This window comes from Candoia aspera, chromosome 2, assembly GCF_035149785.1.
Source record: "Candoia aspera isolate rCanAsp1 chromosome 2, rCanAsp1.hap2, whole genome shotgun sequence".
In the NCBI taxonomy this organism is placed as follows: Eukaryota; Metazoa; Chordata; class Lepidosauria; order Squamata; family Boidae; genus Candoia; species Candoia aspera.
In genome coordinates this window covers 115,208,036-115,352,214 of record NC_086154.1, presented here as the reverse complement: position 1 = coordinate 115,352,214, position 144,179 = coordinate 115,208,036, and the positions used below count along the sequence as shown (strand labels likewise).

The 144,179-nt window shown below is 40.7% G+C and overlaps 3 protein-coding genes across 7 annotated transcripts; 2 read left to right on the top strand and 1 right to left on the bottom strand.

The window, feature by feature from the left end:
- Window positions 1-672: 672 nt before the first annotated feature.
- CCDC40 (coiled-coil domain 40 molecular ruler complex subunit) lies at window positions 673-26,897 on the bottom strand. Its single transcript, XM_063296532.1, has 18 exons — window positions 26,653-26,897; window positions 24,801-25,010; window positions 23,371-23,555; window positions 22,277-22,360; window positions 21,975-22,194; window positions 21,297-21,454; window positions 19,625-19,747; window positions 18,645-18,766; window positions 17,604-17,847; window positions 16,983-17,165; window positions 13,943-14,188; window positions 11,375-11,588; window positions 10,303-10,472; window positions 8,458-8,549; window positions 7,224-7,344; window positions 5,608-5,796; window positions 3,828-3,986; window positions 673-1,142 (listed from the first exon to the last, which is right to left on the bottom strand). The coding sequence occupies exons 1-18, from the start codon at window positions 26,810-26,812 to the stop codon at window positions 876-878; spliced, it is 3,147 nt and encodes a 1,048-aa protein (XP_063152602.1). The 5' UTR covers window positions 26,813-26,897; the 3' UTR covers window positions 673-875.
- A 3,794-nt stretch (window positions 26,898-30,691) lies between these two features.
- RMI2 (RecQ mediated genome instability 2) lies at window positions 30,692-31,822 on the top strand. Its single transcript, XM_063293419.1, has one exon. It carries the CDS (start codon window positions 30,898-30,900, stop codon window positions 31,315-31,317), a length of 420 nt encoding a protein of 139 aa, XP_063149489.1. The 5' UTR covers window positions 30,692-30,897; the 3' UTR covers window positions 31,318-31,822.
- Window positions 31,823-35,188: 3,366 nt separating this feature from the next.
- Window positions 35,189-100,246, top strand: TBC1D16 (TBC1 domain family member 16). Of its 5 annotated transcripts, none has more exons than XM_063293365.1 (12): window positions 35,189-35,271; window positions 50,290-50,533; window positions 54,018-54,645; window positions 84,822-85,019; window positions 88,361-88,508; window positions 92,414-92,581; window positions 93,207-93,355; window positions 95,350-95,484; window positions 96,063-96,249; window positions 96,702-96,881; window positions 99,072-99,218; window positions 99,443-100,246. In XM_063293365.1, the coding sequence occupies exons 2-12, from the start codon at window positions 50,353-50,355 to the stop codon at window positions 99,686-99,688; spliced, it is 2,367 nt and encodes a 788-aa protein (XP_063149435.1). In that variant the 5' UTR covers window positions 35,189-35,271; window positions 50,290-50,352; the 3' UTR covers window positions 99,689-100,246. The 5 variants fall into 5 exon arrangements, with proteins under 5 accessions (XP_063149435.1, XP_063149436.1, XP_063149434.1 ...); XM_063293366.1 differs by lacking the exon at window positions 35,189-35,271 and adding an exon at window positions 42,553-42,636 and having other exon boundaries at window positions 92,417-92,581; XM_063293364.1 differs by lacking the exon at window positions 35,189-35,271 and adding an exon at window positions 42,553-42,636.
- Window positions 100,247-144,179: the final 43,933 nt, after the last annotated feature.

The following is a 144,179-nucleotide window of genomic DNA, read 5'->3' as shown; positions in this document are numbered from 1 at the left end:
TTTTTATAAATAACTCAAGGTGGCAAACATACCTAGTACTCCTTCCTCCTCCTATTTTCCCCACAACAACCACCCTGTGAGAAGAGTTGGGCTGAGAGAGAGTGACTGGCCCAAGGTCACCCAGCCGGCTTTCATGCCTAAGGTGGGACTAGAACTCAGACTCCTGGTTCCTAGCCCAGCACCTTAACCACTAGACCAAACTGGCACTGTAACATCCGTAGTTCAACTAAGGATGGTAAAATTTTCATCCACATTGAGGTTTAATATTCCCCCCACCCCCGAATGCCATCCTTGTCCAGGAAAGAAAATCTTATCCCCTGTTAACTGCTGATTGGAAATTTTTCTTCAAGTGGTGTTGAAAAAGTGAACTTTTTTGAGATGAGCTCTTTTCTCTTGTCAACTGCTGATCAGAGGAGCTTTCTTAGCATTGTCTAGGAAGCAGGGGCTGAGGAAAGGAGGACGACATAGGGGGAAGGGTCAAATGGAGAAACTGCAGTCACATTTCTGCAGTAAGTTTCTCTGGTTGAATCTGAATGTTCTTCAGAAGGATTTTTTAACCTATGGAAAATAATTTCAACATTCCTTCCAGCAAATAAGAATTGAAAGTTACCTGAATTCCTGGATTAACAGAGAGCCTTTCATCTTTGTTAAGCTAAGCCAGAAAACAAGGAATCCAACTGATAATTTTATTTAGGACACAAGAATAGTACAATGGAAAAAGCAAAATTTGCATATAAAACTGACTCACTTCTTTTTAAGCCCACAGCTATCCTGTCCATCCCCATATTTCTCTTTCCTGTTTACTATCCACTGACCTACTGTCAGGAAATAATATTCCAGTTATTCTCACATCTATATTTTGAAAACGTTCAGCGCTATTTTTCTTCAGACTGATTCTGTGCAGTTAGTTCTTCCAGTTTCTGAGCTATTACTTGGGCAACCCTGTTCAACGTCTTGTGATAATGAGGATGCTCCTGCTCAACCTGATGGAGAATGGTGCTAATGGTATGCAGTCTCTCCTCCACTTTATGATGTTCAACACGGGCCATTATCTCAGAACGACATATTAGGTTGTACTTCCCTTCCTTCACGGCCTGCAAGTGCTTCACGCGTGTCTGATTGGACACAATATCTGAAAGGTTCTTAGAAAAGCAACATTGAATTCGTTATTAGAAACAAAAGGTTGCAGGCAAGGCAACAAAGAATAATCCTGTCTGCTGCATCTTCAGACTGAAGCAACAGATGAGTAAAAATCTAGTTGGTCTGATATTCATACAAGGCTAAACTTTTTTTTTTTACTAGACAGGGTCCCAGAAAAAAAAATTACATTGTGAGAACTGCCAGTGAAATCCAAAAATAAAATTAAACACTTGCAGATTTGTATGGACCAGTAGATTACCATAATTGATTTTAATCCCTGTCCGTTCAGACACATAGCCCACTGAGATAGCTCAGAGAAGTTGCGGTCAATTAAGCAACCTATTCCACAACTTGTTGCAAGAATAAGAATTACCAAAATATATGGTATATATGTTGCTAAATGGTAAAGAAATAAAAAGTTTAGCTGTGTTTTCTGCCATAGCGAAGATTCACCTCTAGCGCTGTACTGATGTTCTGGGGTTACAGGGCACTAACGACAAGGGAAGCTCAGCATGTCTATATTCATTTTGTGCCTCCAAAAGGTAAAAGTGGTCAGATGAATATTGGAAACAAGATTTTGCTCTGACACATATGAACCACAGAAATAAATGTAACTTAACTGAAAAAAAGAAACCTTTAGAATGAAACAAACAAAAACATGAAATAAGGAAATGTGATGGAAGAACAGTAATATGGAGATGCATGCTACTAAGGGCCAATTCCATGATTTACAATCCAACTGATGAAAAATGTCAAATTGTATTTGGCCTCATATGGTTTGCAAGTCTAAGTCTAATTCAGACATGTAGGAAAAACATAGGAAGAGGATTATGATCCTGACCCCATCTGCATCTTGTACTTGGGGTAGCAGTCTGCCTGATACCAGTGCTTTATCAAAAACAGATAATGGAAGAAATGTAAATAGGTTAGGCTTCTTGTTTCACTTCTGCGTAAATTGTTCTGTTCCTTCAGGTTGTTTTATGGATGTTGTTATTTTTATGTAATTGTTGTTCTTTTAACTTTGTGAAGCTGCCCAGAATCATTTGGAGTTGGGCAGCCAAATAAATGAATGCCTGAATGAATGAATGAATGTTACAATAAACTTAAGTGGAAATGGATCATGGAATTAACAAGATCTTATCTCCTTTGATGCTTTCCTAGGAACAGTTTCATTTGTGAGTGAAGCCGATTTAAAATTGACAGTATGAAGAGAAGCACAAAGCCTTGCTGATCTAAATTAATTCCTGTTATTTATTCTAATAATTAAATTCTGATTTTCATCATAATGCCCTAAAGGCAGTGAATAAAATAAGTATGAAAAAATAACTAGGAGTAAAAATAGCACAACCATATCTCTAAAATCAGCTCTCAACTGCGTATTAAAAACTATCAACACTTCACAGAAGAGAAGTGTCTTCACCATTTACTGTCTGCCTCAAACTTAGACATGTAGTAGATAATCCAGGAAGGAGAACTCACAGCATTCCAGAAGTTGTTGAACTACAATTCCCAGAAACTTCAAGCAGGATAGTCAATTGAAAAAGATGCTAAAGTTCAATATCTTCTGGAGCAGGGTTTCTCAACCAGGGTTCTGTGGAGCCCTAGGGTTCCATGAGAGGTCACTAGGGGTTCCCTGGGAGATCATGATTTATTAAAAAAATTATTTCAAATTCGGGCAACTTCACATTAGAGAGGTAAGTTTCATTCTTTATTTTTAGTTTAAGAATGCTGTTAGTGCATATATAAGGTCTACCCATGAAACAAATATGATAATTTTGTAACTTCTGGCCTGTATTTGAGCCTGAATGTGTAGGGGTTCCCTGAGGCCTGAAAAATATTTCAAAGGTTCCTCCTGGGTCAAATGTTTGAGAAACACTGTTCTGGAGTGTCACTGGTTCCTTATACCTAGTATCTCCATGTATAATCAACGTGTGATTAAAAAACAAAGAAACCTTAATTCCACATTCTTCCTGACCTGTCAGGGGCATGCAACAGGATCTCAGGTGAAGTCTGGAAACTAGTTGCTGATATAGGCTATCCACAAAGGCCATTAAAGCTGTGTAGCCCCAAATGTCAGTCTGGATCCAGAATGGAAAAGATTCACATTCTCATTTCATCCAAACAAACCTCCTTCAGCATATTGAAGATAGGATGATAATTATCTAGGATAGTGGGTTCTGATGATGGCTTTTTCTATAATAGTCTTAGAACCACCTCTTCTATGAAATGGAGCAAAAACTGTCTTAGAAGAAGCATTTACTTTCCTATACAACTGGCAAATCTCCCTATGGCAGCTTCAACAAGCTAAGAAAGCTAAGATGAACAATGGTCCAAGAAGTAGGCAGGACATCCCCCTTCTCCAAATAACCTGTTCACATACATACTGTAGGGCTAGATCATGAGATGGCAGCAATATTAGTTGTCTGTGTCTTTTTAATACTATCTAGTGGTTATCCAAATATTGCAACACTGGTGTTGCATGTCTAAACAAGATGAGACTATTAAAACGGAGCAGGATATTTCAGTCATTACCCGAGACTTCTGTTGTTAGGAGTTCATCTAAGAATGGGTATATTTTTCCCAGCATACAGCAACAACCCCAACGTTGGGTATAAAAGGTTACTGCCATACAAATTAGTCACAAAGAGAGATGGAACATGCACTGCGTCGATGACTGCTCTTGTTACCTGCCGTTTCTTTGCTTGCAACTGATCGATTTTTTGGTCAAGTTCTTCTGTTTCAAAATTCAAAGCAGAAAGCATTCTCTGCTTATCCACAAATGCTGTGTTGAGGTTCTGCTGTGATTCTTCAAGCTGAATTATGGTTTTGCTGCATTCCTCAGCATTCTAGGGGAATATAAGAAGGGGGAAAAATCAATCCTCTTTCTCAGGACCAATCACTTGCCAGATGGTCCTGTGAGAGAACTGCATAATTTCTCAGTGCAGCTTCATACACTATAATATCCTTAACAAGTGATTTCCCCCCCCAAACCCCAGTTATGTTCATGATGTAAGAAAATGCAAATACGTGGTCAACAGGAATATTTATTTTCTACTTAGTATACAACTGGATAGCAGTTATGAATCCATGTTCCCTGCAGTAAGCTCATGGTGTACTTCCTCAGGAATGGTTCAATAGTGCCTGTTTCCATCCAGCTCTGTTTTGAGGCTGGGCAGAAATGTATCATCAATCAAATGAGGGTTGGAAAATATATCACAGTTTTCAGCATCATGACATTAAAAAGACCCTATAGAAGTCTGAGTAATTCTTGCTTCTTTGAGCCTAGATGTGACAGCCCCGCCGCCCGGATTGTAAGCAATGCCCTGCCTCTGGAGGGATTTCAAAAACAGGCCCCAGCAGTACTGGCAAGAGGGCATTTGACAGAACAAGACAGAGCAAGGTATAATAAAGGCAGTACAATGCAAATCATTTTCCATAAAACAAAATCCAAAATTCTAATCTGTATTTAGCTCCTTAATTTCCAAACTTAATTTCCTGGATCTCCAGTCTCAATTCCTGGAAATTTGCTGTTCCCCTGACCATCCTGGAGTCAGCAGCTCCCATGAAAGAAAAAAAGGCAGAACAAAGACAAAAAGGAGTTTCCCCTCCTTTTTCTAAAAGATTATTTGAGAGTGGGAAACCTTTTCACTCCTGATTTATTGCTCACAGTTTAACATTTCTAAGCACAGATGGTCCCTGCTAGCAGTGTCTTCAGGGTGTGTTTGTCAAAATCTGCAAGATGGTGGGTGCAATTTCTTGATGCAAGCTGGGTCTTTTTTCTATGTGTGTCACACACATACAAAAGAGGCAGGGCTTGCACTGCAATGTTGCATCTGCCATCTTGCAAATTTTGCCTCCTGCAGATGCTGTTGGTCTTTGTTGACTATCTAGATTGATAAGTTAAATTTAGTTGACTAAGTTTAAATTTTCCTTTCATATCTGACACTCTAGAGATGGGCTTTCTTCCCGTTCACTGCATCTGACTAGGATGAATTTATGCATCCAAGTTATTCAAGCCGTTGCTGCAGTCCTAAGGAAATTGGCTGTTCCTGCTCACCAAAGACTCTTTTGGCTTTAGAAGATTCCTTGTTACTGTTTTGACTTACAGCAGTAAAAGACTGGCATTTGTAGTTTTTATGGGATCTTGATACTTAGATAAGCAGAAACCAATCCTTATGTCCAGGATGGCACAAGCTGCCCCACTAGAGATACAGTAGGCCATGATATTGGCCATGAATTAGGAACTTCTGCTAACTTCCATATTAGAAAGCTAGAAGTAGAGCATTAATTTTCAAGAGAGAACAGAAAAAGTTACCTACTCAGCTCTTCAGGAAACTATTTCAGGAAATGTTCTACAAAAAAACAAGTTGTTCAGACACAGTCTTGGTGTGTGTGTGTGTTTGTGGATTTCCACAATGATCTCTAAAGCAAAAATGATAATAAGAATATCAATTTTTACTTGCTGACCTTCTGACTCTCTTTGATCTTTTTTTTTAGCTCCAACTTCTTGTAGTGGTAATCACCCTTTGTCAGCACTTGCTTATTCGTTTTGCTCTGGCCCTCAGCACGAATCACAATTGTTTCCCTGCGGGAAACCGCTGCCTCCATCTCTCTCATTAACTTCTCCTGCTGCTTCATCAGCTGTTGGTACCTTACCTATATTGCAGAAAGGAAGCAAACCAACTGAATATACTTGGATATCACACATGAGTCAGATGTTACTTTTCTACATCCTTGTAGCCATGGACACATAACTATAGCCCAAAGCTTTGCATAACATGGTTCAGAAAATCTGAAAACTAGAGTACCACACTGATCAGCAGAATCTACAAATCTTTGGAGCTGTTAGTGAACTCAACATACCTCACAGAATACTTGAAACACCTTGCTGATGGCTGCAAAATACCATGTAATAGGGCCTAGTAAACTACAGCTCTGAAATGATAATCCACATTTCTGATAAATAGCTGACCTGCTGAGTTTCTCAGCAGTTCTTAGTGCCTCTGCTATTGCAATATTATCTATTGTCTGGATCAGCATGACTATTGTTTTCTGCAATATTAAATCAAAGTCAGAATTATAGTCACTTAATATATCTGAACATAGATTAATTTACATTTTATATTCTAGTTCATCTTCACAGCAGGTGGCAGCACCTAGTCAATCTTGGCTGATACTAATAAAGGTAAGCTGAGAGCAGCTGACAGAGGATGCTGTTCAACAAAAGAATGAATTACTTACAAGGTAATGGACTCTTACCTACTAAAGATTTTCAGGCAGAATCTGGGCAGTTGCCCTTCAAGGATACTGCAGCCTGGATCCCCTACAACTAGCAGGATTTGGACTGTATAGTCTACAACGCTTACTGGAATTTAGAAATCTCTACCATGTAACATTCTGTATTAAAAGATGTCTCAGTGAGTAGCAGAAACTAATCATCCTGTCTGGGCTTATAAACTAAGCAGGATTGGGTCTGGTGAGTACTAGGATGGGTTGTTGTTGTTTATTCATTTAGTCGCTTCCGACTCTTTGTGACTTCATGGACCAGCCCACGCCAGAGCTTCCTGTCGGTCGTCAACACCCCCAGCTCCCCCAGGGACGAGTCCGTCACCTCTAGAATATACTAGGATGGGAGATCACCAGAAAATGAGAGTTGTAGACTAAATTGGCATGTAGAAAAAACATTCTGGAAAAAGACAGTGGCAAAACACTTCTGCATTGGTTGACGATAAATCTAGGTGGATATGTCCATGAAGTCACTAAAAGTTGAGTTTGAGTCGAGGGGCTCTACCTTTTATCATATCTAAAATACCTCTATTCTTATTACAAATTTTGGAACTAAATCTGCCAAAAATATTCCCCAGGCCCACTTGTTTATTATATGCAAACTTCTCTCCAACATATAAGAACATTTAAGTACATCAAGAAAGGAAGAACAGCAGATTGGATAGGTACAAATCACAGATTGTTTGGATTAAACGTATTTCTAATACAATACCTTAGACTAGTTTGATTGAAATCAGTGGTGCTTTTGCCAATCTGGATAACCAGCAGATTTGTCTACCCGGCACTTCCTATCTCACCTGCATCCTGTGAATCTCTGACTTCATGGCTCTGATCTCACCCCGCCCAGTTTCTGAGTCCACTGCAGCACGCATCTCTTTGGCCATTTGTATCTTCTTCTCCCATTGCATCATCTGACATCTGAAATACCAGAAGAGAGAAAAAAAAAGAAAGAAGCTAGCAGAACCCCTAGCAGATAATAGTGTATGGGAACAGGAGGAGTGTCATTTATCATAACTGACGTCACTATCAAATTGTACCTCAAGACACTCATGCAAATCATATTCTATCAAAAAAAACAACAACAACCCCACAATCAAAATTACTACCAGCTTTTATGAGCAAAGAATGCCAGGAATTTGTTGCTAGAAAGGATTGTATTTTCCCAACATTATGTCATGAAAATATATTCATCTGTAGATTCCACACAAAAACCAAGTAAACAATAAAAAATTATGGCATTAAAATGTAATCTAGAAAGGCATTCACCTTGTGGAAAATTCAGAAGTACAGAACACAACAATGAGAAGGAACCATGTTTATTGCAACAATCATAGGTGCCTGCTTTACAAGAAAGAGAGACCCCAAACAATGGAAAAGCAAAGGTTTTTATAGAGCTGAGGGCTACAAGGCAGGAAATCCTAGGCATCTGATTTGCTGGCAACTCTAAGGGAAGCAAAGCAGGTCCTTGACCATATACCTGGGGTTATTTCTATTGTCAGGCAAAATGGCCCTTTCAGGAGGGCAGCAGGGCTGGGGAAGGCCATTTTTAAGGAGACGGAATCTTGTGATGATCAGGCTGATTAAGGATTGAGGTTGGGGTTTCTTGTTGCAATTCCCTATTAGGGCTGCCCTTGGGCTGCACTGTGAGTGGGTGAGGGAGGCTTCTAGTTTTTGGTTTAGATGGGATTGCATGGGCTTTGTCTGGAGGCAAGGAGGAGCTGGGTTTGACTCTGGTTGCATCTAAAAGACAGAGAGGAAAAGGGTGCAGCCCCCATTTTAGTTGCTACATTTATTTTCTCCACCACACACCTGTGTTGTGATAATGGATGACAGTTATCTGGGTGCAGAGGCTGCTCTCTGCTTATCTCTCAAACTGCAACAAGAAGGAAACCTAATTTACATTCCATGTGTCTGTGCTCTAATTGATATGTTGATGCCCCAACCTAGAAAATGGACTCTCAAAAAAATCATGAATATTTGCCAGCTGCACTATTTAAGTGTTCAGACATGATATTATAAATCAGAACTCACTCTGCCTCAACTAGACTGTTGAGGAGCCTCTCTTTTTCCTCATGGAGTCGGTCCAGTTTCTCTTGCATCTCAATTGATTCTCTCTCTGATATCTACAGCCAGGAATATGTGCATTGTACCTTTTATTTACTTGGAATAAACAAATGATCCAGAACAAGGATAATTGTCATACTGGGTTAGCGAAAGAACATATGAAAAGCCCTGCTGCATCTGCCAAAGGCCCACCTAGTTCAAGCCTCTGTGTTGCACAATGGCCAATCAGATGCTTCCAAGAAGCCTACAGGCAGGCAGGATTGAAATAACCATTTTTTTAGTATTTCTCTTTGCTAATATGATTGAAGCTGTGTTGCTTTTGATTCAGGAGGTAAGATACAGCCAATTCAACTTAGCTCTATCTCTGAATTTGCTAAATTCTTTTTTAGAAAACATTTAAATTGGTAGCCATGACTACATCTAATAGTGTAAAGAAGCATTTCCTTTTATTGGTCTTGAATCTCGTTGCATATAGCTTCACTGCATGACAACAAGATGTAAGTCGGTAAGACAGGGAGAACAGCTTCCCTTCTCTCTCCGTATTTCCATCCTTTGCATGGTTCTGTCTTCCAGTACTTTTCTTAGTTTTTCCTTGAAAGTGAGTCATTTGAGTCCCCTAATCATTTGATTGCCTTTGTTTTACCTTTTTCAATTTTACCAAATCTTATTTGTGGTGCAGGAACTGACAGCATGCACAGAATTTAATGCATGGCGCCACACTGTAGATTTATATGTGGGCAATCTTATTTTTAATCCCATTTTAAATGATTCTCCACATAAACTTTCTTTATTCTTTATTTATTTATTTATTTCCATTTTCCTAGAACTATCTGCTACATCTCCAAAATCCTTTTCCTGATCAATCATTGCCAGCTCCTGCCCCCCTCCCATCATCCTCCAGGTTAGCTGTGAAAGCCAGTTATCAGAAGATCACAAGAAAACAGCCTAAAACCAAACTAGACAGTTGTGGAAACAAGGGACAGGTGCAAACTGTCCCCAATGGAGAGTGCTTTCCAGACTGTTATACCACATGGGCGGAGTAAGAGGAATAAGAATTTCAGTATTGATTTCACTGTAACTAGAGCTCACCTTTGATAATTAGCAGTCACTAAGATTCTTTTATAATGGCTTCATTAGGTTCTTTACATAAATCTATTTATCACAGCCAGTGTTCTTGGAAGTCTATTCCTGACATTTCTAATCTAGCCTGTCAAAAGAAGCCTAACAGTAGCTTTGTGAAGTTTGGCTGTTTTGATTCAATATGCTTCTCCTTATACTTGTTTCCACTGAACTGATGATTTGATGTCATCAGAAAACCAGTCCAGGTTATTGAGAAATAAGTTAATTTTTTTTTTTCTAGTAAGTCCTTCTTACATCTTTCTCAAGAAAGTGAATGACCTAGACTGATGGTCTATATTACATAATCTCTCCAGTTAACAATTGTTCTCACTGCTTCCCTCTCCATAAAGAGATTGCAGGCTAGTGTCCTGACTAAGCAAGGACCACGCTGAGACGAGGAGAAAGTCTCTAGTGTTTTATTAACTGCTATTGTGGACAGAAAATCCTACCCAACTGAAGTAGCGTGGGAAAACCCAGACAGATAAACCCCCAAACTCAAGGCGGGTCTGTTCTGGGTTTCTTTGAATGACAGCTCAAAGTCTCTAAACTATGCATGCGTTTTCCCCCCTGGATAAGGGCCTCCTCCTGCTCACCATCTATACTCATGACAGCTAGTTATCAAAACCTCCTCTTTTTTGTAGCTTTAGCAATACTGAATAACAGGGTAAAACCCTGATCTAGGACAAGGAATACCTTGAGGGAGCGCACAAATTCATTTTCCATGATGGTGTTTCCTTGCTGCAACTCATTAGAATTCTCACTATTCTTATTGATCAATAAATGTAGCTTCACCAGATCATTAGACATATTCTTCATGTGTCGTTCAATGTCCTTCAGTTCATTTTTCTCCTGCTGAATATCATCTGAAAGGACAGGATGAACAAGTAACAATGTTCTAACAGTTAAGATGTAAAATGGTGCAAATAACATGGGAGATGAAAGGGTGGGAATAAAATGTGCAATATATATGGGGAAGCCTATGCTATCAGCAGGAAGGGGGGTGGATTCAGTCTGTATACTAAAAACCTGCATACTATACAAAAATAAATCTACTTTTTAAAGTTACAGATTAAGAATTGGACAAAAATTGGACTGGATATATGTGAAAATAAGATGGCATTTAAATAGATTGATTTGCTCATCAAATCATTTTAACAACTGCATTGGAAAGATACTTCCTCTCTATGAGTGAAGTACTCTTATATCCCTTGTTCAAAATAACCAATGAACCCCTTGTTTACTGTGACCAGCAAAATATATTTTTTGGCTAAATGTCATTAAGCAGTTACATTAATGTTTGTAGCCAACAATTTGGTAAATAGAAAACTAAACTTCTACACTTAGAAAGTTCAGATGCATTACTTTGCTGTGAAATGTGGCTTCAGGGATTCAGCAAATAGTGGGAGATCATATATACAATCTGATGCAGCAACATTTATCTGAAAGTTTAACAAAAGATTGCTTAAGGAGATCTATATATACCCAGTATTTAATTCATCATACATGACCTTTATAGAGAAGCATACAATTATCATCGTTACAGTCTACTGAAATCCCTTCAGATGCTTCCAAAGATCTTTGGTAGATTTTATCACTAAGACACTGGCAGGTCACTTTTCATAATAAAGTTCTTATTTAGCAGTCACTGATTCAATTATACTTCTTGTTTAGCATAAGCAATTTCAAACAGACTGCAAAATCATCCAAGCAATGTAATTACCTAATCATCCAATCAGATTTCAAGAGGATTTCAGATTTCACTTACTCTCAATGCGTAGCTTCTTTTGCTCCTTGATTGTGATCTCTTTCTTTAGCATATCTAAGGAAGCCAGCTGCTCTTCTCCTTCTTGAGTAAGCTTCACTAACTCCCTCTGCTGCCTCATCCAGTGTCTTTGGAGCTTCACTACCTCCAACTCCGCTTCATCTATTAGTTTGGTGAGTTTTTTAATTTCAATTTCCAAAGGCCCCAATTCTTGTCCCTTGAATCAGAAGTATAGAAATGATTTAGATTTAGTTACTTGCATTCAGTACAGTTTGAAAAACATGCTTTGGTGACTTATATATGTCTGGCATCTTCTTCTGTAACCTGAGAGTAAATAAACTTTATGTTTGTTTAATACAAACATGATTCATTCCAAATACCTCTGGCATATTTAGTTTACTCATGCCAGTGATGATTTTAATAATAGTTTGATGTTGAATATCAATTAATTGGAGGCAAAAAATATGACAGGAGGTCTGAAATTACCAGGAATGTAGAAGGAATGGGGATGTATCTAATACCACAGACCTTATTTGACCCCCATCTCTATGACAGTTAAAAGGCAATTAACAATTCCCAAAGTTCCACCTGTGAACATCTTTTTTTAAAATTTAATATAAAGTACTTTGCCGTAGCATGGGGAATCCTTCCTAAAAATAGAAAGGTGCCCTGTGTGTATTGGATGTACATTTATCCAAGAACCTAGAAGAATTAAAAACAAAGCAGGGAAGGGAAAGCCTGCAGAGTCTTTTGCCTTCCAAAATTCTTTCCGGCCCCTAATAATAGCTGTGCTCTGAGTCACATGACTGGGAAGAGGAGGGAGGGGGCTTAGAATGAAGTAGTCAGGAGCATTTTAAGTTGCTGCCCAGCTGTCTCTCCCATAGGGATTCACTGGGGGATTTTTTTTTCCTAGAATGTTGTTCTCCATAGCCCCAAGCTGAATGCATTCCATTTCCAACTTCTTTCTTTTGCTGGCAACATTTGGTCCAGTTCTCAGCTCTGTTTAGTTTTTGGAAAGTTATCCTGGTGATGGAAAGACAGATTCCCAACCCCTGTCATATAATTTATTTCCAACATTCCATTGGATTGGAAGGAATAATAAGGAAAGTATGTTTATGAGGTGCTCCACTATTTCACTTATATATTTTTAAAATCAGGTTGCTGTATGTCCTGAATGCCACTTAAACACAGAGAACAAACCACTATCTGTATCTCAACACTGTTTCATCCACATTATTATCTGCAATTTGTTATCCATCCATAATACTATATGCACGTTACTCATTCTAGATTATTAAAGCATAGAAATACATGTTGTGAGTTGGGCAGCATACAAGTTTAAATTATTATTATTATATATGAATATATGAAAAAGGTGATTCAGATCATGTACTTAAATAACTGAGGCCACTTATGTATTTTTGAATTTCTCATTGTCTTTATTTTATGATTAAGATTCTTCAAATAAAAGAACATGCTTAGCGGCTAGGTAGAATAAATGCCAACATAAAGAAATGTTAATGTGCGATGGTTAGAGTGTAAGACTAAATGAGGGATACCTTTAAAAATCCTTACTAATTCATGAATATACTGGATGATATGGGCTAGACACTGTCTTTAAGCTCAACAGAATTTTTGTGAAGATAATGAGAGAGCAAACCATATATATTGCCTTGAGCTCCCAGAGAAAAAACAGATATAAATAACAACACTGAATGTCTATACATTTTTAAAGTTTCATATCCCAAGAGCAATAGAGTTAGCTCTATGAATTGTGTTTGCTTCTGGACTTGTTTCCCAATCAGCAGCCTGTTACTCCCATGATAAACCAAGTATGAATCTTAAAAACTTCTTGAATGTAGCTCATCTTATGGAGTCCAACTTTTAAGAAGTTAAAAATACTTACGACAAACACAAGCCCTTGACCTCTTATAGCATAACTCTCTGCATCTGACTTACTGTGGCACCATGGGGAAAAAATGGTTGTGTCATGAGTATTCGTACACTACAGCTTAGTTTAGCAGATGAATGCTATGGATCTAAAATTATGGTATTTCCTAAGCTAAACTAACTTTCTCACTTGTTGCTTAATGTAACCTCAGATGTTTGATTGTTTTCTGAGTGAGTCTTGGAAGCTAGAACATTTGCATCTTCTAACCAGCAGTTGGGACTGATAAAATATCAAATTGTGAGCAATGTGTTTATCTGCATTAAGGTAGGGGTACAGTTAGGTTACTTCTGATGTAGAGATACCTCTCCGGAATATAAAAGATGAAGGGACAGTATGTTTATGGATGCACTAGGATTTCTTTATAAGATCGTTTTCTCTTCAGGAGCTCCCACTAAATCACCAAACCACTTTTAAACTTCCCCACTATTTAACAAAACAAAACAAAAGCAAAACAGGTTTGTGATTCAGGACAACATAGTTAAAAGCCTGACATAGTTAAAAGCCAATAAATTTGAATGGGAGCCTACATTCTCAAGTTTCAATGCCACAAATAAAATGGCAGATTCCAACGAGGCTTTGAGCCAGTGGGCTCAGATTTCAAATGATCATAAGGAACATACCCCAAGCTGAGAAATGATCATTTCCAATTTCTTGTTGTACAAGTTGATGGCTCCCTGTTTACGTCCAATCAGGAGATTACGTTTAGCAATCTCAGTCTCGCTATGACTGATCTCGGTGTTTAGGTCATCCAGTTCCTTGTCCAGTTCCAAAAGATTCTTCTGAAGCATGTTCAGCTTATTATTTGTATTTGTTATATCCAATGAGGTTTGAGCTGTTTCATTTTCAAGTCTGGTAAGTTGTACATCCTAGGGATAACAAGAAAAGGGAGATCAGAAGAAGACATTTCTTTAAGGATAGCTAAGCAAGTATTTCAGCACTGCTAACAAGTATCCATTACCAATGGAAGGCCTGGCTGTAGTCACAGTATTACTCTAGACTGTGGTTTGAACAAAAAATTCCCAGATCATGGCAAGAACAACTCAAAAGGTGGGGGTGGGTGGGGGGAGAACACAAAGCTAGAATAGTGTGATATAAACAACACCCTCTTCCTCTTTCCAACATACACATTTGTTTCACTGGATACATTTTAACAATTGTTATTTAAGCGCCAATGATAAATAATAATGTAATAACATTAATGTAAATAACTCTGTGTTGCTAAATTTGGTTCACCTGTAGCTCAAGAAAGCCAGGAGGGCCTGGAGTTGAACTTGGAAGTGGCTGAGCTCATATTATAGCGGATGCTATCCACTTCCTCAAACTCCACAGACTCAAAAAATTCCCAGATGATATTGCAAGACACTATTATGTAAATTATGAGACCAACTCGGAGCGAATCTGATCAATTTTATCTTCAAAGTGTCTCACAAATAAGTCACAGTGGCCTTGGGGAGGATCTTTTCAACCTACATCCCACAAAAAGGTCTGGGTTACCTTAAACAAGGGTTATGGATGGCACTCTGCAGATGCAATAAGGGTGGAGAAGTAATACGCTTCACTATCTTATTGCCATAATGTGGGCCCAAACCTGGACTCATACCCCTGTCTGGTCACGTTCACTCTTCTGGTGTGTCTTCTGCCACTTTGTCTTCCAGAGTTCCTCTATGAACCACAGGGTACATGGTTAGATCTGCACACAGGCAGAGGATACCCAGGTGTGATTTTATCCAATGCCCTCGCCAATTCCCTTTTTCAGAGCTTGGTAAGAGGAGTGGCAAAGCTGATTGCCTGGTCATTCAAAAACTCCCCAAGCACCAGTTGGAAACTGATAGAATCCATAAAATGCCACGGACAGACCAAATTACAGTAGTTTGTCTTCCCTCCCTTCAAAGGTTGGTTATGGAGCAAGCTTCAGGGTGAACAAAGTGTGACAAAGGACTGTCCATGACAAAGAAATGACCCCATATACAAATGATAAATCAACTGCTCCAAATTGAAAACTAGATCAAGCATATAACCAACTGTATGGGTTGGGCTAGATATTAGCAGGGTCAAGCCCATGGTTGTTATGGCTGCCATGAAATCCTGAGTCAGTTCCCACTCAGTGGGGTTGAAATCCCCAAGAATTATAAGCATTGGGGACTCAGCCACTAGCTCAGAGACCAGCTTGATGAACTCAGAAAGGGATGTTTCATTTATTGATTATATCCAGTATTGGTGCTAGTGGTGAGGTTCACACTGTTTCTAGAAGTTTTACCTACAGAAGATAGTATTCTGTGAATCAGAAAGATCAGGGTCTTGATATTTACTGTATATCAGAACTGGTCAATCCGGAATCTTATATTACTTGCAGAAGTTGTATATACTTGTTCCTGTCTAAGTTGGAAAAGGGCCCTGAGGTCACACAAGCCCAGAAAATGTTAGAGCTTGGTTCTAGCCTCAGATCATAGAGTTTCTAACACAGGTGTCTCAATCCCCAAATGTAAAACTATTTTTTTTATCAATACAGGCTGTCCTCACTTACGACCACTCGTTCAGAGACCGTTCAAAGTTATAATGGTGCTGAAAAAGGAGACTTAGGACCAGTCCTTGAAGTTGTGGCCACTGCAGCATCCCCACAGTCATGTGATTGTGATTTGGGCACTTGGCAACCAGTGCGCATTTACAACAGTCGCAGCATCCCACAGTCACATAATCACCATTTGCAACCTTCACAGCTGGCTTCTGACAAGCAAAGTCAATGGGGAAGCTGGCAAGAAGTTGCAAGTTGGGGTCATGTGACATTGCACTTAATGACCTGTGGTGATTTGCTTAGTAACTGAAGCCAGAAAGGACATCGTAAGTCAGCGTGGTCACGTGATGTTTCACTTAATGACTGCGCTGCTTAGCAATGGAGTTGCCAGTCCCAATTGCAGTTAGTAAATGAGGACTACCTATAATTCTTTATTAGTCGGAGAGTCTTAAGAAGCAATTCTTATGGAGCCCATGTCTAAGCATCTTCATCTGTATGTTCAAGAAGACAATAATTCAATCAGGCAAATAATTCATGTAGGCAAAAATGTTATTCTGGCAATATTTTCTTTGCATCAGTCATTTTCTATTCTACTAAACCTAACTTTCTTTGAAAACCAGCTAAAAGGGGAATTCCTGCTAAATATATCATTACTTATAGGTAAATGCAAATACAAATACTTTTCACTGTATAATGAATAAATCTGTATTTGCGCACAATACGAAAATAGGATCTTAATCTACCATCATTGTAGTCATTGCAACTTCCACTAAAGACACTTTTCCACCTTGTACATTTTTCTTTTGGTGAAAAAAGATGATGTCTTGAGGCTAATCAAACTTTGTTTTAATGTGTCAGCTGAAGCTCTGTGTTGTTGAGATTGAAATCTATCAGAGATTAAATGTAAAACTAGAATGAACAGGATAATTTTTAAAAATTGATTTAACAGGGCTTCCAGTAGCAAAGCAGGAAGTATTATGTTAAGAATATATCTTTATCTTCATTTGGCAGTAGGTAGAACCATACTTCAGTCTCAAAATATTATGAATTATGAACATAGAGAGAAAGAGAGAGGGAAAAGAGAACTTCACACACTTTAATACAAACCTGGTTACTGTCAGTCCCAAAAATGGAGGGGCCATACATACCAAAGTCAGCAGTGTATTCTGAAGTTTAGCTCCTAGTTGTAAAAAATATTTTGCTGCTTTATTTGATATCATCTGATCTTGCAACTTGGCCATGATCTCGTTTTCCAAATCCTGCTTGGTTTGTGATCCTTTCTCTATGTCTCTACGAAGAACTACCAATTCGTTCATGCGAGCTGCTCGATCCTGGTATGGGAAATAGGGAGCTTTTAGAAATCACATGACTGTAAACAGAGCAGAGGGGAAGATGAATTATTAGGGTAGGGATGAGCCGTATTTGGTAGCCAGAGACCACGCTTAATTATTATGGGTGGCTATGGGCTACAGTAGGAGAAGTAATTATATAAAGTGACCAGAAACATACCATACAAATGTTAAGGGTCTGAATCTCAGCTTTCTCTCTTTCTGTCTCTATTTTTAGGGATTTTTATGAAAATACATTGAGCCTATTTGGAAGCTTATGTTAAAATTTTCATGCACTTCCTGTTTAAAATGACAGGAAACTGGCAGCTTAATTTTCAGCAATGATGTTTCTCTCAAAGATCTTTCAAAACATTTTAGTCCTGGTTGTCCAATCAAATACTATAAGTAAACAAGTAGCAAACTTTGATCTTAAAATCTCACCCCATTGGCTCTATTGAGGGCCTGCTCTGTCTCCTGAAGGGTACGGGTGTAGGTGCCAAATTCCACTTTCATGGCATCTTGTTTAGACAAGCTCTGTGCTATCAGCTTTCTGCTTGTGTTGGCATCATTCTCTGAACGGTTCAGGATAGAAGCCAACAATTCATTCCTCTCTTCCTCCTTGATGATAGACTTCTTATAGACTTCAATTTCAACCTCTAAAGACTTGAGCTTATGCCTAGAATCTCTGCAGGAGCAGAAAAAGAATAATTTGGGGCAAGATAATTACAATAAATGTCTCTGCTTTCAAATAAATTATTTTGGAAGTAATTGGAAGGACCACAGTGGCTCACTCAACACCAGGAGCAACCTGCCTTTCATACTGTTAGTAATGACCTTCCTAGGCCACTGCTTCTTTGAAGTCAGGCACGCAGAGGCATTATTCCTTCTTTGACTTGTAATATAATAAGTACAAATAAAATCTACACATCAAACTCTGATGACTTCATAGACACATCCATACAGGGCTTTTTGGTAGAACTATGAAAATTGTTTGCTACGTGGGAATCAGTCCCTCACCAGTAGCACATCTTAGAAGGAAACTGCATGAAGAGAACAGTTCTGTCAGCGCAGGTTCATACTTTCAAGAAGTATACAACATGAATTCATTTAAAGGATATAATAATGGTTAGGCACCCAAATAACAGACATCCTAAAAGAAAAGACAGGGCAGTTAATTTACTAAATAAAGCCATACGTTTGATTAATAGAGTTTGAAGGAACATCTTTTTTCTCATACTGTGCTTTGTTCCCAGCAATGCCTCTGATCTGCTTATTTGCTTTTCCCGCTTACTTTTCTCCAACTGAGGAAAAGAGACAGCCAGCAGCTGTGCCTCTGCAGCTGTCCTGAGAATATTCTAAGTGCTTTTTAAAACAATGGTGATCTCCATCTGCAGATTCCAGCTCAATAGCAAAAATGGCTTTGCTTAAGTGTTTTTTCTCTCTGGAAGGTAACTTCCAGAAGAAGCTGCTTATTGTAACTACCTTAATGCTTCTTGCATGGCAGCATATGCCTCATCACGGCGCTTCATCCCAGTCAAACTGACAGTCCATTGGTGCAAGAGCTGCTTTTTCTCCAAGTTAATAGCTTGTATCTCTATACTTGCCTGCAAAGACAGTGCAATGAAACACTATAGTGCTGTATGGGAAAATGCAATCAAATTCTCTTTCTGCTGACCTCTGTCTCTTCTTTTTCTATATAGCTCAATGCCAGAATTGTAAATTCTCATTCTTTGCATTTTTATATCTTAGATAAGATGAAATTAAACCAAATCAGCAATAAGCACAAATTTATATCTAAAAATTGGAGGAATCAGAAATGCCTATTATCCTGTACTGTGCTGGCTGCTGCTACAGGTAGGAGGCTGGGGGCAATCACATGATGGGGAGGATTTAGCACCTCTGTCCTGTCTCTCTACTAATCAATCCACAGATTCCCAAACACCCATCCATCAGGGCTCCTTATATGCACAAGAAGATGTAGTTTGCCCCAGAGGATTCTGAACTACCATGGCAGTGCATGTACACATACTTTCAACTTTTAATGGAAAGACAGATTATGAATGCAGTATATTTTTAAAATATACTATACAGTATATATAGTTCGACAAATAGATACCACTTCATGTCTCATTTGGACAGTTGCTAAAATGGGGGTCTCTACCTCACTCAGGGATTAACAGGGCAATCCTATTCAATATTACTGTAATCTCTCCTGGGGTCAATAGGACTTACTCCCAGGTAAATGAACATAGGACTAGACTGATACAGCTATGTTTCTCTCAGAAACAAAGGATCTTAGTGCATACAAGGTTAAAGCAAATCCTACTATTGTTTAAATTTCAGAATAGGATAGTTAAGTTTATAAATGTGATATTTGCATATTCTTTATAAGAAGGTGGGTGGGAATTGGCCATTTCATTAAAAAAACTCTAGCCATGTGAAGAAATGAGATTACTTCTTACCTCTCCCACTTCTTGCCGTGTGATCCTGGTATCTTCTCCCTGTGCCATGTACTGGGCTTCATAAAGAGCAATCTGTTCCTCTAGTTCATTAACTCTCCTTGTTAAACGGTCTACATGAAGGTCCTAGGAAATGAGACCATCCAATGATAATGGTGTGAGCTCACTTCCTGTGCACTTAGTCTAGTTAATGTGCAGGATAAGAGAAGCAGCTGCATTCATGCTCTATATATTCACTATGGACTTCAGTGTATTTGGATAACTATCATGGTCTCCGTGGACTTTCTGTCTATAGTTCTTTTGCTCAGCATTCATTTTAATGAAGTGAACTTTACAGACAAAAGGCTTTTTCCGTCTCATACTCAATTATTTGCTGTCTGTGAACTGAGGTCCTAACACATTGGCCAGGGGCCAATGGAGGGTCAGCTTAGAGAGACTCACAACCTTAGATCATTAGTAAAAATCATGTCAAAATAAGCAATAAAGGTCATAATAATTGGTATCACACTTTACATCTACTTTGGCACTAAGTAGATTTTATAATTCCATGTGAACTAATAGATGGAGAAAAATATTAGGTTCAAAAGTGAACTGAATATACACATTCTCTTAGCTGCTTAGAAAGTCACACTCTCCCAGCTTTAATTCCTCTGTAAAACAGGAGTTTTTCCTGTTTCATATGATTGCTCTAAAAATAGGTAAAATAAGGTCAGTAAAATACACAGGCCAATTACAAGCAGTATGTAGATAATTAAAACTATGAAATTTATTAATTTCTGTTTAACAGCATGGGAGGCATAAAGCACATACTGTAGATCTGCTAATACATGAAATGAAGTAGAGCCTTATTGGTATGGCTTTTATCACTTCAAAAGACAGATGCATTGGAGAGCAGGATATCAATGTGATAATTCTGAATGCAACTGCTCTTCCACAGCAACTTACATTTAAAATGCCCCCCTTAGTGTAACATGCTGTACTTTTTTGCAGGGGATACACCTGCAGCGTGAAACAATAGTATTTATTCTACCACCTCTGAATTCTAGTAATTCCGTCTGCACCTTATACAGGTTAATTATGACTGAAGAAATACTTACAGCACTAGAGGTTTTTCCTGTTCTTCTATGTTATATAAAAAAATAGTAGATGCAATAACTCTCAGTAATCACACTACAAAGACTACAATTAAAGTGCAATCATTGCAGCTAAGATTTACGCAGGGGTACAAGGGGGGCAAATGACAGCATGTGCATCATGCCATTATTGTACAAACATACTTGTGTGAGTCATTATAATGCAACTGATACAAATTACATCATTGCACAGGGATGTCATTTCCACAATGACATCATTTGTACAATGATGTCATGATGCATATGTCAATATTCTGACGTTCTCATGGCTCGCAGTAGATGCCAGTTCAGTAATGATAGCACAAAACCTGAATGTCACAAAACTTGAACGGGTCAATAAAGCTCACCAAAGAAATCAGTCCTGAGGTTGATTTCTATGGAGCAGTAACGATAAGCAAAGCCAACCTTAAGAACAGGGAGCAGGAAAGCAAATGGACATGAGCAGTGGCCAACAGGAGATAAACCTGACCCGGTCAAAGGGAGCAAAAGGTGAGGTGCACAGAAAGAAGAGAGAATTCTAAAACTGGACTACGGTTAAACACCTGTTTTTGCTTTTCCACTTCTGCACACATCCGTTCCACTTCAGCCTTTTTTACAGTTCTCTTCATTACAGCAATATCATCACGAACATCTTGGTCCATGTTCTGCATGTAGAAAAGGCGCAGGGACAGATTTTCTATCTCCATTTGAACCGATGAAACTAAAGAAACCAGTAAGAAATTACACACACACACACACTTTTGCAGCTTGTATCAAGCCACATCTAACGATGAAAGAATTAAGGAAAACAGCATGCCATGGAGACTGGATAGCTTTTTGTATAGTAAAAGGACATCACTCCTAGCTTTCAGCTTCGAAGTAAAAAATATATAAAAGACTGAAATATAGATTCAAGTGCATATAATGTACATAACAAAAACAAAATATTGTATAATCTCCAAACATATAAAAAGTTTTGCATCCCAGATGAAGCAATTTCCTCTTACAAGATGTGTACAGCTAACTTTTTAATTATAAGTATGCTGCTTGTGATACCAAATAAATGCGATCAAATTCGGGTTTGCTTTGAGACTGACACCACGGATTAGGAATTTTATATATTCAGAGCATGCTCCCATTTCACAACACAGCATTCGTCAATCCCTAAATTATTGAGCTAAAGCTTATTAAGCACTATCTAATGTATAATTAGACAACTTTGCAACGGTGGAATTGGTCACCTCTTTTGCGTTCGTCCTGACTGCCCTGGAATGTCTTCTTATAGAGGCCCCTCAGGTCATGCAACTCCTCCTCTAGCTGCCGCCGGGCCATGGCGATCTGAGCATGGCAATTGTGGTTCTTCTCCAGCTCCATCTGGAGCCGGGCCAACTGCTGCTGAACGCCGTACAGGAGCACACCAAGTTCCTCCCTCCGCACTTTCCCATCCTTTATGGCCACCGCCTGCAGTCATGAGAAAGAGGAAGTGAGCCAGCAAAGAGGCCAAGCTACGAGCAGAAATAAGTTCCAAGCAAAGATATTGTACCAACTCGTGTAGTTCATCAGTAAGCTTTCCTTTCTGTTTGCTGAGATAGGTCTTCAAAGCAGACTGGAATCTTTTCATTAAGGGCTAGAGAAACAAGGAAGACCGTATTAATATATTACCCAAGGGGGGCGGGGGGGGGGGAATCTGACCAAATTAAAAAAAATCTGACTCAAATGCAATTAGCTTTAACAACTTTTTTTCTTCTGGACACTTTCTCGGTCTCAGTCTCATGCGTGGCAATAGTTTGCTTGCATGATGAAATAAAAACTAGCCCGAATAGTTCAGGATCATACTGAACAACCAGCCTCCCCATCTTCAAATTGCACCTATAACAAACTGATAATATTTACATTACAGTAAAGAACTGCCCAAGCTAAAAATGTTGCTTGCAAAACTGAAAGAAACAAAGGAGATCTAATGTGCTTTTAGGGTAATTTTCTTTGCAATATACAATGGTCAAAGTAGCAGGAAGGAGAGGTCACAATAGCAAGCTGCAGAGGAAGAAGCAAAGATATCTGGTAAAACAGAAACTATTAAGTCATGGTCTCCATGGGTACAGAGGCCATCGTATTTTTACAACGAATTGCAAAATGTATAAATGATAACTTCAGTAGAGTAAAACAAATGCGTGTTGTAAAAATACGGTGGCCTCTGTAGCAACGATGACTAGTCGTTTAGTCTAGGAAAGATGGTAAGAATACGATGTGGCAGTAGAAGCTGTCAGCAAGTATTCCTGCAGCCTACCTTGGTCTAGGGCAGCAACTTTAAGCTGTGTGGACTTCAACTCCCAGAATTCCCCAGCCAGCATCTTAAGTTGCTTAAACACATCTTAAAGTTGCTGAGATTGAGAAACACTGGTCTAGATGAAGGAAATTATGTGGTCTGCCACCAAAGACCATGTCATACCTCACTGATAGTCAATGGTGTCACACCATGAGCATGAAGCCCTATAATTCCACCCCTGCCCCCTTGGGAGGGTAGCGATAGCACTACTCTCTATATTAAATTTACCTTAAATAAATGTATATGCTGTTTGCTTTTCAATCTGTAGCTGCTAGCAGCATAGTAGACTTAAACTTTAGAGTTCTTCTTACGTGATTTGGATCTAACACAACCAGCTGGATTTCTTCCTCTGCCTCGATACCCGATTCCTGCCCAGCAAAACGTGCCATAACATCCGCATCATACTCTTCTATGGGGCCAACCCGACTGACTTCAAGAGACATCTCCTGAACAGCAGAGTCAAGATAGGTAGGGAAAATGGCTGATTGAGTGACATCTATATTTGGAGAAAAGAGGGATGGTATCAGAGATAGGAAATGCAAGTACTTTAGTTTACAAATGAAAATTCTCCAAAAGTGTTTTATTTCAAATATTACAAGTTTATGTAATAATTACGATATTACAGGGAATATAAAACATAATCAAAGAAGGCCATTAACACAGGGCAACTGAAAATAGATATAATTTATGTGCCACTCTCAGGACAAAAGTCCATTTTTCTATGCTTCTCTTTTTAATCACACATTTTAGAAGAAAGAAATGGAAAGCTGTTGCGATCCAAGCTCCCATCTCATGATCCTAAACAGCAATTAGACTGAACTGCTACAGCTTCTTGGAATACAGGATGGCAAAACTAGGAGTACTTTTATTTTGTGTAGAGTTTTTTTTTTTATTTAGCTAGTTATTTGATGCTGATTTTGTATTAAATTGTTAGGCATTAACTAAATGTCAACTGACTAATGGATATATAATTTCATTGTAATACATAATGACATTTAGTGAGACTTTACTTTTTTAGTTGTTGGGTTTTCAAGTGCTATACAAAATGTTTCTATTTATTTTTATAATTGCCATAATTCACTTTAAGCACAGTAGATAAACAGAAAGAAGTAAACTGAATTCAACAAACAAACAAAGCAAAGCCTACCTATATCAAACAATCTATTCTTTTCTAATGATTCTTCTGGATTATACATGACTAAAGATGTTTCCCATGTTCCATTTTAATTGCATTTTGTTCTGAATTCCTGTTTTCTTATCCATTTATTTCAGCTATCTTATTTTTATTATATTATGTTGATTATTGATTGTTATTTTTCAAACTTGATGTATACTGCTTTATGTAGCTGAGTATAAGTACTATAAATACTGTACACCCTCACATAAATTAGTACCAATGCATAAAATACTCAGTTTCGGTTACACAAAATTCCTAGTTAAATTCCTGACCTTCTGTATATTCAGTATATAGTTAGATAAAAATATAATTGCTATTAATCTCTGTACTTACTTTCCAAATTATCAGAATTCTCAAAACACTTTCAAATGCCAGACACCATATTTTAATAACAATAAAATAAAGCAAACTAACAATGGAGAGTTTGACTTAGTATTCCTATCAAGCAGGAATAAGCAGGAGTAAGGATTTTTGAACTGTGCCTCAATGGCAAGGATTCAGTTAGATCTAAAAATACATTAGTACTATGGAAAGTCATTCTAACAAAAAAAAAAAGTGGCTAACCTGACATTACATGGTGGTCCACATGCACTGGAGATTCAGATTTTACACTGCTGACTCCAGAAGATGGTGAAGAGGTTGTTATGTCACTGGAAGGAATACCCTCCATACTTTTCTCTACAGAAACACCACCACGCTTTTCCAAAAGAGAGAAAAAAACTGTTACCAGAAGAGAACTGCCAAAAAGAGTGTTTGTGCTAAGAAGAATTGATGCTATACAATTCTACTTGAATCTGTCATAGCAAATAAGAATGGTTACTTATGATTTCCTGAAGTCCTGGGGGAGTTGTTTAGAAAATGTAATTAATGTGGACAATAGAAGGCTTCTGATGCACTTTTTATTTTATTTTATTTTACACATTTGTATGCCATCTACTTTCAAATGCTTCTGGGCAGCTCACAAAAAAAAATTATGTAATTAACAAATTTATAAGCTGCTTCAGTTAACTAATTTTAAGTGATTTACAAAAGCAATAGCTTACAGTATCTCAACTACACCCACTGAACCAAAAAAACAACCCATTAAGATATAGGAAAAGAGCTGTCCAAAATAAGCAGACCCAAGACAAGCCTCTTGAGCAAGGGTCAGACCAGCATTTCTTTCAAGGCTGCCAGTATCGTACCCTCCTACAAAGAGGCATTGACAAATTTCCTTGAGAAATGTCCTTTGTTTATGATATACACAGACAATTGTCACTGCATATGTTGTGTACACCGTTTATACTATTAACCATTAATTCAGGTTATGTGGTTTGTTCATATTGCTATAAGGCAGAAAGATGAATTTAATATGTGTATCTTTTTCTTTATTGTTTGTATAATTAAAAAAAAGATTGGTCCCTTTTTGGAATATAATTTTAATATTATGTACTCTACAGAAGAGCTGTACAACTATTTTGTCTTGACCAAAGGCTCCCAATAAGCAAAGTGGGCCAGGACAAAAACTAAAATGGATTCCATCACATTTATTAAAATTTTTAAAAATGTTTTTATGATTATCCTTCACTTATATTTAATAATTTCCCTCTTCTGTCATATGATATCATACAATTTGGTAACAAACTTTAGAGATCTATGGGGGCTGCTTTGTAGGTTGATGGGGTCAATACAGTAGGAAAAGTCAGACCTCATTGACAATTTATTATATAAATTACACCAAATTGGTTTCCATTTTCTTCTAAATACTTCCTTACTCATTTAATGCATGACTTTTGAACATTCCTAAATGTAGTAACATTTTTTCTGGGAAGAAAAATTAATAAAGCATATTGTGATTGGCCTATGGGGCCTGACTTTTGCTACACCCTGTATGGCTCTGGGATCTCAAGCTGTGCACCTTTATTATCAACTCACTGAAGTTGGCTACTGTGTCTGGATTATTAATATGTATTTTGACAGTCTATATATTTGGGTCATCTAAATAGCTTTAAACATTATTTCTTTTAATGTGTATTTGCATTTTATTGGCTTCCTTGGTTAAGCTGAGACCAAGATCTCTTTTCTGTTGTTTCAGGCAGGTTTTCTGACCTACAGTAATGTTACACTCTGAACCTAGTGAAACCTTAGGCTTTCTCATTGCCTGCTCTAGCATAGCTGCTTTGAGAAGACTGGAACAATCAAACCAGGCCAATATATAGATGGAAGTATTAAATCCCTACATTTCACAAGGAGTATTGTTCATCTGGATGAGATGGTCCTCTGTGCTCAGAAATGCTTACCGTTGTCAAACTCGGCATATGCATTTGTTCTAAGAGTTTCTCCTCCACGGCTGCTGAAGGGGCACCCTCTGCCCCCTTTTCCATGGACAGCATAGGAGCACCTCCTATCATTCCTTCTATGGTCACCATGGGAGCACCCTTTGCTCCTTCTTCCATGGACATCGTGGGAGCACCATCTGACATTTCTTCTGGGGTCACCACGGGCGCATCTTTTACTGCTTTCTCCTTGGTTGTCATGGAAGCACTTTCCTCTCCTTCCTCTGTGGCCTCCATGCCACTGCTTGCCCCTTCTTCCATAGCCACTGTAGGAGCAACTCCTCCTGCTTCTTCTGTGGTTATCAAGGGAGTACCAGCTGCTCCTTCCTCTGTTGCAGTTTTGTCTTCTGGCTACAACAAATTAAAAGTTATTTTTGTATTTTGTTCTGTTGACTTGTAGCATGATCTTATTTTCCTTCATCTAAAAGTGGGATCCCCCTCAAGTCCTGTTATGCTGCCTCACTGTGGCAGAGCAATGTTCCTGGGAGGGAAGAGTGAAGAAGGCTGGAAGTGAAGGCCAAGAGTATATATTCCCAGCACAGTAACCCAAGGAGTGAAAGTTATTCCAGCTGCCTAGCTAAAGCAAGCAAGCACCTATATTGGGCAGCAGAAATATAGGAAGATGCTGGAGGTGGATTATCACTTTAGGGGCAAGTAGTATGAAACTACTAAATGGAAAAAGGCAATGGTAAACCACTCCTGTATTTTTCCAAGAAAACTGCATGGATGGATTTTTCCAAGAAAGCTGACAATGTAATGCTGGATGATGGGCCCCTCAGGCAGGATGGCACTCAATATGCTACTAAGGAAGAGCTAAGGACCCTTCAGAGTCCTAATGGTGTTTATAACATGGCTAGATTGAAGCCTTTGGGATCTATAGTTGCTGATATTGCTAAGCAGGAAAAGAAAATTCAAAGCTGCAAATACAGAATTACAGTGTGAACAGGAAACATAAGGATCATAAACATGGGAAAGCTCAGCACAGTGAAAGATTAAATGAATGTACTGGCATCTTAGGCATCAGCATACTAAAATGGACTGTTATTGGACACAGAAGATCATACTGTTTACTACTGAGGACATGAAAAACCAAGAAAGAATAGCACTGCTTTCATAGTCAGGAAGGATAAGATAGTAATTGGGTACAATGCAGTCAATGACCTACCAAATAGTATCAACTATGGGTTCATAGACAACCCTTTAATATGTTGGTTATCCACGTTTGTGCTCCAACCACTCATACAGAAGAAAGTTGGCAAATTTTATGATCAAATTCAATGGAGGCCTTTATGCTTTTTACTGTATACAGCAACGTTATTCACAGCAGGTATTTACAACAGGTACATACAACACCATACTGCTGTACCACCATACTGGTATCAGGTTTCCTCCTAAGTCTCCCTTCCAGAGACTATTCCCCTCTATTTCTCCTGCTTCCTCTCCCACTCTCTCTGTCTCACTTCCCCCATTTCTGGGCTTGGCAAGAGAGAGAGAGTGAAAAGAAAGGAAGCTCTGCATGGCTTCACCACCTGGAACCACTCAGCCCAACATCTAGCATTTCTCCGTTGGGGGAAGAACCTCTCTCAGGGTCTTCTGCCTAGTCCTTCCCCAAAGACCAGAAGATATTAGAATGTTAGAAGACATTCATGATTTACAAAAACATGTAGTACTAAAAGAGGAAGTTAGATCACCATTCTGGTCATTATTTATTTATTTATATTTATTTATTAGGCAAATATATATGGCCGCCCAACTCACACACAGTGACTCCAAGCAGCTTACAAGATTAAAATCCATAAAACAAAACACCCCCCATGGCGGCAACAGACACACTCAAATTACAACCAGCAGCAAGGTAGATGAACTTGATTATAGTGGTGATGAGTGCACAGCTGGAAGAGCTGAAGGGCCAGTTGGGGACAGAACATCCTAGGAAAAATCTGTCTATATGGTCACTAAGAGTCAACATTGACTTGATAGCACATAATCAATCAATAAAAAAGTGGGATGGAGATCCGGTAGCCCACCATATGTTGCTGAACTGCAACTGTTATGGTTTTCACAACTGGCAATTACAGTTCAGAAATGTCCTCTCTTAATCTAAAAAGAAAAATAAGCATTACATAAAGAAAAGATGCTGTATTCGAAACAAACATACTGGAAGATATTGATATGTTAGAATAAAATCAGAGTAATTTATTTACTGGTTGCTGTGAACTGGAAATTATCCTGTTAAACTTCTAAAAAGGCAGTGTATGAAGTGATGAAACAAGGATAGTTTGCAAGAAAAGAAAGTTATAGAGAAATATATTAATACAATTGTTTGCAGATGCATCAGATCATTGCACTATTAAGGGATCAAAAACTGCCCCTATGGTATCATTTTGATTAGCCTACTTATTTTCTTCTGTTGCTCTGTTCCTTTACAAGTACACATCATTCTTCTGCTGCAACACCAAAGCCCTCTATAAGAACGTTCTACTTGTAGCTTGAAGATGGAGGGTTGAGTTAAGAATAGAGTGCCTCATTTGAAGTCCTGCTGTCTCAGAAAAGCCTAGGTGAAAGATCCAATTGTGTCTCTTTTTAACCTAGATTTTTAAAAAATTCCTTCCTACTCACCCCACCCTACCTCATGGCTCTTGGAATGCCAATCTTTATTAACTACAAATATTACTCCTCTCATGTTATGAGGAGGGCATCCCAAAATTCTGTCATTCAATCTGTGAGGAAACTTCACTGAGATCTAAACTCCTCAGTCAGTCCTCCTACAGTGTGCACAAGAATATCTCTTCCACCAAAAACAAGGTGAGGGTGATTCTTAGAAGGTATGTGGCAAGCAGCCCATCTTGCTTTCTTCGATTCACTATACCCATATATTCTGCTTGCATGCTCCCCGGTTTAAATGTATGCAATTTAAATATGTATGTGTTGAAAACACCGAGTTCCATCTGTTTATGATTTTCATTTTCTCAAAATTTTCACATTGATAACATTACCCCTTTATCTTTTGCAACTTCTTTATTATCTTCTTTATTTTCTTCTTCTGGAATTTGCCTACTCTCCAATTCAGTACTTCATTTAACTGTAATGAAAACAAATTATTTTAAACCAATACAAGCATACAAGGAAATATAGTACCAGGATAAATTATTAAAATAAACTGATTAAAATAAAAAAGAGGGCACCTACACTTCTGTAGAAGTAGGCAGACATGCTCATAGTCCTTTCTTAACCAAGACATTTTTGAGGTGAGAGGAAGAACAACTTGTCATGCTGGAAATTTTTTCATCTTGAATAAGAGCATGACAATTGACTGCTATGCACTGCAATCTTATGCATTATTTAGTTTAATAAAACTCATTTTCTTTACTACTTCTTTCTAAAACAATGAATATAATGCCCACTCCCCTACATTTCAGATTTCCTATAAATAACAATCCTTGTTCGCAGCGATCTGTCTAGCTAGAGGTTTAAAAATGCATGTGAAAAATGCTGCTCAGAACCCTGGCATATGTTGCCAGATTTTCCTCTGCGTTATATATTTTAAAACCCTGAGATTGGAAACCTTTATTTCAGAATGACAGCTGCTTCTTCCGGTCAACTATATTAACAGGTTTGAGTTAATGCCATTCCCCGGTGGATAACCCTATCATTTTCTTTAGTTTACTCCACTTTTTCAGAGGAACCCTCTACCCCCAGTTTAAGCTCTTTTATTCGCATCCTTTTTAAAAAGGGCTTTTGGCTCCCTTTCTTTCTTTGCTCACCCAGCGCTCGGCTCCATAGTCTCTTCCGTTGCTAGGCGACGCTATCAACACTCCGCGGTCTTCCTTTCTCTCTCTGCCCCGCCCCGCCTTCTCGGCTGATTCCAACTGCTGGAAGGGGTGGGTGCAAATCTGGACAGAACCATTTCTCAACATTGCCTATAATTATGAAGTCGTGGCGTTCCAGCGTTTCCCAAGCTAGGCCATTCCCAGGTGTGTGGACTTCAAATCCCAGAATTCCAAAGCCAGCATGGCTAGTGATGAGTGTTCTGGGAGCTGAAGTCCACGTACCTGGAAATTGCCAATGTTAGAAAACACTGCTAGACAAAGCGAAGACTGAGGTTCCGTGAAACAAATATAGAAATAGGACAGGTTAGACTGATTCACGGTCAGAACAAGCAAAAGCTGTTATTGGTTTACTTCGAGACCAAATAGTTTTATGTGACTCTAATACGTGTTTTTCCATGTTCAGAGAGTAGATCTCCTCCAGCCCAACTCTCGCGATATTACAGCAATATTCATAGGGCTCTTCAGAACCATCGTTCTTTGCGTACGGTGAAAATTGGCGGGAAGGAGGTTGGCGTAATGGTGGAGAAGTCTAGCTTACGGTCGCCGCCGGTAAAGGTCCTGGCTGCGCAGCTGAAGCGGTGCCGCCAGCTCCCCGGCGGCTCATGGCTGTTGGACCGGGAAGAGTACGGACGTCCGGCGTTAGCTGTGTCTCTGGTATGGATGCAGGGTAAAGTGCTGACTGTAGAGCAGGCTGGCTCGACTGTGCGGCTCCTGGACGAGAGCGGCTCTTTCGTGGTTTCTGGCGTAGAGAGAGTCCCTAAGGGAAAACCTTGCCTCAGCCCTGGAAATTATGTGATGGTGATGGGCTTGGTGCAGGGTTGCACCCCAGAACCTGTCCTTCAAGCCGTGAAGATGTCGGGTCTTTCGGGCAATCCTCTGCACAGGAGTATGTGGGAGCTGGAAGTGGAAGATTTGCAGAGAAGCCTCATTTCGTAAATGAAGCTGGCATGGCAAAATGGGAGTAATTTGCTGCATGTGACAGAACAATTGGGGTGGAAATGCCTGCATTTTTAGAAGGCATGGATTATTTCCAACTGGATTAACTTGCACAAGTAATATTTTATACTTGAGGGATCATGGATTCATTGCTCCTTTGTGGAGTTCTCTTCTTTCTTCAGGCTGGACTTACATGAAAGGAGTGCTGTGCTGCAGAGTTCACTACAGACATCTGACTTCAGACATTACTGTTAATGGATATGCAAAGACTGCTGTTTTAAAATAATGATTCTGTTCACCCAAAGAATTTACAATTCTAGGATAAAGCTGTTTCGATAACCATGGATAATGTTACCTTGAAAGCCTCTTTTTTAATGCATAGTTTCATTTAATGTTTCAAGTCAAACTGAGTGGGGGACAGCCTCCCCCCCCAATATAGCAAAACTTCAGGGAGACAACTGAACAATAAAGTAATACTGTATTATAATAAAATCTGCATATATTACTGGAGTGTTTGTTTTTAATGTTTTCTGATAGTGAATAATTGGACTCCTAATGGCACATTTAATGGAAATAATACTTCATGCTTTATGCATTATTTTTAAAAAGCTTGCTATTGGACCCTGCAATGGTGGAACTGTCCTGGAGTTTGAAAATAGCTACAGTACCTCAAATGTTTCATATTCTTGCCTTCCAGGATGTCTCTTGTGATAATCTGAAAAGTGCAAAGAGCACCTGGTACTCCAATATAGTACAAAAAAATGAAGTGTTCTACTTTGGCCAACTGTTTGCCTACAGTAGTACCCTCTTTTGCTAGTTAGAGTTATATTTAGTCTTTTATTCCAAGATAATATAGATCTTGTGGAATTTCTTTCAGCTTTGTTCAGAGTAATAGCTAATATAAACTCAAAAAGTTATAGAATTCTTGGACATTAGCATATGAAATATTTGAAGGGTGCTTCTAAAATATCTGCAGACGTGTTCTAATCATTTAGGTATAAATGATTCACAAGGCAAGCGTTAAATAATGGAATAGGGTTCATTCTCACATCCCATTAAGTATAGCATGAAAATGCCTTGCTAACTGTTTTTAAGGAACATATCTTCATGTTTCATGAAGTTGCTTCCAAGGTGCCCACCACAGAGGCACATTTTGATGGTTTGTGGTTTAAAACTGGAGGTTCCAGTTTTAAAATACTATTTTCTGTCTTTTCCCAACACATGTCTTGCCAAACAATCTAAAACATCTGGATGAGGTTCCACTGGCCCTTTAAAGCAGATATGTGCACACCTGCTTCCCTCTGGTTACTGGATACTTCCATAGTATTCTCTGGTCACTTCCATAGTCATCCTCTGGTTATATTCCCTCTGGTCACTTTGCCTTCCATAGCCATTTTGGCTCCGGTTGCAGAAGAGACTATGCATCTAAAAGCATCTGAATGCACCTATCGGGCATTATGCGTGCTCCTTATATTCTTGGATTAGCATTCTTTAGAAAGAGTGCTAGACCTATGTTTGAAACCAGGATATTAGCTTTCTGACAACACTAGTCCTGTCCTACACAGAAGATCAATTTAAACTGGGAAAAAGCCAGGTTCTGCCAGCTGTTTGCATTACATGTCATTTGGTCTTCTGCCAACAAGGGTTTTGCATGGCTGGACTTTCTATTTTTCTTAACTTTGAGCAAGGGGGGCAGTCCCATTTTGCAGTTTGAAGTTCATCCATGGTTGTCACTTGAGCCATTTGAAATGCAGCCAAAGCTTTTATCTCAAGTGCCCACCCACAGCTGCCAAGACCACCCTACCACATGTTTACGGACAGCAGTTGGTGATTAGGTGGCAGGCAATGATAAGCAGGAGGGGATAAAAGTATAAAAACTGTAAGAGGCCTTCACTTGTCAGCCTCACTCCTGAATAGGTCTCTGATGTTGGCAGTGCAATTAATGCCTGCATACTTTCCTGCCAACTCAAGAACTGGGGGAATGCACACTGATGTGGCCTAAGTGAATACTGCCATTGTGGAGTTTACTGGCAGGATAATACGTGAAGAATTGCAGTCTTATATCTTTTGACAGGCCATTTGTTACATTTGAGAGACTTCTTAAAGAGGTAAGTTGAAATGTGAACACTCACAAATTAACTGAAAGGACTGTAGCTCAGTTGTAGACCATTTATTCAGTACTGTATGTGTCCTAGTTCACTTGGCATTTTCAAGTAGGCTTGTGAAAGACTCCTGATTAAAGCTAACAGACTGAGTTGGATGGATGTCTGAATCTGACTCAATACTGTGTTCACACCTGTTTAACTGATTACTAAATTCATATTTTGGGTTCATACAATATATTGAACCTTAAACTAACCAAACAGGTTGGATTCACATAAGTCATCTTCTCAATAATCCCTGCTAAACAAAGTTACAGTATTTTTATCCAAGTTTGGCATGTTGCATGAATGCATCTCTTGAACACAGCCAGTACTGTATTAGGCAAACCCCTTCCCATATCCAAAGGGATTAGATTCAAACAAGATTTGTAACATGTTAATAATTTATGAGCAATGCAGCTACACTAATTCCAACTGTGCATTTTATTTGTTTTAGCAAAAGCTTGGAATGTGAATGACACTGGACAATATTTGAAATATTGTTGTATGCTATTGGTAGAAAGAAGACATTAGCAAGGCTTCCTTATTTGTTTCAACTCATGAAGCAGATTTGCATGTATTTTGCGTAAGTTCTTGATTGCTGTGAACTAAAATGAAATCTCATAACGTGAATATCTACCGTAATTAAGAATAGCCTTAACTCATTTTTCAGTTCACCTTGTAGTGCAATAATTACATATTGGGTCAGTGCTGGGAATGAAAAAAGGCTCCTTCGCAAGGGAACCATTTTGGCAGCATAATTTTGGTAGGCGCTGGGGAACAAGTGAGCAGAATGGGGCTTGCGTTGCGCAGCAAAAGCAGGTTGTGAACTAGGGCAGTAAGAATGGCTCGTGCCCGGTTTACGTTCTCGCTCGCTCCACCTCCAAATCCTGAGCTGATCCGGCAAGAGTAGAATAAAGGCAGCATTAAACAGATGGAGTTGGGTGTGACCACGTTTGGCCGCGCCTACTTTCCCTGCAAATCCTCTCGCGCGGCACTGATCTAGGCAGCGGCGGCGGCGGCCTTTGGGTGAGAACTTGTCTCGCTGGGCATCGGGCTGGGGTTGGCGAGGCTGCTCTCAGGGTGGGGGCAGGGGTATCTCAGTCTTTGATGGCAGGGCCAGGTGGAAAGTTCTGGCGTTGGGGGAGCAGGGTGGATCTTGGGGTGGGGTCTTCGCTGAGGCCCTGTGGCGCGGGAGAGGGGTTCTTCGCGTGGGTAGCGTGGAACGTGCTGCTGCGCGGGAGGAGACGAGGCCCTGTGGGCTGCCTTGGGGAAAGGTGGTGGGACAGGGCATCCTGGTGGAGTTCACCTGCTCAGGTTATACGAGGCAGTGTTGTGAAAGGGAAAGGGATCGGAGGGGGTCTTGATCTCCAGGTGGCTGTAGAGAGCTAGGATGTGGTTTGGCCCGGGGCACTATATGCGATTATTCGTACGCGGTGAGGTGAATTACTGCACCAGGGAATGAGGCAAGGATAGCGGTGGACAGGACAGGAGACTAAAGATTAACCCAAGGAAATCTGTCGCCCTGGGGAAACAGCACGACTTCTCAAGTATTTGAAAGCTGCTGTCCTTTAGGGATCTTGACTAACATCTGACCGGGAGAAGAAAAAGATCATTTTACTGTATTTATCTGCATGATGATGGCTATATAGGGGCATGCTTTCCATTCGGTACATCCCTTTACTTCATTTCTTATACATATGTTCTTTGCTTCTTGGGTCTCTTTTGAAGGGCATTTTGAAGATGCCTCCTAACTATTGTAGTCTGCAAAAGGAATGAGTGAGAGTATCTGGTGCACATTATATTTTCCCAGGTTAGCATCCTGGGCTGTATTCTTACATGGAAAATTTCCTTAAACGATGAATAAAAATTTTCCAGTTTATCAGGAATAACACACAAGACAAGACATTTGATTAGGGAAAAGCTGTTAATTAGAGAGGATTTTCTGTCTGCCCTCCTCCACCTGCCTGATTATAATGGTGAAAATGGAATTGTTTCCAGTTGCTAGGTAGGATATAGCAGATACCAGTTTGTAAAAAGACGTATGGTTTGAGGCAAAGTTTCATGTTTCATGTTCTGCTGTGTCTCATGTTCTGCTTATTTTAAAACCTTTAATAGTTGAGTCAGGAAGGGAAATGGAAAACCCTGATGAAATAATGAATCTGGAAGTGCAGTAGCAGCCCATTAATCTTGTGAGGTGTTGGGCGTGTCAAGGCCTGTTAATCCCATGCATGCTTAACTCTTCATAGGATCAAGTTGTTAAGGAGCAGTGTGCTCTGCTCACTTCTTAATTTATAGAGGTGCTGCCAGCAATGAAAGAGGCTGCATCTTTCCCTTCCTCCATCTCCCCCACCCGAAACCAATGAATAATTCATATTGGCTCAGTGGTGGCCATAAAGTATGGATCTCATATCATATGTGGTCTGTGCTTTGAATTCCTGCCAAAATGCAATTCATCCTTAGTCTCAGAATATAATAAAATGCAAGTGCAATAAACAGGTAATCTCCCATTCTTTTTGTCTCAATCTTTTTCTTTCAGTTATTCTACACAGTTCCTTCACACTCCTAAACTATTCTGTTTAAATGGAAAAATAACTGAGGCATTTCATTGCATTGTTTCAGACTCCACTATTCTTGTTCCAGTGATGTGTGTCTGATGGGGGAAAATGGTATTTTCACCACGTGCGTTTTCTCTTCAAAGGCAATTCCTATAGAAAAAGGAATCTCCCAAGGGAATAGATTTAGTACATATCAAGAGGAACATGGCACTTGGAATCATAGTCTGTCTGCATGAAGTAATCACTTTCTAAGAAGCTATTACTTGAGCAAATTGCAAAGCATATTAATGTAGAGGGTCAGAGAGACTTTCAGTGGTGGGACTAGAGTAGAACACATTGACTGTATTCAAGATGGGGCAGTGTTTTTACTGTTTTAACAATGTCTCAGGTAGCAGTATCTGGCCCATCTTGTCTGGATTTGGAAACTAAGCAGGTTTAGGTCTGGTTATTAGTTAGATGGAAGACCATACTGGAATTCCAGAGTAAAGGCTTTACTTATTGAAATATTTGGTGGGTTATAATTAAGGTATAATATACTACAAGATCGGAAGGTCGGCGGTTACTTATTGAAATATTTGGTGGGTTATAATTAAGGTATAATACACTACAAGATCGGAAGGTCGGCGGTTTGAATCCGCGTGACGGGGCGAGCTCCTGTTGCTAGTCCCAGCTCCTGCCAACCTAGCAGTTCGAAAACATGCAAATGTGAGTAGATTAATAGGTACCACTTCAGTGGGCAGGTAATGGCGTTCCATTTAGTCATGCCGGCCACATGACCACGGAAGTGTCTACGGACAAACGCCGGCTCTTCGGCTTTGAAACGGAGATGAGCACCACCCCCTAGAGTCGGACACGACTGGACTTAATGTCAAGGGAAACCTTACACTACAATATAATATACTGAATTCACATATAGCACTAAGATTAAAACCAAGGAAACCATGTTATGGATTAGTGCAATATGTGAACCAGCGTATCATAGGTGTCCCACAGAAGCCATTATGACATAACATGCACCATGATGTCATAGCACAAATGACACAAATCAGGTAATTTGGGTCAGTCATTTGATGTGTCTGATGCAAATTATATCATTGGTGTTAGTTGCATAATGACATCCCTGTCTGCCCTCTCCAAATGCCAGTGCAGCTACTGACCCTGAGATTAAGTTGTCAACCAAGTGCTTTGAGACAATTTTAGGAAGCTCTGTAAAATGGGTGATAAGTTCTCTAAAGTTACAGCAAAAGAAGGAAGTCCTGGAACAGAAAGATTTTCAATACAAGTGTGGCAAGTTAGACTTGAAGGAAATGTTTGAAATACTGAATCAAATCACTGTGGATTGTGTGTCAGGAGGAAAAGGCAAACAGCAGCATAGTTTTGGTTTAGGCAGTAATTTAAAAAATGCCTTTCAGTAAGGAAATGTGCAAAACCAGGGGAGATAAATTGTGGATGTATGTTTGAAGAGGGCCTCTGTGGAGACAACGAGCTTGGAACATGGGACAATCTGCCTCTCTTGAAACTTGGCTCCAGGACAGCACCTTCAAGGGTCATGTAGTGCTGATTACTGAATGAGCTCCAGATTAAAGCAGCCAGTCTCAGTCTGCACTCCAGCCAGAGATCAAACTGAGATGCTGCCTTAATGGGTAGGAAATAATAATAATAGTAATAATAATAATAGATAAAATCACCATCAGTCAATTGCAAAAGGCTGTTTTATTTGGAACAATTTAGTGACAGGGCTAAACCCCTCACACAGCTTTTGAAGAAAGGATCAAAATTCATTTGGGGGGAGAGAGAGAAAGCAGCCTTCCAAGAATTTAAGCAACTCTTTGCATCCCAGCCGCTTTTAAAGCACCCTGATTCCACGAAGCAATTCATAATGCATTCAGATGCTTCAGATATTGCCATTGGTGCGGTTTTGTTGCAATATACAAACAAAACTGAGAATACATTGCTCCCTTGTGCATTTTTCTCCCGCACGCTCTCACCAGCAGAGAGAAACTATGATGTTTTTAACAAGGAGTTGCTAGCAATGAAAGCAGCATTTCAAGAGTGGAGGCACTGGCTAGAAGGTGCAACCTTTCCTGTGAAAGTTTGCACCGATCACAAGAATTTACAGCTTCTACAAAACACCAGATCCCTCACCCCACGCCAAATCAGATGGAGCCAGTTTTTCTCCTGTTTCAATTCTGTTATTTCTTATGTGCCCAGGGCGCAGAACTGTTTGGCAGATGCCCTCTCTCGATCCATTCAGGCAACCCCCGCTACTCACTGGGAGGTAGAGGCTACTATATTACAACCTCACAACCTTTAGCAGTCTATGAGGGGGAACCAGACAGAGATTTTAGCAGCAGGCAGACAAGCAGAGGACCTATTTACACGAGTCAGAGCTCAGCAGCAACAGGACCCGTATGCCAGGGCCAGGATGGATGACCTCCAGAGGGGCCCACAAGACACTGCCTCCCCATTTAATGTGGAGGCAGGAATCCTCTGGCATAGCGGGCAATTATACATTCCCCCCTCATTGAGGGAAGAAGTACTGAGACTTTGCCATGACCATCAAACGGCAGGCCACAGAGGTGTTTTCAAAACTCTCCATAGAGCTCAGAGAGACTACTGGTGGCCTAGGATGACTGCAGACATAAAGGGCTACGTGGCTTCTTGTCATACCTGTAGACGAGCCAAGCCTCTCCCAGGGAAGCCCACAGGACTCTTGCAACCCCTACCCACCCCCAGTAGGCCTTGGGATACAATCTCCATGGATTTCATCACTGATTTACCCCCGGTCCAGGGGCTGACTTCCATACTAGTGGTGGTGGACCTTTTCACTAAAATGGTGCATTTTATTCCTCGCAAGGGCCTCCCATCTGCGCAAGCCACAGCACAGTTGTTTATGGACCATGTTTTTCGGTATAGAGGCATGATAAATCACTTGGTGAGTGACAGAGGCCCTCAGTTCACTTCCAGGTTCTGGAGGGCCCTTTTCCAGTCATTAGGGGTCCAGACCCACCTATCATCATCGTATCATCCGGCTAGTAATGGGCAAGCTGAGAAAATTAACCAATGGTTACAGCAGTATCTCAGGTGTTACACCACTTATCAGCAAGACAATTGGCCAGCCCTGCTCGCCATGGCAGAATTTACTTATAACAACTCTGTGCAATCCTCTACCAAGATGTTTCCTTTCCAAGCACTCTACGGGGTTAACCCTCGGGTGTTGCCCACCTCCTCCCAGCAGGGAACCATTTCAGCTGCGGCTGGTTTTCTTAAAGAGCAACAAGCCGCACAGGAGTTGTTAAAGGAGCAGCTGAACAAGGCAAAGAGTGCTTACAAGAGAGCTGCAGATGCTCACAGACAAGAGGGGCCAGCGATTGCGGTAGGAGACAAAGTGTGGCTCTCTACCAAGTTTTTGACCTCTACCAGGCCCTCCAAGAAGTTGGACTCTAAGTTTGTGGGCCCTTTCACTGTGGTACAGCAGATAAATCCAGTGGCTTATCGCTTAAAGCTGCCAGCATCCATGAAAATCCATCCAGTTTTTCACAGAGCCTTGCCAGCCAAAGACCCTCCCCCAAGTACCCTGCGATCGCAAATGTTCCCCCCCACCTCCAGTAATTGTGGAGGGGGAGGAGGAATGTGAAGTCGAGGAAATTCTGGACTCTAGGAGGAGGGGAAGGGGCATCCAATATTTAATACACTGGAAAGGGTACCCTGAGGAAGAGCGCATGTGGGAAAATGCCAGAGATGTGCATGCACCAGCACTGGTTCAACGATTCCATCAGCTTTTCCCTCACAAACCCAAGCCTCACACTCTACCAGAGATTCCTCACTTGACTGAGCAAGCAGAGGAATCCCAAGCAGAGGAGTTTGTAAGTTGGCAACCTCCACCCCCGCCTGAGGCTCTGAGGCCAGAGACAGAGGAGGAGGGAGAGCCGCAGCTCTCCACCTCCGGCTTGCATTTCCCAAGGGGGAGGGGGGAAGAATCTTCTAATTATCTAGCTATTTTCCAGCAGCAGCCACCTGGGCCAGAAGCGTTATCAGACCTGGAGAGCAGCACTGATTCATCCTTGGAGGAGTTTTCCTTTGAAGAATTTCCATCGTTGCCCAGTTCCCATGGGAGCTTGGAGGGGGAGATGGACTCTTATGAGACCTCTGGAAGGGAGGGGGCTGAAATGGAATGTGAATCTGGAGGGGAGGGTGATGTCATGAGTACTGATAATGAGCAGGAGGGGGCACCTATCCAGGGGGGAAAACGCATGCGTAGTACTGAGGAGTTAAGCAGCCATTCAAAGAGACACAGATCAGACCCGCCTTGACTTTGGGGTTTATCTGTCTGGGTTTTTCCCACGCTTCTTCAGTTTGTTAGGATTTTCTGTCTAATGTAGCAGTAATAAAGCACCAGAGACCTATTCCTTGTCTCAGCGTGGTTCCTGGCTGTTAGGACAGCAACTCCCCACACAGGAGAGACCTAGGGACTGATCTCTCTCCCCCCTCCCACCCCCAAACAACACTGATTGGAACCAGGCCTGGAGAAAAGAAGAGAACTCCTGTAAAACAGTGCCCCCAATCCCCAACTCATGAAACCATCTCAAAGGGATACTGTGGTTGATGGTATTGAAAGCCACTGAGAGATCAAGGAGCACAAGGATTGATGCACCAATGCCATCCTGGCTCTGCACAGGTCATTAACAAATATGACCAAGGCTGTCTCAGTACTAAATCCTGGCCTGAAACCCTGACTAAAATGGGTCTAGATACTCTGTTTCCTCCAGGGTTCTCCTCAGCTACAGGCTGACCCCCTTCTCAACAACCTTCCCCGTAAAGGGAAGTTTGGAGACTGGGCAGTAGTTGTCAAAAACCATTGGGTCCAAGGATGATTTCTTGAGGGATGCACCACCACCTCATTCAAGGCATGAGATGAGCACAAGCAATTGTCTCCTAGTTCACGTGTCATGGTAAGCTGTAAAGGTGGATTTGCACATCACACTAAGTTAAACCAAGTCCTTCTCATTCTAGGGGGAGAGCCTTTTTAGTTCATGGTAACCAAAAATCAAGAGGAGTCTGCTAGCGCCTTTTCAGCTAAGAAATTTTATGAAAATATAATTTTTTGTGAGCTACAGCTCCTTTCTCATTTGCATGCAGTGGCTAAACTGATGTAGGATTTAAGTTGAGGTTGGGGGGAAAGAGGTTGATTATGCAGATGCAGGTTAGTTGTGAGACAGATTGCAAGTACTTTATCAATTAACAATTGTAATGTGTTAAAAACCTATTAGGTTTGTTTGAGACCTCCTGAGATAGGTTAAAACCTTTCGATGTATGTGAGTTTAGTATCTTGCTCAATTGTGCTAGTGAAATTTCTTTTTTCCAAATTGTCTACTGTGCTTTGAAATCTGTAATGGAGTGTCCTGGGAGGTTAAAATGCTCTGATATTACTTTGTCCTTGTTTGTCCAAGATGAATCCTGTTGTCATCTTGTGTCTATTTTTTTTTTTGCATGAAATTTGGTCTGACCCTGTTTGCTTTACATGGAATCCAGAGGGGCATTGCTGGCAGATAATGGCATATATTACATTAGAGGTGCCTTCATCAGCTCTTCTTCTAATCTCATGCAGGAGGTTGTTGGACCTGTGATTGTTGATGTAAATGTAGGCACCTTTAACATGGGAACCAGACCCTACAACAGACCTAGATGTCTGTTTTGCCTCACAATGGCTTTTTAACACAGTATAGTTGTTAATTGATAAGGTACTTGTAATCTGTCTCACCCATAATCTGCGTACCTGTTCTAATTTATTAGTTTGAAAAGGTGCTACCACACTTGTCCTGATTTTCAGCTAAACCAAGTGAACCATAATATGGTGTGAACCAGGCCATTCTGTCAGTTGGGAAACCTCCAAGAAAGCCCTGTGTATTAGAGGAAAATCTGTCCCATGGGCACACTTTGTGGTCTTTGATAGTAACTCACTGGCCAGGTATTTGGGCCATGCAGCTCCACTCCCCCCAAAAATATGTGCTTCATAATGTGCCCCAAAACCTTGACAACTGCACATAATAATAAGGGCTCCTCACCTTCTCCTGGAACAGTTTGAAAACCACTGTGTTAAGGAATGCAGTAGGTTTCTCAAGCAGTGCATAAATTGTGATGACATTATCTGGGCCAAATAACAAAAGCTGAGTTGGAGAGAAGTGCAGTTCCTGCATGAGAAGTCTGCCCATAGCAGGAAGTTTGCTTTGTAGATCAAATATTGATCAATTCTCTTCTTAAGTGGCAGTTGCCCCTTCAGTGAAATTCTTTGGAAGAACCTAGTTTCTTCCTTGAAGGTTTCATTGTTATTATAATATTATTTGGAGTGTAAGATTCTCAGTTATGAAGTGCTCAGGCTTGTCCAGAATAATTATCATTCCTTGTATGCATAGTTGATAGTATACATCTTCTGCAGATCTCTTTCCAGGAAGCAGAGTCCTCTTATGGAAGTACTTTTAAACTTAGGTGTACTGGTGTCACATGACAGCTGCTAAATTTGGAGTGTAGTTATCTGGCTTTGGGGAAACTTCAGAGGTCTATCTAGTATCTTCAAAGCACTCATGGATATCTGCTATAAAGAAAGCATCTTCAGATGACAAGTTCAAACTTCTTTCTTTTGTTAGAATTCTGGCAGGTGTAATTTGATTTTCTTTCTGTACTTTTACTCCTTGCCTACTCCATTGTGGCTCATTCCACATTTGTGGAATTTTCCTTTGTAGAAAATTACATTGACTTCCATGTGGTCACCTCAAGGGAGTCTTTACTTGCTGTTTTATATTATATAGATTTTATGGCTTAAATGGCAGCTACAAGAAGCCTTTAAGACCTTCTTTTGATAAGGCACATTTCAAATGAAGTAAGAATATAGATAGTAGTCCTTGAATTTTTAGTTTTCTATTTCTAAAATTTTAGAATTTTAAGGTTTTTTTTAAAGTATGGAAGTGCTAAAATGCTAGTGGCTGGCTGATAATATTGTTGAAATTATACCAAAAGTTGAACAGTTTCTTAATGAAGCCCATTGACTTAAGTTCATAAAGCTTGCTAAACCTAAACCAAACAAATCCCATTATGACTTAAAGTGATGTGTGAACTCAAAAATCCCATACACTTGCTAGGGCTGGCTGCTTGACCCCTGTTTATTGCTGGGCATTATCACTATTGCAGTTCTTGGACAGTCAAGCTCAGTCAGATCGGTTTCCCTCCTTGGAATATGTTCCTAAGACTTCTGCCCTGCTACGGCAGTTCCTGGAATAGCCCTAATGATACAGCCTAAACCCCAGATTTGTCTCTCAGCCCAGTTTAACTCACAAAGTTGTGAAGAAGAGTGGAGGAAGAAGTGCTGCATTCTCCACCTTGAGAGCCTGGAGATAAGGTGGCCTATAAATATAACAAATAGAGTTGTTCAAGAAAAGTGCAAAATCAGTTTATGTATTAAAATTTGGTATGAGCTGCTATCCAATGTTTTGTTCCTTCTACCCTTCTGCTATCCCATTTTTAACATTTTAATTCCTGCTGTTTCTCTACTTGAGAGTATGGTTCTAGGAAAGAGTTTTGCATATTTTCTCAAGTATTTATAATTCTTCTCCCCCTCCTGCCCCACATCTTTTATGCCTTTCACCAAGTTATGCAGATCTTCAGTGCTTTTCTGTAAGGAGCTAGTTTCTGCCTTTCTTAGCTATAAACTCATGGTTGGGTCCTTGTAGCTGTGCCAAGTCTTCAGTCAGAAATCATGCTTTCAGCCAAGCCATTATCAAAAAGCATTCCTCCATAGTTCCCACTGATAAGGAGAAATGGTGCAATTGGAGCAAGTGAAGATTGGTGGCAGAAAACTTGCCAATAGGATGTTGCCCTGTGGCCTTTTGTTCTAGAGGGAAGGGCTTCTTGGGGGAAAAAAAAGTGCTGTCTAAAGTACTTCGGTATTGATGAGAATGTGACCAGTTCAGCTGGCGACTACCTTCTCTTGGGCTGTGCGCTGAGAAGTCTTGGGTTTGGCCCATGAAACAGCTAATGGCTGGATTAAACACATTCCTGGCTGTGGTTGAGCTGTTCTGTTTCAACAGTTGTCATGTGGAAGAAAATAAGGTGTGCATAATATTCGTTAAAGTAGCAGCTGGAATGTTTTGAATCAGATATCCTTATAGAAAGGAGTGTGGAAAGGTGGAGTTTGGGCCATGTGGGTTAACATGCAGGATGAGCTGCTACTACTTTGGAGGATCTGGATTCCAAATCCAGAATGTTAGAAATATGTCACTTAGATTGTGAGCTTGAAGTTGGTTTTCCTCAGTGTCCCTTAAAGGAATCTTCTGTTTCTACCTTGTAACAATGTTTACTTAAATAATCCCCATGGATTATTGTACAATTGTACTTATTGTCTGGACTCTATAATATTGGGACTGCTTTACTCATTACCTAAAGTAGGGTGTTCTTCCACAAGATTCAGAATATGTTTTCATTGCTGTCAAGTTATATGTCCCCCCCCAAACATATGAATGCTGCTTCTCTGCTGTATAAATAACGTCTGAGCCTTGTGGCTTGAAGGTTCACGCATTATTGCCCTGAGCATCCCAGTAGCCGTAGGAAGAAATGTGCCATGTCAATACGCTGCAGAGACTGCCTAATGCAGAGTCAGACCCCTGGTTTATACCTTTAGCTAGGTATTGCTTCTCTACTTTATCTGGAAGTAACCCTCCAAGCTTCCAGATACCAGTCTTTCCCCAAGCCGCCTTCCAGATACAGAAATCAGTGACTTGGAGACGATATAGCCAGTCTTCTATGGTTAGGGTATATCCACGTCAATATTTTACCTTAAATTATTGTCTGAGGCAATAAGTATTTTTTATTTTTTATTAAAGCTACAATTTATTATATGTTGCAGTACATAATTATACATAAAATCTGTTGTATGTACAATATGTTTATTAAAGCTAAAATCTATCTGTTATCTTGTGCACCAGTAACAAAAGATTGCAGTTTAATGTGAGGACACAATCCTATCTGTGACACATTTGTCCATCAAGGCCTGTGAAGGGGCTCCTTGCCAAGTCTTTCTGAAATACACAATAGAGGGTGAAGAGGAAGACAGAACTTTCCTTCTTGGAGAACTGAAATGACATGTTTCTATGTTCTACCTTTAAACTTTTTCTAAATCATTTGTTTACTTAGTAATTCCTGTCTCACGTTTGGCCAAAACTGAAGAACAGAAAATCTGAGATAATACCATTTTCACATCTAAAGTGTAAAATATGTCAAGCATCTTTATCAATTCCTGAGATGAGCTACATAGATAACATGATGCCTCCAACTTCCAGAATATCTGTCCATTGCCTTTTACAAGGGACTATCGATTTCCTTTGAGGTCAGGATAGCTAAAGAATGCATAAAGTATGTAGAAGTTTAACATCCTATATTTTATTAGCCTTTCCTGTTTTTATTGATGAAGATGTCAGGCAAAAATGTGAGGAATGTCGGCTGCTTCCTGCCAAGCTGGCTAGTAGCCTCTTTTTCTCAGAACACATTTTTGTCTGTAGTTTCGCCTGTATAAAGCAACTGCTTTTTCTTTGCATATATTATAAATTTAATTCAATAATATTTTTCTCCAACTTAAATTGTAATAGCTCTCCATACCTTCCTTTGTCCAAGTGTAAAACACCCAATTACTGTTAAGTCTTTTGTTGTAAAAGAGCCATTGAGCAATATCTTTTGTAGCTACAATGGCCAGCAGTACCCCCAAGTGTGGTCATACCATGGATTTGTAATATATTGCAGGTTTGTTTCCACTTTGTTCTCTTCCTAATAATTTGTAGCATTTGACTTAGAACAGTCATACAATAGAGCAGCATTTCTCAACCTCAGCAACTTTAAGACATGTGGACTTCAACTCCTAGAATTCCCCAGCCAGAGGAACATTTAACCATCAATGCTGCAAGATCCTTTCCTAATTGCTCAGAGCCAGCCTAGGTGCTAGTTATTTAAATTTACATGAGAAACTTGAGTTTTATTGTTGATACTTTCCAGTTTGTCCTTGCTTACCCAATTACATTTGCCATTTTAAGGTTCATTTATCCAGTTTGGAGAGGGGCTTCCTCTTTTTTTTTGCTTTTGCTACCTTGAAAAGCTTGGTATCATTAGCAAACTACCCTTCTGACTTTCAGAAAGTGTGTAAAGACTTGGTTCTATCGAGCCTTGGAGCAGGGTGGCTTCTCTCCACTACTGAATTAGAGTACAATGTTGTCATCCTTGAGCTGGCAGAAAACTATACTGGTATGAAATTTGCTGTGGATCTGTATTCTGCCTCTGTTGCTTCTGCTCACACTCACCTGACCTTGCCTCTGGTGTGCCATGTAGCAAAACATCACAGATTTTACACAACTTGAGACTCCTTTTGGATTCTGCTGTGATAAGAGGGAAAAACTACTTTAGGAGCAGCTAAGAGTGACTTGTCTTACTTGTGTGCTGTGGATGAGATGAAGACAATGTCAGGTGGACCTTACAGAAACAAGATGTCAGGGCAAATTTGTGCAATGCATGGTTAGCCACTAGTGAGGAATAGGCCATCATATCTCAAGGTTTGTTGAGTTTGCTCAGGTGCCTTTGATGAGGTCTTTTTCTTGAAACTTTGAATATACAACATCTGTTGGAGCCCCCATATTTACATGCTGGTTGACCTCTTAAAAAAAGAATCTAGAAAGACTTCTTCAGAAGTCATACTGGGTTACTTCTAGTAAGACCCCACCTTTCTATATGTTTACTTTATTATTTCATTATATTTTCCAGAATGCACCTGTAGTCTTTAAGCTAACCAGCCTACACTTTCTTGATCCTTAAAAAAAATGAATTACTTTGGGTTTTCCTAGTCCCCACAAACAGTTGCTAAACTTAGGAACTAATTGCATACTTTCATTAATAATTTCTTATTGAAATAACTTTGAGGAGCAATAGAACTGGTTTTCTATCAGAATGAATGGCATGTTATTTTCTTAAATGCCCTGGAGAAAAATCTCTTGATTTTCAAGAGCTTTATTTCTGAAGTCAATAAGAGCTAAAGATACCTGGGGGGAAAAAGATACATGGTTGCTGCCTTGCTTTGTAAAGGAGAGACAAACCTGGTGCTGCTTTCTGCTCCTTAAAGAAAAAGCTAGGAAACAAATACATGTCTGAACTGTCCATTTTTTCCCCTCCACATCTTTCGTCCAGAGTAATGTTTCCATTGCATATCTTTGTGGTTGCCTTAATTGTACTTTGTCTTTGTCTGATGAGCCTCTCAGCAGAAGCATGAGTATCTCAGTATTGTTTGCTATGATAAGAACTGTATGGCTTAAAAAAATCAATCCTGGTTTGTTGATAATGTTTCAGAAAGGTCTTGTGTAATTAGTTCAGACATAGAGAAATGATTTCCTTCCTTTTTTTTTCCTGTCTGTTCTCATTCTTTATGATGAAAGTGCTAAACATTCCTTCAAAGGAAAATACATTTTCAGATAAATTGTCCTGAGTAGGGTGTAATATTCTTTCACTTTTTTTACTTCTGGTCAAGGGGTGAATTTGAATGTCCTTTCTTTCAACAGACAATCTTCTCTTCAATCTGCAGCCTCTGGATAATTACACATCACTTAAATCTCAATGGAATATAGCAGGAGAAAATTCCTCTCCTTGCACTCTTTCAGTACTTGTGCTCTATCCCAGCTAAAGTTCTGCTCCAGAAATTGTTCCACAGAATTGGAAGGGACTTTGGAGGTCTTCTAGTCCAACGCACACACCTCCCCATGCCCAGGCGGGTTTCCGCATACCGTCCTAGACAAATGGCTGTCCAACCTTTGCTTGGAACCTCCAGTGATGGAGCACTGTGACTCTAGGAGACAGGCTGCTCCATTGCTTCCATTCAATTTCTTAGTCCATATATTTGGTGAAGAATTTTGAAAGCTCATTTCAAATAAGCTCCAGTTCTGACAACCTGAATGACAAGTACTACCTCCAAGAATTTGCAGTCAAACCTGTGCAGCTTCCTATCTTCCTTCTTCATTTTAGTAGTGATGGCTGAGATGCTGTGACCAATACTCTACCAGATGATATAGACAGGTTGCATTCACACTATGCACTTAACCAGGTCTGTTAAAGATCTGGTGGCTGTATTTGGACAGTAAGCTAATTTTAACTTTGGTTTGTTCTTTCATGGCTTGGTGCCTTAGGCGAACCCAACTTGCCCGATGGTTCAGTGTAACGCATGAATCCAGAGAATGAGTTAATTCAGTAACCAAGTTAAGCAAGTTGTTGGCAAACAGAACCTCTGAAAAGGTTACCGAAGAAAATACGTCCTGCTGCTTCATCTCTGGCTTTGCATATATTAACCACTGGTGATGACGTTGGTAAGCTTTAAGAGGGAAAGTGCCTGGAAGAAGAAGAAAACAGGTCATGGATTAAAGAATAGGCAGAAAGGGAATATTTACTTATTGACATACATAACGCCTTCAATACAGGTAGTGCTTGCTTAATGATGCTAATTGGGACCGGAAACTCTGTCATTAAGCAACATGGTCGTAAGTCAAAAAAACATGTGACCACACGACTTAGCAACGGCAGTTGCCATCACTAAGCGAGGACTGTGCAGGGACCACAACATGCAACTTCCTGCCAGTTTTCCCATTGATTTTGCTTGTTGGAAGCTGGCAGGGAAGGTTGAAAATCGCAACCGGGGGATGCTGCAACGGCTCTATGAGGACCAGTTGTAACTACCACTTGTTCAGTGCTGTTGTAAGTTCAAATGATTGCTGAACAAGTGGTCATTAAATGAGGACCCCACCTATATTGATTTATTGATTTTGAGGGGAGATATTGCTGGCAATGCCTCTCACTTTGTCCGCACATACTTCTTCCTTCACTCCTGTGCACAGTATTTTCCTTGTATCTGTTAGTTATAGCTCCATTCTCTCTAGCTTGCTTTCTTGTGAATTATTTAGGGGGACAGACACACAGGCTTAATTAAAACCAGTATTTTTCTGTCCTTTTCTTGTATCTTTTGGTTGCCATGCTTAGACCAAAATGCCCTTGCTGCTCTGGCCCTTACAGGAATGCCTTGGTTAGTATCCCCAAATGTTACCGTTGCTTTAAAGGCCATGGAAATTAGAAGAGGTCTCTCTCTTGGACAAAAAAGAATGCTGTGTGCCTTCAGGAGGTAACTTTCCCTTCCACTTTGTTTCCTGGTAGAGCAAAAGTCAATTCATATTTTGTGCGGGTGATGGCAGGCATGTGCTATTTCAGCCCTACCGTCAAGAGGAGTCTGAAGTAATGCTTACAAAGCTTTGTTGCTATGCTACAGCAGTGACAGCAGAGTCCCCGGTTGCATCCTTGTGCTGATTGCTTAATGCAGTGTTTCTCAACCTTGGCAACTTTAAGATATGTGGACTTCGGCTCCCAGAATTCATGGCTGGCTGGGGAATTCTGGGAGTTGAAGTCCATGTATCTTAAAGTTGCCAAGGTGGAGAAACACTTGCTTAAGATATTCTGTCTATTTGAAGGCACTTTCCCAACTTCATTCAATAAAGAACCAAAACAATTAAATAACAGATGCAAATGTGTTTACTGTCAATGTCTTTCTGAACTAAAATTAACTCTTCATCAGGAATATTTGTTTCAGAGCCAGCTCTGTTCCAGCATCTGAAGGCATAATGGCTGCTTCTTTCTTTCTTTTATGATTAGCTTGTGGAGAATTTTATATATTTCCTGAGTTAGTCTGGGTCTTTGCATCTCAGCTCAACTGCAGGATAAAGTAAGTCTAGTGTCAAAAGAGGCACTAAAAATCTGAGGTTAAAGCCATACATCTAGAAGTGAAACAGTATTTTATTTACCAGTGCTTGAATGAGAAAAATGGATCTTAATATTGTGTAGCCCAGAACAATGGCAGGTCTAGTACCTGTAGGAAAATCAGTAAAACCTGTGGCAAATTCACAAAGGCTAATGGATTCAACGTGGTATAAACCTTGGTGAGCATTTGTCAGGTACAAGAGCTCACCTAAAGTTGTAAATAGGAATTGTACTTGTGTTATGAAGACTTGACTTTAACGTTGAGTTTTCTTTACCAAGTTTTAGTAGTGTTAGTGATACCATAAAGATCAGACAGCTTCTTAGACCATCCCAACCAAGGTACTTCATTTGGATGAAGAGAGGAGCTATGTGTCTTTCTGTTGTTACCTATTCACTGTATATGTTCTAATGTGTATGTGTGTGTGTGTGGTTTTGTTTTTTTTGTTTTCCCTGGGCAGACCTTACTCTCTGAATTAGGTGCTTGACTGAAGCTGATAGAGAATGGAAACATTTCCTTGGCAATGTCTCTGGGAAGACTCCTCCGTCGTGCCTCTTCCAAAGCATCTGATCTCCTGACCTTGAATGCCAGCAGCGGCTGTGGTGGTTCGTCTTCCATCTTGGATGGAGAGATTATCTATTCCAAGAACAATGTTTGTGTCCACCCCCCTGAGATGCTGCAAGGTGTTGTGGAACATCATCCAGGTGAGGATGGGTAGCAAATGTCAGGGAGACTCTGTAGGATTATGTGCATAGCAGAATGTCTGAAACCCTCTTCGGGCATCCAGTGCTTGTAAGTGTGGAGGGAACTGGGGACATGCACTTCAGTCCTGCCCTGCTCCACCCTGACCTCCCTTTGTTATCAACAACATTCAAGATGGATGTAACTGTGTTAGATTAAATACAGTTGCCGTTCTCCTGGGGATTGGAATATTGTACTCATGTCAAGTTCAATATGGTTGCAACTCCTTTTCAAGCCTTCCCTGACGACATGGACTGTCAGAAATGGAGTGTTATATCTCTCTCTCCATACTTACATTTTTAAAAAAATGCTTGAAGGGAGCTTTGGCTATTTGCTTACCTCTCCCTTACTACTTATTCCACCTCTCACCCTGTATACCTTCATCTGGAAACTCCTTTGTTTGTGGATCCAGTGGGAGTGGCTAAATCTTGCTAGTAAGGTAGTGTGGCTCAGCTGTTACTTTGTCTTGGGCACTTCCTTGCAAACACCTTGTCTAAGTTTCCTAGTTCAGTGTAAAATATCACCTTCCCTTTGTATTTTTGTAGCTTGAGTATGTGGTGGCATATGCTATATTATATCCTCTAAAAGAGAAATCTCATTTTAGGATTAAAGTATATTTGATTTGGAAGATCCAGAATTAGATTTTGAAATTTTTGTTTTGCTTTCATAAGCTTTAACACAAAGAAGAATCTTTTCAGGCAGCAAGCACCATTATGTGATTTTGCGAGCTTCAGAAAAATACAAAGGTAACAATTTTTTTATACATGTATAATACCCATTCTGCTATTCACTTTGCAGCATTATGCAAACTGAAGGAAAAAAAGCAAGGCATTACTCTTTTTAATTAAATAAGTATAAAAACGGCAGATGCCGTTTAGTGATATCATGGCTGCTATGTGTCATTCCCTGCGTATTTAACAAGTTGTGAATTTTTCTGCATTCCCCTTTTAATCTACATGTGTCATTTAGAAGCTAATTTTCTCTCTCCCTGTTCCTCAAATACATTTGGAACATAGATTTTTCTGTTCACTCTTGGTAGTCTTTTCAGCCTGGTTCTGAAAACCAATATCACTAATTAACCCTTATGGAGCTGCTGTTGCTAACTTGGATTTAAAAAGGATAAAGGCCTTTTGAGGTTGGAAGGGTTAACCCTGATTATTTCTAGTTTTTGTAATGCACTGGACACTCAAGCTTTCACTCAGTTATGACCCATATAAATCTATTTAATGAAGCGAAGTGTCCAGTACAGAGTGAAAGTTGTGAGTGGCATTGCCTGTGCATTCTACAATTTAAAATTCAAAAGCTTCAAATCCCCCCCACTACACCTGTAGGTATGCGCCCCTCCTTCTTGTGCCAGCAGATGGCTGGAACAGTTTCTTCTTCTTTGATGACCTTGGGGCAAGGAGTATCTAGCCTAAACAAAATGATTCACACTCCAGTCCAGCTCTCCTTCCCTGCTGGCAACTCGCGGGTTGACACGGATTGCGAGAAGATGGATGCAAGTCCGATAAGATGTTCTGGGAACATTTGATCGGGGAGCTTGACAGTTTTAAGCAATAAGAGCAATATGTATTATGGCATTCTGTATTCACCCAATTCATTTCCAGGTGAGTGGCTGCCTTTTGCAGCAGATAAATTCAAAGCGTGATGATTGTTCCTATTGCATATTGTTTACTGCACTGTACCTATATGATACAGATCAGCAGCCGTAGAAGCATCTACTATAATGTCTAATTTCAGTAATCAAAAGGCTTGTATTAGTAAAATGTAAGTTAATGTTTTATATTGGTTCCCCCGTCACTCTTGCAGCATTTGTGTAGGACTTGTGTAGCATTTAAAACAAACACGTCCTTTTCATATATTCCTTTGAATATGATATATTTTTTGTTTAGATTTTAATTACCAAGCAATTTTTTGTGCTCAGAGGCCATTCTTTTTTTTTTTTTAAGTCGTCTGGGTGTTGCAGGGGACATGAGAACATCATCAACAGAAGCCAACATTTTGGCCCTCTTGGGCATAGGTGGCTGCAAGGTGGGCAAGTGATGAAACTTTCATTGCAATGCAAGCTCTGCCCTTGTCAGCCCAACAAGGAAGACCAGACTAAGAAACCAATATCATATAGGTCAGGACTACTTTTATTGTGACAGCTAGAGTAACAGAATTTTTCAAGTCTGAATGTGCTTCCACCTCCCTCCTTTTGTGTGAACTAGGGAGGAGCTCGTCTGAAATGTTTTCTCAGTTTATTTCTTGGCCCAGGCTCAAGCCCCACTTATCTGACAGTTGCCTTGGTAGCAGCTTTTGCTCTTGTCCTTCAAGGCCATCCCCTGTGCTCTCTACAGCCCTTTACATACTTAAAAGTGACATCACAGTATAAATATGAAGGGGCAGAGTTTGCATCATAACATCAGAATGCACATTTCATTTTGAAGTCATTGTGGCTAAGTGCCTATACTGTTGGGGTAGATTGCATTTTAAAAAAAATTAAAGGTGTATGGCAGCTAAATACATTTATTTTGGTTCTTACTTTCTTTTTAAAAATCCTGAAAGGAATCTCACAATTGATACATACTAATTATCAGAAAGAAAGCTTAACGATATTGGGTATACATCAGTAAGAAAATTGGAAGCAAGAACTTGTTTTATATGGCCTAGATACCCAGTCTGCTGCGGATTTCAAAGGAAAGACCCTTCTCTGCCTCTGTGGAGCAAGAGGTCAGCCCTCAGTAGGAGAATGAGTGAGCCTTCAGAAATGGAACAGTTAGGAAGTGGGGTGAAGCAGCTGCGTTGCAGCCACTGTGCCAATTAGAAGAGTTTGGGAAAGCACGCGGGGTCATCCCTCTTCCCGACAATATCAGTGATTCTACTTTCACTGATTTTAAGTTTCAAAAAGATTGCTGTGATTTTTCATCTTACAGTAGGAATATGCAGATTGCTTGTTGACAGGGCTAATTTGCAGATAATATTAAGAATTCAGTAAAAGTTCTAGTGAGCTTCCAAAATATACAGGAGTTGTGAAGTAATGCATGGTGTTTGCATCCTTAATATCTAGGTTGCACCTGATCACAAAGGAGTTGCTCAAAGTAGCCAACAGCATAAAAAAAGATCACTTGAATCATGAAAGGATGTATACAACAATTTAAAGCAAGAGCAGAGACAACAGTAGAAAGAATCAAGACTAATGATCTGATACTGGACTTCAGCTGGGTTGCTCTGTGTATTATTTCGATAATAGGAAATATCTCATGAGAAATCTGTCAATTGAAGTATTGATGTAGGACATCTTTAGGGGTACTCTTGTATGAAGAGGGAAAACTTGGAGCATTAAGGAGAGGGATGAAAAGAGCCCAGTTACTTGCTAGAAATTAAAGGAATTGCCATGTTTTCAAATCATGAAGTCTAGAAAACTGAAAATTGGCTGTAAATCTGAGTCACTGTCTTGCTTTGCAGGCTACTTATGCTTGTACATGGAGAAAGATGAGCTGCTTGGAACCACGCTTATCCTGGCCTGGGTCCCCAATTCCCGTATTCAGAGGCAGGATGAGGAGGCCCTCCGTTACATCACGCCTGAGAGCTCCCCTGTCCGCAAGGCTCCCCGCAAGCGTAACCGACACACTCAGGGTTTTGGCATCCCTATGCAGGCTTCTTCTGTGGAGCAGAAGCAAGCTGTGACCCCAAAGGATGAGGAGGAGGACATTTTGACTGTGTCACAGCTGATGAGGGATGTGGCTCATGTCAGCCCCCCTTCAGAAGAAGGGGACAAATTGTCCCACAACTGCTCGGCAACATGCAACATCCACAGCTCTGCTCAGCCTGCTCACAGTGACTCAGGAATTTTATCGACAATCAGTTCTCAGGATGAACAGAACCGATTAGAGGAGTCTGTTGAGGAAGGGCTGGAGGGCCACTTGGAGACAGGAGAAGATGAAGGCTCTTTGGAGTTGTCTGCCGATGACGTTAGCAAAGACAGCACGTTTGACTCAGATTCAGATGCCTTCTCTTCTCCATTCTGCCTCTCACCCATGAGCGAAGCACTTGTGGAAAATGTTAGCTCTGTGTTCCTGGTTAATGAAAACAGGTGAGTTGATGTTCCTGCACTACTTAAACAGAACCCAGTTCAAACAAGAATGGGGAAGATCCATAAATACAATCACCTGGTTCTAGAATAATTTGCTCTGAGTTGTATACAGAGAGGCATCAACATGAGAGCAATCCTGTACATATTTACTCAGAAGTAAATTCTGTTGCACTCATTGAGATTTACTCCCATGAAAGGATTATAAGATTACTGTGGAAACCTGTTTTAAGGATTCTACAAAGAAGTTGAAGGACTGATTCAGCTTGCCAGTCAACTTGGCGATTCCTTTAATGCAGTATACAGAAGATCAAATGCTGTTAGCTATGCTGTAGATTTACTTGTTTTGAGATACACATTTCAATGAAAATATAATTCGATATTGGCCAAGTTTCTTGTCTGAAGCTGCTCCGCTCACAACAACAATTTATTATTTAAATATGTATCTTCATACATTTTCATAACAAATACACAGTACCTCATTGGCAGATATGTTGTTTAGAGCTGTGAAGACCTGGTTCTTCGCCCAGGCCTTTGGCAAGGGGAGTGAGACCCTCTCACTTCATCACTCTTACCATATTTTATCTTTGTCTTTTATGTTTTGTTGATTTTATTGTGATTTCTTTGGTGGTTGTGAGCCACCCAGAGTTGTTGCGAGTTGGGCGGCATACAAACTTAATAAATTATTATTAGCATCACATAGGGAATAATTTTTATCTGGCTGTCCTGGTTCCTTTGTGATTATAAGCAATTGTTAATTCAGGCTGGAGAAATTTCTCTGTTATGGGTCAGCATAACTTTTGTTTCTGTGAAAAAACATATAACCATTATATTTCATTGTTGTTGTTTATTCGTTCAGTCGCTTCCAACTCTTCGTGACTTCATGGACCAGCCCATGCCAGAGCTTTCTGTCAGTTGTCAACACCCCCAGCTCCCCCAGGGACGAGTCCATCACCTCTAGAATATTATCCATCCATCTTGCCCTTGGTTGGCCCCTCTTCCTTTTGCCTTCCACTCTCCCTAGCATCAGCATCTTCTCCAGAGTGTCCTGTCTTCTCATTATATGGCCAAAGTATTTCAATTTTGCCTTTAATATCATTCCCTCAAGTGAACAGTCTGGCTTTATTTCCTGGAGTATGGACTGATTTGATCTTCTTGCAGTCTAAGGCACTCTCAGAATTTTCCTCCAACACCACAGTTCCAAAGCATCGATCTTCCTTCTCTCAGCCTTCCTTATGGTCCAGCTCTCACAGCCATATGTTACTACTGGGAATACCATCACTTTAACTATGCGGACCTTTGTTGTCAGTGTGATGTCTCTGCTCTTAATTATTTTATTGAGATTTGTCATTGCTCTTCTTCCAAGGATTAAGCGTCTTCTGATTTCCTGACTGCAGTCAGCATCTGCAGTAATCTTCGCACCTAGAAATACAAAGTCTTTCACTGCCTCTGCGTTTTCTCCCTCTATTTGCCAGTTATCAATCAAGCTGGTTGCCATAATCTTGGTTTTTTTGAGGTTTAGCTGCAAGCCAGCTTTTGCACTTTCTTCTTTTACCTTCATCATAAGGCTCCTCAGTTCCTCTTCGCTTTCAGCCATCAAAGTGGTATCATCTGCATATCTGAGATTGTTAATGTTTCTTCCAGAGATTTTAACTCCAGCCTTGGATTCCTCAAGCCCAGCATGTCGCATGATGTGTTCTGCGTACAAGTTGAATAGGTAGGGTGAGAGTATACAGCCCTGCCGTACTCCTTTCCCAATCTTAAACCAGTCCGTTGTTACGTGGTCTGTTCTTACTGTTGCTACTTGGTCATTATACAGATTCTTCAGGAGGCATACAAGATGACTTGGTATCCCCATACCACTAAGAACTTGCCACAATTTGTTATGGTCCACACAGTCAAAGGCTTTAGAATAGTCAATAAAACAGAAATAGATGTTTTTCTGAAACTCCCTGGCTTTTTCCATTATCCAGCGGATATTGGCAATTTGGTCCCTAGTTCCTCTGCTTTTTCTAAACCCAGCTTGTACATCTGGCAATTCTTGCTCCATGAATTGCTGAAGTCTACCTTGCAGGATCTTGAGCATTACCTTACTGGCATGTGAAATGAGTGCCACTGTTCGATAGTTTGAACATTCTTTAGTGTTTCCCTTTTTTGGTATGGGGATATAAGTTGATTTTTTCCAGTCTGATGGCCATTCTTGTGTTTTCCAGATTTGCTGGCATATAGCATGCATTACCTTGACAGCATCATCTTGCAAGATTTTGAACAGTTCAGCTGGGATGCCGTCATCTCCTGCTGCCTTGTTATTAGCAATGCTTCTTAAGGCCCACTCAACCTCACTCTTCAGGATGTCTGGCTCTAGCTCGCTGACCACACCGTCAAAGCTATCCCCAATATTGTTATCCTTCCTATACAGGTCTTCCGTATATTCTTGCCACGTTTTCTTGATCTCTTCTTCTTCTGTTAGGTCCTTGCCATCTTTGTTTTTGATCATACCCATTTTTGCCTGGAATTTACCTCCAATGTTTCTAATTTTCTGGAAGAGGTCTCTTGTCCTTCCTATTCTATTGTCTTCTTCCACTGCATTGCTTGTTTAAAAATAATTCCTTATCTCTTCTGGCTAACCTCAGGAATTTTGCATTTAATTGGGCATATCTCCCCCTATCACTGTTGCCTTTTGCTTTCCTTCTTTCTTGGGCTACTTCTAGTGTCTCAGCAGACAGCCATTTTGCCTTCTTGGTTTTCTCTTTCTTTGGGATGTATTTTGTTGCCGCCTCCTGAACAATGTTGCGAACTTCTGTCCATAGTTCTTTCGGGACCCTATCTACTAAGTCCAGTCCCTTAACTCTATTCTTCACCTCCACTGCATATTCCTTAGAAATAGTAGTGAGCTCATATCTAGCTGATCTGTGAGTCTTCCCTAATCTCTTTAGACTGATCCTAAATTGTGCAAGAAGAAGTTCGTGATCTGAACTACAGTCAGCTCCAGGTCTTGTTTTTACCGACTGTACAGATGTCCGCCACCTTTGGCTGCAAAGGATGTAGTCAATCTGATTTCGGTGTTGTCCATCTGGGGAAGTATAAAGCCGTCTCTTAGGTTGCTGGAAGAGAGTGTTTGTTATGCAGAGTGAGTTGTCTTGGCAAAATTCTATCAGCCTGTGTCCTGCTTCGTTTTGTTCTCCCAGGCCATGCTTACCGGTAATTCCAGGTGTCATTTGACTGCCCACCTTAGCATTCCAGTCTCCTGTGATGAAAATAACATCTCTTTTAGGCGTGTTGTCCAGTAGGTGCTGCAGATCCTCATAGAACTGCTCTACTTCAGTTTCTTCAGCATCTGTGGTTGGGGCGTATATTTGGATCACTGTGATGTTAGATGGCTTGCCCTGAATTCGAATTGAGATCATTCTATCGTTTTTTGGATTGTATCCAAGCACTGCTTTAGCCACTTTACTATTAATTATGAAGGCTACTCCATTTCTTCTGTGGTCCTCTTGTCCACAATAGTAGATCTGGTGGTCATTTGATGTGAAGTGGCCCATTCCAGTCCATTTCAGTTCACTGACGCCCAAAATGTCTATCTTTAATCTTGACATCTCACCAATAACCACATCCAATTTGCCCTGGCTCATAGATCTTACATTCCAGGTTCCAATGGTGTGTTGATCCTTAGAACATCGGATTCGCCGCTCACCACCAGCACCGTCGGCCGCTAGCCGTCCTTTCAGCTTTGAGCTAGCTGCGTCATCATGCCTGGGGCTAGTTGAACTCATCCTCTGTTCCTCCCCAGTAGCATTTTGACCATCTTCTGACCTGGGGGTCTCATCTTCCGATGGTATACCGACATATCTCTGGTTGTACTGATCCATTTAATTTTCACAGCAAGAATACTGGGGTGGGTTGCCATTACCTTCCCCAGGGATCGCATTTAGTCTGACCTCTCTGTCATGACCTTCCCGTCTTGGGTGGCCCTTCATGGTTTAGCTCATGGCATCACTGAGGTGCTCAAGCTCCAGCACCATGACAAGGTAACGAACCTTTGCTGAAGTATATTTCATTATATAACCAAATATATAACCATTAAATTACACAGGTAACAGCATAGTGAACCTAAATAATAAAAACATATGCAGTTACCTGTGTAATTTCAAAAAGAGTTGTACCACTCTGGTCTAGTTGGCCTATTCTGAGGGCCTTCTTGTTTCTTCCCTTTTTGTTGCTTTTTTCAACATCTTGTTTAATGAAGAATTCTGAAGATCACTACCACTTGCACACTCTTCTGTCCCATTTATAAATATTACCCAACTGCAGTCTAGACAGCTAGCTTTATAAAAATGATGTAGCTGATTTCTCTCTGCTTCCCTCTAGAGCCACAGTGCTGTGGCTTGGCATATTATTGTTACAATGCTGTGATCTGCATCTAATATAATTTGCATGGGGTGAACTGAGCATCTGCTGTTCTAGGGTGAAGATGTATATTTTATCTGTAGAATGTGACTGAAACCTCAATGTTCCAATTTAGTGCCGGGTCATACATTTGCCTGATTGTGAGTTTATTCACGTTCAGAGTAAGGGGCGAGTGCCCTCATGCGGCCTACCAGTTATATTGCAAAACAGCTAATTGGAAATGGTTCTTTTGATGCAGGTTGTAGTTTTTTCCCCAAAGCAGTTGCTCTCAGACCTTCTTGATATTTGTCTGGCAGCAGACTGCCTTGGTTTATATGATAATAGCCTTTGAAATGCCAAGACAATCTGTTAGAGTCCAAAGCTTGCTTATTTGGAAAGAATGAAAATCCATATTAAGCCTAGAATGTAGTTGATGAACAATCCATATAGAGGATTCCCACAATCCAAGACTATAACCTAGGCTAGACATGGCTTGGATGCTAGCTATCTTCTCTCCATCCTCTCATCCCTTTTCTCCAAGGTCTTTTTTTCACTGAATATGTACTCTTGAACATCTTAGAAGCCTGCATACAGTTGGGTGAATAAAGAAAGGGGTTGTTGGTATAGTGGTGGTGGTTGACTGGGACTAGGGATACCCAGAATCTAGTCCACATTCAACCCTGAAAGCTCACTTGGTGACTAGCTGATGGGCCAGTTACTCTCTCAGCCCATCCTATCCTCCAGGGTTAAATTGTTGTGGGAGGAAAATAGAAGGAAGTGCTTTATATGTTGCCTTATGAATGAAAGGTGGAATATAAATCTAATATTGTATGGGATTTGTCTCATGCCAACATGGCTGCTTCTGCTTTTCTGAAAAGAATGAAAATCAGTTATCATGCTCCGTAATAGGTGAGTTTAACTAGGGGATGATTTTACTAGTGTTTCTCCTAAGCTGGCTGAAGAGTACAAAAAGTACAAAACAAAGAGTACAAAAAGATTTGTGTTGGATCAGACCAAAGGCCTACTAATATTCTTTGTATTGTAAGGATTTTTTAAAAATTCCTATAAAGAGGAATTAACTAGGTCTATTAAATGCAGTACATGTGTTAAATGATCACATTCAAGGTTAGATTAATAACGACCGCACTGGATATTTCATATAACCATAAACAGTCTAAGAGGCACAGCCACTGTACTAGTGCCCTGAGACTGTCCACATGTTTCTCTGGCTTCACCCAAGAGATGTGAGGCTTCCAAACCAGGTTTGTGCATCGGCAGTGGTTAAGCCTATCATCCAAATGCAAGATCCAAAATGCTACTCCCCTCCATCACAAATTCCAAGAGTGTAACCATGATTTAAAGTAGGGTTTGTTTAAATGAGCTGGAAGTAATGACGGCCTGTATCTAGAAGATGCACTTTACGATCACTTGTGCATGGACAGTTGGTTTTGAAGAAGTGCTGCTCTGATTGTTTGCAGAGGCGCCACTGGACCTATCACGTACCAGCTGATCATGTTCACCCTTTTTTTCTATACTAGTTCCTGTAATTTATTTTTAAATTTGTCATACATATGCTAGTACGTGTTAGTGTGGGAGATAGATAGATATTTAGAGAAAGTGTGTATATGTGTGTGTACACTCATGTGCATGCATACTTCTGTCTGATTGCCACTTTTTACCTTTAGGATTTTCCTTACACCCAGTATTTACTAATATGGGGAGCCTGAGGTCATATTAAATGTTGCCCTGTTGTAGGAATAAGTTATACCTACTAATAATGCAGGTGTTGAGAAGTGTCATTGATTGAGCCTAAATTTTTATAATTTTAAACTCAAAACAACTTAGCTTTTGTTTTGATATAGCACTATGTTTATTTTTCCTTCTCCTTAGGAGTTTTAGTTGATTGTAATTTGTCCAGTTCCATTGGTTACTTATTCTTGTGATGTTTGCACAGTACAGCATTTGCATCACCCAAGTTCCAGATATATCTTGTTCAGTTTGTCACTCCTACCATCCTAAACCCTGGTCTCTTTCATGAAGATGTGTTATGTATCTCCCTCATCAGTGTTGGTTTGTCTTGTCTCAAAGGAGTTGAAGGTGAGAGTTATGGTTTCTCCCAGTTTTCTCCCCACCTCTATTTCTTTTTAGAGTCTCTAGAGTAGGCCAGTGGTCTACGAATAAATCTTAATTTGTCCCTTGTCTTTTTTCCTCCTCTTGTTTTACAGCAAAACAAGCCCTCTTGTGGTTGACCATGTTACTGGAAGATTTCAAAGGGATTTCATGTCTAAAATGGTCAGCATCTCTTTGCTCAGCAGAACCACTGTAATTGCACGGATATAAACAAACCATGAAATGGTCATCTCATTCTCATTATGATCTTTTAATTTGATAAGCCAAAATATTTTCTCTGTGCATGTAGCTATTTTACTCCTTTTTTCATGTGAGCCACAATTAAATCAGAAAAATCTTTTACCAGAGCTTCTGGGTTACAGATCTTAAGACCTGTACCAAATTATGCTTTAAGATAAATTGTTCCAAAGCTGATAGTAATAATAGAGAACCAAGTGCATGGGGAATGTGCTCCTATGTAGTTTCATTTAAGTTGATTCATAGAGTATTCAAATGTTACATTGAACCCCATTGTTGCCTATTAGTTCAACTGTTTATGAGAATCTAGCCTAAGGGGGAAACTTCTTGCCTCTCTTCACATATGGACTGACAGTGTGGTGCTAGGTGAGTGTCTTGTGGTACCAGGGGCACCCCATTTAGTTTTGAAGCTGCTTTCCTCAATGTTCTTGACCTTAGCAATGGATCTCAGAGTTACTAAAGAGAGAAAGACAGACTTAATTGGTCCTGTGCTTAGAAGTGTAGTGTTTACTTGTGCTGATGTCCCACAAGCCAGCCATAATGCTGTATTGAAAGCTCTGTTAAGGTGAAAGGGTCAGATCCTACACATCTAAGGAATGTGCCCATAAGGAGGGTCAGTAGATTTTTGCCCATGCTGTTTTGCTTGTACAAATACTTCTCAGCAATGCACTGGATGGGGCCAAGTAAAGCAAATCCAGGGAAAATGAAAATATTAACTGTAAGAGATGTGTAGTAGTCACTCTGAACTGGAGAGGATTGTATTTCCATTAAGGATTAGGTTCATAATCTGCAGATGCTCTTAGATTCATTGCTGACTCTTGAAGTACAGATAGTCTCAATAGCTCAAACTGTCATAGCTTAGCCTATGATACAATTTTCTGGTCAACTTGGATATATAATCTTGCAGTTGATATTTCTGCACTGGCAACCCCCTGTTTGGAGTATTTCAGTTTATTATACCTGGACCTGCCATTGAAAATTGGCTTCCAGGAGCAACTCAGAGTCTAGTTTCACCTATAAAGTCCTATATGACTTGACTTCTGGTTACCTACATGAAGGTCTGTTGCAAATGGAATCTGCCTGTCTGGTAAGGGGATGTTACGGGTGCTTCCTCCTTGGGAGTTTTGATGGAAGGGGCCCAGGGGATGAGCCTTTTCTTTTATGGACCCCCTCCCCTACAACAGCTTGCCACCAAAGACAAAGTTGGCTTTGTATCTGTTGGTATTTCAGAAGGTGGTTATGACCTGGCTGTTCTCAGGGCCTTTGTGAATGGAACATGAGACATTAGTGGAAACTGCTCCTGTGTTAAGGTTGGAGAGCACTAGGCTGAACATGGACAGTATTGAATTGTGGTTTTTCTTTTGGGTAAGTTTTTAATCTAATTACTTTATATAGTGTTTTTAGCTGCATGGAATCTATAGATTGAAGTGGCATATAAGCCCAATTAATTAAGTGGACTGCAATTTTCAGTCATTAAAATGGGGAACCAAATTTAATTGGAAGTGATCGGTACAATGATGCTTGTGGTTGGCAATCTGCTTTGGATGCATCCAAGTTCAATGTAAAGTATTGTATTTACCCTTTAAAGTAGGAGTGGGTCCCCCAACATCTTATTTACATTCCTGTTCCTTGAAGTCCCCAAAGTTATGCAACATTCAGTTGCATGTTTTCCTTTTTTTTTTTTAAATCAAAATGGGGGAGAGAAGCAGGCTTGAAAAAAGCAGGCAAAAATTTCACTGACTTCACTGTGGTTCCTTCTGTATCTGTCAGAGGCCCTTCCTTGGTAGTGTCCTCTCCCAGCCAGAAAAATGCTGCCTGCCTGCACTTTAAAGCCATCCACAATTTGGGGTCAAGCTATTTGAAGGAGTATCTGCTGCTGTGCCTGCCTACTCAGCCCTGAGGTTATGGGATGATCCATGCCAGCTGGAAACTTTCCATGCTAGCTGTGCTTTGTTTTCCTTCAATGCCTTTTGTTAACCATTTTTTAAACAAATATTTCTGAGCTGTAACCATCATTGTTATGTTGAAGTTACCTGTGGGCCTCTCAAGGAAGCCAGGTATTGGGCAGTCTAAAACCATGACAAATTGATCATAATAATCATGGGAATTCTGGGGGAAAAAACAGCACTTGATCACCATGTACCTTTTACATGTACATGCTTGCAGATGGCTCATATGGAAGTGGGGGGAGACCCACTGTTTCCGCCAAAGCTGATTATTAAGAGAGGATGTAAATATGGGGTACTTTTCTTATGCAGGGTTGTGAGTGCATCCTCTAATTTTAAAGTTTCCCTTTGTGGGACATAAAGTCAGATAAAAGCAAATAGCAAGCTTAAGTAGCTAAAAGCCCGTCTTTAGCAAGTAGGGCTGCTGTGTGCAATCAACTTAGAGAAATTAGGCACTCCTCAACAAAAAAGGGTGTTTTCAAGTAGTTTTTCAGCTGGTAATTCTGCAGCTTGTTTCAAAATCACTTTGAATGGAAATCTAGTTGGCAGGTGGTATTTTAGAGTCTATCAGAGCATGTGCACATGTCATCTAGAAGAAAGGAAGGCAGGCAGACTGCTTTTAAAAAAGCATGCTAATGAGTTATCATATATGGAGTCATAGGTATTCGGTTGACGGAACTGAAGCTTCTGTGATCAGCCAATGAGAACTCTACAGTAGTGTTACCTTGGTGGTTTCGAGCAGAGCCAGTGGCATCAGTTCAGAGAGCAGCGCTTTGGTATGTGCCTAGGAAAGTGCTATCCTCGAGAGGCAGCTCCTCTTGAGCTTGGCTTGATGCAATGCTTGCATGTTCCTTGCCGTTTGTCTCCGCCGTCTTTCCCATTATCAGATTGCTTTCTTGTTCAATGGCTGTATTGGGGAGGGAGTAGGCAAGTGTCTGCGGGGTTCCACTGGCCGCCGCCTTTGTAGCAAGAGGACTTGGGGCGTTGCATCATGTTGTTGTGCAATTCACTTAAGAGGCTGGCATGGCTCGGATCCCTGTAGAATAAGCAGGAGACGAAATTACTGGCAGAACAATTGGGAACAAAGTGGCGAGGACATCCCAATAATATGGTATTTGCTTCATTATATTTTGTTTAAAATTGAGGCCTTGCTTTTCTTTGTGGATTCCAGCTGGCTTGCAGATGACCCGGCTAGACTGTTTTGCAGCCTTAGGTGTGCGGTTGTTGTGTTCTTACATTGCATATAACCCAAGAGGCGTATGAATTGTGTTATCTACTCTGATGGCACTCTTCAGCCAACATGCCGATTTAAAAAAAAGAACAAATTATACATATATATTTATATCCCATTTTTCATTCAGGAACTCAAGGTATACAGCACTCCATCCTCCCATTTTTCCTCACAATAACCCTGTAAAATAGAATAGGTTGAGAGAGAGTGACTGGCCGAAAGACATCCATGAAGCTTTCATGGCTGAGGGTGGACAAGAACCTGGGGCTCTCTACCCCTAGTCTAAAACTTTAATCACTATACCACGTTGGCTCTCGGACACTTCCAGAAATGTGTCCTTGTTGATTTGTTGTAGCAGAAACAGAATCCTGTCATTTCTTCAACTTAGGTTTGTTTTCAGTTCAAGCATGGGAAATGTAATTATACATTTATATATTTATATATATTCTCCATGTTAAGTCATTAGAGCTCCTTGGTATGTGATCCAAAATGTAAGAGCTAGTGACTAGGTTTCAAGGTATCATGAGCATTTTTTGTGTTTTCACATATGTGATCTCAAACTCTGTGCCTCTCTTTATCCACTGGTTGTCAAATGTTTGATTTCGAATTAAAGTCTGGATTATATCATAGCACCACATGCTGGAAAACTAAAATGCCAAAGATTGGTGGGTTTGATTATAAACTCAGAGTATAATTCCTGCAGTATAATGAACCTGTGTAGTTAGAAACATAAGAGAGAAATCAGCATGATGAGTCCTTGCAGGACATGGTGGTATAAAACAAATAGATAAATAGTGTTAAGATACCTGAAGGACAAATAATAGATGCAGTAAGGAGAGCAAGCTAAGGGCTTTTTTGCTGAAAGGAATTCTGTGCTGGTGTCAGTAGTTAATCAGCAAATGCATCTTTTCCAATCTTTCTATTTTTCGTTATACTTTGTACAAGTGTAATCCATCTAGTGAATCCATGAATTCCTGAACCTTTGAGAAATGTAACCTTGATTTTAAGTGTCTGTCCATTTTGACTCATGTTTTGAATATTTTTTTAAAATATTTTTTAAATGTTTAATGTATTGAGCAGTTGCCTGTGGCTTTGCCAGTGTTGATATTTGTCTACTGGGGCAGAAGCCTATGGGAAAAAAAAGTCACTGATGCCCTTACCAAGCACTTCAAGGAACTGGGGTCAAAAGCAGGAACTGTCAGAGGCATGTGATGCATAGGACTGTATAAACATTTAAACAACAGGAGGATTATTTTAGCTGGGCTCTTTTTCATATGGGTTCTTCGTATGAGGGGTTTTTTTCCATATGAGTTCCCACAACAAGGAAGCAGTGATGGTTTTCAGTGGATTGTTAGCATAAACTGCCGCAGAGATGATAATTGTGAAGTGATTGATTTCTCTAGTTTTAACTATTAAAAACAACTAGTATAAGAAGTGAATCTTAAATCAAGTCATGGGAGGTCACCAGTGTGACCAGGGTTTCTGGACATGAAGAGGACAGTAGAGGAGCTTTCTGTTTTGTTCCATCTCTCCCTTCCCTCTCTTATTACCTTTGCTGTGTTGACTTTGTTCAGTCTTCTCCCACATGGTTTTTTAATCCAGCTGACTGTAGATTGAGATAGTTGCCCTCCAGATGTATTTATTTATTAAGTTTTTTAGACTGCCCAACAGCCAAAGCTCTCTAGGTGGTTTACAATAAAACACGCCAAAAAATGTGAATATGGATCACACTAGAATGGGGGAAGTTGTTCTTGCTGAACAAACTTCTGTTGTTTGTAAGCCCTTCCCATTCCCTGCCTATCCTCCTGCATAAACCAGCAGAATTTATAGCCTTTTCTTAATAAGCATCCCTGCTAAAGAAAGGAAATGGGGGCAAGAAGGAATGGGCATCCATACAGAAGGTACATTAAGCCCAGCCTTCCTTTATAAATCCATTATGGTAATATGTGAATACTTCAATCCATCATAAAATAAGTGGTGCTTATGTCTATTTCTTTGGTTGCCATTACTTTTGCTATATAGGTGACGGGCAGATAATGTGGGGCTTTCAGCAGAAATAACCTGAGGGGCTTGGTGGCAGCATTCTTCTATTAGAATTATAGAGATTTATCACAGCATTCAATGTCCTAATCTGGTATGCCAGTGGTGCATAAATTGCAACTCTCTTTCAGGGCCTTGTGTGTGGCCTCCAACAGTCCCTTCAAAAATTGCCCCTGAATTGTCATTCTGAATATGAAAAGAGGAGAGTATTTGTCCAAATTGTTCTTAAATTTTTTCCTGGCTGTACCCTCTTTTTGCAGTGTAATACTATATAAACCTTTCATGGTCTAGATACGTTACTTTTGCAATGTATGTTCTATGGGGTCATCTAAGGGTTGGAGTTTAAATCACAGTATAAATACAAGTTATGTTTAAGGCACAGGTAGGCAAGCTGTGGCTGATGACAACGTACAGTACCCCATTTGTGGCCCCAGAGTTTCTCTGAATGGGCAAGGTCAATGGTTTTGGGCCTGATTTTGTTGAAGATTTTATTCATTATATTTATAAACCTGCTATAGTGGTTGCCTTAAGACTTTCAGAGGCTTCAGACTCTTATTTCACCCTTTAATAGACTCTACTCACCAAATCAGACTGATTTTCTTGTTCTAGAGCAAGGTTTCTCAATCAGGGTTCCGTGGAACCCTAGGGTTCCACAAGAGGTCACTAAAGGTTCCCTGGGAGATCATGATTTATTTAAAAAAATATTTCAAATTCAGGCAACTTCACATTAAAGGGGTAAGTTTCTTTATTTTTAGTTTAAGAACACTGTTAATGCATATATACAGGCCTATGCATGAAACAGATATAATAACTTTTATAGCGAGATGGATGGTATATAAATTTAATAATAAATTAAAAAATAATTACCAGTATCTCAAGAGAAAGTAGAAGATAATTTTCAGAAAAAGGTCAAAAATAATATGATCAAAGCAAGTTTATTTATATATTCCCTTCATTGCAATTGCTGATTTCAAATTCGATTTACAACTAATATAAATTCAGTGTTCTATAACAGGCATAAAAAACCTCTAGCCTTCCAGATGTTGTACTGCATCATCTTCACAATTGGCTAGGGTGGCATTGCAGTTCAGCAACATTTGTTGGGCTGTAAGTTTCCCATCTTGTCCAATGGCTAGCAAGTTTTTAAAAAGATTAAATAATAAACGTTAATTATTTCAGAATAAATTATTTCAGTTATCAATACAATACAATACAATACAATAGAGTACAGTACTTAAAACCCAAAAATTTCTTAGTCTAGAACAGGGTTTCTTAACCAGGGTTCCGTGGAACCCTAGGGTTCCGTGAGAGGTCACTAGGGATTCCCTGGGAGATCATGGTTTATTTTAAAAATTATTTCAAATTTGGGCAACTTCACATTAAAGAGGTAAGTTTCATTCTTTATTTTCAGTTTAAGAAAACGATTAGTATATATCTACAGGCCTACACATGAAACAAATATAATAATTTTGTAACTTGTGGCCTATATTTGAGTCTGAATGTAGGGGTTCCCTGAGGCCTGAAAAATATTTCAAGGGTTCTTCCAGGGTCAGAAGGTTGAAAAAGGTTGGCCTAGAACAACTCCCCAGTCCAGTGTCTGCTTTTGCCATTCTGGATGGGAATTATGATAATTAATCCAACACATCTGGATTGACTTCATAGACACACCACACTCTTGAAAGGATAGCAAGTCATAATTTGCCATATGGTGATCTTACTGGGCCTTCTTGCAGACAAACATGCAACTGTCTTCCCTAAAGTTCTTTATCAGAGTGGAAATTTCTTGAATCTGTTATTTTGGCCCCTGTGGGTTTGATTCTTTCTTTCTCAGATTGCTACTCTGAATTTTTCTATACTCTTGATTTAGGTCTATTGTGAATTTGCACAATGTATATAATTTGTTTGAACAACTGTTCTCAGGCTTTATTTAGCCTCAGAATCTCCACTGTCCTCAAAAGTATTTCCTCAGAATATCTTTGTGTAGATCTGGAAATCATCCAGTTTTCTCAAAGTCCAAATGAAGGAGGTGAGATTAAAAAAATAAAATCTCTGGTGCATTATTGTTATTTTGCCACATAACAGTTTTTAGAGCTGAACATGAACAGTTTTTAGAGCTGGACATGAATTTTTCTTGACCTCTTTATTAAAACATTGGTGTTCTTTCCCACCTTTTCACCCCTTCCATGTTAAATTGTTTTGCCAGGTTCTTGAAAGAGGTAATTTGCTCTCATCAGTCCAGTAGATGGCACACTTCTCTTAGCACAGCTACGACTAGTGAAAGAAGCCAGCATCTACATTGTAATGGCAAGAATCTGGGGGTTGTCCTAACCCTCTGCTTTGCTTGAGAAGAATCTAGAAGCTGTGTATCTGATAGATAGCAAGAAAGAGAGAGAGGACATCCTCCAAAGCTCAGTAATGCTCTTATCTGAACTAATGGCTAATCAATGTATGGTATCCATGGTGCTTTTTCCAGTTTCGAAGGTCCAGTTATTGATGGCTGTTCTTGCCCTCTCTGTGCACATCTTCTCATAAGTAGCCAGTCTCAATACCTGAACTTTCTATTTTCTGTAGGAAGATTGTAAAGCTGGCTTTTGGTGCTTAAACAAATTTGCTGATCCAAGAGCCTTCTGCAGTGCTGGTGATGGCTAACTTATTCTTCTCTCGGGACATGGCCCCTGACCTCCTGTCCTAGGGGAGAGGATGATTGAGAGAGCTGGAGTGTGTCTGTGCCTTCAAACAGAGGACAATGCAAAATCCCCTGGTTTCCTTTTCTCCCATAGGATACCATAGAAGCTCGGATAATAGATGGTCTAAACATGAAAGCTTTCAAAGCATGATGTATGTGCATATTAATGGAGACTCATTGCAGGGGGTCTAGAAATTTGCATGTCATCAATTTGCACAGCACAAAATTGGATAGCTGCATCAGATTCCTATGCTGCTTTCACTGGCCATGCATCTAAAAGATACAAGTTTCTAGCCCTTAGGGTTGAGGCAATTGTTTTATTTTAAAGTAACTATAAAGTATTTGTAATTTCTGTGAGAGGATATGGGATCTTGTTGGGGTTTCATGGCAGATCATATGGTAACATTATTCTTCAGCTACAGTCTTTTAGACTGGCAGGGTGCTGACCTTTTTAGAATTGTGCAGAAGGGTGTTGATAGCATGATGTCATACAACTGAGTGGGGCTGATTTCTCCAAAGGGAGATCTGTTCTAGATGAATGTTGTGTATGTGAAGGTTTAATATGCAATTTCCTTGGTTTCCTGAAGAAAATTGGTGGAAACTACATTCCCTGATTTGCTGCCAAATTTCAGGAATGTGATCCTGAGGGTTTGCAGGTCACATGTGGCCTACACAACCCTTGATATAGTTGAGTGAGAGATAGGGCAATGAATGTAAGAGCACCTTGAATGCCTCCCTTGGCCAGGAATATCTGTGTGTAGAAAACTGACATGCAAGCATTTAGGGGATAAATAACCCAGTTACCTAATTACTGATATCATTGGAAGGAAACTAATTCAGTACCTTGGGGATTAGGGACAGGGTGATTAAAGCTCCTTTCTCTGTGCTTGTTCCTGTCAGTAATTTATTTATTTATTTATTTATTTATTTATTTATTTAATTTCTGTCCTGCTTTATTATTTTTATAAATAACTCAAGGCGGCAAACATACCTAATACTCCTTCCTCTTCCTATTTTCCCCACAACAACCACCCTATGAGGTGCCATATTGTCTCATAGTCTGCCATGGCTCTACTGTAAAATCCTGTGAGAAAGTTATGGACATATGCCTGAAGAACAAGAGAATGGTATAGGCTTATTCAGAGCGGTACAGTATGGTCATACAAAATGACTTGAATTATATAACTGAAGTACTTGATGGTGCTAGGGCAACTGTTCTTTTTCGTCATTCAGTTATTTCTTCAGTTTATTACACTTGGCTTTGTAACAAAATCTAAATATATTAGCTATCTTCCCTCCCTACTTGGCAATTCTGACTCTCGTTATTTTCTCTTTCAGAACAGCTAATTCATTCTTTGCCTATATTAGCTTTGATTTAGTTTCTGTTAAATGTGGCTGCATATTTTAAAGAATATTCAAGGCATTTTTGCATGGGGCTTTGGGGATGATGGACTTAGACATGGTCATTCTGCTCTTTTGCTCCAAGTCATCACATACATACACCCCCTAACAATTGGAAACAGATATCCACTGAGCCCAGTGGGTAACACTATCCTCTTTCACATTTATCGAAATCCACATACATACACATCATAATGAATGTGGGCATGAAGATATATCCCAGACATTGTAATGCATTCAGCACATCATGTACTGGGTGTTCATTCAAGTGGGGAAATAGCTATATTGGAGGATGAAATTAGCTCAAGATTACAAACATTACAACTCTTCTTTTATCCCAGAAATTCTACAAAAGAAACAGTAATTTTGAAGGTATCCTTTGGGTTGCCTGGCTGGGATGTTGATTCAGAAGTCAAGTTGGCATTGACATGTATCTGGAGTCCATTCATACACCCTTTAACCAGGAGACTGAGAGTTCTAGTCCTGCCTTAGGCATGAAAGCCAGCTGGGTGACCTTGGGCCAGTCCCTCTCTCTCAGCCCAACCCACCTCACAGGGTGGTGGTTGTGGGGAAAACAGGAGCATTAGGTATGTTTGCTGCCTTGAGTTATTTATAAAAAATAATAAATAATAATAAAGGCAGGATAAAAAATTTAAAAAAATTCACAGAACCTATATGTGTGGATAATTAGGCATTTCCCTTCTAGATTCTGGTCTGCCATCTGGGACTTTTTCCCTTGTACTCTTTAAACCTCTGGCTCTTGGTACCTTTCTCAGGACAGGCCCTACCCCTTAAGCTGACAAGTGATGTCAACTCATTTACAAAAAGTACAGAGCATAAGCCACAATAGTAGAGAGAGCTGTTATGGGTGATTTGCTCTGGAACAACAGCAAAGAACCTGAGTTGTCTGCTGATTTCCTGACTGATGGAAATCCTCTGTCTTGTATCTGCATCTTATCCAGAACTCTGGGAAACCTATGAATGGTCGCAGTCTCTTCTGTGCCTCAGGGCAGGGCCAGTGGGGGTGGTTAATGCAGAGAGCCGGCTTGGCTAGGGGTTACCCACATGTGCTGTCGTAAGAGACCACTTAGGAAACAGTTACCTGTGTATTTTACTGATCATCCCAGGAAGCTCACTGAAGACTAAATAAGCACATAAGTAAGTAAGAAGTACATTTTAAAGAGAAGACATGAGGAAAAAAAAGCAAGGAAATGTGCTTGTTGACGTAACGTAACCATGTGTTAAATATTTATGCCAGAGGCATGGATACATGGGTGTGTCTTTCCACAAGTTGCCCCTCCCTTTTGATATCTGACACAATTTATGAAGAAGGACTGTCACTGCATCCACAGAAAGAATGAGGCTGCGTGGTGGCTCTGGTGATGGCTTCAGTGACAGTGTCTGGGTGTTACCAGCTCTAGCATATCAGCCTGATTTTAGTATAGCTGTCCTGATGGATGCACAACCTTTTAGGGGTCTGGTCTTTAAGTGACATACTGTACAGGGGATCAGGACAAAAACCAAATAAATTGCTATTAATATTTAATAGCATCTTAAACCTTTAAGAATTACTTCTTAGCAGTAGGATTTGGAGGGGGTTAGGGGACAGGAAGTTTATTTATCTGTTAGACTTCTATTCTACTCTTCCTTCAGGAACTCAAGGCAGCATATCCGCTCAGGGAACTCGTAACTCATTGTGTGCTTCTGTTGTGCTAACACTAGCCCTGTTCACACCTGAATGTCCCTTTTCCTTTCTACTCTTTGGTGAAGGCAGGAAGATTCTTTTCCTTCTTTTCAAAAAGGTGTGTAGTTATTTTGTATACACCAGACTGGAATCAGGAATGCCACAATATATTATGTTCTTTTCTTTTAGACTGGCATATAAAATAATGGGGCAAATCCTGCTGCATCCCTGCCTTCTTCCCAGTAGGATTTTTGGCCTTGGTTGGACAATAGGGAAACTGAAGGTATTTCCTGGTCCATTCCCTGCTGGGCTGCATTTGACAGTGGAAATCAGTAAGAAGTCTAGATAAAAGCAGCAGAGAATTCCACCTTAAGTGGGGAGGAAAAGGCAGGTATAAAGAGAAGTCTGGATTATGTACACATCCAGGAAGTTACCTCCAAGCCAGGTAAGACAATGGCTTGGACCAGCTTACTACTGCAAGGACTGTGTTGTGGTAGAAAATGTAAAATTGCTGTAAAACTGCCATTTGTAAATTGGAATAACAGGTAAAACAGGAATGTGGTCAAAATATCATCTGGGTTATCATCAGGAATCTGTGGGGTAAATAAATAGTCTCCATACTGATTTAAACATCTGTGGATGGAAGCATCTTTCCCTGTCTCAACTGCATGGCTTCCCAAACTCATTCAGTCAGTCTGCTCTGTTTGGTTGATATGATTCCCTCAGAATTTTGGAATTCCCCTTGTGTCCTGTCAGTAGCATCTTTTGTTCTTCTTCACCACCCTTGCTTCTGCTCATGAAATTATTGTTGCAACTTTGTAATGGCTAAACGACCAACAACAGATGGTTGCCTCTTTTGGTTTCTGCTCTTCAGATTAATCTGGCCTTGCAGAACAAAAGCGTTACTGACCAACAGCAATATTTATCAGTGGGCTTGCCTTATGTGCCCCTGTAAATCATTTTGGTTTGGTTGTAAACTTTCAATTTACAAAAATGTCCTAGCGAATCATCTGGAGTCAATTCCTATTTTCAGGAGGAATGGCTCTTTTGTGAGCATTCAGTTGGATCATGTTCTCCTGTGATATTTTAGTTCCTTTTTCTCTACTTTCACAATGCAAAATCTACCTAATTATATATCTCCTTCAATTTATATGCTGTCTTATTCCCAAAGGTATATTTGACTCAAAATCTCCATTTCTTGCCCTATTGCCACAATATCTTTAGACAGAATAAGCCATCCTCCAGATGCGATTAAGGATGATGGGAAATATAATCAGTACATATGGGGGACACTGCTTTCGGCAATGTCCTAATCTGGGGTATTTGGAAAAAGGCAGAGAATTACTGGAATTGAAGGAAGTATAATCCACATTCAGAGGTTAAGAAGAGAACCTCAGTCTTGTGGTGCTTGTAGTGAAAACTAGCTTGTTCCCTGAATCCAGCTTTTGAAATACCATCAGCACCCTGCATTCCTTATTTTTATCTCTCTTTCTAGTTGGGAAATACTGTGTGTCTTATTCTAATGGGCTTGAACAGGAGTGCCAATCTCTTTGGATGGCACTGGCAGCATCAGGGATGGAGTCTCAGCAGAATTGGCTTTACTGGGGTTGCTTTAATTTGCCAGGCAAAAGACCTTTTGAGAAACTCGCTGCTAAATGCCAAGCATCTCCAAACAAAATGGATCTTCAGGGATTTCCAGTGACTTGGGTTTTTGATAGCTTGATTGTAATTAGCATAATGAGTGTTGACTTTTAGTTTTGCATGAAGGCATGTGGAGAAGGGCAGCAGGAAAAGCACAACAAAATGACCCATTGATTGTTTTTTAAAAATAAAAATAAACACTGCTAAGAAAGCTCTCCTTTTGCAGCCCGGTCCAGCTGGAAGGTAAACATTTGTCTTCATGCTGTGCTAAGAAATCACATTTTCCACCTCTAAGATTGGGGAGATGGGTTACATTTCAACTGACTGATTAGCAAAAGTAAAGGACCACTTTTCTCTCCTGAACATAAAGACTATCATTGGGCTTTTGCAAGACTTGCCTTGTTTTAAAAGGAAGGCCAGGTTCATGCCTGTGCTTTTCTCTCAATGGTTAGTTGTGTTAAGCTACTTAGGGCTGTGTGAGTGTGTTTATTCATAAGTATCAAACGACCAAACCTGTCACCATGAAGCTACTGTAACAACAAAAATGTTCAGAAAAATCCTTCCTGAGGATTTACCAAAACATGCCCAGCTTGTTTAGGTGGCATTTTTTATTTTATTTTATTTTATTTATTTATTTATCAGATTTTTAGCACGCCCATCTCCCCCACATGGGGGACCCTGGGCGGTTCACAATAAAAACAATTTAAAATTTCGATAAAATCATAAATACTACAAATAATCAGTATAAAATGCAATAAAGTCCAATCCACGGCAGATCTAATTCAAACCCTGAGGGAATAAAACCAGTCCCGGCAGCACTAGGGAACCAGCCAGCCCCAAGAATGGCTCTTCCCTCCCTAGTCCAGGCAAGGTGGCAAAACCAGGTCTTCAGCTGTTTTCTGAAGTCCAGGAGGGCGGGGGCTAACCTCACTTCTGGGAGAAGGATGTTCCAAAGGGCGGGAACTATTGCAGAGAAGGCCTGCCTCCTGGACCCCGCCAAATGGAATTCTCTTACAGATGGGGTCCGCAACATGCCCTCTCTGCATGATTGGGTGGGATGGGTTGCTGTAGTGGGAGTGAGACATTTAACATTTTTATTTTAAATCAGACAGAAAGAGAGAAAGAGAGATTGTGTGTATGTGTGCACACCCCTCCACTTACACAAGGGGCACCTATATTTGTATGTATAGATGCAACTTGCATGTGACTGAGTAAAGCAGATTAAACAATTATTTGTCAACAGATTAATACTTTCTTGCATTCCCAAGTCTTAGCTTCTATCTTTGTAGCAAGGAGATGCTATTAGTTGAGCAGATTACTGAATCTGTATATTAGATTTAGTGTGACCATGTTTCTGTATAAAAGACTCCTAAGCTGTTAAGAATTACTAAAAGTATATCATATAGGATAAATTAAGCAAAGTAACTGCATTTCTATCCATTTGAGTGAATGTTTCTGCTGGACTACAAGAAGGCATCTTGAGGAAGTGGGAAAGGAAAATGTGCAATGTTGCCTCAAGTTTCTGTTGTATTAGCAGAAATTGCCCATATTTTAAAAAACAGTCATGAGGACTTGACTTCTCACTTTGTTAAGCAGTAAGATGATATACTGTATATCCCCATAGAAGCAGATGCTGCATTTCATTTGTTTCCATATTGCAGACTGACCTTAATTTGGTGATATCCAGATGTGTTGGACTAGAGTGCCTCTCATATCAAACCAGCATCAGTAGGTTTTTTGACTGAGGATGGTAGGTGATGTAGTCCAAAATCTTGGGAAGGGGGTAATCAGGACAGAGAAGGTTCGTATAGTGTGATCATTGGAATGGCTCAATCGATGCAAAAAAGTCAACCTCTACCCTAGTTGAGTGGGTCTTGTAAAATTGCTCTCTCAACTGTTTCCCTCTCTCTCATTTTTAATCTATTGAGAAATTAGGATTCCACAACAGCTGCTGCTACTGCTTCTCCCTCCCTCCCTTTCCTTTTTTGGCACAACTGTGTCATTATGCTTGACCAGAGCTGGAGAGGAGTTCTCCTTTAATGAAGTAAGAGAGAGATACTAGACTCTCTGGTCTTTTTTTTTTAAGTCTATCATGAAAGACCTGTATTACACAATATGTAGAGCTGCAGTTATTGTGTGCATATGTGTGCTTAAAGAAAGAATCTCGAAATGCTTAAACTTGGATCAGAATACCAAACAATTATGCCACTGGTGTCTTCCCCAAAAGAAGAGCCTTCTTGTTCCTTGTCTTTGCCTATGTGTGTGTGTATGCATGCCATTTTGTATTCTTGGATAGAGAGATTAAGGTCAGATGCAAAATGCTTAATGTAGCACCTTGGATCCAAAAATGATTGCCATTGCTTGAAGTATCAAAGTATTTTTATTTTCTGTGTCCCTCCCGCCTCAATTTGATGAGGAGCAGATGCCAGTGCAGACAAAATATAAACAGTCTAGGCTTTGAAAATCATCATCCATTTTTAAAAGAAAAATAAGTAAACAATTGAGAAATCCTTGGCTCTGATGGGGCTGTTGAAGCCACGTTCTAATGTAATGTAGAAATTAGTTGTAAGCATATTTTCTTTTTGCACTTTCTTTGTGCATAGCTAGGCAGATTTGTCCATCGCAAGCGTCTTTCTAATTTAGTCCCTAGCGACCTCAGCAGCCTGTGATTGGCAGGCTGCTGTCAAGGTAGAAGTGCCTGAGTGGTGGGAAGGAGCAGAACAAATGCCAGAGGACAGCTCCAGATCCCTTGAGGGAGGGGGCTATAAAGGTGAAAGAAATGCAATTACAGAAGCTTTTCTAGCCCAGAAAGTTAATTAGCTACTTAAATAGTGTTTAGTGCCACTGGCTAGGGGGAAATGGGCACATTTTGTGTGTGCATATGTGTATTGGTGCATGAGGGAGGGGGCTAATCTGTGCTGGCCTTCTTCAGCTACGATGCTGCTTCCTCAGAAGAAAGGCATATATTTGGTTAGCATCTATGAGAAGAAATGGGAATAGACCATGCCTCTGTTCTCCTCTTGAGAGCAGATGCATCTGGGTTCATTTCTGAAAAGATAAGGACATCCTGAGTCATCTCTGACTCCTGAAGACTACCTGGACACAGCCATATAGTTTTCCTTCCAATCATATGGAAGTAGTTTTCCATTGCTCTCTTCTGGGATGTTTTTTCAACCTCCCGGTCCAGCCAAGTGCCCTGGGAAGCAAAATGCCCTTTACTACATGCAGCCCAAATCATTCTTCTTCCTTAGTTCCTGATCACTGCTTAAATTTCAGGTTGTAAACACTTTTGAGCAAAGAACTGAGTCTGTTTTTCTCTTGGAAAGCAATACATACACATTTTTGCAGTGATAGTACTCTAAAAGTATGCCTTTTCTTTCTGAAGTTGAAATAGTTGGTCAGCAATACCTAAATCAGAACAGATTTTTAGTAATGTGGGCTGAAGTTACTAAGATAGGTGTACAGTTCCATTCAGTGATTTATATTGTTGTGGACCATGGACTCTGTGACTCATTTTTAGCTTAAGTTCAGTAATGTTTCTTAGTACCGTAACATATGTGTGTGTGCGTGTGTGCATGTATATATATATCTTCTTAACCAATTAATGATATTTTAAAAGGCTTTACCATTCATGACATTTTAAAATACCTGGTTTATTTATCTGTATTGTATTATTTTATTTTTTAATGTTCTGTCTTGATTATATTTTATTTATTTACTTATATGTCAAATCTCATCACTGCCCATCTCCTTCCAAGTGTTCAAAAATAAACCCCCACCCCAAAAAAGAAATAATTGGTCAGTGAATCAGACATCTATATTTACATATCACTTTAAGCCAGAATTTTTAGCCTGAATCAGGAAAGATCACCATTCCTGGTTCTGTTTGCTTGATTGCTCTTGCTTATTCCCACCAACCCCTGCAAGCAGGGGAGCACAGAAGCTCTATTTGTTGTTTACAGGACAGCCTAACTTGGATTCAGTTTTGTTTTGGCCTCATAAGCCAGAGTTGGAAGCTATGATTGGTTCATCCACTCCCACTTGCAGGAAGAGACTGAATAAATCAGAGTTATTAAGATTAGAATGATATGAGTTTGCAGCCTAGATATTCTTTTTCAGAGCTATGTGACTTCCCATTTCTAGATGATTACAAACTAACAGGACAGTCCAGATCTTCTTGAACCATATATAAATGTGGGGCATTAAAATTCAGGCATGTTGTGTCACATAGCTGCTCAGCCAATTGTCCTAGAGAAGATGGATGCACCAAAGATGTGGATGCTTTGATGAACTTATCATTTGATGTGACTGCTAATAGAAAGGGCCCTGAGGCAAGAGAGCGCTGAAGGAGGCTTCTGGAATTGGTATAGTGTTACAAAGGGACATTGATACACCACACCCAATTACCCGGGATTCCACAGGGAGGTGTGCCGTTGGCTGTATTTCAAGGAGGATCCCACCAATTCTGTTTTTAAATTAATATTTTTAATTACTGCATTTCAGCTTGGAAATTGAAAGGAGGAGGAAAAAAACCCTTGTAATGAAATGATACAAGAATCTGGTCCTGAACTGATAATTGCTTCTTATAAATTTATAACATTATAAAACAACACAGCATCTTGATCTTAGGAGCAACATCACAATTCTCTTTCTCCTGCTTCAGAAGCTAGGGAGATAGTAAGCAGGAGGTGTGGTTCTTGCCTCAGGAAGCTGCCAAGATCTCTGCCTTTGCCTACCTCACCAGCAATAAAAACTCTATTAATGTATGACTTGTAGTATACTGGTTCTGAAGCTTCATGTGTCTTCAAGCAATTGTGACTTTTAGAGATCAGCCATGGCTTGACAACCTTTTTGCATTCAAAAGCTGTTCTTTTGCGGTAGTCTTTTCAGCAGCTGTGATCCATAGAAAGAAGAAGAAGGCAAACAGTGATGTATTGACTTCTGTAAGGGTGGCAGGGGTAGGATTTTCAGCTATTTTTTTTTTATTATTTTGGGAGGAGTTGGAATTTTTAAAACTCCCCAGGCATGCATTAATCCTTTCAGATGCCAGGAACATTTCTTTCCTTAAATTTCTTGGTGGAGGGTGGCAGGAAATCATAATTTTTCAGAGACTGCAACCAATTTTTCAGCAGCCTGCTCTTAAGGAGTTCCGGGTATAGGTCCAAAAAAAGGTCCAAGGGCTGTGATTGGCCCAGCTTGCCTTTAAAACACCATCTAGAAAAGTAGGGTGGTCTTCATCAATTTTAGGAAGTCTAAACGATAATAATACATGAAAAGGATTAATTAGGGCAGCTTACTGAATTTTGTTTATTTGAATGGTTCAAATGAATGATGTTTGGAATCATTAAAATTCTAATTGCATTTGTGGTCTGGTTAGGCATACTTGGCTCCTTTTAGTAGAACAATGTAGGGACAGAACTTAACTGTTTTGGCTGAAGAAGTACACTGAAACATCTCTGTATTAGTAGCCTTCCCTGGGTATCGTAGTTACTGATTTTTCCTCCTTTTTCATCTTCCTTCCTCATTTCTTCATAGCACTTTCAAAATCCCACAAAAGGCAGCTCAGATGTATAGGATTTGCAGCCAATCGTACTGTTTATTCAGGCTGAACAAATAGGCAGACTATATGAAAGTTGTGTACTCTTCTTTTAATGAGTTAGCAGCAATAGGAGCATCATGACCTGGATTACTGTAGTAAATCCTTTTCATTGTCAAAAAGGGTGTTGTATAGGAATGTCCACCATGGCGGCAGGTAGAATATAAATACAGCACTTTATAGTGGAGTGTACTTAAAATTGTCTCCTGCTATCCTTTTCTGAATGTGTGTCATAATGTTAACTTGATTATGTGATGGTTTAAACAGTGCATCGTTATCAACAAATGGGTGATGATGAGCCCTGCTGCTGGTGATGGTGAGTGGGGGCGCAGGGGAGGGCATGGTTATGTGTGGTGGGTTTGTCTGTTTTAATCTTATAAGCTGCCCAGAGTAACTTTTGTAAAATTATTATTTTATTATTTATTTATTTATTTAAATTTATTGCCTGCCCAACTCCAGTGGACTATAAGATGGGTGGCTTTGGTAAACAAACAAACAGATATCTACAGAGGGTCCTTAGCCAGTATGCAAGCTTCTGAATGATTCAAGGCCCATTTTGAATATGAATTATTTGTAAATTCACTGAGAGAATTAACTTAATTGGGCTAGCAAGGTGAATGGTATATATTGCATTACTGTATTGTTCTTTTCCACATTTCCTGTACACCATATGTCAGCAAGTTTTTCAGGTAGCAGGCACCATCATTTGATATTGTTGCCGTTATTCAGTCATTTAGATGCTTCCAATGCCTTGTGGCCCTATGGTCATCGGTTTACCAGTTACTGCTTTTCTGAGGTCCTGTAAGCTGGTGTTTGTGTCATCACTGATAACATCTAGCCCCCAGAAGGAACAGTAATGCAATGGAAGTGAGCCTGTAATATTATAGGCTCCTAAAAATTCAAAAAGTAATTTTAATTAATTTAAAATTAAAATTAATTAAATCAAAATTAATTAAATTAAAATTAATTAAATTAAAATTAATTAAATTACATTAAATTAAAATTAATTTTATAATTTAATTTAAGAAGTAATATTAAGTAATATAATTAAGTTTAAATGCTTTTTTTAATTGTTGAAAATTTGCAAGATCTCATGCAAGAAGACAAATTAGATTTTATTCTTTTTTTCTCGTTTTTCAAAGTAGTTCCCCCCTTTAATTGTACTTGGAAATTTTCCTTTTAATAGCACTTTCCTTTTGGATGGAAAAAGGACCTTTCCTGTACCATTTTTTCTTATGAAGGCCACTGATACACACACACACACACAATATCTCTCTCTCTCTCTCTCTCTCTCTCTCTCTGCCCACTGAAGGAACAGAGAGGTAGATTTTGACTGTTGTTCAGCCCATGGTCCCTGTACCGTATTTCAACCATTCTGCTGGGCTTCTGGACCCTTGGCAATGCCTTCTTTGCCCCTGACCTGTCCACTTGCATTTTTCTGGCAAAGATAGCTCACCAGTTCTTCCATGATTACCTAACCAAATTGGATGTAAAGGACATTTTGCTTGCTTGTATTGCATTTCTGTTTCTTCTAGTATTTGGCGTGCTTACCTTACAGCTCCTCCAGGGGGATAATGTTGATTTACCAATATTTAACAGGGTGATAAATGTTAACAATGTAGCTGACATTCTAGAAGTGATTTAACCAAAACAGTGTGAGGATTTACACCACATGCTTAATCTATTCACCAAATTTATTCATTTCCAGGTTCAGTACTAGAACCTTAAACTAACCAAATAGGCTGGGTTTATCCTAGACACTAAACCTTGAGTTATTTATAAAAATAATAAAGGCGGGATAATAAATAAATAAATAATAAACCACAAAAACTAGCCAAGGTTAAAACTAACCAAGATTAACACATTTGCAAATACAGCCAAGTAGTCTTTAATTGATCTGCTTAAGAGTAATGAGCGAATACAGACAGGGTGTTTGTAATCTCAGTGGGGTCCTTGATGCAAAGACAGCCTTTTTCTACAGCTTGTCCGTAATAGCATTTTAAGTTGTTTCTTCCTCTTTGGACCACAGGGGACGAATATGCTGGCCTGCTTTTATGTAATACTGTCATTTTAAAGATTACGCCAGCCACAGCAAAGAAGTGTTACGTTTCTTCCAAGCTCTACTAATTCTTGACCATTTATTCTAGCTGGTTTGAGGAATATAAGGAGGGAATCAAATGCCATACAATAACACTTCTCACAAAACTTCAGCACAGAGTGGTCTCATTCATCCATAGCTCGAGAGGCCTATCCCAAGTATTTGCAGGAGCAAAAGTACTACTTAGGCCAAACATATATATAGCAGCATTTAGATACAGTGCAGTCATGATGCAGCACCATACGAAACTGAATTATGATCCTGGATTTATCTGTCATTTCTGCCTCTGTTCGCTCGGTCCTATTGTTTATGAGGTACATGTAGGTTTAGGATTAGCAGAAGCTCCTTTTGTAGAACAGGACATGAGTTCTGTCCTGGTTGTGGGAAAGAGGCAGCAACATCAGAGGGCCCTAAAACCAAGAGCCCGAAGTCTGCCAGAAATAAGAGCATTTCACTTGAAGTCCAAAGTAGCTTGATTTTAGCTTAAAAAGCTAGCAGGTATTTAACATTTTGGGACATTGGGTGGTCAGTTGCTGCAGCTACTTTATAGTGAGACTGTACTGTGCAGCTGTGTGTACCGAGTCTGGTTTCAGGGTGCAGTGGTAAACTTAGTCTTCTCCCAAGGGCTCTGCGAACAATGTGGCCTACCAGCTGACTATCTGGGGAATGCGTAAGGGAATGCAAGGACCCCAGCCACTGGGGAATGCTAAAAATAAGGCTCTTCCAATGGCCTCATGCAGCCCCAGCTCATGGAGCATTGTTGTCAGGTTAGGAAAGGCGATTGGGGGGTGGGGATCCACACTAGCATGCTGAGTGTGTGATTTCTTCATTATTCAGCACCTGCATTGTTCAATAAGCGGATTAGAAAACATTGCATAAAGTGGCCTTTCAGGGGGCTGCTTTTGTATTTTCTCCTTCCCTTGTTTTGCAAACCATGATTTCACAGGAGAGCCCATTCAGATTGCTCAAATAGATTGGCCTTTTCCAGATCCAGGAGGTCACAGTTTCAGATTCACTTATTTCCCAGCACATTGCTGGTTTTCCTCCTTCAGGAAGGAGTGGGCAGATGACTGAAATCTAAACTCTCTGCTCCGTTTTGGAGCAACAGCAGCAGTATCTCCTGAGTTCACTTTCTTGACACTTCTCCTTGTTCATTCCCAGTGTCTTCTGTTTAGTCACTTGTAGCACCATTTTTTCTGCCCCAGATATGATACAGTGGTCCCAAGAGAAAATGGCCCTCTGGTATTTTAAATTTCTAGGACAAGGGATAGCCAGAGTATTCCCTGGATTGCATCTGTCAGGGATATGGCACACCCCAACTAGCTAGAAGCTTTTCAGTTTTTAAAATGGCTTTTCCGAAAGACGTGTGTCCCAGATTTTCATAGATTTTAATCTGAGAGATGCTGAGAAGTAGGTTGTTTTCATCTTCTTTTCTAAAATGCATAGAGGCACAGTGGAACATTTGCAAGTTGTAGTTGCTGTTCTTTCAGAAACCATATGAAAATCAGTGCAGGCCACACATAAACAGGGTTGCTATTCCTTGGTAAAAGTGAATGCAGATTCTCTGGCAGCTTAGCATCTGCTGACATATGAACAATAAAGGCTGTTTAGGGACTTTTTGTGTGCATCACAAAGCTTTTGATGGGGAGAGAATGTGCTAAGAAATGCTTAAATAAGCAAGTATACGATACCTCAGATCAGCCATATTTTCCAGATACCTTGCCTGACACTAAAATAGGAGAAAACACAATGCGACAAACTGGTGGGGTGGTGGTGGTCTGGAAAGTAACACAGGGATTGTGCAGCATAAATAACAGATAGGAGGGGAGTCCCTTCATAGTTTACCTCATAAGAGGCAGCTCAGTCCAGGTGGCAAGAAACTTGGGAAGAAACAATTCAGAACATTCTGAGAGACTCCACCTTAATGAATTTGCTAATAAATGAGGCTTGAGATTCTAACTGCAATTCTAAGATGCTGTATCTGCCTCTAATACTGGCATTAGAGGTGCCTTCCTTACTTCCTTATTCTTGCTTCCTTGGACTTGTCCAGCTCTGTGGGACTTGACTCCTTGCTCTAGAAAAGGAAAGTCTACAGAAATGTTCTACATACTTTTTAGAAGTTCCGTTCCTGGTATTTTGGGTTGCAAAATTTCTTGGTGAAATGCTTAGGAGGGACCTCTGTCTGAGGGTTTGAAATACAGTGTTGGGTTAAGTAGGTCAGTGGTCTGATTTGGGTGGCTTCCCACATTCACATCTTTCCTGCTATAGCAAGAACATGAAAAATTAACACTAGATAATAGCCTGTTTTATGTGTGAAGTGCATAGCAATATTCTTTGCACTCAGGAAGATCTTTTTTGAGAAGTTGGCACTTTTACAAAATGGGGCTGTGACTATAACTGAGAAGCTTACCCAAGGCTGCCCAGTAACCCCTTGGCAGAAATGGAACAAACTGAACTTCTCCTTGTCCATTCACAATTAGGAGATCACACTCTTTTTCACATCACTTGCCTCCTTTTTTGCAAAGGTACTAGAGACAACCACTGTTTTTCATTTTGTCCTTGTAACGTTGTGGCCCCTGGAGATAACCCTTACCTCAGTCTGAACTAGGTTCTCATCTATTTGAAAAGCTTTTTACCAAGCAGGGTGGTTGAGTGATTTGAGATTGTCTGATATGGCCTAAGGGCTAATCAATAAACTTTGATTGATTGATCGATTGATTTGAGATTGGGAAGAGGGTGGTGAGAAATAGATAAGAAAAGTTCATTTGTGGAATTAGGAGTGCTGGTGTGCAATAGCAATTAACTAAGCTAAAGTAAATTTTAATGATTCAAGTATGGTTAGTTAATTATGTTTCCAAATCTCTAAGACCATTTACTCATTTGAGTCTATATGTATGTGTATGTGCGTGCATGCATGTGCAGGGATGAGTTTAGGTTGGAGTTACTTGCCAGAGTAATAGAATTGGCTTTGTAGCAAAATGGAGTCCAACCTGGATTTCCCCCGTCAACCCTTCAGCAACTATACCACTGCTTCTTGCAATTAGTATTGTTCTGCCTCATACTACCTCCTTGCTTTATTTGTCCATTTCTACCTTTGGTGTAGAGATCCATGTGAAAGCCTCATGACTCACTCAACCAGTTCCAGTTCAAGCCTTGATCCCAGTTCCCAGTTCCAGGAGAATAATGGGCAGGTGCAGACCTCCAGATGGGATGAGCAACAGAAGGTGTTTGCCTTGGAACAGATCTGTGGGGTCTTCAGAGTTGACCTGGGACAGATGAGGTCTCTTCGCCTTTTTTTCAGGTACGATTTGATAATGTTCAGACATGTCTAGCATTGCCCTATTCCCTAGATGTGTGACATCACAGCAAAACCAAAATGAGTTTTCATCCTTGACTTTTCTTTCGGAGAAGCTCTTCTAAAAAGATTTCATGCTGCCACATTCTTCCTTGGAGTGATGATATCATCCATCCTCATCTGCTGGCGTTCAGACCACATTTACCCTGTGTACCTGTAGGTCTTGAATAAGTGACAAAGGAACACTGGTCTGGGTTGCAAAAGAATTTCACTGAACTGGCAGAAAGAGTGACTCAGAAGCAGACCAGCTTCTGTGTATCCATATGTAAAGTGGCTCTTCTTACCTATATAAAAGTCAGCTTCTGGAGGTTGGGATTACACATGACCTTGGCAAATACTGTCTTTCCAAGGTAGTACATAATTTGGTCCTGAGAATTTCTGCTGGTGCTTTCTTTTCCCCCATGTCTCTAGATGATCCCCCTCCCCCCTCCCCCTCCTCCCCCTCCTCATTATTATTATTATTATTATTATTATTATAAGTTGAAAAGTGAAGGTTGCCTCATTACTTCTCTTGGAAGTGGCTCTGGTGGCCCAAGCAATACAGATTATCAGGACTATGGAGTCCTTGGTGCTCTCTGAGCTTGGTTGTTTGCTTGCAGATGTTTCATTACCCAACTAGGTAACATCATCAGTGCTAGGGAGTGTGGGCCTTGCTCCCTGTTTATATTCAGTAGCTTGCCCTGCCAGTGTTGGTTGGGGTGTGGCTTTTTCCTTGGTAGTGCCTTGATTAGTTCCTTGTTTTCTGCTTGATTGTTTGCCTGGTGTCAATGCCTGCTTATCTAGGTGTTGGTTGCTGGAGAGGATGTATTATGGTCTTTATGTTTCCTTCTTAGCTTTTTTATGGTCTCTTTTGAATGGTGTGTAAATGTGGTTTATCTCTATGTGTCTGTTGACGGTTGACTTGTCTGCGTGCCAAGCTTCCAGGAATTCCCTAGCGTTTTTGGATTTAGCTTGGTCTAGGATGCTGACAGTTTCCCAGCTGAAACTATGGTTGAGTCTGTCCTTGTGTTGTGAGATCAGGGCTATACTTGTGTTTCTCTGGGTAGCTGTGAAGATCTGAGAAAATAAAGCTGAGAAAGGGACAGCCCTTTGCTTTTGGGTGACTGTATGCTGCCTGGGGGTATGGGGAGTTGTAGTTGCTTCCAAGAAAACCACATTGGAAAAAGCCATCCTACACTTAATTTCCCCAGCACACTATGTTCTCTCAACAACAAAGATGACAAGGTTTGCTTGAATTACATAAATTACTCTGAGCTTAAAATTGGTGTGCTCTGATGGCAAGATTGTAGACTGTGAACTCAACTAAAATGAGTGGAGTGAGCTTATATAGTCCATAGTTACCCAAGAGGTTTTTGTTTGCTGTGTTGAGATAGTTGGGGAGGGGGAACAGGATAATTACTTACACAAATATATAAAGAATGATATTACAGATGCTTACTAATTGAGGGAACAACTTCCCGATAATAATTTTCCTAAATAGTATGTTGTCTCTGCTGTTTTAAACACAGGATGTTTTTTGCCATGTTTTTCATAACCGGCCCTCCAAGTTGTGCTGAACAAAAGTTCCCAAAATTCTTCCAGGTACCAAGAGATAATTTTTGGAATTGTAGTTCAATGCATCCAGAGGGTGCCAAATTGGGGCAACTATTTTACATGGGCTAGTAGCTAAGTGATAGGCCACGTACATAGCTGTTGTTTAATGAGTGGTCCTGAGGATTGGGAACAATGCAGTCCATTCTGTTTCCCAGCTGTGGGATTAGTCCCTTGCCTGTCTCTCTGTGAATTTTGGTAGTCTCTTTGCCCTAAACATTTCATATATATTTATAGCTCTGTCCCCTCATCCTTTCCCTGTCATCCTCTTTCCCTTTTGCTTTGATCTCTAGTGACTGTGCAGTTGAGTAGGTAAGTTTGACATGGTCCAGGCTGGCCACATAAACAAGAAGGCAGGTCCATAACAACCAGAATCTGTACAAGCTAGAGGAGAGGAAGTGAAGCCTCTTCATTTAAAAGTGGGGAGGGCTGAAAAACTTTAGCTATTTATTATTTTCAGGTAATTAACAGAATTTGCTTGTAATATTTATAAAACAAATATGAAGATGTTACATTATAATTCTACAGGATTATCCTGCTGTTCTTAAACACATATCCACATAAAGTACAGATTTGGAAAAATATAATTATGTAATTTTAAAAGTTGCAATTTGGAATTATCAAGCAAGCTATTTTTTTTGTCCCTTTCTTCCACTCCCTTGAGCTCTATTATTATTTAGTTGTGTTGTCACCAGCCCAAGTGATGACATGTTAAAACACGAGGTTTAGAAATATATTGCATTTGTTCCCAGCAAAGCTGGGATTCCTGAGAGTCACAGGAACCAGTGGTCCCACTGAACTGCCACAAGATTCTTTCTTATCCACCATTAATGTAAGAAAGCTTAAGGTTAAAAGGAGTAATTTTCTATCTAATCATCCTTCAGATCCACCTGTTATCTCACTTGTAGGTCTATCTAGCTTAATAATTATTTACGCCTTGCCATGAGGAGTTTAAGGGAGAAGCAAACTGACCTTGGCAGCCAGTTCCTCAATTCTTTTGCCCAGATCCATATCCTTAGGATTTGCCGAGCATACCAAGACTCAGGCTGATTACCATAAACAATCTGGTAAGTACTACCAGATGCAGGCCAGGCACTTCACTGGGTACCCAGAAGTGTGTGGCATGCCCTGATTCCTAAAGACTTCACAAGCTACAATTTGGCTATGCTGGTTCATAATCAGAGCCGTGTGTGCTCTGCAGGGGAGAAAATGAAAGGCAATGTCTACCCCCAGGGGGGAAAATCAAAGTATGTGCTCAGAATATATTATGCAAAGTAAGGTCAGATTATTTCCATAATTCATTTTGATTGCGGTTTGGAGTTCTCAAGGAAATTTGCCATTTCAGTCCTTGCTGGCACATTCTACGGGGAAGTGAATGGTAAAACAAGCGGGTAAGTGAGGAGAGGCCTTGGAAGAGATGTGGGGCAATAATGGGAGCCACGTCGGACACAGGCTTCTGACTACGCTGGAAGGCTAGTAGCATCTGTTTTGTTTCTCAAGCATTAGCTTGTGACAGTGGTTAACAGAGTAAAGTCCTCCCTTAGTACACTTGGCACCCTGCAGAAATGGTAACGGGCATGCAGTGTTCCCAACCCAGCTTTACCATCTGTCTCAGAGGCTCCCAGCACAAGGCAATCTAGCTAATAAATTTTGCTGACTCTGTATTCCTGCATCTCTCTCTGCACCTTTTCTTTCAGTGATGAGGCCTGCACCAGTGGGCAGTTGGTGGTGGCTAGCCGGGAGAGTCAGTATAAGATTTTTCACTTTCACCATGGTGGCCTGGATAAACTTTCCGAAGTGTTTCAGCAATGGAAGTATTGCACAGAGACCCATCTCAAAGACCAGGTAAGTTGGACTAGACCAAAGGGGGGAAACCCCCATGTGCACATGAAAATCACCAAGTCATCTGATGACAAAACACAGGGATTCAGCCTTAGTAGTTTTCGTCCTTCTTCGTGACAGCCTCTGGATAACTGCCTGGGCTTGCAAACTCAGAAAGCTCAGCTGGTTCTTTCTTATACTGGAGAAGTAGGAGCAGCAGTACTTCCTGGCTTTGTTTTAGATGTAGTGGAGGCATCCAAAATATTTATTTCTTCTAAAACTGGGATGGATAGATAGAGAACACATTACATAACCAGAAGTAGCTGGCAGGAATGTAGCCATGCTAAAGAACAATGGGGGTGGTGGGGGTGGCAGCATAGAATGTTTTATTGGGCATTGAAGATTTGGGCCTAGTCTCATTTCTTTGGGTTATTGATGCTCTCCGTGATTGTGCATGACAGGTTGGCTGCAGATAAACATGGGCACAGAATTGCAAGCAGTCATTTGTCTTTTCCATTTTGCTTGGTATGAGGAGAGATGAACTGTGGAGTCTTTTGTGCTCTCTGAGCCTTGTTGTTTTCTTGCAGACGTTTCATTGCCAGACTAGGCAACATTTTCAGTGCGAAGAGGGAGTGGGCCTTGCTCTCAGTTTATATACCGTGGCTTGCCCTGCTTGTGTTGGTCGGGGTGTTGTTCTCTCCTTGGGAGTTCTTTGACTGGGCTGTTTGCTGCTTGGTTGATTGCCTGAGTTAATAGTTCCTTGATTAGGGTGTATTGTGCTGTTTGATTATTCATCTGGTGTTAATCCTGGTGTTTATCTTTGCATATCTGGGTGTTGATTGCTGGCAAGGGAGTGTACTGGTCTTTTGGCTTTTCTATTGTCTCTTTTGAATGGTATGTAAATGTTGTTTACCTCTATGTGTCTGTTGATGGCTGCTTTGTCTGAGTGCCAGGCTTCCAGGAATTCTCTGGCGTTTTTGGATTTGGCTTGGTTTAGGATGCTCATGGTTTCCCAGTTGAAACTGTGGTTGAGTCTGTCCATGTGTTGTGAGATTAAGGAGTTCTCATCGTGTCTTCTGACTGCTAGTTGGTGTTCGTGGATGCACTCTGCTAGTCTTCTGCCTGTCTCTCCTACATAGTAGCTGTTACAGTCCTTGCACTGTAGATTGTAGATGACTCCTGTTTTTTCTTCTTGGGCTATTGAGTATTTTGGGTTACTTAATATGTTTTGAAGAGTTTTAGTTGGTTTATGTGCTACAGTGATGCCATGTGGTTGTAACAGTCTGTTGGTGGTTTCTGAGATGTTTCTGATGTATGGCAGTGTTATCCTTTTCATAGCTTCTGTTGGTTGGGTTGGGTTGGGTTGTATTGGGCTGGGTGGTGAGGCACTTTTTGATGAAGTTGAGAAGGTATCCATTTTGTTGGAAGATGCTGTACAGATTATCTGTTTCCTTCTTCTGGTGTTCTGGGTTGCTGCAGTGTGTACGTGCTCGTCTGAATAATGTTCTTACACAGCTTCTCTTGTGGGAGGTGGGATTGTTACTTTGGTAATGGAGCACTTGATTGATGTGGGTAGCTTTCCTGTAGACTTGTTTTTCTAACACTTGAAAGGGGAGGGATTTGAATTCCTGTCTAGGATGTATCAGCATCTGCACTGCCCACACAGTCTTTTTTTAAATAGTAATTTTATTAAAGATTACAATTTACAACAATTAAAACTAATACAAACTTTAAAAAATGAAAGAATAAAAAGTAAAAGGTACATAAAAGAAAGAAGAAAATTGAGAGAAAATTGAGAAAGAGAAAAGGAAGAGAAAATAATATAGTAAAGAAAAAGAAAAGAAATATATGAAAAAATGACTTCCCCCTTCATCACAATAAGTTTACACAGTTTTAGTAACTTATCACCTTCTCTTAAAATACAACAAATGATCTCTTCTTCCCATATGCCATCTCTTAGCTTTAAAAAAAATCCATAAGGCCTCATCATTTCAGTCCTGATGTCAGCAAAAGTCCATTAAGAGTTATTTTTATTATATTTTAATAAAATATAACTATTTTAACCTTGGTCAAATAAACCAACTTTATATTCCTTCCTTTTATTTCTAACCATCTTGATCTTGAGTCCCTTCAAATAATGTTGCAGAACTTGATTTCTTTTCATTTTTTCTTTGTTCCTTCTCATAAAATTCTTCAAAGATTTAACAAGCCTCTTTTGTAAATCCAATATAGGAAAATTATCCAGGTCACTTTCTTGGTTTATTATTTGTATATCCCTTTTAATTATTAAAACATCAGCTGGTTTCTTTTGTATGTCCAGTGTAACATATTTTTCTGTGTTGTAGCCTGTCATTTTTAAATCGACTTTCAAGTCAGTCTCAGTCTTGTCAGGTAAAACTAGTTCTTCTCCCATATTATATTTTAAACACAGTCTATCTATAGAGGCAGACACTCTTAAAATTAACTTCTGGGTCCATTGTTCAAAAATATCTTTCAATATGTCCCAGGTTAAAATATTTTGCTTCATTCTATATTAGTAAGTCGAGTTTTAGTGTTCTTCTCCTTTAATTATAATCTTTAGTTCCATTTTTCCTCTAATGTCCAATGTTTAAAGTCTTATTATTATTTTTAAGAATTCAAAAGAAAAGCATTTTCCCATGGGAAGGATTCTTTATAATTAATTCCAATAATTTTTTTATTTAAAATGTTTTTTAAGTTCTTAAACATGTAGTTAAGACTTCCTTTGCTAAGGATTGAAGGAAACTCACCCAGTGCTGTAAAACTTGTCGATCCAAAGGTTCCTAGTAGCTGAAAAGCAGTTAACAAACAATTTCTGAAAGTGATTAGAAAAGGAAGTATGTGAACCCAGTGTCCTTTTGAAGGTGCCAACCGTGGTTTGCTATTCTCTCATCTCCCAGAGCTCTAAACCTGCCGGAGACCGCTGTCTTGTGGTCTCCTCACGAGGAGCAGCTGTCTGGAGCACTTGTGGGTGATCTCAAGTTCTCTCTTTGTCTGGAGAGGAATTACAAAGAGCCAGTCTCTTCTCCGGCTCTTCATTCCGCCGCAGTCCTTGGCTCCGCTTTTTGCGGAGCCATCTTCAGTTCGCCATTTCTTCCCCCTAAGTCCCTTAACTCCCACTGCCCACCCGATGCCAGTGGATGTAGTCCATGAAAACTTATGCTATAATAAAATAGTCATTAATGTGCCACAAGACTCGGTGTTGTTTTGTTGCTGAAGCAGAATGGCACAGCTGCCCCTTCTGGAAATTGTTCATTCTGTGCTCTTTACAGTCCATTTCAATCCTGTTTTGGCAAGACCTGCTGTCAAACCTTTCTCTAATCAGCACAAAGACTTTGCAAAGGTCTTAATTATGTGTTTAAAGGTACGGGAGATGCTTGTTAGAAACAGTGATTTCTAAATTCCCTTCCTCCCCTCCCCGCAATTCCCCCCCCCCCATTTCTCCTGCTGTTTTCCTCTCATTATAGTGCCACAGGGGCTTGCATTTCTGTGGAGCAACCTTTTGATTTTTAAATTAAATGTCAGCTGCAGTTTTTGCCCCGGAATGGCAAGCGTCCTCCGAGAGCCTGGCGCTGCTGCTTCTCTCTTCCCTAACAGCGGTGCTTTTGTATGTGGCCAATCAGATGTAACTTATTACATGCATTCCAGGGCATACTTGAGATATGGCTGTAAGCTGGGTGAACTGTGATCTTGGACAGGGAGGAGTGGGAAAGGAAGCAAACAACAAAGCAGTTTAGGGGGCTCAGAACCTCAATTCCTCCAGTTCTGTTCTCTGGCCCAGGCCAGCAGCATTCCCCAATTTCCAGGGGTGGGTTGGTTGTTCTCCCAGGGTGGTGTCAAGATGAGCGGGATACCTGAGGCCGATGCAGCCATGACAGGACCCTTCACTTTCCTCTTTTGCTTCCAATTAGCAGCTCACTGACATGAAGACCTGCATGCAGTTCTCCATTCGCCGGCCCAAGCTCCCCTCATCCGAGACCCACCCGGAGGAGAACGCGTATAAGCGTTTAGATGTCTCTGTGTGGCTTCGTCATTTAAACAAGGCTGGCCAAGTAGAAGAAGAGTACAAGCTGCGGAAGGTGAGAAGGACCTCACCGGTGGCATGTTTTGCTCTGCTAGTTTCAACAGGGGAGCCTCGCTCTGGCAGACTTTGAGGCTCTGGGCTCATTTTGTCAGGGATCTGTCCATTGTCCCTGGTTTGGGCCTCATCCTTGCAAGAGGGGAGAAACTGAATTAGTTAAGTGCAGCAGAATACAGCCCCCCTCCTTCCCAAATTTGACTGCTGCTAGTGCATTGTCTGCCACGACTCTCTGAGATGGGGGGACCTGCAGTTACTGCCAGGGGTGCTTGTGCCGCCCCTCAAGCCCAAGAAAGTGCTCAAAACTGTCTGGCTTCGAATAAATAAGAGGTGGAATATCTGTGCAAGGCTGGGTCCAAGTGTACCGCTTCCAAGACCGGGGATTAAGCTGTGACGTGAGAATGATGCGTTAATTGTATAGGCCCTCCAGGGGACTTATTGACATTGAAATTAGTTTGATTTGTATCTCCCCTGGGAAATGGGAGGGCTCTGCTTTCCCTCCCAGCATATGCAGATTGTAGCTCCTGAATCAAGGGAGCTCTTGTCAAGGAGAGTAAAAAGAGTTCCGTTTCACAAACTATGACACTTTTCTCTGAACTAGGTTCTCATTCTTCTTCCCTCCCTAGGCTATTTTCTTTGGTGGGATCGATGTCTCAATTCGTGGTGAAGTTTGGCCATTCTTGTTAAGCTACTATAACTATGAATCCACTTCAGAAGAGAGGGAGTCTCTCCGTATTGCAAAGAGAGAGGAATATTTTGAGATCCAACAGAAAAGGTGGCTGGGAAGAGATGGCTAATGTGTCAAGATACTGTTGTAAAATTACTTTGCCCTCCCCTTACTCCATCCCCTTATCTCTCCACCCAATTCCTCTTCTGGTAAACTTCCCAGGCAGCAGTGACGTCATCATCATCATCTTTTTATCCCACCTTCTTTCTTTTTCTCAAGGTGGCAAACATACCTAATACTCCTTCCTCCTCCTATTTTCTCCATAACAACGTTCCTGTGAGGGGGGTTGGGCTGAGAGTGTGACTGACCTAAAGTCACCCAGCCAGCTTTCATGCCTAAGGGACTAGAACTCTCTATCTCCTGGTTTCTAGCCCAGCACCTTCATCACAATGCTGAACTGGCTCTCTCATAACTAAGAACCAGTCCCTTGCTCAAAGCATCCATGTTGTTGTAAACAGAAGTAGGGTGTACCCATTACAGTTGTGGTGGATAGAGGGAGATTTGGCTGGGAAAGAGAGTTCCAGGTGAAAGAAGTATATCAGAGACCTGATTCACATGTCACATTAAGCCATGATTTCTTTAAATATGATTTGTTGAAAGAATCACAGCTGGTTTCACATGTCAAATAATAAAATATGGTTTACAAACATAATGATTGGGTCTGTAGGGCTGACTATATTTACATATAAACAACTGTTGGGAGAGGTCATCTAGAGTTTTAAGGCTTGGTACCACCAATAATCTGATGACACCAGCTCTGTCCCTACTTCTTATCTAGTTCCAAGGAATCTGTCATGAGTACTGATGGCGAGCAGGAGGGAGCCCCTATCCAGGGGGGCAAACGCATGCGTAGTACTGAGGAATTAAGCAGCCATTCAAAGAGACACAGATCAGACCCGCCTTAACTTTTGGGGTTTATCTGTCTGGGTTTTTCCCATGCTTCTTCACTTTGTTAGGATTCTGTCTTATGTAGCAGTAATAAACACTAGAGACCTATTGTCTCAGCGTGATTCCTGACTGTTAGGACAGAATCTGCACAGATTTTTCAGAAGCAGCTGAACCTGAAGCTTTGTGGTCAATCAGAAGGAAGAGCAGGAAATCAGGTTCCAAACAGTGTTAGTTGGGGTCACACTCACTGTGAAAACTCAAGCTTTTCCATTTGCATATGGTGGATTCACCTCTGAACCTGACCAGGAATGTATTTGCACAATAAAAACTAGGACTGTGACTTGCACCCTTGACATATTCTGTCTTATTTGGGGTATAGTAGCATACTCTTCATGGGTCTGCCTTTGAAAAGTGTCTGGAAATTTCACCAAGTGCAGAACCCTACACTCAGGCTATTGATGAGGGTGAGTTGTAGGAAGCACGTGCCCCCCTTGTTACATGCCGTGTATTTCAGGCTACTGGTTTGTGTCTTGGGATTTGGTTAGTTGAAAGGGTGCATTCTTCCATTTAGAACTGCAAGGCTCTTCCCTCAGTCCCACTATTGTCAGAAGCACATTTAGTTGCGGTGGAAAAGAAGGCTGTCTTGGCTGTTTTTGATTTTTGTGACCTCTTGCCAAGGGGAGCTAGGTTAGTGCTAATTCTACTGCCAATAATCAGATGAGTCTAATTTTGGGGGTGGTCTTTGGGGATTTTAAGCTGATGCAGAACTAAGCTTATAACTGCTTTTTTAAAGAAAACAGTATTCTACTTATCATTTTGCATGTTGTATATGATTTACTCCTGTGTGCCCTATCTGGAGTGCAAAAGTAGTATATGTTAGGGCTGTGCAGTGCTTTGTATTGGGAAGAGAAGCTTCAGAATGTGTTGGAATGCAAACATGGCACCTGTCTGCAGCTCATTCAAGACGTTTCTAGGATTGTGCAGCTGCATTGGAAGCCCTTTGCAGCAGCCTAGAAAAAAGACACAGTTGCTTTAATGAGTAGCAGCAGGTGCTGGATACGCACTCCCACGCATTCCAGAGCATCTCTTTCCAACTGAATATGACACACTGCAAAGCTCTAGCATACGTGTACAATAACTAATGTGTTCCTCAGGCTCTCCCTAGCACCAGATGAGCAGAAGGCATTCTGGAGGAATGTGCAGTTCACTGTTGATAAAGACGTGGTGAGGACTGACCGGAGTAACCAGTTTTTCCGAGGAGAGAACAACCCCAATGTGGAGACTATGAGGTGATAATTTTGCCCGATTAGTAACAGACAGTACACTGAGTGCACCTAATTGGTAAATCCAAATTCGTTCCTGCTTGGACAAAATCCTCCAGAGGACTTCCAGGCAACTCTGAGAAAGTCTCAGGCCCTTTCCCCTGAAGTGGCTAATACTAGTGTAAAGCAGTTTCAAATGCTTCATGTGCCTTGTCTCTTTAAACAGCCTTTCCCATTCTGGGGCCCTCTGGATGTGGCCTGCGTGTCTCAGAATTCCTAGCCAGAAGGTTCCAAACATACATTGGCTGGGAATTTAAAGGGCTGCGGGCCAATTAACTGAAGGGCATTATGGTAGGAAAGGCTGCCTGACAACAACCCAGGAAGATAAGAGCTTTATGCCCAATACTGCAGGTGGGAGATCAAAGGAGTAGTTCCTGTTCTGGAAGTTACATATTCTCTGTGTTGTGGTTGTCCTTTTCTCCCCATTTTCCTTTGTTTTAAAAGGAGCTTCAGGCCAGTGATTCCTTGGCAGGGGAAGAACAGAGTTCTTTCTGACTTCCATCATCCTAACCTCACTTCGTTTTTTTTTACTGTCCCCTTCTTAGGCGGATCTTGCTGAACTATGCAGTGTACAACCCAGCCATTGGCTATTCCCAGGGAATGTCTGACCTCGTGGCCCCCATCCTCGCTGAGGTTCTGGATGAATCGGATACTTTCTGGTGCTTTGTCGGTTTGATGCAGAACACAATCTTCATCAGTTCCCCTCGGGATGAGGATATGGAGAAGCAACTGGTGAGGCTTGGAGCTGAGGGCCTCCTTTCTTTCCCTCCATTCCCCTCCCTGTCATTTCCAAAGAAATCCAGAGCATGGTAGCTGCATGTGAGGCTGCTGGTGACCCTGTGTATCCCACGGGAGAAATGGAAGAATGTGAATAAGCAGATACAGGAAAGTTGTGCTCACAAGAGGCCCTGGCAATGCAGAAATGCCCACCTCCTGGCAGCTCCCAGTGCTTCTTGTGCAGATCCAGCATCCTTGTTGTTTGCCTGATATTTTTTGAATTGGTTGGTATGTCAACCAATGCAACCAGCTCTGGCAGGTGTGTGAGCTTCTATGGATCCAGGAGGGTGTCAAGAGGGAACACAGAAAAACCAAAAGGAGAAACTGTGACGGTCACTCTCTCGCCTCTTCCTCTTCCCCCGCTGAAGCAGGCTGTGGCTGAGCTGAGCACCATTTTCTCTTTGCAGATGTACCTGCGAGAACTGCTGCGGCTGATGCACGTCCGCTTCTACCAGCACCTGGCCTCCCTTGGGGAGGACGGCCTTCAGATGCTTTTTTGCCACCGCTGGATCCTCCTCTGCTTTAAGCGAGAGTTTCCGGATGCCGAAGCTCTGCGCATGTGGGAAGCCTGCTGGGCTCACTACCAGGTGAGGCCTGGGGGCAGCTTTGCCAGGCCCTGCCCTCCTCCAGCAGGAGCTGCTGCCCATTGCGGCCCCTACTTTCCAGCTCCCTGCCCTGGCCTTGATGGGGATGAGCAGAACGTGCCCCCGCTCTCAGCTGAGCAATCTGCTGGCCTCCTTAGTGTCCCCCACCCCCATTTGTTTCCTCTGACATTACACAACCAGATGCAAATTTCACTCCGACGGTCCATTTTGGGGCTTCCGGGCCACTCTTGTCGCCGTCCCCCGCCCATCAGCCTGAAATCCCTCCTGCCTGAAATACTGTGTGGTTGCGTCTGCAGCCTGGCCACCTTGCTCTCCCCCAGGCTGTAAAGGTTGATGCCTGCTCTGTGTGAGCTCTCTCCAGAGAGAGAGGGATGCCCACAGACATACCCCGGGACTAACTTCCACAGCCTCTCCGCGAGGTTGGCCCCAGGTCCCAACAGCAGGAACAAGCGTATGGTTTGTGTCGGACCCAGTGTTGCCCTGCAAATGGAGGCTGCCACCAAACCATGTTAACCACATGCTGCTAACGCTAATTTCTCTTTGCCAAAGAGTTGCTCTCTGGTGGTGGTCCAAGGAGGGGGGAAGGGGGAGAAAATGCCTGGAGCAGCTTGCCTCAAATTAGCACGAAGCAGCAGCCGGGAGGGCTGCTCTCCTTGGCTCTGGCTTCACTGCCTTTTAGCTGGATGATCGAGACTTCTGTGGGAACAACATCTGACTGAATCCTGCAGCCAAACGTAACTTAGAAGGGAAAGCATCAGACCCCCGATTATACATTAATAAAGCATATCAAGTTGAATGCCAAAGTGCTAAATCTGAAGTATGGGGGAAGCACTAAAGACTGCTGGCATTTAAAGATAAAGCTGACAGTTGCATAGACAGAATCCTGCCTGGATTTCATGGGCTTCAGCTGTAAATATTTTAACTTCCAATCACATATGCATTCTATTCAAGTATATCAATATATCAATATATCAATATATATATATATATATATATATGTATGTATGTATGTATATGTATATGTATATGTATATTTAACCTATCTTGGGCACCAGGATTTATAGCTTGGCCTACCGGTTTTGGCTTCCTTTTTCCTTAGCCCTCATTCAAGTAAGATTTGTGATACTTTTGGTAGTGCTCTCTAAAAATCCGCATGGAAGCGCATTCCGGTGGCTTGGCTGTTGTGAAATGGTTGTGTTGCCTCTGGAAGCATCTGGCTTTGACTCATTCAGCCGACAGCAGGGGGCAGCATCGCAACCTCCGTGTTTCCTACTAACTGTGGCTGAAGAAATATTTCAGAGAAGCTGCCATCAGGGCAGGATGGCCATGTATAACATCCTAGTCATTGTTAGCAGTGTGACAAAATGGCAGTCCTCAGTTTCCCTTGACCCTTGCTGACGGTCTTCCAGGCGTTCCTCTGATCTTTCCTAATGCGATCTCCAGCACAACTGGGTGCACTCCTTCCTAGGCGAAGATGCTGTTGAATTCAGTGGGGCTCAGGTTTGTGCATGAGCAGCCTTGCTCCACCTGGTGGCCCCCACCTGGCTGGGCATCCTTCCCCTTGTTCCCCAGGCAGCTGGAGGGCAGCAGCTCCAGGAAAGCCAGTGGGTGAGACTGTGGCTTTGCTTCTCCTTGTCCCAAGATCCGAGCTAATGTTTCACTCGCCCCTTGCTCCTGAGCATCCTGGAGGTTGAAAGCTCTTGATAGTAGCCAGTCACTGCTGCATATCCCTGATGGAAGCAGTGCCAATCTGCCAATGGTGTCTGTGCTGGAGATTGCAGACCCCAAAACCGGTTTTCCAGAACATTTATTTTCCGTGTTTTCCTGTATTTCCCTCAAGAAAATAATCCACTGCCTGCATTGGACAGGAGAAAATATCTGAAATGCAAAAGAGAGCTCTGGATTAATCTATTCATAGTCTGAAACTCAAGCCATAACACCCCACAAGTTCTGCATTCTGTGGAGTGCTTTTTTTTGTCTTAAAGTTGCTGCTTTACCATTTTGAATGGTGGGAGAGGAATAATTTTGCTGTTCCATCTTGTCATATACTTCATGATCACTATAACTTGCTTCTTATTCTGTTGCCATTTCTTGGCACTTTTTCTTAGCCCAAGAAGCCTCTTCAAAGCATTGTTAGTACTAATTGCTGCCTTCTTGGTTACTTTGCTGCAGACAGACTATTTCCATCTCTTCATCTGTGTGGCTATTGTGGTGATCTATGGGGATGATGTCATCGAACAGCAACTGGCTACTGACCAGATGCTGCTACACTTTGGGAACCTCGCCATGCACATGAATGGGGAGCTCATACTCAGGAAGGTAAATCAATGCCAGAGTTCCAAGGGAAAACTGCTGGGAAGAATTTTATTGACTTCAAAGTAGCGCACGTAACGTTGTGCCCAATGAGGGAGGGTTTGGGAGGGGATGTGATGAGCCTTCATTATGACTTAAAATAGGCATGGTTTAGTCAAGCTCAGCTATTCCAGATGCCCACTGTTCTTCTCTTTAGTGCACCTAAACATCTCATGCCACCTCTCTTCCAGGCTAGAAGTTTGCTGTATCAGTTCCGCCTGCTGCCCCGGATCCCTTGCAGCCTGCATGACCTGTGCAAACTGTGTGGAACAGGCATGTGGGACAGTGGCTATATCCCTGCCGTGGAGTGTACTGGAAATCACCCTGACTCTGATAGCTGCCCATATGGGGGCATGGTGGATGAGCCTTCTCCCAAGTCAGGAAATGAGTGCAGAAGGGGACTTAAGACACGAGAGGTCTTTGCTTTCCGGAAGTGACCTTTCAGGATTATATCCCAGCTACGTGAGGACTGCAAAGCAGGGGCACAGAAAACTCAGCACAGTTGAGGCACTGCAAGCAAAAGATGAAAGGACAAGGGTGGTTTTCTTCTGATCCCAAATGGTAATGGGAAGAGACAAAACATGATACAGAATGGAAGAGTCTCCTGCTTTGCGGTCAGAGTTTGATTTTGGTGTGCATCATAACGGGAAGGGGGTTGATCGGATCATGGTGCTGCTTTGTAGTGGAACAAATGGAGAGAGGGGCTGAGCCTGGTGAATCAGGGTCAAAAGTGACCCAGGGTCTCCCACTTGCCATTTCGGGAATAGCAACAGCTTTCTAAACGGATCCATACCCAGCAACCCGGATGGTAGATGAAGGGGCAGGGGCAGCCTTGCTCCTTTGCCCGGGTGCACCCAGGCACCTATGCGTGCACATACTGCTCTAACCAAAATGCACCACTCACTGGCTTTACGTAAAGCCGGGGTGATCACCTGGAGTATAGTCTGCCAAGAACAGGAATGAAATTGCAGACTTTGGGGTTTCCAGAGGAAACATTTCAGTGTGCAAGTAAACCTTGGTCACTGCACTTAAAAAGCCCTTAGTTTTTCTCCATATCACATCAGATGTTTGCCATTAGGAAGGTCAGAATCAACAGCTTCACTGTGAGTGTAAATTATGCAAAATTACACATTATGGAATGTGGACTATTTGATTTAAACTTCTTAAACAAAACATCCTGGCAAAAGTTCTTCTCAGTATCTCAACTGGAGGAGATGTTTTGAGGCATTTAGCTTCCTTAAGAGCTTCTCCGATGAGGACTGCAGTGGCCAGAGAAGGAGAGCTATGAGTTTCTGAGCCATTATGCTCTCCTTTCAAACCAGCCGCCTCTTCCCGTTCCATCTCTCTGTCCCAGGCCCTTCTCTTCTGCGGTTTTACTACTGTTGATTTTACTGTTTCCTGGTTAAAATAGCAGAAAAAAAAACACTGCAAGAGGTAGGATCACCCTGAAATACTGAGGTGGTGAAATGAATTCCTACCTGAGTAAGAGGAGGATTCGTTCAGCCACTCAGTTCAGTTCAAAGATTATTTAGGTCAAAGACCATTAGAGAACAAAACAATCCACAAACTGTTTAAAAGTAAAAGAGGCAAGAAGGCCAAGCTAAAAGGACAGGGCCACTATTGTTACCCGTATAAACTTCCAAGCACTTGTCGTTTGGCTCTTCACCAAAGAGTGAGGCAGTGAAACTCTTCTTGCTGCATCTGCCCAAGAGAGGTCACTGGGTTCAAGGAGAAATCTGCAAGCCAGAGTGGTGAGCCAAAGCAGCTACTCAGTTCTTGTTTTTAAATCCGTTCAAATGGCTGTAGTGCGCCTGTAAGGGAGAAGCTCCGCCCAGCTCTCAGGACAGGTTGGTTTGAAAGGCCGGCCTGGCCCTGAGTGAGCTTCCAGGCTCCTCCCACAGGTTGCAAAGCGTCAGGTGTTTTCAGAGGTATTAAGTAATGCCTTTGTTAAAAGCCATGGCGGTCCCCTTCACCCCCTAGCATAACTTGCAACACCAGGGCAGCCTGTTGTTCTATATAGAAAATGGAGTTGCGAAGTGCTTGATAATTTCACCCTACTTTAAAAAAAAAAACAGGTGACAAAGGAAGGCATTTTGAGCTTCCAGGTGGGTTGGATTGTTTGTCCTTTGGAAGAAGAGGAATCTTTCCATATCTGAAGGGAATCCAGTGGATGAGCTGTAAAATGTTATCCAGTGCTTAGTCTCAATTAAAAAGAAATGGCATGGAAATTTCAGAACAAATGCAGTTTATTCTCATCAAATTGCAGCAGTGGGTGGGCTGTGTTGTCAGAGTGGTCTCTAATAGCTTTGCAATACAATATAGTTGGACATGAATGCTGCAGGTCAGTATCTGAGTGTTTTGTCTGATTTCAAGATTGAAACCCCAGTGGCAAACTGATAGGACCATACTTGTAGGTTGAATCTGACAGATCCATCCCTGCATTGCAGGGGAGAGAGTAGCCCACAGTGGACCAAGGAGTTACCTTCAGTGGGAAACAAAAGCAAGAAAACACACACACACGCATATTTTCCCTGAACCAGAGCAGAACCTGGAAGATTATTGAAATTCTCTGATCAACATGGACCAGAATGGAAGAATTCCCAGTTGCCGCTTTAGAAGGAAATGAAAGCTTGCAGGTGTATACTTACTGCCTCTACAGGAATTAAAAGGAGCATGTCAAATAAGCCACATCTGGGAGGCTCTGTCATTTGGGATTTGTACAGCACAGCTTACCCTCTTTAATGAGCTCAATTTCAGCCTGGGATAGACTGTATTTGGTTGGAGTCAGACTGAGGGCCAGCTTCTGCTTTGTGATGGGGTTTGGTCAATACACAAATTACAACTTTTAAATCTGTTGAAAACTGGTAATTTTTATTCCTCTAGTTTTATTAAATCAAAGTTAAAGTGGCTAAACTAATTCTTTATTAAGACTTTTTTTCCTCTTTAACATTGGTTTAGTGGCATCTTCATCTGCACACGTCTGACTATATAAATTACTTTGAATAAAATCTTCTGTTTATTAAGAACACAATTTTTTTTGTCTTGTTTCATATAGGCTATGGAGTGTAGTTGCTGCAATGAGTTGAGAGCCCTTTGCTTGCTTTACTCCTTTTTGCAAATGAATTTGCATCCTAATTTGCATGAATCAGTATGTTATACATCCCAGATCAATCACTACACGTATATTGAACTGAAGCAGAAATAAACTAAAGTAGCTTAAATTGCAGCTGAACTGGAGCAGTAGCAAAAACAATCTGTTGTCAGCCCTGCAGTGAAGTTCAGCATCTACCTGATCGGTGGCAGAAAATTGGATAGACAGAAATGCAGCTTTTGGCAGTCTGGCCTTTCCCTCTTATTCCTGCACACAAGAGGTGTTGCTTCTTAAAATCTCTCCTAGGCTAAATACCGTGCGGAAAACTGAATTACTGTAGCTGCATGTTGCACTTGTTACAGGAACAAAGTTGGGGCTGAGGCAGCCTGTCTTTGATATTAATGTTATTTTCACCTCCTTCGGTTGCTGCTTAGGTAAACTCACTCCTGAGAACACAGACAGGAACTTTATTTCAGTCATTGACCAATAAAATTCCACACAGTCACCCCATCAACGTGGATCAGCTGGTTACTTGGGTGGTGCTTTAACCCCCTGCCCTCTTGTCCACATCCAAGTACCTTGTGTGACACTTTTAAAAATTTCAACACTTGTTCTGCAGGAAAACTAGCCAGGTGGGGTGCTCTCCCTCAGAGAAATTAAAAAGCTATGAGAAATCATAGCAGATTGAAACGGCTAAGCAGGCTAAGACCTGGTTAGCACTTGGATGGGAGACTACCAGGAAATCCCAGAGTTGTAGGCTAGGGGGAAGTTGAAAAAGGAATGATAAGTTATTTCCAAGAAAGAACATGAACATGCTCCTCGTGCAGTCACTGGCATTGAGTTTTATAAAGTGCTCCTGGAGGATTTGGGTCTCCTGTGAGAGGAGGTGGGAGCCCAAGAGCTCCACCAGAGTGTGTTTCCTGCATGGAAGTGCCCTTAACTTTGCAACCATTTGTTACAGGACCTGCTTATCGATTCCTGAATTTGCAACTTAAGCCATTCTTTGTCACCAGGGGCAAGCAAGTGGAGCCCTGGATCCCTCCCCTCCCCTAGGCACCCCTTATGTATCTGAAAGCAATTCGTGTGTGGGCGTCTCCTTCCGTCACAGAAACTCAATTCTGTCATCAGTGCGAGGGGTTGTGTTTGCATATATAACCAGAATTGGGGAGGGGGAGAGGAGGGAGCAGTTCTTCAGATTTCAAGGTCATAAGGGAAAGAGCTATTTTAATTTCAGTTCTGTCCTGCCATACAGTACTGGAGATGGCTGAGAAGAGAGACAGTACATTTCTGAAGGAGCAGCATCTGTCCTAACAGTCAGGAACCACGCTGAAATGATGTCCTAAGAGTCAGGAACCACGCTGAGACAAGGAATAGGTCTCTAGTGTTTTATTACTGCTACATTAGACAGAAAATCCTAACAAACTGAAGAAGCGTGGGAAAAACCCAGACAGATAAACCCCAAAGTCAAGGCGGGTCTGATCTGTGTCTCTTTGAATGGCTGCTTAACTCCTCAGTACTACGCATGCGTTTTCCCCCCTGGATAGAGGCCCCCTCCTGCTCACCATCAGTGCTCATGACAGCATCCCTCTCTTTGGGCAGGGAATGTATTACTGGCTTGGCTCCCCACCTTTTAGAGGTCACAGGAATAGAGCACCACCTGCTGTCTGCAAGCTCTACTGCTCGATGGTGATTACACTGCGGTGTAACTCCAGTGCAAGCTTCCTTCTGGCCACTGGTAACATGCGAGCTCACCCCATGTCATAGTATTTTTTTAAGGCAGTGGCTGCCATTGCAAATGTCTGAATAATAATCTGCCAGTAAGAGGATATGTCAGGATTATTCTATAAATGCACACTATTACTGCAGAAAGAGAACACTACCAACAGTCTCGGACAAATATATTTCACTGGGTAATCTTTTCCACAAAAGATGGGACCCAAGGACCATCTCACCGTTCCTGGTATATGACACTATTAAGAGGCAGGATCCTTCCCGATCATGCTTAAATTCTATCGCAGTGAACCCTACCTTTGCATTTCCTATACTTACCTCAAATATGAAAAATGAAGTATAAACTTATCAGATACAGTCTATGAGAATCCTTCCTTCCGCAGCACATCGCCAATGACCTCAGTGGCATTCATGGATGATGAGGTCATCGGTTGCCTGCCTCCCCCGTTTTCCAATGGTCCTCTTTCCATCCAGCGCCTGTTTTTTCCAGCCTCAGGTAGAATGTCAAGAACAGCCACCTCTCATGCTGGATAGCGGGTGGGTGGAGTTTCCCCTCCCCATGAGGCTATTGTCAGTATAATATCTTGCATTTTCTGGGATGTGTCTTTGTGAACAAGAGTCAAAGAAAAAGTTGAAAGCCGTAATAAATACAAGGTTGAGTTATTCAAATAGCATGAGAAGTATGGCCTTAATCATAAAGCCGGAGTGCTATAAAGGATAACGTTTGACCCAATTTAGTGCAATTGTACGTTGTTATAGATGTGTCCACATCCGTCCTCAACGTTTTGTGTTACTGATGGACCATCTGGGAAGTGGCCGAGCTGCTGAGACAAGGCATTTTTAGTCCCAGATTGCTGCGTGCCTGCAAGTCTCCCTCTAGGCATGCGGTGGGGCATGCTTTTCTTTCTACTTCCTAGAAATAGGCTCATCTGTATGTACAAACACAGCCACAAACCAAACTCACTTCTCTTTTGGCCGTGAGCAGTAATCTATGCTTGCTTTTAAATTCTTGGCCCCAGAAAATGCTATGTGATTTATTTACCCTGTTGCCAATCTTACCTCCCTTTTGGCATGCGGCAATTTTATTATGTGCATTGATAGTTAAGAACAGGCTATTGTTCTTATTGCAGAAAGAAGCACATATAAGGGAAGAAGAGCTGAAACTTTGGCTTTGTACTGATCCATCCTTTAACCTCTGGTTAGAAAGGACGCAGGTGGTTGGTTACCCCGCAGAATCTGAAATCATTTACTGAAAGCCTCGTAGGAGCAGCTGAGAATACAATTTCCTTGTCTGGAAAGGTAAAACAGTGGAGCAGAATGTTCCTGGCAGATGGCTAACTCACAGCTCCCCAAATGAACATGCTGTGTTAGCTGGGGTCCAATGCACTGTTAAAGGACTGCTTTCGTTATGGAGACGTCTTCAACGAGGAAAAGACAAATCCTGTGATGCCCACGGACTGAAGAAAAGACTCTTCAATCACCACAATTTGAAGGGTCACTGCGACATCATCCCTCATTTTTAGCTTGGTTATGTTTGCTTTAATAACAGCAGGACCATGTATGAGAACAGGAGCATATATCACATGGCCTGTGACCCACCAATGTTTGCTTCCTTGATAAGCCAGGGTTCCTCAAGCAGGGTTCCTTGGAGCCCTAGGGTTCCATGAGAGGTCACTTGGGGTTCCTTGGGAGACCATGATTTATTTTAAAAATTGTTTCAAATTCGGGCAACTTCACATTAAAGAGGTAAGTTTCATTCCTTAGTTTAAGAACACTGTTAGTGCATATATGCAGGCCTACACGTGAAACAAATATAATAATTTTATAACTTCTGGCCTATATTTGAGCCTGAATGTGCAGGGGTTCCCCGAGGCCTGAAAAACATTTCAAGGGTTCTTCCAGGGTCAAAAGGTTGAGAAAGGCTGGCCTAAGGGTTTTTTGCTGGAAATAACCAAGGCCCCTTTTGTCCAGCATTTGGCTTCTAACGAGGCTGCTCTGGGAAGGTCAAGGCCTGTGTCCCCACAAAGCAACATTCAGAGACTTGTTTCCTTAAGCCAGAGAGGCAGCCACTGAGCTTGTCCTGCATCTCTTGGAAGTTCTGCCCTAACCTCCCATCTAGCACACATAATTTGCACTACCTGTATTTCAGCTTTTTAAAGAGAAGGCTTTAATCTCAACACTGGTGTGTTTCACCCAGTCAGCTACTCATCAAGGGTCTAAAAGAAAACTGACCTCTATTTTAAGCAAACATACAGCCGAAGGCAACTAATTTGCAGGCACCATGTGCCAAGTGTCTTCCTTCTTAAAGAAAGTGTGCCAAACTGCCTCCATTGGTTTTAACAACGGGAAAAAAATGCTTTTGTCGCTAAGCCACCGATTGCTGCTGGCTACAAACACAAGTTCAGACAAAGCATACTGTTGCTATATTCTATGTGCAATTTTTTTTCTTGGGGTCACATGACGGTCTAACTTCAGGGTAAGCTGAGTCAATGGATGGGGTAGGAGAGGGATTCAGGGTGAGAGATGTAACACTACTCAGTCACAGCCGGTCTTTTAAAATGTGGAAAGATGCATGTGCCAGAACAAAATACTGTCGCTGAAAATGTGTCTGTTTAAAAAATGAAATTTGGGAAAGGCTACATGGACAGAAGTAGTGTTGCTCACTACTCCTGTAGCGTTACAGAAAATATCATATCTGTTGTCAAAGTCTTTCACACAATTGGATTCTATGTCGCTTCTATTACCTAGGGGGAAAATGTGCCATTTTTAAAGTATAAACGTTGCCCTTTAGCAGATGGAAATTATGAATTATCCCAGAAGTAGAAGTATATCTTCCTTAGGAGAAAAAGAGGACTGGATTCAACAAGTAGGTAACAAATATGTTTTCACTGCACACAAACACATACAGTATATAAGCAGAACACTGTTCTTCTGAACTCCTGGATCAGAGTCTAGAATTTCCCATCAGCTTCTCAAACAGATATCATATTCAACTCAAAAGTAGAGGATTTCACAGTCCAAACTAAATGCTTGATTTTTTCCAAAAAAAGTCTATTGCTTTAACCAGTAAAGAGACCCCCTGTACTGTACTTATCCTAAAGCAGAAGTCAAAACTCTACTTTCAGAGTTTAACATGTGGATCAATTTAAGCTCTACACAGTTTTGCAGATTTCTAGGATGAATAGATTCAAAGAAAGACAACAAAATTCCTACCATGGGAGGAAGAGGAGGAGGAGGAGGAGGGACTTTTCAGCAGATGTAGTTTACTGTGAAAAGCTTGGAATTCTAGAAACATAGGATTAGAAAGAATGTCATAGGTCATTTCATCCCATTCTTTGCCACCAGCAGGATTCCATTTTGGAAATCAGTGCCACCTCACAGGTATTAGAAGCCTAGATGACCTTGGCTGATCTTGAAAAAGTTGAGCAGGGTCAGACCTAGTTAGTACTTGGATAGGAGACCACCAGGAAACCTTAGGATTGTTAACTAGATTGGAAAGTTGAAAAAAAATATGCAGGAAGAAAGTAATAGCAAACTATTTCCATACTGTTGTCAAGAAAGCAACATGGATGTGTCTATGTATGCATCAGGAGTCAAGCTTGGTGTACAGGAGATTTACTTTATTTCCACTTAGATGCAGTCGTTCTCTAGTTGTTTTTAAGCTAACTAACAGCAAGAAAAAGAAGCAGCATGTGGGCAGCTCACCTAATTCGTTGTGACACTGATAGATACAGCCACCTAAAGGTCAGATCAAAACCCACTTATTCCTGACCTAAAGACCAATGGCCTACAGCAGTGGCTGGCGAGCTGCATTTAATTTCCTATGTGCTTTGAAAAAGGTCTGTTCAAGGAGAGCTCTTTGTCCCTGCATCACAGTTAGCACCTTGAGAAAGAAAGAAAGAAAGAAAGAAAGAAAGAAAGAAAGGCACCCCAACCTTCTAGCCCCACCAATCAGAGGATGAAGCCTCAACAGGAAGAAAGAATTACACACTCTTGATCAGGAAAGCTTTATTTAATTTCTCTAACACTCTTCATAAAAATATCCCTGAACTTTTCAGAAAATGGTGAAAAACAGCTGTTATCGACACATGACTGTTATTCACATAAGTAAGCAAAATAAACCTTTAATACTAAATTTCTAGATTATCTTTTTTATATAGTAATTTTATTAAAGATTACAAATACAACAATACAAACTAATACAAACTAAAAAAGAATAAAAAGTAAAAGTAAAAGGTACACAAAAGAAAGAAGAAAAAAGAAAGAGAAAATAGAAAGAGAAATAGAAATAGAAAAAGAAAAGAAAGAAAAAATAAGAATACAGTAAAGAAAAAGAATAGAAATATATAAAGAAGTGACTTCCAACCTTCATCACAAATATAACAATTTTAGTAACTTATCACCTTCCCTTAAAATACAACAAATGATCTCTTCTTCCCATATCCTATCTTGAATCTATAAAGAAATCCATAAAGCCTCGTCATTTCAGTTCTGATTCAGCAAGTCCATTAAAGGTTACCAGAGGTAACAACATATCTATTTTAAACTTGATCAAATAAACCAACTTTATATTCCTTCCTTTTACTTCTGACAATCTTGATCTTGAGTCCCTTCAAATAACGTCATAGCACTTGATTTCTTTTCGTATGTCCAGTATAACATCTTGTTCCATGTCATTCTTGTAGCCTATCATTTTTAAATCCACTTTCAAATCAGTCTCAGTCTTGTCTGGTAAAACTTGTTCCTCTCCCATATTATATTTTAAACACAGTCTATCTATAGAGGCAGACACTCTTAAAATTAACTTCTGGGTCCATTGTTCAAAAATATCTTTCAGTATGTCCAAGGTTAAAATATTTTGCTTCATTCTGTATTAGTAAGTCGAGTTTTAGTGCTCTTCTCCTTTAATTATAATCTTTGTTTCCTCTAGTTCCTTCTAGTGTCCAATGTTTAAAGTCTTATCTTATTATGTTTTTTTTTAAGAATTCAAAAGAAAAGCATTTTCTCACGGGAAGGATTCTTTATAATTAATTCAAAAATCTTATTTCAAATTTATGTGGACCCTTAGTCCATTTGTAACTTTCCAAAACCAAAGTTTTAATCACCCTTTTGCTGTTTATTCAAAAAATACAAAAATAAAGTCCTTAAATTTGTAGTTAAGACTTCTTTTGCTAAGGATTGAAGGAAACTCATCCAGTGCTGTAAAACTTGTTGATCCAAAGATTCCTAGTAGCACTACTAGGTTAACAACCAATTTCTGAAAGTGATTAGAAAAGGAAGTATGCAAACACAGTGTCCTATGAAAAGGTGTTGAACACAGTTTGAGCAAGATGGCTGTTCCCTCGTCTCCTAGAGCTCTAAACCTGCCTGGAGACCACTGTCCTTTGGTCTCCTGGTGAGGAGCAGCTGTCTGGAGTACTTGTGGGCGATTTCAAATCCTCTCTTTGTCCAGAGAGGAATTATGAAGAGCCGGTCTACTCACCGGCTCTTCAGTCTACAGTTTATTTCCTGAAAGCCCCTAACTTTCTAGATTATCCATAACAATTTCACAACAGCATAACATAGAAGTAGTTTCAGTGTTTTATTAAAAAATTGCTCTAATTTTTAAAAAGGACTAATCTTAAAAATGTTTGCAAGAATAAAAATATCTTAAATTGCTACCTAAACAATAAGGTAGACGTACAGTATTTTTTAAAGTAAGAGAATTCCACACTTGTGCCTTGTAATATTGTTCCTCTTGTTGTTACCCACTTAATGTGACAGTACGTGTGTTCACACCACACATTGAACCCAATTACTGATTTAGCCCATTTTCTGGCTTCACACTATAAACTAAATGTTAACTAATCAGAGGGGCTGAGTTTGCACATCAGTCTAAGACCCCTCCAACCAGGATTAAAACTAATCAAGGTTAAGGTGTAATGCAAACGTAACTGTGAGATCTCTTACATGTAACGTACAAACTCTTGTCTCTGAGAATGATCTTAGCAGAAATTTTTAATTTAAAAAAGCAGATTGTTACTGAGAAAGCAGTTGCTACGCCATTGGATTTCCACACTGTGACACTTTGAATTGTACTAACTCAATGGTAGTCCTTCAGGTTTAAAGAAGACACGCTGTTGTGCAATATTGCATAACAGAAACCTGTCTGTGATGGAGGTTTTTTTTTTAATAGAATCTTTATTGAATTTCAGAATACAAATAAAATATATAAAGATAGAAAAAGATTACAGAAAGAAGAAACAATAAAGAGACAAACTTAAAAGGGCAGAAATAAAAAGAAAGAAATATAGAAAAAGGAGTGACCTCCAACCTTCTTCAGTACAGATACAAATAAAAAATATATTAACCTCTTACTCTGTTTTTAACTATAGTACACATTATTTCTATATTCTTATAAAATCCTAATCATCAAATCCCAAAATCAATACTTTTTTTTTTTTGGTTTCAAGCAAAAAGTCCAAAGGCGGTTTCCAAGTAGAAACAAAGCTAGACAAATTATTGTCTTTAATCAATGTAATCAGTTTCTCCATCTCTGCCAATTCCAGTCCCAAATTTTCTTTCAAACTGTTTATCTGTTGTTGTTTATTCATTCAGTTGCTTCCGACTCTTCGTGACTTCATGGACCAGCCCATGCCAGAGCTTCCTGTCAGTCGTCAACACCCCCAGCTCCCCCAGGGACGAGTCTGTCACCTCTAGAATATCATCCATCCACCTTGCCCTTGGTCAGCCCCTCTTCCTTTTGCCTTCCACTCTCCCTAGCATCAGCATCTTCTCCAGAGTGTCCTGTCTTCTCATTATATGGCCAAAGCACTTCAGTTTTGCCTTTAATATCATTCCCTCAAGTGAGCAGTCTGGCTTTCTTTCCTGGAGGATGGACTGGTGTGATCTTCTTGCAGTCCAAGGCACTCTCAGAATTTTCCTCCAACACCACAGTTCAAAAGCATCAATCTTCCTTCGCTCAGCCTTCCTTATGGTCCAGCTCTCGCAGCCATATGTTACTACGGGGAATACCATTGCTTTAACTATGCAGACCTTTGTTGTCAGTGTGATGTCTCTGCTCTTGACTATTTTATCGAGATTTGTCATTGCTCTCCTCCCAAGGATTACGCCTCTTCTGATTTCCTGACTGCAGTCAGCATCTGCAGTAATCTTCGCACCTAGAAATACAAAGTCTTTCACTGCCTCTACGTTTTCTCCCTCTATTTGCCAGTTATCAAAACTGTTTACCTATCAAGCTTAAAAGAAAAACTTCTGGCTTCAATTGTACATTCACCTTAAGAATCCTTTGAATTGAGGTACATATCTGGTTATGTGATGAAATTTTAAATGGAACAGCTATTGCACGGGGGCAGTCTCACTCTCTGGCTTGGAGAACCATTACTCCTGGAGGCTTCTGCTGCAGTGGATGACCAAAATGTCTAAGTGTCTTAGCACTCCCCAGTGCCTGCTGGGCCTGCCTTCTTGACGGTTGGGCTGTTGATCAGTCTCCTCTGCTCAATCTGCCAGGGCCAGACTTCACACGCTGGGATAGACAACTCCCCTATCTCACTGAGAGCTGAAGACCCATCGACTACCCTCAACTGCTGAGACGGTTTACTGGGGTGTGGCTGCTGCGCATCTTACAGCTATTTGGAGCTACAGATAGGAGCTGAGTACCAGATGGGGACCAAATGTGAACAAGCATCCCGTGAAAGGGCACAGCAGGCCCCTCCACCAGAGATGATACCCCTCCCTGGACACCACATACACCTAACTAACTAACATATAACTAACATATAAATAATATACTAACTAACAAATTAGTAACCACTGTCGCAAGACACATTTGTAGTGCACTATTCCCACTAGCACTGTATTTTGTACTAATTCTCGGTAGATGGTAGAATCTTCAAGCTGTGTATACCAGGATTTTGGATGGGTGAGGACAGACAAACTGACATTTCATACAAGGTGGAAAGGAAGTTCAGCCAATCTGAACGATGGCTTATAACTGTTTGCAAGCGGGTTCAAGTACCTGGTTTGTGAGTTCTCCTGGATACAATGCTGACTGCAAAAAATCAAGTGACTCAGACAGCCAGGATAGATTTTTGCTAGTATAGGTCAATATACTAAATGCAACCTTATCTGAAGAGGGCAGACATGGATATAGTTATCCATGCTCTAAAGACAACCAATATAGATTATATAATACACTTGTATATATTTCTTTTAAGGATGGTTGGTATAAAATGTGTCTGCTCATATGACATCTGTTGTACTAGCTATTCTGGCCTTTAGTATGTTTCTGAGCCCAACACATCAGGGACAGGCAATGTGGCCCTTTGGGGCAATGGTGATCTCCACTTGCTGTTACCCTTAGTTAGCAAAGCAAATGTTTAGAGCTCATGGAGCTGCTGTTCAACATCTGAAAGATCAGGCTTGTCTCACCTCTGGACCAACTGACCTAAATTGTTTGAGTCCAGGTTGTTTGAAAGATAGTCTTGGTCAATATCAGCTTGACGGCACTTTAGGATCGACATCAGAGGCCTAGAGGAGCAATTAGGAAGGTGGGCACACAAAATAAAACCTTCTTAGCCACTTGTGGATTGTGCTTCTAACTGATGCCTCCCAACCCCATCATTATAGGCCTTCAAGCTGGCTCCATGACTACGCTGTTCAGCTTGCTATGTTACTGCATATCTGGTACTATTTGGTTTTAATTATTAATTATTTCTCATTGCTTTATCCTGTCCTGTGCTTTTAAAGCTTGTTAGATGTCACCTTGTAGAATTTACTCTAGAAGGCGGCTTATAAATATTTTAAATAAATGTGCATCATGTAACCAAGGTGAAAGGAAACTTGCTTAAGCAAGTTCAATCTGTAAGTGATCTGACAGAGAGCCCCTAGCCCCCTAAAGCTTGACTCTTGGGCTCTGAGAAAGGTTCATCCCTTATTGAAGACCAGGTGAGGAATCTGAGCTAGCAGTTCATTTGCTGTCCACTAGCGAGTGAGGATGCTTGCTCCTGTCGCGGACGGGTAGAGCTCAGTCATATCAAAGTACAGAAGCAAAAAGAGCACAAGTAAATGTCTGAATCGCATTTCTATTGTGCGACCTGTTGAAGTTTTGAACGCCTTTTCGTACACTGCTTTTATTGTTGGCTAGCAAATCTGTAAGAAATTATGCTCCAGCAACTGGTGCTCCTAATAAAGAGCAGAATAAATTTGCCCAAACTGTAATGATAAAGAGACTTCTTTCTTCCCACCTTCCACCCCTCCAAAGATACCACTGAATTGATCAGTCCGAAGGCAATGAATCCACATGCTCTGAAATATCAGACTGTCTCTGTACATACATTATGATACCATTACGCAATGCAAAGAGATGAGTCCTGCTGCTGGGTTTTTTTCCCCTAAGAAAAAATGTTTCTTTGACCTTTTCTGTATCAGTATGAAATAAAAACTTAATTGAGACTGCAGAAAGGAAACGTAATGCCAGAGTTACCTCCAGAAATGGAGAACCAGGATTCAGTAATTTGCACTGGGGTAAGAACAGCTTACTGCCCCTAACTCTTAACCACTGAAGCAAAGCTATTTGGAATACTTAACCTTCCCAACCTCTCCTGCTTCACTTGTTTCTTTCTGTTTGCGTGGATTTGATGATGTTCTTGCTTAAGTCCCACTGAAACTTCCAGAGAAGCACTTGGTAGAAAGATTGCAACCACTACGATTAGCTGATGTGGTTTGTGGGAAGTAGAACAGTATCTACTTTCCATGTTGTCTGCATTTAATAACCATGTCATTAACAGATGGCCAAATACGAGCTGGATGTTGGCACTGGTGTCATCAGATTTCGTAAAACTCTGAAGCAATTAATCAATGTTATCTAGTCTCTGCCAGATGTTTTGACATGTTTGTCATGTCAGTATAGCAATGTGGGTGCATATAAGAGGATCTTTATTGAATCAAAACAATACCTGAACATTGTGCGTAATAGCTTGCTATTGTAATCAATGTAAAATCAGGAAAGAAGAGAGATCTGTCATTCTTACATTTGATTTGATTATGTGCCATCAAGTTGGTGTCAACTTGTAGCAACCACATGTGCATCCATTGTTGCGCTAATTGAGTCCATCCACTTTGCTGCTGGTTGTCATCTTCTCTTTTCTTTCATCTTTCCCCACATTATGGATTTCTCAAGGGAGTGAGGTCTTTCCATAATACGTCCAAAACGTAATAATTTTAACTTGGTCACTTGTATCTCAAGTGATAACTCCAGATTGATTTCTTCTGTGATCCATTTGTTTGCTTTTCTGTCTTTCCATGGTATTCTCAGGAGTCTTCTTCAACACCAACATTCAAAGTTATCAGTAGTACTTTTTTTGTCTTCTTCAAAGTCCGATTTTCACTTCCACAGAGTGTCACAGGGAAAATTATTCCCTACACAATTCTGACCTTTGTAGGTATAGACACATCATACCATCCAAATATCTTTTCTAAGGCCTCATTGTTATCCTACCAAATGCTAATCTCTTTCTTGATTGCTAGTTCCTTTACTGTTGATAGTCCCTCCTAAAAGGCAGAAGTATCCACTGCTTCAATTTCTTCACTGTTAATTCTAAGGCTGGTTGGTGTACCAGTTGTAACTAGTTTGGTCTTCTTTATATTGAACCATAATCCCATTTTTTAATGTGCTCCTTGACTTTTGTAACTAGAGTTTGCAGAGCATTTGCATTTTCAGCTATCAGAGTAGTGTCATCAGCATAGCACAGGTTATTCATGTTTCTTTTCCAGGCTTAAAACCATACTAATTTTGTTCCAGTCCAGCCTCCTTCAATATATATTTAACATGTAGGTTGAATAAATAAGAAGAGAGTATAGAGTGATGTATCATTCCTTATCCAATCTCAAACCACTCTGTTTTGTCATGTTCCATCCAGACTGTATCTTCCTGTTCTCTGTATAGGTTTTGCATGAGGACAATGAGAGGTTCTGGGATTCCCATTTTCCTAAGGCATTCCACAACTTGACCTGGTAGACACACCAAAGAGCTTTTTACAGTACTGACATCTTATTTGGCTTTCTCAATTTCTAGCATACATCAGCAATAACATCTCATGTTCCTTGGCCTTTTCTAAAACCAGTTTGAACATCTGGCATTTTCCTTTCTATGTAGGGTCTAATCTACATTGGATTACCCTAAACATTATTCTGCTAGCATGTAAAATTAAAGATATTGTGTGATGGTTTGTACCCTCCGTTAGTCTTTTTCTTTAGTATTGCCTTCTAGATTGATGTCTTCTAATCTGTTGACCACTGTGTCATTCTCCAGATCTGATGGTATCGTTTGGTTAGAACCTTTACTGATTATTCTTCTGTGGCTTGCCATTTTTTTGTAGATATTAATTTCATCAGTTCCTGTAGCTTTCTGACTTAGTAATGACTGTACTGATCTAACTTCCTCTTCGAGTACTTGAGGTTTTTATAAACAGGGAACACTGAATCTTCTAAGGTATCTCGGATGTTGACATCTCTACTGTCTAGATTTTTATTATAATCCTTCTGTCTTTGAATCAGTTACTATCTCTCCACTGGAGTCCCTTAGTATACCAATTGGAGGCTGGAACCTCCTTCTGAGTTTGGAGATCTTTTGGAAAACCCTTCTTGTTTTCAATGCCTGTTTCCATTTACAGTGTCTTTACAGAAGTTGTAATACTGCTTCTTGTCTCTTCTAACAGCTTTCTGAATTTCTTAGTTAAGTTGCTTCCTGAAATCTTTTTCTTTCTTGCCTTTGTCTTCTCTTTATCTCCTGGCAATTTCCACCATCTTCTGACATTCAGTTTGGTTTCCTCTATTTCTTGGTCTTCGGCAGTCTCTTTTCACATTCATCCTTAACAATTTCTTTGATTTTATTCCACTGTTCCTCTGATTCTCTATTGATAAAGTTTAGGATTTTAAAGTGATTCCTGATAATTTCCTTGAAAATTGTGGGGATAAGTTCAACATCATATTATGGAAACTGGTTAGTTTCATTCTTCTGCTTTAGCTTGACTTGCAACCTGCACATGAGCAGTTAATGATTTGTTCCACAGTTAGCTCCTGGCCATGTCTTTGCAGTTAAAATGAAGCTTTTCCATCTCCTTGTACCAAGAACATAGTCCATTTGATTTCTATTTGCTCTGTCTGGTGATGTCCATATATATAGGTTATTTGAAGAATGTGTTAACAATGAAGAAATCATTATTCACTGCAATTCTGTCTTTGCAACTTTAGATTTTGTTTTGCTGCATGGCAATCTCAAGAACTAGATGTCTGGAAGGTTTAAATCCAGCCACGTCATAAACATTATTAGTGTTCCAAAAGATTGTCAGCTCTTCCTCAGTAGCATGCTAAATGCCATCAGGCCTGAGAGGTCTATAATCCAACACTAGGTTGCCAAGCACTTTATCTTGTCTATCCATATGGTTTTCTTGGCAAAATACAGGAATGGTTTACTGTTGCCTTCTCCCACATAATATGAATTGATGTCTTTTCCATTGTCCCTTATGTGATCATCTACCTCCAGTATCTTCCTGTATAGTTGCTGCCCAATATAGGTGTCTGCTTGCATTAGCTGGGCAGCTGGGATGACCTTCATGCCTTGGGTGATTCTGCTGGGAGTATATACAGTTGGTGTACTGTATACTCATGGCCTCTCCTTGCTTATGCCTCCGAGGAAAACGACCTGCTACAATGAGGCAGCATAATAGGACTGAGCAGTGGGACATTCCTATGAACAATACAGAAATTTTAGACTATTAATGTTGTTCTGACCTCGGATAACTTGAGCAATATATTCCTATAAGTCAAAGATACTGTGAGAAATGCTTAGACTAAACTTTAATTTTAATTCAAGAGGTTCAACTACATTGAGGATTGGCTACATAAAGCCTATGAAACAGCATATACTTCTCTCAAATTATGAATGCCCCTAGCAGTGAAGACTTCAAACTAGAAGGAATCCTTACATGGGTTTTTGTTTATTTTTTATTTAGTACACTTGTCAACTATGTTGACACAGGCTTCCTTTACAGAGTCCAACTTAATTGCAAATCACATTATTCTCTGTGAAAGAAAACCAAAGCAGTTTGCTTTTTACACAATCTGATGATGCCGGAGGATTCCCAATCTCAGTTTTTCCAGCTGTCTTCACTTACAACTTCTACTGTCCTTGATAATTAGCCCAACCAATTTGAGGCTGTATTTAAAACATCTGTAGGGCACCAGCTGGGGGAAAGTGACTCAGTGACCAATCCTATGCCTGCATAACAGCCCATAGCTTTTCCTCAGTAACAGTCTTTAGCTGAACCCTCTTTTTATCCCTGTCAAGGGATAAAAAGAGATGCTGGCACATAACGATTAATTGTCCTGATTTTGGTGGGCATCCTGTGTGATTCACTGCTGTCTAATGCTTTGTGGTATAGAAACCAGGAAAATAAGGTTGCATAAATCATGGCCTGGGGGTGAGACAAAACTAGTGTCATCGAAGAGAAGGTGGAATTATGCCTGCCATGTCATCCCATCAATTCTGTAAATAATTAAAACAGAGTTCATATCTTCAGCTAAAACAGGGATGAGGAATACAGAGGCCCTCCAATTTCTGTTTGGCTCCAACTCCCATCAGCTCCAGCGAGCATGGCCAATGGTGAGGGGGATAAGAGTTGCAGTGAAGGATCTCTGAAGGGAAACATTTTGCCTAGTTAGGAAAAAATCTTTGCCCAAGAAATTTGACCAGTCAACATAGAGTGCATTGCAAAGGACAAACCAATGCTTTGACTCAGTAAAAGGTGACTTGATATGTCCAATGAATAAGAAATCAATGCAGACTTTGCTACCAAATATTTGTGCATCTACAAGGCATCTATTCATGATATGATATATCATTGGGATGACAGATTTCATAGAAACATAAAAAGCTACTTTATATACCAAGTCAGACCACATGTCTCCATATAACTTAATATTGTCTGAAAGTAGGCTAGCTATATTTGACGTCCAGTGATATTCAGTTGCAATATTTGAATGGTATTTAGTATTTGGCAGTTTTTGTAGCTGATATGTGATGGCATGAATAGGGGCTTTCAAACATTCTGCCTTCAGTAACTTGTTCTGCTTGAATCTCTGACAAAGAATTTATGTATTTCAAATCAGCATCTTCTGAAGTCCCTCTAAAGAAGATTCTAGCTTTAGAAGTGCTAGGCCTAACAGAGTTGGAACTATAAGAACATGGTGCCCTCCAGATGTTCTTAAATGGGAACCTGGTGCTCATCTGATATGCTGAAAATCCTAAGAGCTTGAGTCTAACACATCTGGAGAGCACTATTGGAGAAAGCTGCTTTAGAAAATTCAGCTGTGATTGAGCACTGTAGAAGAACAACTGTAGGAGCTAAAATATTTTACAGGTCTTTTCACTGAGATCATTTCTTTGCCCAAAGTGTTTTTGAAAAAGCAGTTATACCATTTAATAAGTGACAAAGACTTTTTATTTGTTAAAAAAACACTTTATAGTATTCTGTGATATTTAGAATTGGAGTTGACAGCTTTCTCAGATTGGAGATTTGATTTGGACTGACAACAAGATGAAAGTGGTCAAGGTTTGAAATTTGAGGTACAAACTTCATGTTAAAGATGCAAAAATCATAAAATTGGAATGGTTGCTTTATTTCATCTGTCCTGCAATCTTTCTGCCTTCACAACAGTGTTATTGTTGCCAAGTGGAAGGGTCAGAAAGTACATGAAAATGCATTGTCAAAGAAAAAAATGTTTAATATTAGGAATATAATGTATTTATGTCTAGATTTCTACCCTATCCTTTTAATGCTGGTAGATTCCTCCAAGTAGTTATCATTGGTGATACATGAGCTCATACGATGAAAGTTCATTTCAGTGCATTACATTTAATTAGATAGTTATTAGCAAGAGCTCTTCTAATCTCTGATTACCTAAATGGTTCATCCTGTAAGATACGTTGCCCTCACTATGGTGAAGAAATGGTCTTGTGTGTGATAACCTACAGTGAGTAGGTTAGATATACTAACAAAATATAGCCTATGACCAGAGATTTACAAAATACTGCATTATAAACAACCAATCACCTTTTAGCCTATTGTGTTATATGAATCAAGCATATGAAGGTAGTTTATAGGGACATACAATATGGCCACAATTCACCTTGGTGAGGGATACATGAGGCCAATGCTCTTAGCCTCCATTGGGGAAATGTGATTCTACTAATTGAGATGTTTCATGTTGCCCAGAAGCTTTGTTGGCAGTTTCAGTAGCTGGAGGAGGCTTCTGTAGCAGGTAGATCCTTCTCTGCTATTAAAAATGGAAGAACAAAGAATAGTCCTGCATAGTCCTATAAGTTTATGGTTCAGTGCACTGTCAGAAACCTAAAGATTCAAAGAGTAATCCATGGTTAAGTGACTCCCAGGTGTGTTGGGTGAATATAACATGTGGATCAAAAGCTGTGATTTCTTTTGACCGAGAATCCTTTGCTTTTACTGCTGACTCCTGAGGCAGCTGGATACTTATTTAGTATCTTTTTAAGAGAGTTTCTGTTTCAGGAGGAACATGCCCCAAATACTGCAGTTCTACTTCCCCTATTCTAATACTGCAAACATGCTTTCTGACCTCCACAGAGCAGCTGATCTCCTTTGGCTGCTTATTGCTTTTGAATAGAGAAATATTTTACAAGGATTGTCATGAAACAAGTTTTACAGCTTCAACCTGCAGGCAGCTTTGTATTTTGTTTTCATATGAACTCCCTTGATGTGCCAGGAATTTACCTTGGTTAACTTTTAAAAAGTAGTTTGAGAAGCAAAGCCTGTCCTGCCAGAGCAGAGGCAAAAGGTGATGAACTGCAATCCCAGGCAAGTTTACCACAAGTTCAGAGGGCTTATTTTCTACTACGTGTGCTTTTGCATAGATTTACCAGCTTGCAAATGTTCGATCATGGAGCCATTGGTTCATTCACAGAGGGAAACCTGTTTTTCCAAGCCTGACTTTACCACCTCACCTCATAGACTCATGGTTTGTGATTTATGAACAAGTTGCTTACCAATGTAAGATTATGGATGGATGATTATAATTAAACATGGTCATCCAACTTTTGTGTGAAACTTTATATAGATATATTCATGTATGAGAATTCTCTGTCTATCTGCTTCTCTTAAAATGAATATGTGTTTAAAAAGGATAAAAGAGCAAAACAAAATTATGCAACTTACACGAATAAAATATGTCAAATTTCTGTAGCTATTGTTTTACTCTTTTTTCCCTATTGTTTTAAAATGTTTCAAATCCTAAACAATCCAATACCCATGACTTGAGCAGGAACATACATACATATACATACAATATATTTACACATTTTGGATCCATGGGGATTCAGGTATGGAGGAGCCCTACTAAGAGTACCCTTAATTCTAAAATCTGTTCTGAGATTCAGCCCTTAGTTGTCTTTCAACCATATGTAATTTTCCATAAAATCTTTTCTTCACTATCTTTATTCAAAATTGGTCCCATTGAGATCAATGAGAATTCAGCATAGGGTTGCAGAACTGTGTGCCAACAAAAGCCAAATGGAATCAAATGTATCTTATTTAGACTGTGTTCCTTAAGGATGTATGATAAAATGTTAAACACTGGAAAGTGACTCAAAAACTTAAAACAAATGTGAAACTCACCTACCCAAATCTTAGGTTTAAATGTTGCAGTTGAAGAGAAGAGCTGTTTTAGAAAAGCTTTGTGTTTCCTCTGTGTGTGTATATATGTGTGAGCTAGAAAAGGTCTGCTGGAATCTGAGTATAACCCACGGACTTCTTCGTAATGCCAAGACCTGGAACTTAAAAAGGAAGATTGCAAACATATACAGTCTATCTTCCCTTTACCTTTGAAAAATTATAGCTATCTGACATACATTTGGGCCTAAAAGACTGTCCTCCAGGTCAGAGAAACTTGAGTTTCAGGCATGTTTGAACCTTAGGACTTCTCTTTTATAAATAAATCCTTTTTTGAAGCAGAAGATGAATAGGATTAAGCAGACAAATTCCTCTCTAATTTTTTCTTACGATCTGCTGTATTTTGTTCCTCACCAGATGCCTCTGTAGGGTGCATCCCTACTAATCAGTTTTATTAAAATAATTATCTTCTTACTGAAGTGATTACCACTGTCTTGGTTGTAACATGCAAGCAGCAAACACACACCATCAAACTGCATTCTTGCTTGCTGAATTGGGTGGTTGCTATGTCCACTTGCTTGACAACTGTATTAAACTAAAAAGGCTGCAGTTGTTCCTTCTAAAATTGTTGTCAGTCATTCCTTTGAAATGTATTGCTTTGAGCACAATCCTACACATGTTTACCCAGACATGAATCCTATTATGTCAGTTAGGACTTGCTCCCAGCCCAGATAAGTGGGTAGAAAACTACAGCCTTGTAGCTGCTAGTAAAATATGGCAATGTATTTAGAAAATAGGTAAAAATTAACAGTAGCCACAAGGCTAAGAAGAGAATGTGAGATCAGGCCCTTAAAAATGTGCTTTGGGTGACCCTGAAATAAAGAACAGCATCTTGGTGATCTTTTATTGCATAGAGTTAACTTATTTTTCCTATACCCTGCCATTTTAGCTTTATTACTACTAATATTAGATCTCCTTTAAGTATTAATAATCTCAAGAGGGAAAAAAATCAATTTAATGTAAATGACACAAGTCCGATTGAAAGCATTCATGAGCAATTTATCTTTTCCTGTTGAACCTAAGCAGCCTTTGGCCAGCAGGGTTTTTTGGGGGGTATGCATTATGTGGGGGTGGAAAAAAATGCCCTGGATCCATGTTAGATTTGCTACACTGGCCACACACAAGGTCAGCTGCACAGCCAAGGATGAGGCGTGCTTGGCAAGGTACTTTAGCAACCTTGGATCCCCACCCCTGCTTTGGTGAGATGTTGTTCAACCTAAACAGACTGAGAACATACCACAGAATAATGTCTCTTATTATCAACATCTGTTCATCTGATCATCATTAGTATTATTAAGGACATTATTGCCATTTGTAAATGGCCTTGTCAATTCAAAAACATTCCCAATGTTTAAATGCCTCCTCTGAAGTGACTGTGAGGATTTAGAAACGAAGGTAAAAGTGAACCTGAGTGAAAAGGACATAGTACATTTCTTAATATTGTTATTTTTCCAAGCCAGCCTTGAACCTGGGAGAACTTTTCTGAGAATAATGAACCTGTGAATTTCTCTACCTGCTGATAATCACTCTTGTGTGACTTCTAGGGGAACCATGACTAAGTTGTGGACAACCTACACTGAGGAATGTGAACTCCTCCCACAACAATTTGATTTATTAAAAGCTATTAATAACTCACTTGAGCAATGTACAGTCATGAGCCAAAAGCTTGGAATTCAAGTGCTACCTGTTTCTTTGTCCTGGGTGGAGACCTGGGAAAGAAAACGATATTGGGGCACTTTTCAGCTGCCCCCTCCCTCAACACAACACTCAGGGCTATTATTAAAGCACAGTACTGCAGTCTCTTCATTTATTGTTAACAATATACTTTCATTGTGTTTGTCTTTTTGTTGGTGCCTAAGGGAAGTGTTTTGCTTAAACAAATGTGAGCAACTCAAATTTTTTTATACGAACTCACCTTGATAAAACAGTTTTGATACATTGCTTTCCAAATGAATCTCTCTGTGGTATTCTCCCTGTGCTTCTAAGGACAATTTTAATAAAATGTATTTAGACTTTACTGTGTGTTGCCTTTAGAGCCTAGCAACTGGAAGCACTGCTCGTATTTTGTATAAATAATACTTCTATATATTGCCCAGAGGCCAGAGGTTGTTTAACAGCAGACTAGAAATACTTACAAAAGGAAGGCTTTCAGGACCACTGATCAAAATGTGTGGTGATCTGTTCTGTATCTTATTGGTGGGGAACCATAAGCAGCTCACCAAAGGAAGATGACAATGTTTCCACCACCACCCCTAAAATTACATGAATGAAGACTCTTCTGGAAGCATTTGAGGACTTTTTTTTCTTTTTGCCATTGACTTCTGTCGAGTTTCCTCTACCTGTCACTGCAGCGCCTCAAAAAACGTGGCAACTATAGCTTTTTTCTGTCACCAAGATTAAGAAACATTGCCTGATGAACTTACGCCTGTCACATCCTTAGTAGAAGCATATGAGTTCTGCAAGGAAACAAAAGGGCCAGTTTTAGTTGGCTGTAATTTAGCTGATGATGAAAAGCCAGGATACGAAGGAGGGGCTCGATGGGATGCAGCATGCTTCTGTTTCTGAATGCGCATCCATGCCCCATTTTGAGTGGTAGAGAATTCTATATGGAAGGAAAGGCCGAGTCAGTGGAGCTTCTCTTCTTGCCATATGTTCAGATTGTCCAAAGAAGTTCAGAGGGTAGCAACCAGAGGGCAACTCTACGCACACTTGTCTGGGAACAAGCTCTACTGAATATGTTGGGCTTGTTCCTGAATAAACATGCATAGGATTACACTGGCAGTTGTTTACTCTTCTACCTTGGTAACCAAAGTCTTATTCCAAAGGCTCCCACCTGGATATGAGAAAGGTATGAGCAGGATTCCCAGATCAGCAGACGTAGCTGTATACTGTATACAGAACAAGCTAGAAGGTAGAGTCTTTTAGGAGAAAGGTTTTCTAGAAGCCATGTGGAAGCAGATTAAGGTGCATAACAATGCTCTGGAATGGAGGAGAATCACCCATGGAGCTGTCTTTCTGTGATTCCTAGGAACTGTGCCTGTTTCAAGGGCAAAATTGGGGGTTTTTTGCTCATCAGACAGGTACTGCCAGGGAAAGGGAGTTGGGGACAGGAAAAGATGCAGATGATGTATGTAACCAACTTCATAAAAAGTGCTTGCTTGCCCTTTTGTCGTCTTCTGAGAAAGAACACCCTGTGGTCACAAATCAATAAAACCTCAAAGCACTCTTCCATTTTTGGTTTCACTGCAGTTAATTAGGATTAAGGGGAAATTCCCCTACATATGTGTGTGAAGGGGAGGGAACAAGCATTCCATTTCTTAGTTTCCTGAACTCCATGGGAGCTACACAGACTTTTCTCTGGCCATTCCATTTCCAGGGAATGCTCTGAGAGCAGCAAAAATATTCTTGCAAGGCAAACCAAATTTGTAGCCACAGTGACTGAATCCACACACACATGAACCAAAAAATCAGTGTGACAGAATCAGGGGTGTCTATGGTGGGTGGGTCAAAAAAGTCAAGATGGCAGTTGTGATCATGCAATTGAAACCATGCTCCTTTTTACATGCATCACATATCAAAAGGGGCAGGCTTTGACTGTGTGGTCAAAGCTGCCATCTTGACTCTGTTAATCCTTCCCCATAGATTCCCCTGGATAGGATGATAGAATCACTGAGTTGAAAGAGGCCCTGGATGTTACAGAAGAGGTCTTGACTTCCTCCCACCATCTCACCCTGATGAGTGATATTAAAACCCACTATACACTATATTTCTTTTGGTATAACAGTAAATAACCTGGTATAGGCCAATGTTCACAAATGATGAAGCACAAGGTTCAGTGGCAATGGGTTAGTGGACAAGTCTAGAATTTAGACATGAAGAAGGCCAGTTTTATCACACTGGTAGCTAAATCCAGCCATGTGAATAGTAGTACTGAAAGGGCACCCACCAAGCAGAAGGAGGACTCTGGGTCTAGGTTTTTGCACATAAGTGCACCTGATTTCCATGCAAAGCAAGGAAGGAGACAGAAGCCTTTGTAACATTGCAAATGATTCATTTCATTTCATTTCAATTTTTTATGTTTCATCCTGAGACACCAAAGTGTTGGTGTGGCTCTGGTTATGGAATGTGGACCAGAAACTGAGCTTGCCTCTGGTGATTATGGTGCAAGGTACAAAGCACACGTAGATGATGATTAGAGAAGGGTTAAAGATAGATATTTATTTTTATGCCATTGGAAGCTCTGATCAATAGATTACAAAGAAGCAAGAACTCAAACCACATAGCAGAAATGCTTTCATGCTCTGAGGGTAAATCTATATCCCATAAGGGTGTTTGTAATAAGAAATGCTTCTATATGTTCAACTAATCAAAGCAAACAATTAGCTTCTGCTTTTGTCCCTGACCAGTGCTATTGCACATACTGTGCACACATTTTAACACTTTGTTTCCTCCAGAATTTTACGTTGTGGATTTCCTGTCTCCATACTTCCTTCTCTCTGTCCCCCTTTGTAACATCTAAACACAGAAGTTAATGTTACTGAGTGGAGGGAGTTGGTTGATCATTTTGAAATCCTCTTTAACAAAAAGTAGACTCATTTCATTGTATTCTTTCCTCCTATAATTTAGCCAAATGTGTTCATTCCACAGGGAAACATATTGCATCAGTAAGTGATTTCATGGCTAATAATAGTTACTCAACTGTTTTGTCTCAAAGAACAAAGCTGGGTGAAGCCACTTATGAAGTCATTCATTGTCCCTCATTTTTCTACACATCTTTCAATAAACTTGTTTTGTTAGGTGGATCACAGAGATGTGAAGGTATTCTGGCTATTTTCTTCAACCTTTTTAAAACTCCCCAAACAATATTCACAGTCCTGAATATTGTGCACACCAAACTGAAAGGTGTTTTGCTCAATTCTCCATTCTCCGAACTTAATACAGGTATTTATTCTGAATTTGGGGGATCCTTTACACAACACTTTTCAGATGCCCCTGAGATCTCCTGAACCTGATCTCAGTGGATAATATATCAAAGTCTGTAGATGTATTTATGCAATCTGAATCATCTGTAAGAAAGTGTTGGTGATATCATCTGTAAACAGATTTTATGAGACAGGATACAAAATTATCTTAATGGATATACAACCCTTAAGTTTATAAGTAGTCTCATAACTGGAAGCCCTTCAGAACTGAACCTTTATGCCAGGCCCCTAATCAGTACAGAGTTGAATGTGCATTTTCACACAAACACCCCTTTTAAAAAATATCAGCTCACCAATATGACACAAGTATTCACACATATAGAGAGAGAGAAAGAGAGAGAGAGAGGTGTGTGTGTGTGTGTATACAGGCAACTTTTCTTGGGTTTCCACCCTTCCGTGCAACCCAAGTTTAGAGACTAACGAGTCTTGCACCCTGTCCTTTTCCTGTGGGTTCCCCCAGGCCCTTAAGAGCCTTAAAAGTGGTGGTGGGGGGAGGTTATACAACTGAGCCCCTAGTCAAACAGAAGAGTGTCAATCTAACTTGAATATGATTCTTTGGCTTTCTGGGCCAGGTCAAGGCCAAGAAATGTTACCTTTCCAAAATGTACGGCTTCTTAGGAAATCCTGATGGCCATGAAACTTTCAGGACATATTCCCACTGCTATGACGAAGTGCTAGCCATCCATCCTCAAGTCAGCAGAACACTATTTTGACATGAAAATTGCTGTTCCCAATGCCCATCCCTATCCTGCCACTCTTGCAAGTCACGGCAATTATCTGATTTCCCTCCAAGCTAATCAGTGAAAAAACCTAATAGATTTTCTACATGAGGCTGCCCTTTGGACAGCACTGAATACAGGAGGAAGTACTGCTTTAATACCAGAACAGCTAAGGATGAACTTAAATCAATTTCTCTCATGGGCTGGGGATCAGATGAAAACAGTATCATGGGAATATGTGTGAAAAAAAGATATGGCCAGACCAAGTTTGCGACATGGTTAGGTGCAGGCCAGATCTAATGTCAATACTGTCAAATCAACTACTTTCTGTTCTGCGTACAGAATGAAATGGACATGAGCCCTTTCCATATTGTTCCTCTTTAAGCAATGATATACATCACATATGCCTGCAATCTTCTATTATGTTGGTTAAGGTTAGCACCAGGACTGGATGTAATTGGGCAATTATCAATGCTTAGCAGGGCCTATTGCTAAGACCCGCCCTACCAAGGCTTAATTCATTGTTTCCTGTTTGGAATTTTGAGCATCAGTAAGTGGCTTTTAAATTCCCAGACACTGTTATGGAACACTGTGGGATATTCAAAGGGTAGCAGATCCAGCTGCACTACTTGGAGAACAGTAAATATAGGTAGTTATGGTCACCAGTCTAGTGATGGTGAATGGAATTCACTAAAAACACTCCACCCAGGATTGCATCAAACTTACAACTATCTGAGTCTGGTTAAAATAGTAGGAGTTTGAAAAACAGCCTACTGACATGTCCTATCCTCTGTAGTGCGGCAGAGCAAGCATTCCATCCTGTTTATGACAGTCCCTCAAATATGTGAAGGCCATCATCGCATATCCCTACCCTTAATTGTCTTGACTCTAAGCGGAGCATAACCAGTTCTTCGATCTTTTCTGGTTTGTCAGAGGGTCATGATTTGTGACCCCTTCATCCCCATTTGAAGCAAAAACCTTCCATTTTATGGAAGAGGACTTTGAGGGAGGCCTCCTGAACTGCCACCGGCAATGGCTCAATGGCTGCAGGGTTCCTTGGGAATGTTGATTTAATTCCCTTTACAATTGCTGTTGCAATATCTTTCAGGTCTTTCTAGTGACATGGGGAGCAGAGGAGCCATGTTTTGACGTTAATAGAGAAACATCTCTGTTCTTGTGGAGAGGTAACTAATGGCTCCCACTGGGACTTCATGATCATTGCATACTAATCACAGTAAGCGAGGGCAGCCTTGGAGAGGCTGAGCTGTCAGCAGGTGACACAAACACTCACAATACATCCCAGACATCTAGTCTGAATGCTGATAGCATTAGCACTTCTGCAGCAGTACACAGAGCTATTTCAGCTGATGCAAGATCAATGATTCATTGCACAGATCTTGTCATTACCTTGGTTCTCTTTAATCAGGTTGCTGCATTCCATGAATTGGTGATTCTACCACGATAGTAGAAAAACTGAATTAGGAAATAGGTAGAAATCTGAGAACCTCATCTTTAAAATTCTTTCTGTTGTGAGTTTTGTTTTATTCTGTTCTTGAGCATATGAACAACATAAATGCTTGGGAAGTACTTTGTGATGAAATCTTGAAACTGAGAGAAAATATTTTGTTGTTGTTTATTCATTTAGTCACTTCCGACTCTTCATGACTTCATGGACCAGCCCACACCAGAGCTTCCTGTCGGTCATCAACAACCCCAGCTCCCCCAGGGACAAATCCATCACCCCTAGAATATCATCCATCCATCTTGCACTTGGTCGGCCCCTCTTCTTTTGCCCTCCACTCTCCCTAGCATCAGCATCTTTTCCAGGGTGTCCTGTCTTCTCATTATGTGGCCAAAGTATTTCAGTTTTGCCTTTAATATCATTCCCTCAAGTGAGCAGTCTGGCTTTATTTCCTGGAGGATGGACTGGTTGGATCTTCTTGCAGTCCAAGGCACTCTCAGAATTTTCCTCCAACACCACAGTTCAAAAGCATTGATCTTCCTTCTCTCAGCCTTCCTTATGGTCCAGCTCTCGCAGCCATATGTTACTACGGGGAACACCATTGCTTTAACTATGCAGGCCTTTGTTGTCAGTGTGATGTCTCTGCTCTTAACTATTTTATCAAGATTTGTCATTGCTCTTCTTCCAAGGATTAAATGTCTTCTGATTTCCTGACTGCAGTCAGCATCTGCAGTAATCTTCGCACCTAGAAATACGAAGTCTTTCATTGCTTCTACATTTTCTCCCTCTATTTGCCAGTTATCAATCAAGCTGGTTGCCATAATCTTGGTTTTTTTGAGGTTTAGCTGCAAGCCAGCTCTTGCACTTTCTTCTTTCACCTTCATCATAAGGCTCCTCAGTTCCTCTTCGCTTTCAGCCATCAAAGTGGTATCATCTGCATATCTGAGATTGTTAATGTTTCTTCCAGAGATTTTAACTCCAGCCTTGGATTCCTCAAGCCCAGCTTGTCGCATGATGTGTTCTGCGTACAAGTTGAATAGGTAGGGTGAGAGTATACAGCCCTGCTGTACTCCTTTCCCAATCTTAAACCAGTCCATTGTTCCGTGGTCTGTTCTTACTGTTGCTACTTGGTCATTATACAGATTCCTCAGGAGGCAGACAAGATGACTTGGTATCCCCATACCACTAAGAACTTGCCACAATTTATTATGGTCCACACAGTCAAAGGCTTTAGAATAGTCAATAAAACAGAAATAGATGTTTTTCTGAAACTCCCTGGCTTTTTCCATTATCCAGCGGATATTGGCAATTTGGTCCCTAGTTCCTCTACCTTTTCTAAACCCAGCTTGTACATCTGGCAATTCTCGCTCCATGAATTGCTGAAGTCTACCTTGCAAGATCTTAAGCATTACCTTACTGGCATGTGAAATGAGTGCCACTGTTCGATAGTTTGAACATTCTTTAGTGTTTCCCTTTTTTGGTATGGGGATATAAGTTGATTTTTTCCAGTCTGATGGCCATTCTTGTGTTTTCCAGATTTGCTGGCATATAGTATGCATTACCTTGACAGCATCATCTTGCAAGATTTTGAACAGTTCAGCTGGGATGCCATCATCTCCTGCTGCCTTGTTATTAGCAATGCTTCTTAAGGCCCACTCAACCTCACTCTTCAGGATGTCAGGCTCTAGCGCACTGACCGCACCTTCAAAGCTATCCCCGATATTGTTATCCTTCCTATACAGGTCTTCTGAATATTCTTGCCACCTTTTCTTGATCTCTTCTTCTTCTGTTAGGTCCTTGCCATCTTTGTTTTTGATCATGCCCATTTTTGCCTGGAATTTACCTCCAAGGTTTCTAATTTTCTGGAAGAGGTCTCTTTTTCCTTCCTATTCTATTGTCTTCTTCCACTGCATTGCTTGTTTAAAAATAATTCCTTATCTCTTCTGGCTAACCTCAGGAATTTTGCATTTAATTGGGCATATCTCCCCCTATCACTGTTGCCTTTTGCTTTCCTTCTTTCTTGGGCTACTTCTAGTGTCTCAGCAGACAGCCATTTTGCCTTTTTGGTTTTCTCTTTCTTTGGGATGTATTTTGTTGCCACCTCCTGAACAATGTTGCGAACTTCTGTCCATAGTTCTTCCGGGACCCTATCTACTAAATCTAGTCCCTTAACTCTATTCTTCACCTCCACTGCATATTCCTTAGGAATATTAGTGAGCTCATATCTAGCTGATCTGTGGGTCTTCCCTAATCTCTTTAGTCTGATCCTAAATTGTGCAATAAGAAGTTCGTGATCAGAACTACAGTCAGCTCCAGGTCTTGTTTTTATCGACTGTATAGATGTCCACCACCTTTGGCTGCAAAGGATGTAGTCAATCTGATTTCGGTGTTGTCCATCTGGTGAAGTCCATGTATAAAGCTGTCTCTTAGGTTGTTGGAAGAGAGTGTTTGTTATGCAGAGTTGTCTTGGCAAAATTCTATCAGCCTATGTCCTGCTTCGTTTTGTTCTCCCAGGCCATGCTTACCTGTAATTCCAGGTGTCATTTGACTGCCCACCTTAGCATTCCAGTCTCCTGTGATGAAAATAACATCTCTTTTAGGTGTGTTGTCCAGTAGGTGCTGCAGATCCTCACAGAACTGCTCTACTTCAGCTTCTTCAGCATCTGTGGTTGGGGCGTATATTTGGATCACTGTGATGTTAGATGGCTTGCCCTGAATTCGAATTGAGATCATTCTGTCGTTTTTTGGATTGTATCCAAGCACTGCTTTAGCCACTTTACTATTAATTATGAAGGCTACTCCATTTCTTCTGTGGTCCTCTTGTCCACAGTAGTAGTTCTGGTGGTCATTTGATGTGAAGTGGCCCATTCCAGTCCATTTCAGTTCACTGACGCCCAAAATGTCTATCTTTAATCTTGACATCTCACCAATAACCACATCCAGTTTGCCCTGGCTCATAGATCTTACATTCCAGGTTCCAATGGTGTGTTGATCCTTAGAACATCGGATTCGCTGTTCACCACCAGCACCGTCGGCCGCTAGCCGTCCTTTCGGCTTTGAGCTAGCTGCATCATCACGTCTGGGGCTAGTTGAACTCATCCTCTGTTCCTCCCCAGTAGCATTTTGACCATCTTCCAACCTGGGAGTCTCATCTTCCGATGGTATACCGACATATCTCTGGTTGTACTGATCCATTTAGTTTTCACGGCAAGAATACTGAGGTGGGTTGCCATTACCTTCCCCAGGGATCGCATTTAGCCTGACCTCTCTGTCATGACCTTCCCATCTTGGGTGGCCCTTCACGGTTTAGCTCATGGCATCATTGAGGTGCTCAAGCTCCAGCACCATGACAAGGTAACGATCCTTTGCTGAAGAAAATATTTTAACACCTCCCATATATTAATAACTAGCTTTTTTGTGAATCGTAACTTATACAAAGCATCCAACATTCCAAGTTCAGCTTTTCCTGTTAACTTTGACAAGATTTTGCCTTGCTTTTGTAAGCTATGGATTATAGACAGATCAGCTTTTAATTGTGTACTGAATGATTCTGATAAATTCAGTTCTGGTGAAGGCAAATTTTCCAAATATTAAAATGAAAGCTTCAGCTTCAGTTTGACCTAGGAAATGTGGGATTTGGATCTTATTGAGTTCACATACTGTTCTATGCCAGGGCTGTTTTAACCATGGTGGTTTATTGAGTAAGTCATAATTGACTGAGTTCATACTATACAAGCTATGGATTATAAATCACAATGACTGGTTTACATAAAATAGTCTGATGTGAGAAGCCAGCCCTATTATTTACTATTTATTTCTTTGGGGGCTGATACACATTTTCAAGATGCTTTGCTCCCAGCAAGGCGATCCATACATTCTGCGTATTTTTTTCAGCACCACCCATCCTGGATTCAGATTCACTCTTCATCCCTTCTCCTTATTCTGTACAAACCCTTTTGTAGCTTTTTAAAAAGAGCTGCTTTGCTTAGAATCAACATTAAACCACTCTAATCTGGGGAACCAAAAGGGCATAAAAAAGCAAGGATGATGCTGAACAGCATTCATAAAGTGATTTATGGGCTATACTTAACATTAGTGCTATATGGGGTACTGCAGACATGTCTTTTGAAGACAAATCATGGTCCCCTGTGCTTACCGTTGTCTTCTATTTATTAATGCTTAAATTTGGGGAAAAACGAAGGGCAAGGGATGGTCAAGACTTTTAGTTCAGCCCATAGGTTCCTTTTACTGTACTGCTTTAAAACCTCATATACTGCACTCTACTGATCAACTATCATTTCATATGGCACGCCTCGATATTTCAGCCACAGAGGGAAGAGCAAGTCGCATTCCGTTATCTTTTGGTGTCCTTTTAATGTTCGCCTGCAAGCCTATAGGGAGATGGGAACTGGCCAAAAATTAGGGTTTTCGCTTGAAATTAGTGCTTGGCGATGTCATTGTTCCCCTGCCCTACCCTCCACTTTCTCTCTAGTTTGAGCACTGCTGCCCTCTTGGCCACAGAAAATCCTTCATCGCGCCAACCTACTAAGGATCCTCCCCTCCTCCTTTTTCTTTCGCTAAAAAGGCATGGGAAATTCACGTCCTTATGTATTTCCTATTAACAAAAATTAACCAGCCGGGCATGTATGGTACGTGACCAAGAGAATACGAATCCGGACGGGGCTCAGAAGGAATGGCTAGCCTACGGGCGTCTATCTTTCCCACCGAGGGCTCAGGCCCCCTCCAGCGCACTCTGCAAGGCCGAGCGGATGAGGCAATGCAACCCCCCGCGGACTTCCTAAGGGAGCCGCGCCAAAAGCTCTTCCTCCCCCGTCCCCCCCCCCCCACCCGACACATGTTGTGCCAAACTGAGCTGTGCTCCGAGGGGCGGCCAAGAGCCCCGGGAGACATTTGGTTGCTATGGGAGTTCCGAGGCAGCAGTTAGCTGGCTGTGGCAAGAAGGGAGCTGTGTGTTCCGAGCAAGCTCTCCAGCCTGCTTTTCCCACTAATTGCCAGGTCTGGGAATGGAGTGAGGAGGGGAGAGCTGGCAGAAAGCCAGCCGCGGCGGGGGCGGGGGCGGCTCTTGGGGCTCCCCGCTCCCTAGCCCAATGACGCAACAGGCAGAGCGGCCTTACAGGTGTTCCATGAGTCCGTCGGTTCCACGCCGGGAGCTCCTGAAGCAAGCGCGCGGGGGGGGGGGTGGCTGGGGGGAGGGGGCGCCGGGTTTATGCTACACTAGGAAAACGCATCGCAACCCTGATGGGGCTAGAGCAGAGGAGGGGGGGAACGTGGAGCAAGGCACCCATTAGGAGAGATGGCCACGCCTAAGCCTTTTTAGATCCGCTTAGTTGATAGGCAGAGTCAGAGGGGACATGGCATGACAGAAGTGCATGAAATTATGCATGCTAAAGCGCTTCTCCTTATCCCTCAGTCTCATCACATAGACACGCAGGGCAGTGGTGCTGCCAGGGAAAGGGAGTTGGGGACAAAGGTCCGTGGCCTCATTCAGCAGAAGGAGAAAAGCGGGGGTAGCTTACTTCATTTTGCAATGCAGGGAGGATAGGCTTTACTACCTAAAGGGGAGGTTGCTGTTAGCTGGTTCGGTCCGGAATCTAAAGTTACTTGTCTGCTGGGCTGACTCCCAGGTTAACCATCCCAGCTAAGCTTTTTAAGGCTCAGGCTAAGAAAGAATTAAGTATTTATTTACATAACCCAGAGTTTAAACTGTGGGATTCACTACCCCAAGGTGTGGCCATCAGCATGGCCAGAAAAAAAGAAATAAATCTAAGGAGAATAAGAATAGCAGTGGGTATGAGCTGTGATGCCTCTGTTGAGGCAGCAGAATGTGGCGGAATACCAGTTGCTGAGCAACAGCAGAGGACTGATGAGGCGGTTCCCCTCCTATGCAGCTTGCAGGCCTCCCATGCATAGAAAGGAAGACGCGCTCCTGGGTGAGCCTTTAGGGTGCTCCAACTGGGATCTTTTCTTGTGCTTTTATCAGTCAATACACTTATACACAGTACACCTCCCCTCCCTTGCCCAAAGGTATTTCCCACCTTTTTTTAATCTAGTACTTGCTTTAATATACATATTGGACATCATGTGTCCTGGCTGCCAGGTGACACAAAAATGAGATGTAATTAAAATTCTCATTCCTCCTTTGAGCAGCCACTATAGCTAGCCCACTATATCTGGACAGCACCAGGCAGGGAGGGGGTGGTCTTTCTCCTTCCAGTATAGAAGCTCTGTGTGTGTTGTGTGTATGTGTGTGTACACACAACCTATAGTCTTTAACAGTTAGATGAATCTTGCTGTGATAATTGCAACAATATTGCTGTGTCTGCACAACATATTTAACTGGGTCATGAGGGGAGTTAGGCTGCCAGGCAAACAGCTAAACCAAATCTGTTGTAGGGTTAGGGGGGTGCAGCTTAAAACAAAATAACCCCAGGATTTTTTAAAGGATAAAAAGCCCATCCCTGTGTGAATATCATAATCCAGTCAAAACAAGGCATTTGCTCAGCCTCACCCACTCAGTTCTCCAAGGAATAGAACCAGGGCTTTAGAGGTGCTGAAAACAGACTACCCATCACAGAATTTGTGCCAGGGTTCTGGGAGCCAGGGAACATCCCTCTCTAAGACTTGCTGCGTGGGCCAATTACACCTGGCACTTGCCTCACCCCAGCCAAGCTGCTTGCAGATGTCCCTCCAATAAGCACACAGAATTAGCAGTTGATTCAAAAAGGGGGCAGAGGGAAGACAGCAGAGCCTCTGTGCTAAGCAACCTCTTTTTGAGTGCCAAAATCAGAATGCCCAGCAGATGGCAGCCAAGCGATATGTGAAATCAACTCTTTGCCTCCATCCACTGGAGGAGCAACAATTTTTTGCAGCCCAGATATGGTAGCCCTAATAAATTACCATGCTCTAAACCAGTGTTTCTCAACCTGGCTGGGGAATTCTGAGAGTTGAAGTCCATACATCTTCCAGCTGGCAAGGTTGAGAAACACCGCTCTGAACAAACAACATTTGAGAGCTCTGCTTGCATGTCCACATAAATTATGTGGGAGATATGTGGTGCCTGTTGCCCTATTTCTCAGGGCATAATATGCCAGCTTTGTGTCCTGGATTCCAGAGGTGTGCCCTCAATTACTTGAATATGTTCCAGTCATCCCACTTTCTTCTCTAGGTTGTCTTATGTCTCCTGTGGGGCTTGTGGCTGAGGATGACTGTCTCTTTTGCTGTTGCTTTTCTCCCTCACTACAGACTTTTATTTCCTTGCAAGGAATGTGAAGGACCAATTATGTCATGAAGTGCTTGCCAATATTCTCCTTGTGCAGAGACTCATGGGGTAACATGTGTGGACTATGTAGTCCCAAATGAAAACTTTTGACTCTGTTAGTGTGATCCTGATCTCCCAGAACCATTAGCAAAGCCATTTGGTGGCTAGTTGGGTTAGGTGTGTTGGGGACAATTGATTTTCTTCCTGATAAACAGTGGTTGTCACACACCTTTCAAATGGTAGGAATTGACTCCCTTGCTAGTTGAGCAATGCCCTATTGATTTAACTAGTATCAAACTTAAGTTTATAGTTTCAATTTTGCCTTTTAATCAAACTTCATTGCACAACAGTTTTATCACAGTAGGGTTTCAATTGTTGTACTCATTCAGCTGATTCACACCCCCGTATTGGGCCAATTCCTCAGAATGGCAGACTCTGTAGAGTTCCAAGTGTGTAATTCTACTATTGCCCCTTCTTTTGCACAGCACAAATCCCCTGCCAACTCAAATAAGCAATACGTCCAAATAAAGAGAGAGCTCCCGTTAACCTCCTGCACCCTGCTTCATACAAAAATAAATAGATCACCTTTTTGCCAACTTTCCCCAGTTCTCTCTTCCCTCCTTTCTTATCAGGTAGGCAGTCAGTAATTGCAAGTGAAGTTGGCCCAAGCTTCCCTCCCTCCCTCCCTCCCTCCCTCCTTCCTTCCTTCCTTCCTTCCTTCCTTCCTTCCTTCCTTCCTTCCTTCCTTCCTTCCTTCCTTCCTTCCTTCCTTCCTTCCTTCCTTCCTTCTCAATTGCATTATAAAATGAATTTGGCTCTATAGCAGTGCAGTGCATGCATTTTTGTGAAGTTTAAAGAGAAATAAGACTTTTCATAGAGCCTTGGGCTGTGGAGGTGCTGGCCTCTGGGCCCAATGGTCTAGCTTTAAGGGTACTGATATGCAGGCTCAGTTATTTTCCATGAGCCTCAAGATTGGCACTGGACCCATTGATTCAGTAAAAGTGTTAATGTTCACTTTGGCAGAACAGTCAAAAGCACTGCTGGAGAATTATAGACTAGGCTCGTTCTCCTAAACTTGACAACCGTTTTTTTATGCCATGTCCTTATGCCATGGCTTTCATCTCATCCCCAGCACATAGCTAAGGCAGCTTAATGTTGTCTTTATCTGTCTAGTTTTAAAGGAGTGTTTTCCCTTTTCTCTTGATACATTTTTTTTGCCATGGATGCAATTTAACACACTTCATTCATGATGTGCATGCTGATGCAATCAGAGTGGGATCTTTCTAGCTCCAACTAGCCAGTTTAGTTCCCTGCAGGTGTACACACTCCTCTTTGGTCACTTGGAACTACCATTCATGACAATTTTGCCTTGGCTGCTATGGACGCTGAGTGGACACTTAGCATCCCCAGATGTATTTATCTCCATAATGGCTGACCAGAACTTTCTGAAGTATTTGTCAAGTCTAGAGCCAGATTTAGACATGGTGGGGCCCTAAGTTATGGGAAGCTGTAGAGGTTCTATTTGGCAAGTGCTAACAGAGAAAAAGGCTGTGTAACAACTGAACTTGGCAAGAATGCCACCAAGATGCATAACAAACCTCTAATGGAGTGGGGAAAGGCCCTCTTTAACCAGATGATGTAAATGCATGCAGAAACAAAGCATATCTTAATCAGTTAATGAGGCCATGTGGCCATATATGAAATTATAATAAAGCTGTAACAAATGAAAAAAAATCTGAAATTTTGAGAGACCTTTTCAAACTGTGAGACCATAAGTTGCTTACCATATGCCTAAATCCAGTGCTGATCAGGCCTTGTAATCACAGGGTTAGTGTTCTTCTGAAGAAGTACTACACCTGTTTTTTAAAACTGGGTTTGATGCTCTTTTGTGCTGCACAGAACATCAGTTGAAACTGAGAAAAAGAGATGGGTTCTACCAGCTGTATGTTGTTGATTCTATCACAGGTACACTACAGGTTTTCTATTGCTGCTGGCCACAAAGGGGTTTGCGTGGCCATCCTTTTTACTGTTTTTATTTGTGGGGGAGGGTAGTGCCATTTTGCCAACTCTGCTCCAGCTCCATGACCATCGACTGAAGAGAAAAGGATGTAGTGGTAGCCTGCCATTCAACTGCAGCATTACCTGAAGATGAAACTCATTCACTACTGTTCACACTCTCCTGTTTCCTCCCACGTTGTTCCTTTGTGGCTTTGATCTGTAAGGTGGGCTGTATCTGAACACAGGTTTAGTGTTTTTCCAGAAAAAGGCTAGACCTGTGTTCAGAAACAGCCCAAGTAAGAGATACAGGTGGGGAACACGTCTGTTCTTAAGATCTGTTACTTGTGCAACTTGAAAGGTGGTTCACTAAACATGCCATTCCAAGCACCTTCCTACTTTTGCTCAATCCTATTCTACCAGACATTAGAGAAAATGATTGATAGTTGCTTTCCTGAAAACAAGCAGCATTTGGTGGAAGAGAAAATGAAGCTGAGGAAATCCAGTGATCACTTTCCTTGTCTAGTATTAAAATAGTAAAGACAGCACCAATCACTGGCTTCATTACTATGGCACAATATAGCTTCACAATCCAGGCAGCTAATTTTATGCTGGCATATTTTTCTGCCAGCTCAAGATCTGGTTGGCGTTATAACATGGCTGTAAGACTATGCCCTTCCATTCCTCTTGCACTAGAGCTACTGTATTTAGGTTGACACAATCCAGACAATCACTAGATGGCAACAAAGAAATTGAGTTTTCTATACCTCTTTGCCATCACCTAATGATCATCTAGATTTTTGCAGCCCAGACAGTAGCCTTATCTTACATTAATAGCCCAACTCAGAGTGTCTTGTTCAAGACATCTCACTTTATTGGTACCAACATTTTCCTTTAGTTGAATAGCCAGAAAGAATAAAAGAATAATACCCAACATTCATTTGTCACTTTTTAAAGAATGAGAGGTGTGAGCGTAATTCCTTGCTTCTGTTGTTAAGAAGCAACAGGACTTTTCTCAGTATGATTCTGCTGGCCATATATAGCCTAGACTTTTGGAGCCAAAATTCCCATAGTCTCTCCTCTCCTCTCTTCTTTCTTCTCTCTCTTTCTCTCTCACATCCCCAGCAGCATCTGGAAACCTTGGCAACCACCTAAGATTTCCTTGGACTCTGGGATCCATGCCAAAGTTAATAAATCTGCCTCATTTCTACTTTCCTTGTGCTATTGAAACCTACTACACTACTCTCTGAAGCATGGCCTGATTCATAGGTTTGGACTGCCAAGACTATCTTATAATAAGGTCGCAAATTCTTAGTACTTATTTGAAAATAAGGTGAGATTTATTTTATCATAGTTAGTCCAGTGTTTAATCTGCATGGCCCTTTTCTAGCCCATTAGGTGTCCTGAAAATCTGTCTTCCCAAGATTGCACAATGTAACCTTGAAAAAGGCAACTGATTACAGAACCTTTCTGAGAGCCTTATCCTAAAAACAAAATCCTGAGATCTCTAGACCAGAAGTCTAAAATTTCAGGTGACCCAAATAAACTTTCAAATATCTCTGACATAATTGATGTAACAAATGGGCAAGACAAGATGACCATGGTTTGTGTACACTGTACACAATATTACCACGATAATTTTGACTATCTCCAGCACAGAATGAGAGTTTAGACCATAACTAGTGACATGTCTGGCTGGTGCAGGGCCCTCCACCCATTTCTTAATTCTATTCAGTAGCTTTCTATTGTACTATTTCAGTCTGGAAAACAAATGGTGTGATTTACCATCCAAATAATACAGAGTATAAAAGAAAATAAGTGCCAAGGCGCATGCATATTTGTTTTAATGTAGGTACATCCAGTTTCCTGCATGGGAGTACTATTCATATTGAAAATGAAACCAGTCAGCAGGATGTGTCTAGATTAAGCTACTGTTTCAAGCAGAAAAAGACAGAATGACCTTGAGTGAAACGCCATTACTGTGTGATGAATTAAGTATGGTGATATCACAAATCTATATGAATTATGGGACTACCTGACTCATTTTTTAAAAAAGTTTTTTAGTTTAGCAATAAATGAAGACAGAATTCGGTGCATTATGTTGGGGGTGGGCAATATTGGTTTTGAGGGCCACAGTGGTCAGGTTAATAACACAAAGGTTATGGAACAAATAGACAGGAGTCATGATTTTCCAGCAATGGGACATCTGTTTTTTAAAAATAGGTTAAGCCCATTTTAGGCCCTATTGTACAATTGTAGCAATTCTCAACTTTGTGTGTGTGTGTTTATCATCTTCAAAAGCTTTTGAAGTTCACTGCATAACCAGGGGTCAGTGATGTGGCACCTCTGGGTACCATGCTATAGGTGATCTCCCTTAGATGGCATTGGCAAGATTGTAGAATCAAATAAAACTTGATTAAAAATTAAATTACTGAAACCCGTAAGATTCTGATCAGGAGTCTTCAACTGAAAACCTGTGAGGTTTTAAGTGAAAATGCCAACATCTTCTGATACTTGGGCTACTTAAATTTTTTAAATGTTTGTATCTATGCCAGTAACAATCTGCAGTACCCTCAGGGTCTCCAGAGCACATGTTGGGAAACATTGCACTATTACTTTTGTATTTTCTTATATTTCACAATGACAGAAAATCATAGCTCTGACTTTTGGCAATAACCCTACAGAATGTTGGTGTCCTGGAGTTTCTACAAGGCACGGAAGAAAGGGTCCAGAGATTATATTTGACACTTGGGCCTTAAGTTAGGCACCCCGGTTGAAGACGTTAGATTTAATTTGGTCATAGCATATAAACTCTACACTGAATTATCATACATTTTGGAAATCATATTAGTACAGTTAACCAGTGTCACCCATCTAAAAGAAATGTTATTATACTAAAAGGGGAAAATAACAAACTGCTGAAAATGTCTTTGTAGAACATACCAGAAAAGGCCGATAGACACTGCATAAAGCATTAAGTTATGCAGTCTGTTGGCCTTTTCTGGTATGAAGCATTATCTTTCTATTCAAGATAAAATATTTCATTCTAGCAAGTTCAATGGTTTTTTTAAAAAAATTTCTTTCTCTCCTTCCTAATTGTTTAGAAAACCTGTAATGACTTTACATAATACATTTACAAACTGGTCAGAAATAAAAGGCTTCAATAAAGACAGTTACATAGTTAAGAAAAGGGACAAAAATGTACATGCTGAAAGTCTTCGAACTCCATTTTTATAACATTCACAATAGAATCTGGTCTGACCTTCAGCTCAATTAAACATAGTCCTTTTGAAGAGTAAGTTTTAGGTGACTGCATTTTCTGCATTCCTGTTTGACTTCCCAGCAGCCTGCGCCTAATTTGTGAAAGAAAAAGTATTACAAGCTTAGAATTTTGAAATGGAGAAAATTAACGATTTTCATAATTTATTCATGTTAGGTTTTGCAGTTACAGAGTTTGAAATTTTTTACATAAAGAATTCAGGCCATGATTGATTGATTGATTGATTGATTGCTTGATTTGTATTATAGTGGTAACAATTACAGCGCTCTGTGAAATTCAGTACTGACTGGGTGGTGAGCAATATTCCTTTTCTCTTCAAGCTGGAGCCAAGACAGCATTGTACGGTATAGCTTTTGAGTTAGGTAAGAGATCATGTGCACAATATCCAGGAAGGAGTTGTCATGTATGATGAGCACAGCAATCAACTGGATGGGGCCTAATAGTCCATACTATATCCAGGGAAGACAGAATACCTTTGACTGTTGATACAGTGTTGAGGTTTCAGCCTCTTTCGAATGATGCTGCATTCTCCTCTACTGTTGGGGAATGCTGCTTTGACTTCCAGATGGCAGGTGTCTTCAGGCCTGCTTCTTGCCCAGCTTCAAGTGATGTGTCAAATGCTGTGCTTCTAGGGAAAGAGGACTTAACTAGGGCTACTAGATCTGGGCTGCAGAAACCCAGATGCTCACTAGATAGCAGGAAAAAGTGAGGATTTCCTGTTTCTCTTTACTGCCACTAGCGCTTGCCTGGATTTTTGCAACCCAGATCTGATAGACCTGAATCATGCTTGTAGTTGCCTCCATTAGGGCTTCAAGATGACTACCATATCTAAGTTGCAAACTTCTGGGCAACCACTAGTTAGATGACAGTAAAAAGATACATAAAATTTTGACTCTAGTGGTTATCTCAGTGTTTTTGCAGCCCCAGTACTGGAGCCCTGACATTAATTATATTGAAACTAGACTATGAGGTTCTCCATGTGGGTCTGGGTCTTTGAAAATTGTCTGGGAACTGCAGAATCTTGACCAGAGGTTCTTAATCTTTCTGTGCCCTTAACCTCTTTGAGAGTCTGGTGAAACCTACAGACCCCCTTCTCAGAAAAATGTATTTAAATGCATAAAATAAAATAAAATAAAATATGTAGATATAATTGCATTACAAAGGAAGTCAGTTAGACACAAATGCAGTTACCAAAATATTAAAATATAACAAATATGTGATAAAGTAAGATATGTACTTCTCTATTAATCCATTAAACCATTTGTTGGAAGTTTTAGCAAATCCAGCATGCCTCATTAACATGTAAGTTAAGTTGCCCACAATGCAACTTTGAGGAAGCTGTTTGTTGCCACTCCCACTTCCTCTTTCTCTCTCTTTTTCCCCCTTCTCCACCCAGGGAGAGGCAGCATGGATGCTGCTCTCTTCATCAGGGCCATGTGCTTGGGCCTTGATGAGGGATTCTGCCCCTTTCTTTCACATACCTCTTGGCAGCTGTAGGGCTGAGAGTTTAGGGCAAACTATGTAATTAGAAAGACAAAGAAGAACAAAGGAACTTCATCTTTTCCACCAAGATGGATGTTACAGAACAACAAAGAATAAAGTCAGTAAGCTTCTTTTTACTTATCTTAACCTAATGTGTCTAAGCGTGTGATTCTTTATGCTTGGAAGGGCTGAATGTGTAAGAGCAATAACCTGTGTTTCTCTGGCATGTTCACTGAAACTATTTTAAGATAATTCTTTTTCTGTGCCAGATTCTAAGTTGTGTTATAAGCTCTGCTCCATTTCAGTGGTTCTAGCAGGCTGCTGAATTGGCTTCACCATTAACAAAACAAGCCTTCCTTAGGGGATAGTTTTGGAGTTTAGAAGTAAAAAATTGCTTTGTTGTCTATGTACATTATTGAATGAAAAGCTAAATTTCAGCTAGAGGTTAGTGAAAATAGTGTAATTTTTTTCTCATCCAAGTTCACCAACCCCTTGAAATCTATCCTTTGACCCCCAAGGGATCCTAGGTTAAAAATGTTACCTGTTCCAATTTTTTTGAAGGATTTTACTTCTCTTTAACTTCACTTGTAATGGTTGCTGCACTGTTTCTGAAGCAATTCCAGTTAGTGGCTTCAGTTTTGAAAGCTAATTGCCATCTGGTTGTTTCCAGGCCTGAACAGCTCTGAAACAACTGCACTGCTTGCTGGTGGATTCTCAGCCTCTGTTTCAAATGTTGCAGTTAGCCATAAACTTTAAATGGCTTGGAACCAACTTATCTGAAGGACTCCCTGCCTCTGCAGGAAAACATGTGAATCCTGAAATCAGCCATGGAAGCTTCTGTTCCTGTGACAGTTGATAAGCTCTGCCAGGTTGGATTCAGAACAAGCAATAGCCTTTTCTCTGCAGGGCACCCACGTTTATGGAATACAGTCCCGCAGGAAATACACTCCCGCCCTATTATTTTCAAACAAGCCTTAAGACTCTGGATATTTCAGTCCACTTTTAGTTTATGCTACTCTGTCCTATTTTTATATGTCATGGTTTAACTGGTGTTTGTGTGTCTGAGGAGAGAGAGAGAGATTATTTCATGTTTCTTTGTAAACTGCCTTGAGATGGTTATGATGGAATATTTTACTTTAAAAGTAGCACAAAAATATATTAAATAAACAGTACAGTTCACTTTTGGAGATAAGGGTCTAAGTACAAGAAGATCTGAGGAGTGTCAGCCCCACCTGCAATTCTATTCCTAGTATGATTGATTGATTGATTGATTGATTGATTGATTGATTGAGTGCCATCAAGTTGTTTTCGTCTCCTAGTGACCACATAGATAGATTTTCTCCGTGACGATCTATCCCTAACCTGGTCTTTCAAGTCTCCCAATGGTGCACTCAGCACCACTGCAGTTAAGTGTGTCCACCTTGCTGCTGATCATCTTCTTCTCTCTCTTTCCACCTTTCCCAGCATTACAGCCTTTTCCAGAGAGCTGGGTCTCCGCATAAGGTGTCCAAATTCCCAACATACATGATTGTAATTCAGGTATGGAGAGTTCCTGGGGCCAATTAGAAGCCATATTACAGCAGAATAACCAATACATTGAATAGAATGCCTGGACTTACTCTAGAACAATGAATATATGTTTGCGTAAAGTTGGACTTGTTAACTGAGATGTGCTTCCATGGGTGCCATGGTTTCTTAGGAACTACCAACCCCAGAATTCCTTGTGTGAGATACAGACAGCCAGAGGAGGGAGCAAAGCCCCCTGTGGATCCTTAGAACAAAAGGAGCTGGCACAATTGATTTATTGGCTGAAAGCATTTCTGAATTAATATTTTTTTGCTTCTGTTCTACACCCATGCATATCATATTGCCAGATCTAGTTATAAGTATAATCAAGCAGCCAAAACTATATGGAGATTGTTTAATTAATACTCTGTTTAATTACAAGCAGCAAAAAGGCATCCGTAGGTCATGCAGTTTTTCAAAACAGGCAACAGCTTCCTTCTGTTTGACTTCAGTGCCTTTCACCAAGAGCCTTTCTCACTTGCATCCAACTGCAAAACAAGTATGTCCCAGCAATCCCTTTTATCTGCTGTGCTCCCATGAAGCCACACAGCCCATACTTGAGAAAGCTTTAAGTGGTCCTT

What these genes read in the sequence shown, in the direction of transcription:
- CCDC40 (XM_063296532.1), bottom strand. Translation starts at nt 26,812, where the DNA reads ATGGAAGAAGGGGCAAGCAGTGGCATGGAGGCCACAGAGGAAGGAGAG. An exon ending in TTGTGTTAGATCCAAATCAC is followed by an intron (nt 22,361 to 23,370) that starts GTAAGAAGAACT and finishes TTGTTTCTCTAG; the next exon opens with CCCTTAATGAAAAGATTCCA. An exon ending in AAAGAAGCTACGCATTGAGA is followed by an intron (nt 10,473 to 11,374) that starts GTAAGTGAAATC and finishes CTGTCCTTTCAG; the next exon opens with ATGATATTCAGCAGGAGAAA.
- RMI2 (XM_063293419.1), top strand. Translation starts at nt 30,898, where the DNA reads ATGGTGGAGAAGTCTAGCTTACGGTCGCCGCCGGTAAAGGTCCTGGCT.
- TBC1D16 (XM_063293365.1), top strand. Translation starts at nt 50,353, where the DNA reads ATGTCTCTGGGAAGACTCCTCCGTCGTGCCTCTTCCAAAGCATCTGAT. An exon ending in AAGAGTACAAGCTGCGGAAG is followed by an intron (nt 92,582 to 93,206) that starts GTGAGAAGGACC and finishes TTCCCTCCCTAG; the next exon opens with GCTATTTTCTTTGGTGGGAT. An exon ending in GGGAGCTCATACTCAGGAAG is followed by an intron (nt 99,219 to 99,442) that starts GTAAATCAATGC and finishes CCTCTCTTCCAG; the next exon opens with GCTAGAAGTTTGCTGTATCA.